The sequence below is a fragment of the Marmota monax genome, unplaced genomic scaffold, assembly GCF_021218885.2.
Source record: "Marmota monax isolate L192 unplaced genomic scaffold, Marmota_monax_Labrador192_F-V1.1 WCK01_AAM20220418_F8-fsc00166, whole genome shotgun sequence".
NCBI classification, from domain to species: domain Eukaryota; kingdom Metazoa; phylum Chordata; class Mammalia; order Rodentia; family Sciuridae; genus Marmota; species Marmota monax.
Window position 1 is genome coordinate 1 of NW_026693344.1, and position 126,223 is coordinate 126,223.

The following is a 126,223-nucleotide window of genomic DNA, read 5'->3' on the forward strand; positions in this document are numbered from 1 at the left end:
ATAATTTTTTCTATATTTCGCTTACTTTATGATGCATTTTTAAATTTTTATTGATTCTGATTTGTTATATATGACAGCAGAATGCAATTCAATTCATATTACACAAATAGAGCACCATTTTTCATGTCTCTGGTTGTATGCAAAGTAGAGTCACACCATTTGTGTTTTCATACATGTACTTAGGGTAAGGATGTCTGTCTCTTTCCACCATCTTTCCTACCTCCAAGCCCCTCTGAAAAACCAGCTTCTACCTCAGAGCAAAGCCTGCCCAAGGAAGGGACATGACCTTTGTCCTTGGAAAGACCCACAGAGCACTCCTGGGCACATTCCCACCCTGCTGAGTGGTTTATCTACAAATAACAGGAGAGATCTGCTGGGCCAGGTATCCCTTGACTCAGTCAGGCTAGGTGGGGACCCATAGCAACCCGCTAGCAGCCACCAATCAGCATGAGACAGGGAAATACCTGGGATGCCAGATGACCCTCCCAGTAGTTCATGGTGTTGGGAAACCATGTAGTTCATCAAGAACACCCCTCTTGGCGTAAACCCATCAGTTCAAATGAATCCCCCTCTTGTAGTAACCAATCATCACTACCCAACTTGTTCCCGCCAGTGAATGTGCTAATCATGTTTTAGAGTTGTTGTTTGATTTTCCCGCAATGTGTGATGATTTGCCAAGAGATGCTATGATGTTTGTGGGGGTCCCTGCCTTCTCCAAAGAATGTATAAAACTGCTGCACACCCTGGGCTCGGGGCCTCTCAGCATCACCAGTTGCTGTGTGCGCACAGAGGACCCAGCTAGCTCGCAATAGACACCTCTTTGCTGCTTACATCGATCTTGGTCTCTGGTGGTCTTTTGGGGGTCCAGAATTCGAGCATAAAACCTCCCTTCTCCTCTCTCCCCTTTTCCCTAGCTAAAGGTCATCTATTTTTCCCATGCTCCCCCCACCCCGTCCCCATTATAAATCATCATCCTTGTATCAGACAATACATTCAGCATTTGGATTTTTAGGGTCGCCTTACTTCACTCAGCATTTTATTCTCCAACTTCATCCATTTACTTGCAAATGCCATGATTTTTTTCTTCTCCTTTAATGCTGAGTGATATTCCATTGTGTATATATGCCACATTTTCTTCATCCATTCATGTAGTGAAGGGTATATCTAGGTTGGTTCCACAATTTAGCTATTGTGAATTGTGCTGCTGTAAACATTGATGTGGCTGCATCGTTGTAGTATGCTACTTCTGAGTCCTTTGGGCATAAACCGAGGAGTGGGATACCTGGATCCAATGGTGGTTCCATTATGAGTTTTCCAAGGAATCTCCATACTGCTTTCCATATTGGCTGCACCAATTTTCAGTCCCACCAGCAATGCGTGAAGGTGCCTTTCCCCCCCACTTCCTTGTGAAAACTTACTGTTGTTTGTATCCTTAACAGCTGCCATTTTTACTGGAGTGAGATGAAATCTTAGAGTGATTTTTTATTTGCATCTCTCTAATTGCCAGAGATGTTGAACATTTTTTCATATATTTGTGGATTGATTGTATATCGTTTTCTGAGAAATGTCTGTTCAGTTCTTTGGCCCCTTTATTCACTGGGTTATTTGTTTTTTCGGTATTAAGAGTTTTGAGTCCTTTATATATATACACACATGTATGTATACACATATATTTATATAGATGAGTGCTCTATCTGATTTGTGTGTGGTAAAAATTTCCTATTATTCTGTAGGCTCTCTGTTCACCTCACTTATTGTTTCTTTTGCTGCAAAAAAGCTTTTCAGTTGGAATCCATCTGATTTGTTAATTCTTGATTTTATTTCTTGCACTACAGCAGTCTTTTAAGGAAGTTGGGGCCTAATCTCACATGACGAAGATTAGGGCCTACTTTTTCTTCTGTTAGACCCAAGGTCTCTGGTTTAATTCCTAGGTCCTAGTTCTACTCTGGATTGAGTTTTGTGCATGGTGAGAGACTGGGGTTTTGATTTCATTTTGTTGCCTATGGATTTCCAGTTTCCCCAGCACCGTTTGTTCAAGAGGCTATCTTTTCTCCAAAGTATGTTTTGGGCACCTTTGTCTGATAGAAGATAATTGTAATGTAGTGGGTTAGTCTCCGTGACCTCTATTCTGTACCATTGGTCTACCAGTCTGTTTATATGCACAAGGGAATGTTACTCAGCAATAAAAGAGAATACCATCATGGCTTTTGCAGGTAAATGGACCGAGATGGAGGAGATGATGCTAAGTGAAGTCAGCCCATCCCAAACAAACGAATGCCAAGTGTTTTCTCTGGGATGGGGAGCATGGGAGGAAGAGATGAACTCTAGATAGGGGAGAGAGGAGTGAGAAGGGAAGGGAGGGGGCAGGGGGTTAGAAATGATGGTGGAATGTGATGGCCATCGTTATCCAAAGTACACGTATGAAAACATGAGTCGGTGTGAATATGCTTTATCTACAACCAGAGATGTGAAACTGTGCTCCGTACGTATAATATGAATCGTAATGCCTTCTGCTGTCATATATTAAAAAAAAATTAATAATTAAAATAAAATAAAATTGATAGAATACAGAGAATAGTGGTTACCAGAGCCCGGAATGGGCGTAGGGGAGGGAACATGGCAAGAGGATGGTTAATAGGTATGGGGGGTGCCCTTGGATAAGAGAAATGACTTACTATTAGTATTCCACAGCATGGTAGGATAGCTGTGATTGACAACAATATTAAATATTTCAAAATACCTGATTGGGGTGTATCTCAGTGGTAGAATAATTGCTGAGTATGTACAAGGCCCTGGATGCAATCCTCAGTACTGGAAGGGGGAAACCTGATAGGGTTTTGAACGTTCCCAATACAAAGGAGTGATACATGTGTGAGTGATATATATGCCAATTACCCTGATCTGATCATTACGCTTAGAACACAAGTATTAAGATGCCACACTGAAAACAACCCAATTAGATCGATGAACCCATTCACGCTACGGGGCAAATGGCCAAGTACCCCTTAATGTGTTCTGATGAAAGAGAAACTAAACTAGACTTTGGGAGGAAAGACCTGGGTTCTTGTACGGTGATGCTTTTGTTTGTTTGTTTTGTTTTTTTGTACACGGAATTGAACACAGGGGCACTCAACCACTAAGTCACATCCCCAGCCATATTTTGTATTTTATATATATATATATTATTCTGAGACAGGGTCTCACAGAGTTGCTTAGTGCCTCTCTAAGTTGCTGAGGCAGGCTTTGAACTCACCATCCTCCTGTCTCAGCCTCCAGAGCCGCTGGGCTGTCATCCTCTTTTTTATTTTAGTCGTCATTTTACCTACATAGGCCTCAAGCACATATTAGCAAACTTAGCTTAATTTAATCTGCTCCCTGTATTTTACAGTAATGTTGGGGAACTCATGATTGTAGGGGTACAGAAACACTGAAGACCTTTAGCTGTTTTTGTCTTTACACTTTTTTTTCCCCGCCCCTTTTCAAGTCTTTGCTACGTATACAGCACAATTCTGAGAAAATATGAAATACAGGGCACGGTCCTGTCCCCTGGAACTTAACGAATCTGGGTAATGAAACTACTGGAAGGTAATCCACTGTAAAGGTCCCCCAGAGGCAATACGCTGGAATACAAAGGGAAGATTTTACTGAAGTTGCAACAGGGGTTCACTGGATGCTTTGGCTACATCCCTTGTCGCTTTGAAACTTACATGTTTGTTTCTCTTTTCCCCAACCTTCTCCTCCCTGATCTTCTTTGCCCTAACCTTCTCCTCCTGATTTTCTTTCCCCTACCCTTCTCCTCCCTGATCTTCTGATTTTCTTTTCCCTAAACTTCTCCTCCCTGTTCTTTTCCCCCTCCCTGATCTCCTCCTCTGGGCTCTTCTTTTCCCTAATCTTTTCCTACCTGCTCTCTCCTCCCTAATCTCACTTTCTCTGAATCGCTTATGAAAACCCCCTGTATAAAAACCCCCTACTCCTGCTGACGTGAGAATCATTGTTTCTCCTTTGCTAGCCAAGCAAGAAACCACCCTTTTTCCTTCTCGAGACCGTTTTCTCTTGCTGGATTGGCATCAAGGCAAGGACAGCTTTCTACGCCAGGGACCGCTTTCTACACCAAGGACAGCGTTCCACAACGAGGACTCTAGTACAGGATCATGGAGCCAGAGAAGGAGAAGACCGGGAGGCTCAACAGCCAGAGGAGACGGGTCCCCGACTGGCTGATGGGGACGCCCGAGGTAAGGATACCCCCCGGTTCGGATCTCGTGGACAGGCAGCCCGAGCCCAAGAGAGCCCGGTTGTCTGGCATCGTAATGGCTGAAAACTGTGAAATAACCCACGAGCAGCTATGTGAGCTGCTCAAGTATGCAGTTCTGGCTCAACCGGTTATTGAGAGACCCAGGTGGTGCCAGCTTCTGTACGGAAAGCACCTGAGCAGAACAGTGGTTGTCATCCTTCAAGGGATGAGTCAACTCCACTTCTACAGGTTCTATTTGGAGTTTGGATTTCTCCGAAAAGCCTTCAGACACAAATTCCGCTTGCCTCCTCCATCATCTACTTTTCTAGCTGATGTTATCGGGCTACCAAATCAAAGGGCTGGATATCTGCCTAAGACCATGGGAGGATCTTTACCGTCCGCCAGTACAAAACCCGAGGTCGACCTGCAGAATGACCCCGTCATTCAGAAGTATGGCTCTCAGAAGGTGGGCGTGCTGCGATGCCTTCTGACAGAGGAGGAGATGAGAACATTTGACTTTCCGTTACAAGGTTCTCCGGACTGTGAGGACTTTGTAACTACCGGCTGTAGTGCGTCTGTCACAGAGAACAGCCCTCTCTTTGGGCTGGACGGAGAAATGTGCATCACGTCCAAGGGGAGAGAACTAACACGCATCTCACTGGTTGCCGAAGGGGGCTCCTGTCTCATGGATGAGTTGGTGAAACCCGATGAGGAGATTGTAGACTACGCCACCTGCTATTCAGGGATCACGGAGGAGATGCTTAAGCCGGTGACGACGAAACTGAAAGACGTTCAGAGGCGGTTAAAAGCACTGCTTCCTCCTGATGCGGTGTTGGTAGGTCATTCCTTAGACGTCGATCTCCGAGCACTGAACATGATCCATCCGTATGTTATCGACACCTCATTGCTTTACGCCAGGGAGCGGGGCAGAAGATTCAAGCTAAAGTTCTTAGCCAAAGCTATTTTGGGCAGGGACATTCAACGTTCGGAAAGGGACGGTCATGATCCCACAGAGGACGCTACCGCGACCCTTGAACTGGCTCAATATTTCCTCAAGTATGGCCCAAGGAAGATTGCAGAACTCAATCTGGAGGCGCTATGGAGAGCCCAAGACCCAAGAAATGTCAGAGAAAAGTTCCAGTACCCCTACAGAGGTGCTTTAACTTGTTTCGATTCGGCGCATCAGAAGCTCCTTTTTGTAACCCGAGAGACAGATGATATTGAACTGCCTTCTCCTGAAGATTGTGAAACTATTAAGTGCCTTTCCAACAGAGAGGTCTTTGAGCAGGCCCGAAGGCAAGTCCGCCTGTACCCCTTCAGCATTATTCGGTTCTCTTTTGAGCCCTTTTCACCTCTCCTCACTGAGGAAGTGAACAAAAGGATGCGGGTCAAGTGGACAGAGATGTCAACTATCTACGCTGGGCCCTTGAGCAAAGATTGTAAACTAAGTGCTCTGAAGAGGCTGTTTAGGAGCTTTGGCCCAGTTCGTACAATGACTGCTGTTCTGGAAACGCATCAGCCTCATCTCTCTATAGAGTATGAAGTCCTGGAAGCTGCCCAGCTGGCCATCGAGTCCTTGAATGGCGTTCTGGTGGAAGGTGTGTACATAAAGGTACAGAGACCTGTGACAGAACTCACTCTGGATTGTGACACACTTGTTAAGGAGCTGGAACGAGATTCTGAGAACCGAGCCACTATTTATCTGTCTGGAGTTAGTAAAGATTTCTTAGGACATACTCAGGAACTACCGAACCTCTTTGGTGGCCTGGAAGCTGTGATCGTGCCTCCAGATGCTAAAAGCGGAAGACAGGAAAAATACTGCTTCCTGCAATTCAAAACTTTTGGCAATGCCCAGAGGGCCCTCCATGTCCTCACAGGCAAGGACTGGAAGCTGAAAGGCAGGCAGGCCCTAACGCCCAGGCACCTGCACGCGTGGCTTAGGCGCTCACCACCTGAATCAAGAAGGCCCGCAGGTCTGACAGTTAGACCTCCTCCCTCAGAGCGGGAGACCCTGCAGAACTTAAAGGCGGAAAACGCAAAGAGTGCAGCCCGGCGTTGGAGCCGCAAGATTGGAAGGCTCTACCGAAGCCTGAGCCCGGGTACCCTTTGCGTCATCCTCCTGCCAGGAACCGCTAGCCCTCATGGATCTCTCTCTGGCCTGGGACTCATGGGAATAAAAGATGAAGAAGAGGAAAGCGCCGGCCCAAGCATGGGTTTGTGAGTCTCATCCTTCCTGGGTGATGGTGGAGAAGACGGTCAGGCTGCAGCTTCTCCAGAGACTGCTGGGCCTCTTGGTTCAGTGGACGGCTTTGTGTGGGAAGTTGGTGTGCCGGCTAACGGGTCTAATCCATTGACATGGCATGCACAAGCATTCAATGAATGCCTAAAATTCAAGCCTTCCTCATCTTAAGACAGGGGGGGTGGGGGAGCGGGAAACTAAAACAAAAAAAGACGCCACACTGTGCCCCATGAGTCTGTACAATTACTATGTGCCAATTGAATAAAATATATATATATATATATATATATATATGATTAAAAATAAAGTAAAATGGAAACAAAATAAACACAACTTATTATTAAACCAAAATAAATGGAAACGTGTTTGATATCTTCAGACGTTTAAAATTCCATTCATGCTATGTGACACTTTAGAAATGTGATGGGATCTGAGTGGAGCGAATGAGCCCAGTGGTTATGTGGTTGAGTCTCAGAAACTGGTAAGGCTTGCAGCGTGGCTGACCAACTGACCGAAGGGCAGATTGCAGAATTCAAAGAAGCTTTCCCACTATTTGACAGGAAAGGGGATGGAACTATACTATACTAACAAAGGAATCGGGAAGTGTAATGAGATGGTCTCTTGGGTGGAATCCCACAGAAGTCGAGTTTCAGGACGCGATTAAGGGAGTAGCTGCTGGTGGTAATGGTAAAATCGACCTCCCTGAATTTCTGACAATGATGGCAAGAAAAAGGAAACACAGACTTAGGGCACTAGGTAACATGTGGGGCATGTTGCATCAGAAAGGAGGAAACCGAACTTGCTGCCCGCTTCCGGGTCCTGGGGCCACCTGTGGCTAAGAAAGCGCCTGGGGACCGGCCAGAGGGCGTTGCCTGGGTTGTGAGGAAAAACCAGATGACCTCTAGGACAGGCTCAGAACCCTTCTGCCCTCTGGACAGGCTCGGGTCTCCCATTAGGGCCCTTGAGATGGGTGAACACGTGAACTCTCCCCACCCTGCTGACCATTATCCTGATTGGCTCCTGTGCCTTGTATTAGCTGTGTGTGTTTTCTCAATAAACTGAGAGGGTGGAAAAGTGCCTCCAAAGATCCGATGTCCCACAGGGACATCCCTCAGGCCAAACTAAAGGTCAAACTCCACCTGAGATTCCTTGTGGGTTGAACAGTGGCTGCTTCCCCTATTAGGCCCTCCCTGAGCCCTTGGAATAGTCCTATATTTGTCATACAAAAAGCCACTGGGAAAAGGAGAATGTTACTGGACCTAAGAAAGATTAATGAGCAGATGATACCCTCCATCCCTCGGGATTTGACTCTCATTGTGATTGATATCAATGATTGCTTCTTTTCTATTCCCCGTGATCCCCAGGACTGCAAGTTTGCCTTCTCCGTTCCCTCGGTTAACTTCCAGGGGCCAGACCAAAGATATGAGTGTGCGGTGTTTTTTGTCTTAGGCCGTGCTGCCCATCTGGGGAATCTTTCCTGCCCCAACCCCGTTCCTCCCGGCCCCTCCACTCATCCATCCTCTCCGCCTGGCCCCATCGCTGTCTCCACTCCCTGGAGTTGAGTTTTTTGCATAGTGAGAGATAGGGGCTTAATTTCATTTTGTTGCATATGGATTTCCAGGTTTGCCAGCATCAATTTTTAAGGAGGCTATCTTTTCTACAATATATGTTTTTGGCACCTATGTCTAATATAAAATAACTGTAATTATGTGGGGTTTTCTCTGTATTAAAATGTATCATAATTTAACCAGTGTACTACTAACAATTTGATTAGTGCAATCTTTTTTGCTACCAAAGTGATGCTAAAATACATTTTAGCTCTAATCAGAGATGATTTTACAATAAAGCTAATGAATCTCAAGCATAAAAGAGTCCCTCACTTGCACTGAATTTCAAAATCAAGTCTGTAATCCAGGTTAATGGAAACCCTAGCTCCTTAGAATTTCATGGCCTTCGATTGATACTCCTGGCAGAATACATACCTTTATGTTTTTTTTTTTTTTTTTTTTTAAAGAGAGAGGGGGGGAGAGAGAGAGACAGAGAGACAGAGAGAGAGAGAGAGAGAATTTTAATATTTATTTTTTAGTTATCGGCGGACACAACATCTTTGTTTGTACGTGGTGCTGAGGATCGAACCCGGGCCGCATGCATGCCAGGTGAGCGCGCTACCGCTTGAGCCACATCCCCAGCCCTACCTTTATGTTTTTAATATTAGTTATTCAGGTGCCTGTCCTGCCTTCCTCCCAGATTTATAAACACCTTGAAAACAGCATGTGAGGCTTCTGTTCCATATTCTACCCAGTGCCAAGCAAAGCGGCTTTCATATAGCAGACATTCAAATATTTGTTGAATTTATTTTTGATATGATGAATATATAATCAAAATCAGTTATTGCATATATAAATAAACCACTTCTACATCCCCTTAAGTACAATTTGAATTTGGATTCTACCCATGAGATACCATCACTGACAACTTTGCAGGTTTAATGATTGTTCATTAAATCATGTAAAAATAGTATACTGCAGTAGCCTAAGGTCAAAGTCCTACAAATTCTACCTATTTACTCTCTTCCCATCTTCACCAGTTACTATTAAGCCACTGATATTACAATTTCTATATAACCTTGCAAAGAAAGTGAATTCACAAATATTAAAAAGATTTAACATTTTATTGAAGCCTAAATACATGCTGGCTATGGCTTTCTCGTTATCTTTAATAAGAGATCTATTACTTTGTCAAATTTCACTTATCAGAAATAGTTGGATCCTTCCAAAAGCAGTATGAGGTACTAGAAAAATCTTCAACTTGTGTGCAGTGTTTGCCAGTTAATTCAGAAGAACTCAGGTTAAGGTGGCCAGAATGCATAGGTGTTAAATTAAATGAGATACATAATTTTTCATTTAAACAATACAAAGTTTAGCAGTGTTGTCATCAGTAATAAATTAGGCATCATTTTTCCTTGAGGTAAATAAAATCCTGTTAAGAGCTTATGTAGGGGATCCCAGAACTCCTAATAAGTACTCTGAAATGCATCACTTGGTACATCTGTTAAAAATAGTTCCCAAGTCCCATTCTTACAATGATTTCTCCAGATCGTGCAACTAAAAAATGATTCCTGTAACATAGCTTTGGCATCACCTGGGAAAATGTCAAACTCAGTCTCTCCTCAGCCCTACTGAATTAGAATATGCATATTGAACAACATCCGTAGGAGAATCATATGCACAATCAAGTTGGAGACTGCACTAAACTATGTCCTTTTTCCTTCCATCTCCTTTCAGTTTGTGTCCTTGATTCTGTGCCTTTGTGTCTACTTTGTCAAATTTCACTTATCAAATTAATTTAATTAATTTTCCTCTAATTACCTCCTTTTTGCTTATATTTTTGCTGTGCACTGTACTTGAAATATACAAAGGCCTGAGTCAAACAAAGTTGCTACCACCATGGAGTTTATGTTGTCTTCAGAAAAACAAGACAACTAGTAAAATCAACAGATGAAATGAAATAGGTAATGACTGGAATAAGTTAAAAAAGAAAGAAAATAAGAATGAGGCAGATATTATTAGTATCCTTATTTCTAAGCATTTCCAGTGAGGGAAACTTGCTCTGTACTAGAGGTACAGAGGTTGAAGTAGACTGGCCAAGGGCCATTGCTTGGAAGCAGGAAAAGATCCCTAATTGTGAGTTTTTTTCTAGATACCACTCTTACCCTATGAAGGAAAATCACATGTAGGAAATACTAGTGTACTCAGTGGTGCAGCAGGCCTTTATAGGAAATATCCATCTCATAGCACTCCTGAAGACTAGCATGAAAAATTCCCCATTTACAGATGAGAAAACCAAGGTTCAGAAATTATATGCCCAGATCTGCCAGAGGTTAGACTTGAGCTGAAATCTTTCTGACTCTGCTTTTCTATACAACCTAGAATAATTACTGACTTTGTCTGATACAGAGAGCACACCCTAATATGATAAAATCATTTTTAAAGTTTCATCCTGGCCACAGTTACACAGGAATGTAGAAAGTTCACAGAACAGTGAGAATGTCAATTTATTTCCCTACTAAGATTTTTAAAGAAGTAAAATAAAAAACAACTACTCCAACACAAAAGTCAGCAGTCAGATGTCCAGACTCAGAGGAACTCAGCAAAGTAGGCCTTGCTGAATTAAGTGTGCCTTTAACTGGTGTTTGGGTTGAATGTCCTTTTGCAACAAACCGATCCACAATTGCTGCCATTAACACGGAGTTCATTTTCCAACTGAGTGGACAGAATTGGGTGAGGTTGTAAAGTTTGGTTGTTCCATTTTCAATATTGCTTGCATTGTGTGAAGTTAATGGGTCAGAAGTAATCTATGTGGACAGGCCAAAATATTTCCAGCAACAAAGTCCAGAAATATTTTGGATGGCCAAAGCAAACACAACCCGGGATGAGTTTAAGTCATGAGCTGCCTTTCTCTCCAATTCTCTCACCCCAGTATTCAGGCATAAAAGTGCTACCCTTAGCACCAATCACATGTTTTAATTGTGTTTTGACACACACTGAGTGGACTGTGAGCCCATGCAAAATAATAATTTAATGATATACAACAACTCTTCCCTTTGCCCCACATTTCTCAATTTTTTTCTGGATAATGAACTAATAATATTGAAAGTCATGTTTTACTTCAATAATCTATAGCTAAGATCTATTGAGTATTTATTTTATTGGGCTAATCACTTCATATAATTATACAATTAATTCTCAAATACTCCATTTTAGAAAGAAAGAATGAAGCATCAAAAAAATTGAGTTATTTCATCAAGATTTCATCAGAAGTTGGAGAGTTAAAATTTAAATGAGCAACCTACAAAGAGTGTCTTTTCTACACACATTAATGAAGATTTTCATATTGAACACTTTGAGCGTCTACTTCAGCACCATCTTTGTTTCCTCTATAAAACTTTATCACACTTACATTGGTCATTTTCTTTTATTTTTTGTCAGTTTTGTTTATTGGAATGGAAGTTTCCAAAGAGCAGGTTTTATGACTTATGTTTATAATTGCATTCTCAGCAAATATCATACCAATCAGTGTTTCTAGAATGAAAAAATAAAAAGAATTTAAATGAGTAAGAAGTCAACCTTGAGAATCCAATTCTGAGAGTCATTGCAACTTCCTAACAAGTACTGGACATAAGTACCAGCTACATCATCCCAGTGTGATCCAGTGCCATCCTCCCATTTGAAACCTAGAACCCAGCCAGTTCTAAGATTGGAATCCAAGTTTTAGGGTTGCTTACCCCATTCCTCCAAACTGAATCTTTGCCAGCTCTGCTCAGGTCACTTCTTATGAAAGGGTCGGACTAAAGACTTTTACAAGTCTCATATTCATTCATTCATTCATTCATAGCCTTCTATCCCATACCTCGCAATTATGTAGATTAGCACTTCTGATTCTCTGGTGATCCACAGGAAACTTGCTCTGAGCTTCCTGCTCACAGAGAATTTTAAGCCTACCAAGTACACTAGCTCTCTAGAAGCTCATATATCACAAAGAACTGGTAGTGCCACCATCCTGGAATGAAAGAACCACAGTGTTTTTCTTTTTCTTTTCTTTTTTTTTTTTTTACCACTGGAGGGAAGTTAATGGTGAAAGGATACCTATGATCACCCAGGTGGTGATGAGAAACAAGGAAACAGAGGCCAACAATTCCTGATACTGTTTTTTTTACTAAAGCCAGAATGAACTTGGCTGTACATCAAGACATTGTCCCAAGCTGTGTTTCTTTCTGTGCTTATTTTAGTGGAACAAAATATAAGGAAGAGATTGATGAACACTACGTAAAGATCAGAAAACTATGGAAAAAGAAGAAAAAGGAGAGACAAGCACAACCACCATCTCTCCATTGGTAGGAAATGGGGAAGTAAAACATCTTTGTCTACTCCTGGAAACCAGCTTTCCACACTGTAAAAAAAAAAAAAAAAAACACAAAACTTTCCTCATGCAGCCACTTTTATCCTGTAACTGCTATATACCTAGCCCAGGAATAAACCATGCACAGTGAGCCCTCCCACCCAGCCTTCTCTTTCCTAGGCCCAACTCTGTTCCAGCTCATCAAATTGAGTTTTATTAAGCAGCTCTTTACCAACAAATTCATTTAGTAATCTCATTATCCATATTAGTATGTAGATTTGTTCTGGAATGATTGATATTCCAAGTCATAATTGTCCAAATTCAAATAATATTGAAGTGAATATTTTTAGTTGCCCAAGATATCTTTTTTTTTTATAGTAACCTGGTTTATTGTTTTGTTTTGTTTCATTTTGTTTGTGAATGTTGGTTCCTATAACATAACTCTGGGGATAATAATTCTTGGCAAGTTTACCTTTCTAATTTGTGGCTTCTCATTTGTCTTTGCTCAAATGTTATTGATCTTAATTATCTACTCACTTCATAACGCCTCATCTCTTTTTGGTTACAGTCAAGTTTCTAATGTGAGTTATATGGCAGCCTGCCTCAGGGCAGGGAGGGAGGCAGGGATGGGGTATGAAGAGAGGATGTCTGAGTACCAGTGGAGCTTGGTTCTCTGGATGCTGGGGTTCCTCACTCTCTAGTCATTGCCTACCCAGGCCAAGTCCCCACTTTTCTAGTGCCATATTCCTCTTGGTGAGGCTTTAGAGAGCAGTTGCACAGCTTTGTCACTTAAAATTAATTTCCCACATCTCCTTTCAGTTTGAATATTCTATGATTAAAACAACTAAATTACTCAGGGTTCTCCAGAGAAACATAACCAACAGAGGATGTGCTTGTATTTACACATGTGTATGTAGTGTGTATGTATGTGTGTGTGTGTGTGTGTGTCTGTGTGTGTAGCAGCTCATTGTAATCCTAAAAAATGTTGTCACAGTGTTTATCAATGTCACTTTAAAAATGAGAAAACTGATGCCCCAAGACATCTGTTTAACAGAAATCTTCCAAGGGTTCTCAGTGAGGAAACAGCAAAAGTCTGCACTCTTTGCCTCAACCTGTTTCCTAGTGCAACACTATTTTGTACAAAATATTCAACCTCATTATCTCATCTTCCTCTTCTTTAAAACAGAGGAAATTGCAACTTAACAAGTCCCTAAGCAACTTGGTGAAACCCTGTCTCAAAATAAAATAAAATTGGGCTAGGGGTATGGCTTAGTGGTTAAGCACTCCTGAGTTCAATCCCTGGTAGGAGAGGAAGGAAGGGAGGGAGGGAGGGAGGAAGAAAGGAAGGAAGGGAGGGAGGGAGGGAGGAAGGGAGGGAGGAAGAAAGGAAGGGAGGGAGGAAGAAAGGAAGGAAGGGAGGGAGGGAGGGAGGGAGGGAGGGAGGGAGGAAGAAAGGAAGGAAGGGAGGGAGGGAGGGAGGGAGGGAAAGAAATTGTCCTGCCCTAATTGCTTCCTGGAATTTCTTTCTTGATTTCCACAATTCCTGTGATCCTCATAGCACATTCACCTGGTTTGCCCCACAGGGGCACCGTTCACCAAACCATGCAGATGAGCTTAGACCTTGTGATAGGAAACGCTCCAGTTTTCAGAGAAGAGTGTCTTGAGATGACACAGGATTATGGTTTTCATTTCTGTTTGCTGGGATAATGGAAGAAATTCAAGACTCTTTTAAAAACTGGTTAATATAAAATTAACATAGGTAAATGTTTACCACAAATCTGGCATTGGGCTAAGCTCTTCCCATGCCTTCTCTCCTGGAAGTCTCAGATACTTAAAATATAGGTGTCACCAAGAGAGGGGTCAAGGTAGGATTTCAGTCCAAGGCACTGGAATGAAAACCTGTGCTTTCTAATATTATCCTTTACCAACTCCTAGGACTGGTATGGTTATTAGGACCTGATGAAGTTATTATGGAACTTCAAGGCACATATGAAAGGTAAAACTCCATTTTATATAAACCATAATGTACATAAATTAAGTTCCTCAAGCGGTAGCTTTAGTTTTGTTCAAAAGGTTAATAATATTGTCTTCACGAAAGTCTTGCCATTAATTTTAGCTTTCATTTTTTTTCACTTAAAATGTATAAGTGCATTTAATTAACATTTTGTTATTCTACTTTTGATATTCCTAAACACCAAGTTATTCTAGTATTTATTAAGAAAATCAGAAAAAAATATCCTTTTTATTTCATTGACAAATGTTTTTTTACTTGGATATAGAAAGTCTGGATTTAATAAATTATTCTTGGTTTGAATTCAGGCAGTGTTGAAGGCCAGATGTAGTTTTCATTGGGAAAAAATGAAAGATGCTGCCTAACTTGCCATATCTAACTTCCCAGAATATTTGTTATCCTGAAGAATTCAAACATCAGATGGAAAAGTGTTGCATTTGTGTGAAGGAGGAGAAAAAGATGATATTTATTTGACAATCTTGTATAATGTTTCATATCATATTTTTACTGTCCTTTGTGTATTTAGATAGGTTTAGATATGTGAGGATTGCCCAGAAATGCATGTGTACATGGTCATGCAACAATTCACAGGAGGGATACATTCTGAGAAATGCTTCATTAGGTGATTTCGTTATTTTGCAAATATCTTGACCCAAGCCTCCAAGGTAGAGCCTTCTGCACCCTGGGGCTACATGGCAGGGCCTATCACCCTAGGCAACAAACCCACCATGCTGTTATACTAAATTGCAACACAATGGTAAGTATTCTGTGTCACGACCCCTTGCCCGCAAGGAAGACGCAACTCAGGAATCTTCTTTCAGCAGTTTATTCAGGCCCTTGATATTTCTTCTTCTTCCTCTCGGATGCCCCTCCCAGCCTTAATAAAGCATCTCAAGCCCCAATGCGAAGTGCCACGTGGAGCTTTCTCATAGGGTGGTAAGGGATTGCGTGCCAATTCTCCATATAAGGAGTTGTTTATCACAGGCCACAGTGGAAGCCGGCGCCATCTTCTAATGGCGGCCACGGTCTATTAGAACGGCTCACCACAATTCTGTATCTAAACATAGAAAAGACACAGTAAAAAATGGTGCACCTGTGGAGATCACTGACCATGAGTGGAGCTTGTAGGACTGGAAGTTTCCCTAGGAGAGCAGTGAAGGCCTGGGACATTACTATGCCACTCCTGCAGACTTTATAAACATGGTCTACACTAAATTTATTTTTTAAATATTTTTCAATATAGGTTTACCTTAACCTACCATAACTTTCTTACTTGATGAACTTTTTAAAACTTTATGACTCTGTGATAACATTTATCTTAAAACACAAACACACTATATGGCAATGTTGTCTTTCTTAAAATCCTTATTTTATAAGCTTTTTTTAATTTAAAAAAAGGTTTTTTGCTTTTTTTTTCATTTTAAACATTTTTCTTAAAAACTAAGACAAATATATACACATCACCCTCGACCTAGTGTCAGGATCATCAATAACTTCTACCTGCTCATCTTGTCCCACTAGAAGGTCTTCAGGGTGCTATAGTTTGTAGCTAGAATGTTCCTCAAACGTCCCCCAAAGGTGTTGAAGACTTGGCCCCCAGCCTATGGTGGCATTAGGAGATGGTAGAACCCATAGAAGGTGGGGCTTAATGGGAAGTAATTAGGTCATGGGGGGGGCATGACTTCAAAGGAGGTATTGGAACCGTGACGCCTTTCTCACTCTTTGCTTCCCAGCCACGATAAGTGAACAGGCCTTCTCTGCCACCCAATCCCACTGTGATGTACTATTCTACCTCAGGCCCAAATGACCATGGACTAAAATCACTGAAAGTTGGGGTCTAAATGAACCTGTTTCTTTAGTAAGATGATTATCTCAAGATTTTGTCATGGAGATGGAAAGCTGATTAACATGAGGTGTATGGAACTGTCAACTCTGGTGAGAATGATGCTTTCCTCTGTACTACCTCCTGGAGGACCCATCTGAGACTGTTTTACACTTAACTTTTTCCAATAAGTAGAAGGAGTACACTCTGAAATAATAATAAAACATATAGTACAGTAAATACATAAGCAAATTACATAGTCATGTATTACCATCATCAAGAATCATGTGCTGTGCATGATTGTATGTGCTGTGTTTTTTTTATGGCTGGCAGTGAAGTTTATTCACATCAGCATCACCTCAAGCATTTAATACATCACACTACAATGTTACAACAGCTATGACTTCACTAGGCGGCAGGAATTTTTCAGCTCCCTTATGATTTCACAGGACCACTGCAGTTTGTCACTGACCAAAACGTGGCTCCATGCTGCATGACTATGTATTTCAACTGTCTTTTATCTGGAGTGTCTTGAAAAAAACGTATTTTTTTCTTCAAAATTTAATAAAACTAATACAAATAAATAGGTGATAACATGATTATTAAAAGGAAGAATATGCGAAAACTCCTTCTCAATAAATTCTCTAAAAGCTAGTGGAGATTTTCCTGTGGGAATAATTTTCTCTACAAGAAACAGAATAGAGCACAGCACAGTTTAAAGTCTCAACAATCTACCTTTTCTAATATTACTAGAGGAAAACACCAAATTTTTGGTAACTATGTTTTCTAAAATTGCTTTTACAAAAATCAGTGTTTGCTTTGGGTTTGTTAAGCTAAATAATATTGTTTTAAAAAAAAACAAAAAACAGGACAAGCAGGGTGTGGTTGGGCATGCCTGTAATCCCAGCAGCTCAGGAGGCTGAGAGGAGAGGATCAAGAGTTCAAAGCCAGCCTCAGCAACAGGGAGGTGCTAAGCAACTCAGTGAGACCCTGTCTGTAAATAAAATGCAAAATAGGGCTGGGGATGTGGCTCAGTGGTTGAATAACCCTCAGTTCAATCCTGGTACCCCCACCCCCCTCCCCCACAAAAAAAGAAAAAAAACAGGACAATATTTAAAATTCAAAATTTGAACATATTCATTAAATATAGGAGTGAGTATGAAAAGGAATAAGGATTCAGAGGTGAGAGATTTATAATTCAGATTTAAAGGACAGGGCCAGTGTAATATCCCCCTTGCTGCCATGGCTTTTAGATATAGCCTGGACTTTGCATAAGCTCTCGAATTCTCATTTACTCCTACAATTATATAACATTAAACTGATATTCAATGTGCAAGGAAAAACATGTAATTGGGCGTACGTGGGGGGTGAGGAGTGGGGATGTGTTTAACCAACTCAACACTAGATGGCTCTAGTTACAAAACCAATGCATTTTGGAAAGCCTAAAACCCTAGACCCTTGTCATTCTGAAAACAGATGGATTCTAACCCACTCATTCAAATTCTGCTATCTTCCAAAGTCTTGCAGGCATTCAGAATAGTATTGAGCATTTATGTTTGTAATATTATGAATTGCCAAAAGAGCAGGCATAAATCCTAGAAGTCCTTACGGATAAAAACAAGAAATTGTACTGGCATAGCCTTGAAGGATGTATATTTAATTTGCTCTATAAATATTCCATTTTATACTTGTATAGTACTATATTATTTTTTAGTTACTTTCACATATATAAATTCATTTTATCCTCTCTGTAATCAAGGAGGGAGGTAAGGGAGGTAGATGTTTTCCTCATTCCAGGGCACTGAGACACAGGCAAAGGTAGAGGCTTACTCAAGGTTACATAGTTCCTAAGTTGCAATGTTGGGATTTGAACCTCAAGGTCCTGATTCCTGAGTCAGTGTTCTTTTCTACACAACAAGCATGGAAAGGAACTGGGCTTTTGCCCTCCATTGTATTTCTGAAATAACACTTTTCACCTTTTAGCACGCACCCCTCTATTTAATTATATATCTCCACCTACCTAACAAAGTTCAAAAACTAAATGTTAAATTCCTAGAAAAATTAAAACCAATGAAGAAATATTTTATTGAGGTGGGAGAAAAAGAATGACCAACTTCATATCCTTAGTAATCTTTGGTTTGGGAATTATATTTATGGTCTCTGTTTGGTATCCTGTACTTCTCCTTCATAGTATGTATCACAACTATTCTGAGTTCATCATGAAAGTATTTGCTTCATGTACCCTCTATCTGCTCAGTTAACCACTGAATCACTAAAGACTACTGCAGTATTTGGCAAGCTTTTAAAATTGTGATCAATGATAAAAAAATAAAATTACAATATAACAACTATACACAGACACACAGGTACTTGAAAAAAATCTCATGAACAATGCTTGCCCTTTCTAGGTGCAATTCACTTGGTATTTTCTATTCTATGTTTTAATACATTGGATATAACCTACTTTATTGATTATACAGCTTACCAATAGACTCAACACTCATTTTAAATAATTATCCACCTAACAAAACTCTTTGTAGAGAGTAGTTCTTCAGTAGTTGTTTAGAGAATAAACAAATACCAGGCACTAACTGGGTTTATTTTTACAAAGTTAAAAAAAAAAAAAAAAGACTTGGGCTGAGGACATGGCTCAATGGTAGAAGATTTGCCTGATATGCATGAAGTACTGGGTTCAATTCCCAGTGCTGCAAAACAAAAAACAAAACAAAAAATCTTGCCATCCTAAGTACACTGAACTCCCTGTTTCTTGTCCCAGGAACACAGACTTTCACCTGCATAGCCCTAAGTGTCATCAGCTGGCCAGGCTTACGAGATGAGCTGGGTTTAAAGGAGCTGGCTGTATCAATAACTAAGAAAACAGTGAAGAAACCACGCAGCACACAAACAAGAGTTTCTAAGAAAGACGGCAGGATGGCTCGGTGCCCCTAAGGGTCAGCTCCATGCTGGGCAGTTCTGTAAAGAGCAAGAGAGCAAGCACACCAGAACCCGCCCCCTATTAATTGGGGAGAAGACATTTGATAGAGTATTACACTCAAAGAAGGCAAGGGGTAGGGTTTTGAAGGGTGGAGTCTTGCTTGGTGATGTCTTGTGGTCAGCAGACTGAGTGACATCTTGGCAAGTCACACTCATCTCAGGTGCTGTGTGGGATCACAGGCAGAGAGAGAGAAAAGGCACATTTGTGTCCACACAGCCCAATCAGAAGGCAACGCCAGACCAGTCCCCTCATATGCTCAAACGTGCATGGCTCGCGACACCTGAGAAAAAGAAAAGCTGATCTATCATTTTCCACTTTATTTCCAACCACCACATCCCTGTTGCTGTAAAAAAATGCTTTAGAAAATCAAAAGCTATAACTTAACAATGCCATCAAATTCCTTATGATCATAGGCTCCTATGAGCAATACATGAATTGTGTTTTCCACATGACTGTAGTCCTGCTCCGTTGACAGTCAGAACTTACCAAATAAGGAACTGTTGTTTTATTTTTGTATCTAGTTTTTATGCACTAAATTTTTACATCCCAGTGAAATTCATATTTTGAATATCTAACCCTCATTGCAAAATGTTAGATGAGTTCATTAGTGTGGGACCCTGGTTAGGACTATTCCAATTATTGAAAAATGAGACTCAGGATTTCTTTTCCTGCATGCATGCACCTAAGCAGGCCATATGAGGATACACCCAAGAATGTGGCCCTACTGGTAATTTTGGACTTCCAGCCTCCAGAACTATGAGAAACAGATGTCTGTAGTTGAGTCCACCAGTGTGTGGTATTCATTTATAGCAACCTGAACTGAGACACTAATTAAAACTAATAGCCCTGACTGAAAATGGTTCAAATTAGATTTCTCAGCTTAATGAAGTAAAAATGATACACATTCAGTAGAAACTGTACTTCAAATTTTCAATCTTGATCTTTTCCTGGGCTAGTGATTTGCCATAGCATACTCTCTCGTGATACTAGGCAGTGGTAGTAAGCTACAGCTCCCAGTCAGCCATGCAGTCAGAAGGGGACAAACCACCACTCCCCACTGCATCATGTCACTAGTCTATAATGTTCTGTAGGTTAAGTATATTAAATGCAAAATCAACTTAAGGTATTTTCAACTTATAGTGGGTTTATTGGGAAGTAACCCAGTGTAAGTCAAGGATCCTCTGTAGAGCTCACTATTTTACCTGTTATATTTTGCTGTTTCTATCAGAAACCTAAAAGTCTCAACTTTCCTTTTTTTTTTTTTTCCTTCCTCTCCACTTATCACTATCCAGGCAACCAACCAAATAAAGCAATTAAGGAAACCCTCCCAGGAATGTCACTCTTGACATATGAATATGTCAGACCAAACTCAAAATAAGAATTCCCCATTCATTTGGGAATCATTCAAACCTAGGCTGAACTTTCCCTGGAAAAACCAATAATATTGCTTGGTGAAGGGATCTACTCTGAGGAAGTAGAAGGATATGACCCTCAAATAACTGGCCGGATGGGACATGAATGCTTCCCTACCTCTCACTCCAAGAACACAATTATAAGGCAAAACAATTAAAGGGTGCTTTTGTTAGGCTCTGATATGCATTGCATTGGGAAAAGATTAGGTAAATCAAAAAAGTTTTTCTCATATTTGAGAACTGAAAACTGTAGGCAGAACTAGTATTCTTTTATCTCCACTTTGTATAATCATAGATATGCTTAACTGGTACGTCTTCCTCTGTCTATATTATAGAAGAATTGCTGGTTCTGTATTTTTCTATAAACAAAATGTTCTCTTAATAGTTTTTTCCTATAAAATTAAACTCCAAATGAGATGATCTTCTAATTCTACTTTTGGAGCCCGTGGTTCACAACTCTTAAACCAATATTTATTCAAAATTAGGAAGGTTTCAGCTTTTCTTCTTATTTTTTTTTTCTTTTAAGTGGCCTTTTACCTTTCAGGATTTCCTCTACAGAATGAAGCCTTAACTAGAGAATTTAGTAGGTAGAGTATATCTTTTAAAATTCCATTTCTCTACTCCTTAAGAAACACAGTTACCCCTGAGATTTCACAAATGAACAATAGCATCACCCATAACCCCAGTGTGCAGTTGATTGTTATGCTTTCTCAGAGATGGAGCCCTCTCAAAATCTGAATGAGCAGCTTGCATAAAAGGAAGAACATTTTCCTCAACCCCATCTGGCCTTTACCTGTCCACCTGGTTATGTAAATGCTTTGTGTATGTTCAGTTTGTAAGCCAACATCTATCCACATACTTGACCTAAAACACTGCACTTCACTCATGTAATACAGTGATAGAAAAACCATAAAACAAAGGAATATTCTCCTAAATTGCCTTAGCCTTAATATCACTTTGGCATAGTAAAAAAAAAAAAAAAAAAAAACAAGGAAACTCAGATGAAGTAAAGCTTAGTTACCCAAATTGCAGTGAGTTCTACTTTTTAAATATTTAAGTCAATAAAATCCCTTCAAAGACTGTTTACCCCAATGTTTTTTAATGCAAAATACATTTCAGTTTTGCAAACAAGAAAGAAGAGTAGTTTTGTAGATTCGGTTTGGGTTGTAGTGACCCAATTATCTGGTCAAAGGGCTGCATGGATGCAAGAGACAGGGCGAGTTAAAGTTTAACTCCCAGGAATTGTAAACCAAACCTAAAGCCACTGAACCTTTGGAGTTTGATATGACGATTAGAACATAACCGGAGTGACACGTTGAATTCGCCATAATCAAGGAAACTTCTCCAGGTGGGGATCTCTGAAATTACTCAGGTATGGTCCACTCGTTTTGTTTTCTGTATTTCAATTCGGAAACTGTGCATTGTGGTACTAGTGAGGATGCATGAAAACAGCTTTTACTCTCTTCTATTCCTAAACCTAATCAGGGAAAAAAAAAATCCAGTTTGCTTTTACAATAACAAAATGAAATGAAAACAAAATAATATATTGGAATGGTCACATGATCTCAGAAGGAGATGTCTGCTATGTTTTGCTCCTTGATCTAAAACAAAAGTAGCTCAGGACTGTGGGGTCAAGAGTGCTAGAATGCTCTGAGAAGTTTATTTAGCTCTAGCCAGACATCATGCAGAGCTGTGGTGGACTTCCTGTCCTGGTCCAAGGACCCTGGAAACAGAAATGTAATTAACAGGAAAAATAATAGTAACATCCCTGGTAGATTCGGAGTTCTCTGTACAGGTCATAATTCCTATCATATTTTAGACTTAATGAATTCAATTATCTCCTTCACTACACTACCATAAAAAAAAAGAAAACCTTGTGGTGAATTCTTGCTATTTCCTCTGCCATTACCCTGCTAACCAAAAGAATGCCCTAAACTATTTGCTTTTGATTCTAGCAAAAAAGAAAACAAAAACAGTTATGGAAAATTACTGACATTTGTGTGTTAAAATTCAACCTTGGAGTGGCTAATTATTAGATAGTTTCCACAGTTTGGACAACTGTACTGTGGTGGATATATTTCCCATCATGGTATTTAACAGGATTATTCCATTCCTACCAGAAATCTCCTCAACTCTTTAATTGAAACACTTTTGTTTTATGATTACCCAAGTTAAGTTCCAAAATAGTTAAATAGACAAGTTTCTTTATTAAAAGAATTCTCAGTTGAACATTGTGTATCTTCAAGAAGATGAAGAATGCAATATTATATGTATATTTATAGGATTAATACTTTGCAAAATATACACTCTTAAGTCTTACTCCATTTATAACTTAGGAGCATCAAAAGTGTGTTGCATTGGCCTGAAGCACTCTTTATAACATGATGGAAGGCCCAGTGGGAGGATAGATCTGCGAAAAGAAGTGAAATCACTTACTTGTCAAAGCAGTAAGACTTTCTCCAGTTAAATACAGAGCAATAAAGAAATGACTTGCAGAGGTCAATCTTAAGGATGTTTTCTGGAACAACATTGATACTACCCATTTTAGACATTTTGTACATTTCACTGCTCCAATTTATTATTTATCAAGTGTAAGGGAAGTGAAAGGATAGTTGGCAAGAAAAAGAAATAAGTTGTTATGGGCAGACATTATGACACAATATATCTAAAAATCACTGACTACTTTGTCATTTCCAGCAGGGCTAATACCAAGTTAGTTTTGAAGTATTTCAAATATCAACATATCCTACACTGTACTGAATGGTTAATAAGTGTAGCATAAAAAAGCAACTCCATAGTCAAATAAGTTGAGGATATGGTGTTAAAGTGTCCTTCTTACTATTTGATATATGAGTCTTTTGAGTAATAACATTAAATAAGTACCATATTGTTAAATGCAGTTCCAAGCAGTCTCCATACATTTATCTCATGTTATTCTCAGAACAACCAGATGAGGTAGACACTATCATGACAAAACTGAGTTACAGACAATTTACCTAAGGCTTACTGTCACTCACTTAGCAATTGACGGCTCCCCCAGCCAGGTGGTCTTACTCCAGAGCGCTGATAGGGAGCCATTTACACAAGTGTGGGGGATTTGCTATGTGTGTAAATAGGTCCATTCATTGTGCATAACCAAGAGAGTAGGAAGTGTTTTGTTTCCTAAGCTGGACAACAGAGTATCTTCTTCCAGGAATATTTATTGATGCTTCTCAGAACTGCTATTCCTTGGAACAGAGATTAAGGAAGAATAAATCATTTTTATAGCTCATGCCTGGCATTCATAGCAGCCAGAATCAATTGAAATCATCACTTTTGAAGTTATGGCAGTCAAATATGTCTAAGGTCCTTACATTCTCCATTTTCCATCAGCTATGCCTGGCTGAGAAGCTTTTCATAAAGAACACTGGACTTTTCTCCAGACAAAGCTGGTCAGAATGCTAGTTCCCAAATTCTCTTAGGCATATAAATTTGTGCATATTATTTGACTTTCTTGAGTCTTAGATTCCTCAAATGTGGAATGGGTATAAAATCTACTCCACAGAATTTTGGGACAATGAAATAAAATGATAAAGCAAAATAGTTAAGCACAGTCCCTGGAGCTTAGGAATTCAGTAAAACTCTCTTCCCTTTCTGTTTCCCTATTTGTACCAATCTCCAGAATAACTTCCTAAAACTTATCATTGGTTTTTACTAATGTTTGAACTTACCTAATAGTTCTTTTTTGTCAAAACAATTCTATTAAAATAGAAAACTATGTAAATGATGAAGTTTTGAATGATTGCAGATCCTATTCCATTTATTCAGAGAAACAACCTTAATTTTTTTAAATATTAGCACACACAGTGTATAGTTTTATTTTAGAGAATGTTGCTCAAAACTCCCAAAGCCCAGCATACTTTTTGCTCAAACCCACAGGACACTCTGGTAAAAGTGTATACTCATTTCATCACACAGTCAGTTGATGTTAAAATTCTGTCATAGTAGCTATCTTTTAAAATACTGTCATTTCAGGGCTGGAGTTGTAACTCAGTGGTAGAGCACTTGCCTAGCAAGAGTGAGGCACTGGCTTTGATCCTCAGAACCCCATAAAAATAATAATAAATAAATAAAATAAAGATTTTTTAAAAAATACTGTCATCTCTTAGAAAGCAGGGTAGTACTTTGGGTACTATTGCACAATGGCTTTCATTACCTTATGTGTCTCTAAATGACTCAATAAGTTCAAACAAGACAGTATTGATCGACAGAGGATAAACACCATTTTATCTTATTCATGGAAACAGTAACCAGGCTCCTGTAAAGTGCAGTTCTAACAGTCCAAACTCCCCCAGGAAAAGTGGTTGAAAAAGGAGCCCTATTCTCACTGTGACAACCTTGTATTAGAAATCTAATTTCATCTGCTCCTCGGCCTGAAACTATGAATCCAGGCAGTTATTATTAACAAATATTTACTACCAATTGGATCAGTAAAGTTAGTTTATAATTTTATGCCATCAAACTCATTCCAATCAGTTTAAACACAATTTAGAATTTTTACCGTAATAAACTAAAATTTTGCATTGCATGTGTTTGGTTAATGCAAATCAAAAATTAAAATATAATGTCCCTCTTAACCCAAGGGATTGGTTCCAGGACCCCTGATGGGCACCAAAAATCTTCAGATGCTCCAGTATCTTATATAAAATGGCATAATGTTTGTATAGAGTCTACACATATCCCCCTTGCACTTAAATCATTTCCACTTGTTACACTTAATGCAATGTAGATGCTATTAAATAGTTGTTACATTGTATTGTTTGAGGAATATTGTTCAAGATAGAAGTCTGCATATGTTCAGTACAGGTGAAATTTTTTTTCCAAATATTTTCAACCCACAGTGTAATTTGTAGATGGGGAAACTACAGATTTATAGAGACAACTGCATTTTCTTTTGTAAAAAAATTAGTTTTCTCTAAAATATCCTGGTATCTTCAGCTCTTCAGTTGATTTTTAAAGGCATATAAGCTAAGCTTCTCCTTTGTGATTTCCATATATATATTGGTGAAATTTTGTGTATACAGGTATTAGAAATCATTTGGAAAACATCTTCCAGGTTTGCTTGTTTTGTCTCTGGTAAAGTTAGGAGGAAAGTAGTGATGAGGATGGAAGATAACTCCCTCTACTTTGCACAATTGTGTGCAGTGTTCTGCTCCAGTAAATGATACGACTAAAGAGAATTAGCACATGACAATTTGGCCAGACTGAATGTCTAAGTGAGCAAACTGGCTTGTAATTCTATAAAATCCCCCTTTCAATTATGTAGTAATGTCTTCCCTTCCTCCAACAATTAAAAACTAATCATTGTTTTGGGATGCCCAATTGATTTAAAGAACATTTGATCTAAGTAGTAGAATTAACTACTTTAGTAGCTTATTTCCATAGAATATTCTAGTTTATTAAAGTATTTCATACAGAAGAATTTATATGGACTTTTTAACGCCAAGTTTCTTTCTAAACGTAGTATGCCTTTACTTTAAGTTACCTGAGTCCATTTTTTCATCATCCCACGTATACAAAACTAGTGAATTGGAAGATACTCTTGCCTCCTCTGTGTATGTAGCATAGTGCTGATGATGTGATGGGCCTTCAACTACACTACTGAACACTAACTTATCTCTTGCTCAATCAAGATGCTAAATGAAACAATGAAGAGAGTACATAGTGTCCATAGTGATGTAAGAGAAAAAAGAGTCCATGAAGAAAACATCCCTGAAAAGACGAAAGCCAGTCCAGATACTATAATATCCAGTGAAAGAAGTGAAGGAGTGATCATAAACAGGCTGTCAGGGGACTGGTGAAGCATTATGTACACATGCAATTGTGTTTCATTTATAGTATCTTTAGTGTTCTACTATTTATCTCTTTTATTGGGATTCTGTTTAGTGCTTATCTTTTCTGCTAGAAACTCACCATGAAGTAAAATGGCTTATTAGATATACTTAGACCCTGATGCCTTTCATTATTTGCAGTAGAAGTTAGAAATCAGAATCTGATTCCATGGCAGAGGGGCAGGGGGAAATGTGCTGGCACACAGAGATGTCCATCCCAGACTTAATAGGACCAACCAGCCCCCCGTGATCTGGGCATTTATTCCCAACCAATTAATTAACCATATAGTACTGATAATGATATTAATAATAACTTGAACATTCTCATCTAGCTTTGGCCAGGTGCCAGGGCACATTAGTGAACTCATTTATTCCTCCTATAAACTGGATTCTACTGTTATGTCATTTTTCCAACCAAGAAGCTAAGGCTTAGGGATATAGTTAACCTTCTCAAACTAACAAGCTAATAAGTAGTGGAGGCAGGAGTGAATCACAGTACCACCCTGCAAACCAAGGACAGATGGAATACTAAAAAGCATTGAGGCTTGGTAACAGAAAGAAACTGTAAGATCTCCTGGCAGAGTGAAGAGCTAAGTGAATTTCCCAAGAATAGAAAGCACTTTTGATTAGGATAAGAAATCAAATGCAAAACTTCAACCCTCATGTGGGGCCTAGCCATTACAGCACCTCCCACTGCACTTTTTTTTTGTACTAGGAATGAACAGAGGGGTGCTTTATTACTGAGCTAAAACCCCAGACTTTTCAATTTTATTTTATTTTATCTAATTTTTTTGGGTGGGGGGAATAGGGTCTTGCTAAGTTGCTTAGTGCCCCACTGAGTTACTGAGTTACTAAGTTATTCTAACTTTGGATCCTCCTACCTCAGCCTCCCAAGTTGCCAGGATTACAGGCATACACTGCTGCACCCAGCAGCAATCAACCTGATTATCTACATAAATTATAGGACACAATATTAGTAGGACCTCCATGATTAAGAGGAAATCTACCTTAAATCCCTCCCTCCTTTCTATACCCACACCACAGACTGACACAGACATTCTATTAAAAGATTCTTTTTTTAATTAATTGATTTTATTTTTTAAAATACATGACAGCAGAATGCATTACAATTCTTATTACACATATAGAGTATTAAAAGATTCTATTAATTCTATTGAAGCCCATTTTGTGACTTGGGAGACAGGTTCAAATCACAGAGGAGACATGTGCAGGCAGGGGTGTTGTGGATATAGTACAGGATCTGCCCTGGAGACATTGCTGAACATACAAATAATTGTCTTGAAGGGCTTGGCTTCCTCATCTAAACTCTCTTAGTGTCTAAAGAGGACATAGCACCTCCCAACTAGAGGACAAACCTTCTCCTCAGGGGAAAAATATCTGGGCTGCTAGGTCCATGTCTGCTAGCAAAGTCCCATATTAGACTGACCTAATTTGGAGCTTTAAATTAAGACTCAGGTGCTCCCAAAAAGCATTTCCACCAGCCAGAATAATAGGCTTAGGATAATAATGAGTTAATTTCCAGAAGTTTCTTGTTAAAATACAAGATTGTATTTCATTGTTAAAATATAAATTAGGTGGGATACAGGATGTAAGTGATGGGGACACTTCAACCTAAAATCACTGGGCAGATTAACAAAGTTGGCAAAGCATTGTGGGATTGGTGCTCAGAAGTTCAGTTCTAATGACAGGGAAGGGGAAAAGTGGAACACAGGTTACCAAGGGTAACCAGAGAGTGATATAAGGGTCTGGAATGGCAGGTATTTGTTTGACCTTTGAGGCAGAATATACTTATTAAATAATTTTGATTTATTATTAAAGTCATTTGAGCATCATACCAGATTCTAATTCCTCTATGTCATCTCCTAATTGTAATAGGTACTTAACACCAGTGCACTGGTGAGCTGGAATCACCCGGGGAATGCCATTATATGGCCCCTGAAGATAGTCTAAGGGGAAAAGCTATAACGCCTAGAAATTCATTTTATTTGCCTTTTCAGAAACAAGCCATAAAAATCAAATATTTTCTATAATAATAATTCAGTAACTCAGAATTGTAAAGTCTTCTCTAAAGCCCAATGATGGTTAGTGCTGGAATGGCAGACAGAAACAGAATGTATGTTAAAGTAGAAGATTCCAGACCCAAAATGCCTAGGTTCAAATTCTGTCCCCACCATTTGCTATTGTGTGATCCTAAACAAGTTACTTACCTTGTTTGTGCTTGTTTTTACTTATGTTAAAGTTGGGAGTGTTTCAAGAAGTAGATCAGATATTAAATATGAAGTTCTTAAAATAATACCAAGCAAGTGTGCATCACTCTTAGCTATTGTAGCTATTATTCCCATCACATTTCTGTTTGATAACAAAATGCTGTAATAGAAGAAAATGGTTATTAGAGATGCTGTGAGATGAAACTGTAGAGGATAGTTTTTAGATTGGAATAAGGTGGCTGAGAAATTAATTAGAACCTCACCATTGATATATGGTGCATGCTTGGAAACCAAGAATGAATGAAAAATGCACTCATTAATACATCAAGTCTCTGTAATGTGCTACATAAATAACTGGTACCAGGATTATCGACAAAACACAGCAAACACCTGCTTTTAAACTGAAGGATATCTACATTGGCATTTCATGATTACCACTTCAGCTGTTTATATATTCATTTAAATATTAAATATATGCAAAGAAATCCTACTCTTCTTATTAAGCTATACCATTTTAGAATTCTAAATTCTGCCAACCAATGCAGAGTGCCCCTGAGTTCAATTCCTGGTACCCCTCCCCACCAAAATATTCCTTTTTATACTCACTCCTGTATTTAATGAATATTTTCAAAATTTGAGTTTTAAATGGGAGTTTTTAGGGGTCTTTTTTGTGGGGGTACCAGAGATTGAACTCAGGGGCACTCAATCACTGAGCCACATCCCCAGCCCTGTCTTCTGTTTTATTTAGAGAAAGGGTCTCACTGAATTGCTTAGCACCTTGCTTTTGCTAAGGCTTACTTTGAACCCGTAATCCTCCTGCCTCAGCCTCCCAAGCAGCAGGGATTACAGACATGCACCACGGCTCCCAACTCTTTCCCAGGAATCTTTAAGAAAGTCTGTCATGGTGGAAAGAGTTGAGTATTATTCTTAGCAAAGCCAACAAAACAGCCATCTGTAGCCTGATATTCCTGGCACTAGAATAATTACAAGAAGATAGAAATCAGATTAATCAGTGTTCTCCAGAGAAAGACAAGTAATAGGGTGTGTATGTGTGTGTGTGTGTGTGTGTGTACACATATATTTATTATATCTATAGATTTATTATATGAAATTGGCTCATAAGATTATGGAAGCAGAAACCCCAAGACTTGCATTCAGAAAACAGAGGAGACCTAAGAAGCCAGTGAGTAGGCAGTCCAAGTCCAAGGCCTGAGAGCCAGGACAGCCAGTGGTATAAGTTCCCATCTTGAAGCTGACAAGCTGGAGACTCAAGAAGTCAAATTTTCATCTTGAGCAACCCACTGGGAGTTTCCTTTAAGTGTTGTTTGTTCTACAGAGGTCCTCAGTTGATCAGATGAGGCCACCCACATTAGAATGGTACATCCCTTAACTCAGTCTACTAATTCAGACTTTAATCTCATCCAGAAATGTCCTTACAGACACTCTAAGAATAACATTTGACCAAATGTCTGGGCCCTCAGAGGCCGAGTCCAACTGACATATATGATTAACCCTCCCTGTGTCATCTTGAGGGGAGTCGCAGCTGCTCATGTTGTCTGATTTAAAACTCTCCATTGTGTCCCCACTACCCACCCCTTTTCCCAATGCATGAACAGTTCCCATCTGCTGTTAAATTTTCCAAGATCATTTTTGGATTAAAAAAATAACAACAAAAAACATCATTCACCTCTCAGTCTTCGTGGTTGACAAGTACAAGTCATGTATGAGTATCCCAGTCTCAAGGTTTCTAACCTTCTGGTCTAAGTTCTGTAGCAAACTATTCGTGATACAACTGATTATACAAGAGATGTACAGAGAGGCTTTATGTGGTGTTCTGCTGCCAGGAGTTCATTCACCCCTCTGTATATAGGTGTGATCAGGACCACATGTCTGCTAGTGTGTTCATACATGCATACATACAAAACCACACACACACACGCACATCTTATGGAGCAGGGAGAAAGGGAGAGCACTGAGTAGGAATACATGTGTACAGAAAGTAGGAAAATGAGATCCAGGCTTGCCAAGCCTCCTGCATTGGAGATGGATTCAGATGTAGGAATTCCTAGAACTGCTCAGGTGCTTCACCAACAACCTGACTCGACTTCTTCCTCCATCTGCTCCTCCCTCTGCTACAAACCTTCCTCACTCTCTTTCCTCTGTCTTTGCTTTTCCTCCACTCACAGAGCCAAAAGAAATAGTTTTATGCATATGGTGTTAATATAAATATCTTCTTAGCCAGGCATGGTGGCAGCTCACCTGTAATCCCAGTGACTCGGGAGGCTGAGATATGAGAATCACAATCCTAGGTACAAAAAAAAAAATAGAAAAGAAAGAAAGAAAATAAATATATAACATATATATTACATATATATAACACATAAATATGTATGTTATATGTGTGTGTGTATATATGTGTGTGACATATATATGTGTGTATGTGTGTGTATATATATATAAAGATATATATACATATATGTATATATATATATTAAAGATATATATATCTTTTATATATATACACAAAAGATATATAATATAATATATCTTTTTTTTTCTTGGTTGGTCCTCAATGAAACTGAGTTGAAAACAAGTCAGTGGAGCCAGAATAGAGTTAAGAATGGGATTTTTAATTTTTGTGAGGTAGTTCCAGGTCCTTATTTCTAAATGCCAGCAATTTGGTAAACATTTACTTATTAAAAATTATGAAAATGTAGACAAAAATTATTAGAGACAATATGGAATCATTCTTTCTTTTCTCCTGTAGTCCAGTCTCCACCTTTCTTTTATATATATATATATATATATATATATATATATATATATATTTTTCCTTCTTTTTAATAAAAGTTTTTGTGTGAGTATCCATTCTATTTGGCAGGTAGTAAAAATTCAATTACTCTGGGTTGTTTTGTTTTGATGTTTAACACGTATAGATCAGAGCTTCGGTGAGCTGTTCTAAACTCAGCTGCATATTATCATCACCCAGGGAGCTTTAAAATATACCATTTCCTGGGCCTCAGGCCAGATCAGTTGAATCAGAATCCTGCAGAGTAGAGAGGACAGCCTGAGCACAGGTGATTTTGACAGGAAGCCAGGCAGGAGATCTGTTCTTGGGGCATTGCTCCTGCATCTCACTCCTGTTGTCAGCCAGCTCTCATTCTTTGGTGATCATTTTGTGCCAGTAGGGAGTATGTGCTAATAGGGGTACAAAGATAGGGCCTTAAAGCAAGTTATTGAAGTCACAGTTAAAGAATTTACTCAAACTGGACATTGCCTTTGAGCAGATTACAGTGAACCTTTTGTTGTTGTTTGGTTTTGTTTGAGGGATGGAACCCTGGGGCACTCTACCACATGACTACATCCTCATCCCTTTTTTCATTTTTAATATTTTATTTTTTAGTTATAGTTGGACACAATACCTTTATTTTATTTATTTATTTTTGTGTGGTGCTGAGGATGAAACCCAGGGCCTCTCACATGCTAGGCAAGCGCTCTACTGCTGAGCCACAACCCCAGTACCCCCCATCCCTTTTTACAAATTTTAAAACCGGGTCTCTTTAAGTTGCTCAGCTGAGTCTCAAATTTGCAATCCTCCTGCCTCAGGCTCCCAAGTAGCTGGGATTCAGGCACATGCTACAGTGCTCAGCTAGTGAAGTTGTTTTTGAGATTATGAAAAAACAAAGGAAGCCTAGAGTTAATGGACTGAATGTGACTTGCTAAAATTGAAAAACACTTGTAGTTAAATCTCAAAAACCTATTTTGACAAAATGTGCAAAAAATGCCTCCTCTGCTTGTCTTTCCCTGTATAATTTCCAGTTTCAAGCAAAACCACAGGGATTTGAAGGGCTTCTCATTGATATCTAAAGGGCATTTTAAACGAATAAGTAATATAATACATTTTGAAGCAGATAAAATATACCTCTACAATATACACTTAATGAGAATATGCTAAAAAGCAGAAGTATTTGTATTGGACCATAAATCACATAATTTTAAGCAGATTTCTAAATGAAAACAAATAGTTCTATTTGAAATTTTTCTTCAAACAAAACAAAAAAGGATTTCTAGATGTCAAAAAAATTGTTTTTCAAGAAGCTTGATCTGTGGACCAGAAAATTATGCTTAACTTTCCCAAGAGTTCTGGGAACTTTTTTTTTTTTTTTTAATAAATGTGTGTCTCATTCCTGATTTTGACATAGTAAAAAAAAAAATAGGAAAACATGTCTTCCATTCCACTTGCATGTTTTAATGCCCTGATTTAGGCCCCTGTGTATCCTCATATATACTCAAACATATGTGTATATATACACAGCCAAAATTGCAACACAGTAATCATTTGTCTATTATACATCTGCTTGTTCTTTTTCTCTGATAAAGAAGTTAGTAGCTCCAATGATATTTTCCCCCTGATACAGTTTTATTTTTCTCTATAGATATTTTTACTGCAATACAATTTCCCCAGTATCTTGGGTTTTGCTATTTTAAGTTACTCTAGTTAGGATTTGGAATGATTCCAAATAGGTAGATATATGGATTATAAACATCAACAAACAGTAATGGAGTATAACTTGCCCTATACATTTCTGCAAAAAAATAATTATGTATTTCAAAAGTTATGTCTATCAGTGATGCTTTCAACAACAGTTAATAACTTGTCTTAAAAATACAGATATAGAGGGCTGGGATTGTGGCTCAGCAGTAGAGTGCTCGCCGGGCACGGGCAGGACCCAGGTTCTATCCTCAGCACCACATAAAAATAAAGGCATTGTGTTGTGTCCATCTATATCTAAAAAAATAAATATTTTTTAAAAAATACAGGTATAGGACTGGGTATTGGTTCAGTGGTAGAGTGCTTGCCTAGCATGTGTGAAGTCCTGGGTTTGATTCTCAGCACCACATATAAATAAAAAAAGAAAATAAAGGTCCACCAATAACAACAACAACAACAAAAACACATCTTCTAAAAAAAAATGCAGTATACATTTCAGATACAATCAGCAACTTCTTTGCCATGAGTGTCACCAAAGGAACAAAGGGAAACTAAGGAATTAAAGAATGAAAGAGAGTGAGAGGTAGGTGGCGAAAAAGGAATATATGGACATTTGAAGGGGGAGAGTGTAAGACTCCCCTCCCAAAGTAGCTGTGCTGGGCTGTGAGAGGCAATTGTGGTTTTGGCTGGCCATCACCCACCAACCCATCAGATATTTGATCCATAATGGACTTCTTTCTCTGGCTATCATCTATAGTCTAGAAAAACTGAAGATCAATAGCAAAAACAAAAAGCAAAACAAACAAAAAGAAAACCCCCAATACTTTAATTAAAATAAAAGAATAAAAATAATAGGTCAGATCCTGACAAGTGACCTATCACCTGGCAAACCATGTAGAAACTACTCTCTGCAGGGGGTGATGTTTGGGTGAGATACAGCTCAGTGCATAGGAGATAGCTATTCAATACCACATGTCTATTTTTTACTATGTCTGAAAGGGGTCAAATGCCTGGTCCAAGTGAATCATCAGACAAACCATCCCCAACCAATTAGTCAAAGAAGTTATTATAATAACTCATTTTCATTCCAGTCAAGAGACTAAATTACTTAGTGCTTCAGATGGCCAAGACTCTGTGTCCCCGTGGAACAGAATGCAGACTCACAGTTCATCCTCATCAACCTCATTATGGTGCCCTGTGTCCTTCATAGCAACACTTTAAGGAAAGCAGGAAATATAATCTACTCTCTGACCACATTTTTTAAGGTGAAGAAACTGGAAATAAGTAAAATTTAGTAATTAAGAGCACAAATGGGGCTGGGGTTGTGGCTGAGTGGCAGAGTGCTTGCCTCGTATATGTGAGGCACTGGGTTCGATTCTCAGCATGGCATATAAATATGAACAAAATAAAGGTCCATCAATAACTAAAAAAATATTTAAAAAGAGCATAAATGCTGCCCCCAGAATACCTAGATTCAGATCATCTGCCTGTAACTTGTTACCTGTGTGATCTTGGGCACAATAACTCACCTTTCTCTACCTTGGCTTCTACCTGTAGCAAGGGAATAGTAAGTTCTTGTGAGGATTAAAATGGATCATGTTTTATGTTTTTAAAATATTCCATATAATATGTGTTCAGTAAATATGAACAGTGCTTATTATTATTATTTAAAATCTTTTTAAATTTTGCCAAATAAGCAAAAAATGATATCTTAGTTTTTTTTAATTAGTATTTTTCTTATCACTAAAGATCACCATAAATAAATCATAAGTTTATAGGTTATTTTTATTTCTTTTTTTCTGTGGATTGACTCTTCATGCCTTCTGCTCTTTGTCCACTAGTGGGCCAGTCTTTTGGTTATTTCTTGAAAAGCACTCTTTTCAAATTACAGATATCATTCTCCTTTTATTTAAATAGTAATCATTTTCTTGTAGTTTGTGACTTCTTTTTAACTCATCTTGCCCTTACAGAAGTTTGTGATTTCAGTGTAGTTAAGTCTATTAGTCTTTTCATCATGGCTCTTTAACGTGCTTAGTTTTTAAAGGTTATTTCTTTAATCCACTTAGAATTTTGTCATAGGTCATATGCCAACTTTCTCTCTTTCTCAAATTGTCTATGATTTCCCTATGATTTGAAATAGAATCTGTTGGCAAATTCTAATATAAACAAAACCATGGATCTGGGCTTTTTATTCCATTGCACTAATTTGCCTATTATTATGCTTGCTTTATTTTTTTCTGTTGATCTGAATAGGCTGGTTCAAAATCATTCTATTCTTTTAATACACTTCGTAGCATTTATTGCACATTTTTCCTGCCAGATGAAATGTGGAATCAATTGGTCATATTGGAAACTACTTGTATTTGGATTTAAATTAAAATTGCATTAAATTAATAATTTGAAAAAAAACAATATTTTTATAAGCCTTTAATTTATCCAGGCCTTTAGATCTTTCAGTAGAATTTTATCATTTTCTTAAAGGTTTTGACATTTTTACTTTTATCTTTGATACTGTTTGATCCATTTTCCTTTTCCTAATTCCTTTAGTTGAATGTTTAGTTACTTTCAGTGAAGTTTTCTTTTTGTTTGTTTTCTAATAAATGTTAAATACTTTCCTCAGAATAAAATCTTGACCAGATTTTATAATGAAAAATGTCACATGCTTTCCTTAATATTCATTTATTAATATAATTTTGTTTTCATTTTTTAATTGTAGGAACTATATATCATAGAAAGCTTAAAAATAATTAAATAAGTAAAGATAAAGAAAATAAAAATAATTCATTAAGAACTGCTCTCTGTGATGAATATCATTGGCATTTTGATAAGGTTTACATTGAATCTGTGTAACACTTCTGGTAGTATGGCCAGTTTGATAATGATAATGCCTATCCAAGAACATAGGAGGTGTTTCTATCTTCTACAGTCTTCAATTTCTTCTTTCAGTGTTATATAATTTTCATTATATAGATCTTTCACCTCCTTGTTAAAGTTATTCCAAAATTATTGGGTTTAGTTTGCATGGTTTTCTTTTTTTGAAGTTATTGTGAATGGGATGGGTTTTTTTTATTTCTTTTTTCAGCCAATTCATTAATGAAGTATATAGGAAAGTGATTGATTTATATATGTTAACCCTGTATTCTATTACTTTGCTAAAGTTGTTTGTCAGCTCTATAAGTCTTCTGGTAGTTTTGTGGACCTTCTAAATATGAGATCATTTCATCAGCAAATAGATAATTTGACTTCGTCTTGTATCCCTTTAATTTCACATAACTTCAAGTTAGGCATCAGTGTTCTATTCTTTTTTTAAAAATAGGAAACCAGGTTTCAGAAAAATGGAAAATCACTGTGGCAGAACTGAAATTTAATTGCAAGCTTATCTTCTCCAAAAATGTGGACACTGTTACAGAGGAGAGTTGTCAATAATTTCAAGTAAAAGCAATATATTCATTACAAACAACTTTCTTTTCTCTATTTTAAAGCTTGTCCAGGTCCAAACTGACACAGTCCAAATTGATGCATGATTTTTTACTAATGCTTTAATAACATAGAAGAGATTCTGGTCAATTTTCTTCTGAAATATATTACATTAACAAAAAAAGTTGCCACATAATTGAGATTTTTGTGTGATGTCATTATGATTACATTTTGGAATTCTATGTATGCATATTCTATATGACTTTTGCTATGCTTCATAATGTGTGTCCAAATGAAGAGCTAACACATTCACTTCCGAAATATACCTAAGACCATTTGTAAACATTTTTCCAAATTGAATATTAGAGCTAATTTGTATTTCTTTGTATCAAGCAACAGAAAGTTCTATTTACTTAGCATCATCAAGCAAACACATGAACTTTGGTCACAAATCCTTCACAAACCGCTTCAGTACAATCTGGAATGCAATGCAAAATTCCCAGGAGATACTAAAAGGCTAAAATTCATGCTAAACCACTTATACAACATTCATGTTGCATAAGGGTTACGTCCAACTACAATCATGAAATATTACAGCATAAAACACTAGGGAAAGAGAGGATTTAGAAAAGTCCCAATAGTTAGTAAACCCATCAACAACTTGAAATGTACATGGGGCATAACGTCACCTTCAGCCCTATGAAGCACCCATTAGTTACAAAAGAACATCACTCCACTATGGACCAAGACAGAAGGAGTCTTTCTTCCCAGTTTCTTTGTCTAATTTCTTCCAAAAAATCAAATCAAAATAAGTAATATAGTAAATATAATAATAATAGAACTCCTTCACTTGCTAATACTAATTTATCTACTGCAGGTATATAGCAAATATTAAATTAAGATTTATTGATATTTTTGTTAAAGTTGAGGGTAGTTATTTTATTTGATGTTCAAGATGTCCCCTCACTTTAATTCCCCAACTTTATCTCCTTTTCGTTCTCTGCCTTTCACAATTGTCATTTCTGCCTTCGCCTCTGAAGCCTATCCTTCTTTGACTCTTTATGTACTTTCCAGGCATGTATTTCTCTTACTTGTGTCTCATATCTTGACCAATTTACCATTTTAAGAGACTTTTTTAAAATAAAACAAAAATTGTCCCCCACTTTCTCTGTTTCCCTAGTTGCTCATGAATGTTCCACTGAGGTAATAATTCTTTCATTGCCATAACTTCTGACAAGTCTAGATAACAAACCTCACTTAAAATTCTCTCCTGGTTTTCCTTCATAACTTGTTCTCCATGTGGCACCAATTTTTAAGATAAATGTATTTCCTCTTTCTAGACCAGGGCTATAATTATGGAACAGAATATAATATCCATCTGAAAGATGTGAATTTAGAAAATTCAGAATTTTCTCCCCCACACCCAGTCCTCTCTTCTAGCTTACTTCTCCTCTCTGCCTCCCTGATACTTTCCTGAACCGGATCCCATTGGCACCTAAGGCCATCAGGGTCAGGAACAGCAGCTCTGACCTTGCCCAACAGTGAACTCTGGAAATTTCTATTGAGCAATTTAGCAAAGTGATGAAGTGAGCTGTTCATTGTAATCCTCCCCTAACTTTCAAAAAGGCAGAAATCTTAGACTCCAACTTCTAGGTCCTTAATCAAATGGGCACTAACATTGCACATATAAAATCAGAACATCTAAAGAAGAAAAGTGTATCCAAATATCAACTTGAATTTCAATCACCTTGCACTTGAAAATGTTTACTTTTCTTTTCTCTCTCATAAATACAGTGAGAGAAGAATAAATGCAGAGAAACCATGAAAACCAATTTCTCACATAAATCAAGTTTGTTCCAGGATGAAACTTTCAGGAATAGACTGGTAAAAAGAGAAATGATAAGTCTTAGGACATTAGATTCAAGTTAATTTTATTTCTGAGTGAACACAAGTCACCGTAATTTATAAAGTTACTGATTCAAAGTCTTTCATTTGTCCTGCAAGTATCTGTGGAGTATTTAGTGGAACATCCAGCTTAACCTTTTGGATAAACAACAACGAGTACAAGATAGATACCACATTTAGCAAGTTCACAGTTCAGCGAGAAAGACAGACATGGAAGCAAATAATTATAGCACTGTGTGCAATCAGAGAGGGCTATACAGGCTTTCTTGAGAGCATTGAGGAAGTGACAATGTTATCCACAGAGGTTGTCAGAGACGGCATCACAGAACAAACATCAAATTTAAAAGGATGAATACGGCCAAGCAGTGAAATTGGGAGACTTGGGAAGCAAAGAGGATTTCAAACAGAGAGGCTGAAGGTACAAGAAGGATCGGAACACTGAATGAGGGGCATGTGAATGACTGGAAGGGGACTTTAGAATCTAATGCTGAAGGGACAGTGTTCATAAGGACTTGTGTTTTTATCCTCCCCATAAGTGAATAGATAGTGTTATAGTGTTATCATAAAGGTAAACAATTATGACAACAGCACAACACAATAGCTAACATCAGTTATTAAATGCTAAAACCATTGTTATGTTATGTGTAAATATTTAGTCTTCAAAAGAGCTATGAAGTAGGAACTATAATTATCTTAGTTTTATATATAAGGAGACTGAGGCTCAGAGAGCTTTTCCTGGGATGGAAGCAGAAGAATAAAAGAGATCGTGTTCATATCATAGGTTTGGTGATGAGCATACTCTGAAACCAAGAATTCAATCTCTAAGAAAATACATACTGTCAGAGGAACGGGAAGATACTGACCACAGAGGACCGAAAGTTGGCAGCGACAGAGGGGACCTCTGGCTTTTCACATGAGTGGTTCCTCCTTTGCCCCATTTTTAGAATGAAAATAACAAGGAAGAAGGGAAAAGGAAGGAAATTATGCAAGGAAATGATGACCTCTCCAGGAGGCCCCTTCTAGAATCAACTCCATTCTGCCTCTGTCCTCCAAAATGAGTTAGTAGCAGGAAGTCACATGGCTATGAGTTATGCAGTCATGCTGGAGGACTTGCTGTATGCTAGACCTAAACTGAATGCTTCACAAGGGTTTTCTCCTTTATCTCCACGGCAGTATCATCCACAACTTATTATTCCATTTCACAGACGAAGATGCTAATGCCCAGGGAGGATGTATGAATGTAGGATTCTTTCCTGTAATGCTGACTAAAACTCTCCTCCATCCAACTTCCATTTTTCTGGACATTTGTTCTCTCCTCATTTAGATAACAGTGCCCTTCCTCAAATCCACACAACTTCTTATTGCAGAGTCTCTGAATTTAGAGTTGAGGTGCTCCTTGTATAGTTGGGGACGAGATTGCCTCTCTCTTTCTCCTCTTTCTGGTGTCATATGTTTTTGCCTAACACCAATCAGTCATGTCCCATCTGCCAGGGGCTCTTACAAAACCCCTTCAATGCATTACTCATGTAATATCCATAGAAACCCTGAGAGAGGTACTATGATTGCCTCAGTTGAGGATGCTGAGCAGAGAGGTTAAGAAATCTGCCTGGAGAATTCAGTAAGAACACAATGAGGATGCAAACCCTGAAAATCTAGTTCCTGGGTCTGGATTCCTATTCAGACCTTTTCTCCTTGACTTAGTAGAACTTGTGCAGCTGGCCAATCACTTGTTCTCAAAATTACTTGGCTTTCAGACCATCTCACTCAATTGGTTCTTCTCCTTTTTTTTTTTTTTTTTTGACATTTCACTCAATTGTCCTTGCTAGTTCCTTCTTACATGCCAACTTCTACAAATTGGACTCCAGAGATCAGTCTTTCACCTATTCTCTACATTCAGTGCTTAGATGATCTCATCCAGTTTTACAGCTTAAATATCACCTCTGCATGGATAACCTCAAAGTCAGCCTCTCCTTCCTGGGACTCTCCCAGAAATGCAGACTCATATCCACCTGCCATCTACTTATCCAAATGTACCTCTCAAAGGAACTAAAGTGAACATGCCCAAACTGGAGCCCCTGCTTTTCTTCCTCCCAAACTGAATGTCATTCTTGATTCTTATTTCCTCCCACACAACACATCCAGTCAGTCAGTATAATGTGTCCACTTTTCACAGTCACCACTGTCTCCACACAAGTACAAGCCCTTCTCATCTTTTTCCTAGATGTAGCAATGGCTTCTGGTATATCTTTTGCTTCTCTCTCCCATCTCCACCAACTAGAGTAAGGTAAGTAAGGCAAATAAGATGTTTATCTCCAGAATGAAATTTAAAGGAACACCCAAAAACTCAGTAATATAGACAAATGATATATTAAGGCAATACTTTTCAATTAAACCAAAGCAAAAAAAAAATCATAATGAATGAAACAGCGAAATTTTAAATAAAATCAGAACTAGACTCTGTATTTGCATTACTTGCCTCTCTATAATATAGAACTGTTCCCGGCCCAGTTCTACTCCCTTCCATGTATTCACAACAGTCACAGTGATCCTTGTCTAAGAGCCAAAGCCAAAGTCCTTACTGGGACTGATAGGATCTACCATGAGCTGGTCTGATTTTCTCTCTAACCTATACTCCTACTTCTCTCCCTTTTACTGAGCCTCAGCTTCTACCACACTGGCCTCTGTTATTCCATCAACATGCTCCCACCCTAGTCCTTTTTCTGCCTAGAATGTTCTATCCAATAAGTCTCTTTCTTCACCCAGATCTCTTCCCAAATTCACTTTATTAGGACAAACTTTCTAATTGTTCCCCACCTACAAACACATTGTAAATATTCCTTTTCTACACTTTATTTTGTTTCTCCTCAGAAAATATCATACCACCACTCTATTTTACTTATTGATCTTATTACTTATTGTTTCCCCCATCTGTTATAAAACTCCCAGAGAAGTTTGGGGGAGGGATCTGTTTCATTCTCTGCTACATCTTCAGTGTCTCCAAAATTCCTGGAAGATGGTAGGCACTTAGCAATTTTTTGATTAATAAGTAATAGATACTTGTTAATGCTCTCTTCTAGCTCCAGTGCCTCATATGGATAGGTTTTGTTTGGATGCTGTTACCTCAATAAATTACATTGGGAACTACTATTTCAAAATAGTCTCAGATCTTAAAAATTTACAGCTAGCACTGAATTAGAAAATGTATTGCAAAACCTTCATTTCAAATTGACCAAGATTTTTCACAAAAGTTTGACTTGCTTAAAAAAAAAAATTTATCTGTGATTCAAGTTTACCCCTTAGATTTGGTCAACATTGGGAGAGGGAGTTGTTTTGGAGGAATAAAAACTGAATATCCAGTGTTTCTTTGTTTTGTTTTGTGGTTGTTGTTACAGTGCTGGGGAGTGAATCCAAGGCCTCATACATACTAGGCAAGCACTCTACCACTGAGCTACACCCCTAGCCCTTCAAGTGCCTCTTTAGCAGATTCTGAACTTTATTTCCATGTCCTGATTTCCAATGACTTGAGACAAAATTCAAATGTTACACAAATTGTCTCAATAACTTCAGAGTGAACTCATATGTAATCAAAAGACCTTTCTGATATCAAAATACCTTTAATCACCTTTAGTAATTATTAACAAAAACGAAAGGTAAGTTTTGCAAAAGCAAATTTGTCGTGTCACCATGAACTGTTATCTTTTGATGGAAAAGATGAAGTTCAGCAAAGTGTAAATCTGTAACCTGGCAAAAGACTGTAGACTTTGCCTTCAAAGGGCTGTAAGACATACACTCATCCACCACCTCCTTCTCTTGCAAGTTAAATCAGCACAGCGGGAGAGTTTGAGAATGTCCAATGAAAAAACAATTTAGTAACATTTGGAAACAGTGTAAGAATTAGAATTTGTCTTAAAGGTAGTTTTATTTATAAATCTTCAAAAAATTTCATAGTTTTATTTATCTGTTTTAAGGTTTATATTATCTCCTAGAAATCCTTATGCCTGTATTCACCAGCATTTTAGGATTATAAACTGAATGCAGGTCTCAATTTACACTATATTTTAGAATCCATAGAAAAAGTACTTATACTCTAAATGTATCAATAAAGGTACTTTTCCCAACCCAAGTTGTTACATGTATATCAAATCACTACTATTACAAAGAAATTCTAATCTGTCCTTTGCAAGATTCAAAACCGATGTGATTCTGCAATCTGTATACGGGGTAAAAATGGGAGTTCATAACCCACTTGAATCAAATGTATGAAATATGGTATGTCAAGAGCTATGTAATGTTTTGAACAACTAATAATAAAAATTTTTTAAAAAAGAAAAAAAGACAAGAAAAAAAAAAACCTTGCAAAGTGTAGACACTGAACCTGGTATGTTAACTTATTGAGTTAACAGACTGCCCATGAAGCACAATGCCCTAAAGCTGGGCAGGGAGTGGAGCCAGCATACAGACAGAACTAACTAAATACTTCTTAAAAGAATGAGTGAGTTGACCTGGGGCAAGAGTAAGCAACAGTATCACAAAGGTCACACGCAAGAAATGGTCATACTCATCTGCAGAGGATGACATTGTTCTGTCCCTATAAAGATTATGAGTATTCTTCCTCTGGAATTTTGTATGTTTCCCTTTGGTTTCCTAAAGTATGTTGAAAATATTATGTTCTAAATAATTCCCGTGAATTAGTTTGTAGGCTTTTTTATTCTGTCACCTTAGTAATAGAATACCTATTGCTATTATTACTAGCAATAGCATTATTGCTACTATTGATAATCTTAATACTAGTGATATTACTATTCTATTACTTAAGTAATAATAATTTTAGTAACAATTCCTTGAAGCTTCACTTTTTTCTTCTGTCACTCAACTTTTGACCCAGTTTCCTATATTATTAATGGTTTATATATTGTTTTATAAATGATGATAATATAGGAAGTGTGTTTGATAAAAATTTTTCAAAAGAATCTATAGTCAAATACATTAGGGTTCCATTTGGTTCAAATAATTGTAAAACACATCTCCTCTATGCCAGGCCGTAGAGCACATTAAGCAGAGTAAAAACCCAGAATAAAACCTTCACTGAACTGCTTACACTCTAGCCCACTCTACGTACATAGGAACCTCTAGAGCCTCACTCCATTACAGCCTGAAACCTTCAGAATAGCCATTATTCTTGTCCTGGAAACCTGTGAATTTGAGTAACAACCATGATGTTTGGAATAGGGTTCAAAACGGAGTTTAGACAACAAAATCTGAAATTGCACACAGACATGGACCTATATAAACTTTCATCATTTCCTAGATTATACAAAGGGTTGAGTTGTGTATGTTGTAATGATCCAGGTGTTGGAACACCCTTCCAAAACACCCTCCAAAAAATCCATTATTCTTGTTTTGTTAAAATCTATGCTACATTTTCATTCTGTGGCATGTACCATATGTGGCTTCTGTACATCTATCTGTCACCAGCACACTTTCCTCTAAAAGTTTACCTTTGGAAAATAAGTAGACAAGTGTCTTAGGAAACATGTGCAATAGATAAATGAAAGTCAATCTCCGAATTTTGATGTCCTGTCTTTGCTGATTTGATATAGACACAATGCCCTCTTCCCCCCATCTATAAGAACCAAACTTCATATTCTTCTTCTTTTTCTCCTTTTTTTTTTTTTTTTTTTTGGTACTGAGGATTGAACCCAGGGTCACTTTACCACTGAGCCACATCCCCAACCTTCTTTATTTCTGCCTTTGAGATAAGGTCTTGCAAAGTTGCTGAGGCTGGCCTCAAAGTTTCCATCCTCCTGCCTTAGCCATCTAAGTCGCTGGGATTACAGTATACAACACCATGCCCAGATTTTCATATTCTTCTAATTGATGTGAACTCATTTGTATTTGACCATTTGGTGACATCCTAAGGTAACTGGATTGAGAATTAGTGACCTGCATACTAACAGGAGAAGGGGTACCACACATTTTCACCTTCTAAGTTTCAACTATACTGAACCTTTTAAAGCACCCTATTCTTTTCTTTAATATTTATTTTTTTTAGTTGTAGTTGGACACAATACATTTATTTTATTTATTTATTTTTATGTGGTGCTGAGGATGGAACCCAGGGCCTCGCAGGGAACCCAGGGCCTCGCACGTGCTAGGCAAACGCGCTGAGCCACTACCCCAGCCCCTAAAGCACTCTATTCTTAAAGAGTACATTTAGTCACCTACTTTCTTTGTGTATGGCTGTTAGTTGCTTTGACTTCAATGATTTATTTGTAGAGAATGTTTCCTAAAGATGTTCTTCATCAGAAGGACAAGTTTGGACTTGGCAACAGTAATTTACTTAATTTATCTTAAATTTGATTTCAGTGAGCTACCCTAATTAACCTGATTTTTTGCTGATAATCACTCTCAATGGAATCAAATCACAAATCCGGGGATGGATTGAGCGGCACCCAGAAGGAAGCAGCCCTCCGCGCACTGGTCCAGCGCACAGGATATAGCTTGGTCCAGGTAGGAACTTCTTTTGACGTCTGCTGAGACTCGCCACTGAATTCGTACAGTGGTAGGAACATTAGAAGTCCTCAGATGCAAACTGTAAACTCATGTAGCTCTTCACATGGCTGTCCTTTTCTGAAAGCGAAGAAAAGTGCATCCTTTCAGTTCTGTGGTGACTGGTAGGTGACAGGCCTTCTATTCTAGGTTATCCACTCAACCTTATCTTGTCACTTAAAAACAGAGTCAGTATCCACAGTCATACAGACTATCACAGTTTTGAAAAAACAATTAGATTATGAAAAGGCCAGTGGAATTTCCCATTCTTGGCAAAGAAGAACTAAACTAGTACTTCAGGAATCAGCAAAAGAGAACTTCATCGGAACTAGCCTTAGTTTCCAGAGAGATCCCTGAAGATATAGGAGGACTTCTGGGTATGGGTTCAAGAAATGAACTTTTGGCAGCCTACCTATTCCAATTTTTTTTTTCTCAGAATACCTCCCCATCCAGCCTAGAATATATAACACTAAATTTTGCCTGTGCCCTGACCAAACTATCCTATGTACATAATGAATATGCCACAGTGAATTTCACCTTAATGAATATCTATAATGCAATAATTTAAAAAAATATAAATAAATAGAAGGACTAGCAGAGTAGAGGAAAGCAACCAGAGAAGGGATAAGAGAAGAGAAAGTGGAAAGTCCTAGGGACTGAATTGGAGAAAATTATATTCTATTGCATGCATCATTGTGTCCAAATGAAGCCCAATAATAGATACAACTATAATGCACTAATAACAATTTTTAAATAAAATAAAAAATGTCAATCTTAAAACAGTATTTATAGACATTGGTTATTAAGAATTGTCTGTATATTATCATTGCTATTATAAATTCCTCTAGAGAACTTATGCTGCACTGAAAAGCAGACCTGTTAGATACATATATTATTTAGTTGAATAAATAATATTCTTTTTAAAGTAAGACAAAGTATTTTAAGTCCTCAGCTTTTGTCTTTCATCCACACACTTTTCCTACTTAACAAATCTAGGTACTATCATGAATATAAATATCATCCATGCCTAACCATAAAATATGCAACAGTGTCCTTTTATTAGATGTTCTTTTGTCAGATAGTTGCAAAATATACAATTTGTTTTGACCAATTCTATAAATCATGGCATGCTTCATTATATGTAATACAATGCTCAAAGTTATTTATATTCTTCATCTGAATGATCTTAACACCATTTCTCTTTCCCACGTATATCAGGATGGAGGGTGATTTTTCCATTTTCCTGCTTTATGCTTTACGCTCCCAATGCCAATTTGCTAAATGAGGTTTCTGGCTTGGAGCTGAACAGAAGGGAGAGAGAAAAGGAACAGGAGAAGAAAGGAAAGTTCTCATTTGACTAATGCTGCCTCTCAGACCCTGAAAGATATTGAAAGTTGTGGGCTGCTTTGTAGGATTGTCAGAGATGTCCTCCATCCCACAGTCACAGTCTTTCACCTGGCCATACTTTTCCCAGGTCAGCCTCTTTGTGTTGAACTCTTTTTGACACCAGGCGGTCCTCTTGGAGGGGAACAACAGAGGGGTTCCACAGGTAGTCATACTCCACTTCTCTAGAAACATTCACTCATTTTTTGACCCAGGAAACTGGAAACCAAAGCAGCCAGCTCCCCTGGCCAATGTCAGGGCACTAGGCCACCTGACAGCTCACCTTTAGATATCTCAGGAGTGAGTGTGTTCCCACACAACCAGGTGTGTTCCCCAGATACAAAGGCAAATATCCAGTGCTTTTCTTAACACTTTTTCCCTAGTATAGGCAAAGGGAGGGACACCCTTCCCCACCAATCTCTACTGTGCAGGGAAAGTGAGACTCAATATTAACAGCAGTTGCCTCCAAACATCTTTGTGTAGACTCAAAAAAATCCTCTGTTTGTACAAGGCAGAAGCAACCCTCTTTTTAACTAATTATACCTGAGCAGAGGTTTTTAAAAGTTAAAAAAACAAAAGTTATAGACTATAAAAATTTACAGAGCTTCCCCTATCACTTATAAAATTTCCTTTTAGAAAAGCTGAATAAAAATTTTAATCATTCACTATATGGAAGCACTTTAACTTTAGAAATAAAAATATTTAAAGTTTACTAATGATTTTAAAATGACATGACTTTTATGGTTTTGGAACAAGAAACATCAGCTTCTCCTTTGACTTAAATAAAGTCATCCATGGAAAAATTTTTTTTTAATCTTTTTAAAAAACTTAAGTAACACTCCTTAACTTTGAAGCATGATTTACTTTAAGTAATATTCATTAACAGAATGACTATTGGATCAGAAGTTCTCCAGTAACATGAAAGCCTAAAATTCTAAATACTCGTTATTTAGACTTACAACCTCTAATCAAAATATAAATACACATGCAATTAGTTTCAAGTGAATTGAAAAAATATCTCCTGATATTAGCTGCAAAATGTGGGAAATCACTCAAATTTTCAAATCAGAAGGCCTATGATCTAACGTGTTCCCTACTATATACAAATTGTATGATCTTGAGCAAGGGATTTAACTACTTTAGGCCTTAATTTCCCAAAAGTACTCCCCTCCTCTACTGGGCATAAATCTGTGGTTCTAGTATTTTCTGAATCTGGTTATTAGTCAGCAGAGTCAGCAGACTGGACTATTTGGTTGAAGAAGTGAACCAGACATGTGTGAAGACATAGTCTTAAACTGGGTGACTTAGGGAAAATCTTTTAGTCTTCTTCCTACTCTGGATTATGGAAAAGACTATTATGATTATCAAATAAAGACAGCAACAGCAACATCAGGTTTTCCTTTTTTTTTTTTTTTTTTTTGAGAATCAGATTTACTTTTTAAAACATCTCCATACAAAAATGAAGAAATATCTTAATATAATTCAAGGAGCATACCCCTAAGGTAATGGTTTCAGAATTTTGGGGTATTTGCTAAGTGACAGCTTGGTAGATTTACTTTTGCTGTATCTTCACAGTCTCTGATATTAAATGTTAGATTCTTCCAACACAAGAATTCAAAAACAGGGTGACAATGTTGTCTTCTCATCACTAGGAGGACAAATACAGCTATCAAAAATAGATTTTTCAAGTTACTTAACAATATGAGATAATCCTTTACATGGCAACTGATATAATAATATGTGCTTTTGAGGATTTAAAAGCATGTTTTGTGATTTTTTGTAATAATTGAATATCTTTGAATATTGATAGCTGAGAATTTTTATCAAAGTACTTTAGAAAATAAAAGAAAATTAACACAGAACCCTGTATATAGTAGGCATTTATAATAAATAGTATTGATAAAAATCATATAAAATTGACAAGTGCAAGCGTAAACTTTATAGTCGCACTATGCCATATAGAAAGAAATACTTGGGTATTGCACTATACAACATTAACACATAAACAGTTTTTGTCTCTGGGTATGGAATTATTTGTATGGGTTTATTTTTTTCCTAATTTTTCACTCCCAATTACACTTTCCAGACTTTCTAAAGCTAGTATATGTTTCTTTGAGAATCAAAGAAAAAAATCACATTATGATGGTCCTTGTTACAAGAATGGATTAATGGAGTGGGTCATAAACTCAGGTATGTGATGCTTCCTCTGCCTGAGATTTTCTCCTTAGACCCAGGAAAGTACATACTCACCAATGAGCATATTCAGAAAACTTTGGACCCAATGTGGGGTCAGTTTACATTAATCTTAGTTCTACTACTAGTAAATTTATGTCTAATAAATATCACCCTCAAGCAGTTTGAGTACTTTTTAAAAGTAGACTCAGGATTATCATCATATATAATTTACATGATTTAAAATACAGTGTATATTAGCATTACTTGTTCAAGTATGCTATTTTATAATCTATTTTCTAAAAATTATTATAACCCAGTCAATGTTTATGAACAATGAGAATTGCATTCTTCTATTTATTTATGTTTATTCTGGGGATTAAACCCAGGGGCACTTTACTACTGATCTACAACCCCAGCCCTTTTTATTTTGAGACAGAGTCTCTCTAAGTTGCTTAGGGTCTTGCTAAGTTGCTGAGGCTGTCCTTAAACTTGTGATCTTCCTGCCTCAGCCTCCCAAATCACTGGGCTTACAGGTATGTATGTTCCATGACATCCTGCTCCTATTGCATTAATACACCAATGGTTGCCCTAAATGAACATCAATGGTTTTTTTTAACTTTGTTTTTCTGCTTGTTTCCTTATTCTATATTATTGAAACCAATGTGTTAGTGCTAGGTCTTGGGAGTACAGAAGTATAAAATGCATAGCCTGGCCCAAAGGGGACAGAGTAGATGAGATGAAAATTAACTTATCTAAAATTTAAAATGGCAACATTAGTCAGCCTCAAATGAGCAATGTAGTAAAAGTAACACAAAATATGAGTATACTTTTCTGTATAAGGCTCTATAAAAGTTTTTAAGCTTCCTTCAAAGAAGTAAGTGTATCCCTCCCGTCCTATTCATCAAGAACCAGCCCTCATTCATTCATTTTTTAACTCATTTATTGATTCTCCAAAGAAAAACATGGTTTCTGCCTTCGTGGAGATTATTCTCATATGGAAGACAGAAGGTAAACAAATAAATAAAATAATTATAGGTAATAAATCCTGGAACATCATAAACCAGGTTGTGTGACAGAATATGTCAGGTGACCTTCTTCAGAAAAGATGGCATTGAAGCTGAGACTTAGAGGACAAAAGCAAACCTTGCAGTCAAGAAGATATTATGCATCAGAGGGGACCACTCCTTCACCAAAGTATTTGTAAAATGCTTGATCTTGGTGAAGTAAAGATTTTTATGAATCTTAATTTCAAAGATCTAGAGAGATTACAACAGATAAACAAGAGACTTTAAGTGGGCTTCATTTACCCTTGGGATCAGTCCCCTCAAGCTAAGAACAAAATACATTCTTTAATTTCCATCCCTCAAACTTTGCTTCAGATGCATTCTCTCTTATATAGAGTTTCAATGCAACTGTGTTTTGATTCTAATTTGTTCAACTCTTCAACAAATACCTACAAGCCATAGGTACAGAGGATAGTGTTACTTCAACATAGGTCTGGTTAGAATACCAATCCCCTTCTGATGATAAAGGTAATCCCACCTAAATTAACTACCCTTCTCTAGTCTGGTATAATATACATTAGTAATTTTAATTGGGCCTATCAAACTGTCAAAGGTCAAACACAAAGAGAGGTTCCTGGAAAGTAGCTACAGAAAAAAAGCAAATAAAATATAAGGGAGTTTCAGTATGCCTGGCTGCAGACTTCACAGCAGAAACCTTACAAACCAGGAGGGAATGAGATAATGTATTCAAAATTCTGAAGGAAAAAAACCCACCTAAAATGAATACTATATCCAGAAAAACTATCCTTCAGAAATGAAAAGGAAAAAGCAAAACTTGGAGAATTCATCGCCACCTTGTTAAAGGGAATTCTGAAAAGACAAAAGAAAAGAACACTAATAAGTAAAGGGATAAAACTCACTGGTAAAATAAGGATCCAGACAAATTCAGAATACTCTAATACTATAATCATGATATGTAAACCACTAATATCTTTAGTATGAAGAGTAAAAGACAAAACTACTAAAATAATAACAAATATAATAATTTGTGACATTGAAAATTCAAAATGGGGGTAGGGGTTAAAGAATAGAAGTTTCAACTGGGCCTGGTGGAGCACATCTGTAATTCCAGCCATTTGGGAAACAAAGGCAAAAGGGTCATAAGTTCAAGTTCAGCAATAAGCCTGAGAACAGGACGGGACCAGTAGATCATCAACTAAGAGAGATGCCATAGCATAAAATTAAAAAGGCTGGGGGTATGGTTCCATGGTAGAGCCCTTTCCTAGCATGTGCCAGACTCTGGGCTCAATTCCCAGTACCTTTCACACAAACAACAAAAAAAGTAGTTTTCTTTCTTTCTTTCTTTCTTCTTTCTCCCCTTCTTCCTTTTTACATAATCAAAGTTAACTTCTTATCAGTTTAAAATAACCTGTCATAACTACAAGATGTTGTTTGTAAGCCTCATGGTAACCATGAAAAGCAAAAACATTATAATAAATTTTTTTTAAAGCAAAGAAATCAAAACATACTACGAGAGAAAATAACGTAACCAAAAAGGAGACAGTGAAAGAGGAAAAAGGGAATAATGTATCTACAAAATAACCAGAAGAAAAACTAACAAAATGGAAGTAATATATCTTTACCCATCCATAATGGCCTTCAAGGTAAATGAATTAGGTTCTCCAATTAAAAGATACAGAATGGATGAGTGGATAAGAGAACACAAGACCCAGCTATATGCTGCCTACAACAGACTCTCTTCATGTGTAAGGATACACATGAACTCAAAGTGAAGGGATGGCAAAAGATATTCCATGCAAATACACAGGGAGTAACTATACATTTATCAGACAAAATACACTTTAAGTAAAAAAAAAAACTATAAAAAAGACAATATCATTAAATAGTAATAAATAAATAAATTCAACAAGAGACCATAACTAATACAATTAAACCAATAAGTAACTTTAGGACCCTGAGTTTACTAACTGATTTCATCTGAACTCATCCAGAGAAAAGCTGATGGAAAAACACTGTGACATTGACAGTTTTTTTCTAACCACTGCACACACAAAAAAAATTTAGGAACAGAAATAGGAATTTGACTTCATGGCAAAATATAGTTTCTGGGTCCTTTTTCTTCTACGGCTTGTTCTCACCACATGATCACATCCCTGCTATCCAAAGACTTAGGTCATTCACCAAGTACATGGATACCAGTTCTTTAAATAGGTAGCAATAAGCCTGAGAACAGGATGGGACCAGTAGATCATCACAAACTCATGCTTCCCTAAGCTTATCACTTTGGCTATCCATGGGCCAACTTTATTTTAAAGCTCAGAAGAAACCTAGCTTTTTTCTAGCCAGAGGTGCCAGAGTGTAGTGTAGAAGACCCCCAATGAAGGATCCCATTAAGGAGAATGTATGTGCCTAATATTTTTGTGAATTTCATCATCCCTAGAAGTATGTACTAGAAGCTATTTTCAAATAGACAGTCTAATAGAGCATTGGTATATAAAATCTTCAATGTATAATTCAAAATCTTTGCAAACTGCCCCTTAAACTTCTAGCTCAAAGATTTCCTATTTATCAGATTAGAAACTAATGTAAACCTCATGACCCAAATATGAAGAAGCATGGACAGGAGGTTTAGACTGTACTCGCAGGCAACTTCAAGATGTTTCTAAGTGATATCTATTTGTTATTTCTGATCAGCAACCAAAAATAAATGACTTCATCTTTGGAACCATTATAAGATGCAAAGACAGCTTTCAAACATAGCTAGACAGAAATTATTGAGATCATAAGCTGTGTCGTCATGTTTATAGGACTTCAGTGTCTGTAATCCTTTATAACATTATTTCAGATGTGCTGCACAAAGAACTGCGATGATGTTAAGTTGTACACTGCCAAGCATTAAGCAACCCTGAAGCATATATTAAGGAATTATTCCACTCTAAATCCTCCTTCAGGCTTTCTGATGAGAAAAGTTAGCTGATGGAGTCATGTCTTGAACAATCCCCCAACCTCTGCTCATCTTTTTAAACAAACAGTGTAGGACAAGGACTCAGATCTTTTAGTAGATGACAGTGCCTTGCTAGAAGCTGATCATGATTTTCCTCTTTCATAACTGTATATGTAAGAAAATAATGGAATCTTCAGCTGCTTTAATAGAATTAGTTAATCCAAACAAGCAAACTGTATCTGTAAGTAAATAAAAAGTTAGATGGGCCTATTTGATAAATAATAATTACCTTTTAAATAAAAATTACCTTTCATTTGTGATAAATGATAATGATATAGATATTCTCCATCTATATAATGTGTATATATATATATATATATATCCTATAATATGTATTAATCCTATAGTGTACTCACATATGTTATTATATACGTATACATACACATATATAAATATATAAAATGTAGTATAAGTTTCTTCAATAGTGAATCAATGCAAAGAAAGTTGTTAAGTAATTAATAGAATAGATGTCAAGTAGATATGTATTTTCAACCAGAGATATACTAATTTTTTAAATTCCAATACATTACCTGTAAGGCTTCCATTGATTAACTCATAAAACATCCTATGAACATTTTTCTGCATTTAAATATGGCATCAAAGTCAGCTTCCCTTTCATGAGCATCCTTGCACCTCACAGAACTCTTGCAAATGCCTAGTAAACCCCACTTTTATTTATAGATGAAGAAATGAAAGAAAGGATTGAGTGCCTTGCCAAGTCCCTCAGCTTGTGAAAAATTAAAATTCACGGGTGTATGATAAAGAGAATAATGACTATATGAAATTTCTTGCATGCCAAAATCCAAGTGCAGTAGATGAGATTACCCTTGGCAGATGCTGAAGTGGGAAAAGACAGGAGAGCAATCATCTAAACCAGATGTTCCTTCTTATGTCTTTATCCACATGTGGACAGTTTTACATAACTTAATGGGATCTTCAGCTGCTTTAATAGTATTAGTTAATCCAAAAAGACAAGCTGTATCTGTAAGTAAATAAAAAGTTAGATGGGCCTATTTGATAAATAATACATTCCCAAACCCCAAAAGAATGAACACATCACTAAAGCTATCACTGAGTGATTTCTTAAGTGCACATTAGAGGCTCCTGTATACCGAACACTGTGTCAAAACACATGTACAGAGCCAGAGGTAAGCATGAGCACAGCAACTCCTGGCCTCCGGAAGAAAATGTGTTCCACGGTCCATCATCATGCAAACCTCACTGCAAAACATAAGTAGGGAGTCATATATATATTTAATTGTAAATGAACACAATACCTTATTTTATTTATTTATTTTTATGTGGTGCTGAAGATCAAATCCAGTGCCTCACATGTACTAGAAAAGTGCTCTACTACTGAGCTACAGCCCCAGCCCCAGAAGAGAGTCTTAGTAGTGAACTGGCATTTTACTTTTCCCTCCATTTAAACTAATATACATGTCATTGTTTTCTGACTTCAATTTCATGTATTCTTGAATTTAATATCCCATATGAGTGGCAAAAACTTACATATAAAAAGTTTCATAAAACACAAGTCATTTTAAAAAGCCTGCTTGTTTGTGAATGCTTCAAATATTGATGTACAGAATCTCTAAGGGGTGGTTTGTAATACATAATCCTTAAAGGTAAAACAAAATTATTAAAATATGCTATTATTAAATGTGTCAATTTGACCAAAAAAAAAAAAAAAAAAAAACCCTGATTTTTTGCTTTCATGAAACAACTAAAAGGATGAAATTAGGACTGTTTACCTAGGCAACAGAACTTAAATTGTCTATTCTTAGGATAATATCTGGCATTCATATTGCATATGCCTTGTAAGGATTATAGAAAATAGCTATTAAGAGTAACACCAACTTCCTGAGCATATAAAAATGTAAATCACATAAATTATGCCCACTAAAAATTCTCAGTCTAAAAATAGATTTTGCCACCATGATGTCACCATTCTTAACAAGATGTAAAAATGAACAAATTGCACAAAACAGAGAATTATCCTTTATATAGAATCAATGAAATGAATATTCCCTTTGGCACTGTCTGTTCTTTCCAGGCAACAAAACCTTCATAAGACTCAATGTAAAAATCACATCTAGGAGGGTCTTTTCAGTAGAGTTTATTTAAGGCCCATTAGACTTGCTTTAGACCCCATCATATCATGAGGGATCTGGATATAAATGGAATGTAATTGAAATCATGTCTTATAAAAAGTTTTAGTCAATCTCACAAATTAACAAGTGGGAACCCCTAGTATAAACTCAGGAACCACAATAGACACAATCTGGACAGATGTTCTTAATGAATTGGTCTCAACTCTGAGAACTACCCACAGCAGTTTTACACAGAACCACTGTCTTGAGTATGACAAGCAGAGAAATCTAGAAATGCCACCCAGTGTGGATAAATTGGCCAGGAACAGCAGCAAATACAAACCCAGTCAATTGGAAAATGGATAGAAGAACATCTGAAAGCAGTTTAGTTAGGAAAAAGAAAAGAGAAAGAAAAATATAAAGAACCAAAGAGAACCACTAAGATGATTACAGATTTATAATATCAAATCTGCAAAGATGCATTAAAAGAATCAAAATTACTAGTCAGAAAGAAAACAGATTGAATGAGGGTTCATCAATTAATAGCTTTCCAGTTTATGAATGAAATCATGTATGAGGAAGCTACTATCTGGTCTCCATATCTGGTGAAACAGGCAATAACACACAGCATGTAGAATCATGAGGCTGGAAAGCTTGAGGAGAAAAGTCTTCACAACTGTTGAATAGTAAATACACCATGAAGTTCATCCAAGAATCATGGAACCCTTATTCTAGTGTTTTCTCCAATAAATTAAACCACTTTGTCTTTGGACAATTCATGTAATGTCTCTGAGTTTTCTCATCTATAAAATGAGTATATGGGCTTAATCGAGAACCCAAAAAGCAGGAATATCTTGATGACAAACATGGACCTAAAATTCAGATTTTGTCTCTGCTGCTTACTGCTTGTATGAATTTGGATGAATTCTATGCCTTCAGTTCCTTATCTTCGTGGGTTTGTTGAGAAAGTTATTTAAGTTAATACATATAGAACACTTAGCACAGTGCCTGATTAACCAGGTTTAGCTGTTGTTTTGCTGCTGTTAATTTTAAGTGCAAATAACAAAATATAGTCTTGGCTAAGTAAGGAGAAACAGTTTATTGAAAGGATATTGGATTATAGCAATTTTGAACTTAGAGAACAAAATTCATGAGTGAGCTTTTAGGAATGAAACCTCCAAACACATCACAGATTTTTATAAGAAAATGTATACACCATTGCAGAATGCTCAACACTAAAGTTTCCACCACTGTGATTTCAGAACCAGAATTTAATTTTATTTTACTGTAAATCCATGGTCATCCCAGTTTTTTCAAGAGAAGTTGGAAAAGCAAGTATCTGTCAATTCAAAATTCTGCAGGAGAAAGAGATTTTGCACAGATTCCCCAAATATATATATAAAAAATTCAGATGATTGGTGGCCAAATAAACTCAGTATTTTCAATTTTCATGCTAAGGCTTATTGCCTAGAATGATCTATTGAAAAAGACTGTCTGCTTTTATTGAAGGTCAAGAAGATGGTAGCCATGATATCTTTAAGACTCCATGACTCTGTTAAGAAGGATTTGAAATATCTGTGACAGGAAGGATTTCCAAATACTCTTGACATGCAAACTGAGTTACCGGGTAGGCTCAACACTCAATATTTAAAATAAAGCCACTGGATTTACAGTTAGAATTGGGTCCTCAATTTTTAATTTACACAGTTGAATTATGTATATGTGATTAATGAGAGAAACAAATTTCTAAGTCTTTGATTGGAAAAGTAAAAGTTCCCAGAGTTTAATAAACATCTTTTCATTTTTAAAAAAATCTGTATTTTCCTTTGAAATATTAATACATTCAGGCTGCTTAGGAGATCACATCCCATAAGAATGATATCAGCCGGGAGGGAAAAGAGCAGTTATAATTGGGCTTTATCTATTTTAAACTCTTCAACTATAAAAATAGGGCCTGCAATACCAGCAAACCAGAACCTGAACTGTCCTTTCTGAGTAACGGACAGCTATTCTAACCCCATGACTAAATCCCAAGGCCTGTCTTAAATAGTTCTGGACTTCTAACTACTGGCACATTCCAACCCACTGGTTGGCTCAGCAAGCACATCTCCTCCACTTCATGAACTTAGAACATCTCTGGAACAGTCAGACTGTTTGCAATACCAAAGACTATTCTTGGAGAATTTTTTTCAAGTGTGTGTAGAAACCACAGAAACACAATTAATAAACTTTCTTAACCATCTTAGCTCATAAACAAATGAATCCTCTTACATCCATAATATGTACAAAATAGGGCTGGGGATATAGTTCAATTGGTATAGTGCTTGCCTTACATGCACTAAGCCCTGGGTTAAATCCCAAGCCTCCTCCCCCCCCCCAAAATATATATATATACACATACATACAAAATACTATATATATATATATATATATATATATATATATATACACACACACACACACACATACAGAAAGAGAGAATAGCTTGGTGACAATTTTAGCAATTATAACAAGAAAGTTGAAGGCAAAATTAGAAATGTCTATCTGTTGGTTGCCTGTTTTCAAACTATCAGATAAAGTGTGTCAAATCAGAAATTCTGAAAGAGCCACTCTACTCTCATGGGACAAGGGCTTGATTTCTTCAACCTAACAGGTAGAAATACTGCCAAATGTATACTAAATTTATTACAATGATCTATTGAATGTTATAGACATCTAAGATACACAGAAATGAACACAAAAGGCATTATCATTAGTCAAGTGGAAAGACATTGCTCAGGCAGAACTGTGATTGGCAATAAATAGGCCTCTCTGGAAGATGTTCTCCCCAAAATTTGGTGTTTTAAGATGATTGAAAATTGGAAAGGATTTTTAAATGCAGCAGAGAGTTTGCTATTTAATAACATGATAAACTTTTTCATAAATAAGGATTATTTTAATGTATGCATGTGTGGTAAGGCTCAGGCTTCCCTATATCAAGGCAGCAACATTAAGTTAATAAACCCAGGCCTACTTCCTAGGTCCAAATCCTGGCTTTTCTACCCTATAACCATGTTAGCTCAGCAAGTTGCTCTATGGAATTCATGCTTTCTGTAAATTAGGGTGAAAAAACATCACTAACCCATGACATTGTTCTGAGAATTAGATCACCATCTAGCATACAATATGTGCTACGTAGGTATTTGTTAGAGAATAAGAAAATCAATGACTAAAACCTTCAATATCTCTACCAATGTCATATTTTTATTGAGAGCACTAAATGCTTAAGTTATTTTTCCTAAAAGCATGAAATACTTAAATTCTTAGATTTGTCAGTGACACCACAGTTTCACTTTCTTACAAGGAGTATTGGGTACTCCTGTAAGAATATAGGGTCAGGAAAAAATTACAAGAATTCTATAGTCAAATTTTTAAGTATTCAGTAAAATGAAAAGTATCCAATTGCCTGAAACAAGAAATATCAAGGCAAGATGGAACATTCATCTATCAATCTTTCATATTATTTAAAGCAAGATGGTTATATTATCAAGAATCTAAAAAGGGTCTCAACCACAGACATCATGTAAATTCTGTGATCCAAACAGCCTTTGTGCAAACTTTACAAAGTAATTAAGAAAGCCAGGTGTGGTTGAGGCAGGAGGATTGCCAGTTCAAAGTCAGCCTGAGCAACTTAGTGAAGCCCTAAGCAATTTAGAGACCCTGTCTCAAAATTAAAAAAAAAAAAAATTTAAAAAGCGTTGGGATGTGGCTCAGTGTTTAAATGTCCCTGAGTTCAATTCCCGGTACTTATTAATAATTAAGAAAGAGTCAAGTTGGTGTAAATGTTTAACAGAGATACTAAAAACTGTTTTACACTAATTTTTTAATTCAATAGATATTTTTTAAAGAGAGAGAGAGAGAGAGAGAGAGAGAGAGAGAGTTTTTTTTTAATATTTATTTTTTTAGTTTTCGGCGGTCACAACACCTTTGTATGTGGTGCTGAGGATCGAACCCGGGCCGCACACTTGCCAGGCAAGTGCGCTACCGCTTGAGCCACATCCCCAGCCCTCAATAGATATTTATTCAGTGAATAAGATCATATTTCAGGGGTCTTGTCACAATTAATAGTTTATCTAATAGGTACTTACAGTAGATTGCTATGTTTAATCCTTATAGCAACCCTCTGAAAATCCCTTTTCCAAATTTCTTAAGGTTTGATATATTTAGAATTTCAGAAATTTTTGTTTTTTTAGAAAGGCAATATGTTGCAATCTCAGAGTGACTTGGGGACACAACAGCTATCACAAAAAACAATGTCTTTAAAAAACTAACATAATTTAAAAGTATAGATAGAAAAATATTTGGAAAAGCAGACTGAAGTTTTTAATAGTAACTACTTCTCATGGGGAATAAAATGATATATTGAGGCATTTTTCTTTTTATTTTATACATTACTATTTTTTTCTCCAACAACATGTATCATCGTATAGCATAAAACATCCTAAAATATTAATTGTGAAGTTAGTAGAATGCTGACATTTGGTCCCTTATATTTTCCTTTTTCCAAAAATCACAATAAAATGTAATGACCTGAGCTCTAACTGTGCCAAAGTGCAAAGTAATTTGTTTATCTTTCACCAGCAAATGAACTATTAAAGATCAATAGCAGTGGATTAGGCCCATACTTTCCTTTGGTCTTTAACCTCTATTAAAACAAAGATAGCACTGCAGAAAAACACCATCATTACTCCTCCCCAAAATAAATTTTAAAAGAAGTAGTAGTAGTTAATTCAGTTTGAGCTGAGAATATCATTATTCACCACATAAAGAGCCAACATTAGTAAAAACTTCTTAGGATCTTATCAGCTTTGAAAATAGATTCAAATCCCTCACTAGCTACCCTCCAAATTAGTCAATGCACCTCTCCAAATGTAAATCTTAAGTTAGGAAGTGACCCAAATCCAAGAAGGCAAAAAAGAATTAATAACTGTTAAGCACATATCACAGTCATATCATGCATATTGATGAATTGTCTCCTCCAACCCAAAGCTGATATTACCTCCATCTTACATATAAGAAAACTGAGGTCTAGAGGAGTTAAGTCATTTGTGAAGGTTCCACACCCAGTGAGCAGTGGAGCCAAGAAGTAATTCCAGGACCTTTGCTACCACCCTACATAGCCATTAATGTTAAATCAGAGTCCTGAATATAGTCAGCTCATTTGGTAATCAGATTTTTGGTGAGTACATAACAATAGGAAAAAATAATAATTCCTTAATTTGTTAAGATATCAATGCTAGATATTCTTGCCATAATAATTTTTAAATGTATTTTTCCAGCACTTTACAATTTTTAACAATGCTTATCTCAAGCAAATCTCTGAACACAAACCATGGTATTATAATTCACATAAAAGAGACTTCAGGGGCTGGGTCGTGGCTCAGCAGTAGAGTGCTCGCCTCGCACATACGGGACCCTGGGTTCGATTCTTAGCACCACATAAAAATAAATAAATGAAATAGAAGTATTGTGTCCAACTGCAACCAAAAAAATTAAATATTTTTTTAAAAAAGAGAGAAACTTTACCTTTTGCCCTCCAACCAGTCAAATATTATTACCTGAGAATGATAAATATGTTCCTTATTGTGAATGATTTTTTAAAATGAAATTAAGGAAATGAAACTAAAGATTTTATTGTTTTCTTCTCTCCTTCATATACATCCCCCTGAATTTGCAGGAAAATGGACAAAGAAAATATGGTGGCCCTCCACCTGGTTGGGATGCTGCACCCCCAGAAAGAGGCTGTGAAATCTTTATTGGAAAACTTCCCCGAGACCTTTTTGAGGATGAACTTATCCCATTATGTGAAAAAGTGAGTCCGAATTTAATATTTAACTCTTCTTATCTTTCAAAAGGAAAATACTACTTACTTTGCATTGCTTTTGCTCATGTCCTTCCTGGTCAGTGAAGGCTTCTCTTCTTTTATTTTTTTTTGTACCGGGATTGAATTCAGGGGTACTCCACCACTGAGCCACATCCCCAGCCCTATTTTGCATTTTATTTAGATACAGCACCTCACTTTTGCTGAGGCTGGCTTTGAACTCATGATCCTCCTGTCTCAGCCTCCTGAGCTGCTGGGATTACAAGTGTGCACTCACACCCTGCTTTGTTTCTCCTCTAATTGCCATTCTTTGACAAAGTTTAAGCCTTTCTAGCCATTAGTGACTATCCCTCCTTGACTCAGCTCTCTGTCCTGTTACTTATAGAAACTATCATTGCTGATGGCGCTCAGATTTATATCTTGTCCCCAATCCGTCCACTGATATGACCATCTGACATCAATGTGTCTATCAAACCAGAAAACTACTACAATAGTCTATCTAAAAATAAGTTATTGCTCCAACTTGACATTTTAATATAATTTTATCAGTGTAGCATTTTCACATAACAACATTGTATATGTTTTTCATAGCTCAAACATACACCTGTACATACTAACTCAGAATAAAAGTTTCTTCTTTCTAAAAGTCTGAATTTCTTATTAATGAAATGAATATCAGTAAGATTAAAACAGGGTTTCTCCATGTCATTATGTAACTATTAAGGCATAAATTTTTCTCAGTTTTGATTCCAAATTATATTTTTTTGTAAACTCAAGATTAAAGGGAAAATACAAAATTAAAATTTATTTTAATAACTTACTAAGAAGCTTTTAGCAGCAACTACATTTCAGGAAAATTTAGTAAATATGAGAATTTAATTTTTCTTATGAATGCCAAAATCAATTGTGTGCGTGTATACACACATACATGTGTGTGTAATTCAACCTCAGATTCAAAATCACACAATCTCAGTTGGCATATAGACAAATTATGAGCACCTAACCCTGTAAGAATTTTATATTCTTAAACTGAAAATGAGCATCTCAAAAATCTGAAACACAGATGAAACATGTTCATGTTTTTACCTAGTAAGAACAGAAGGAAAAAAAAAATGTTCATCACTGAGTACTTTAGTGGGGCAGCGTGAGACTGAGCAGAGGAGCCACCAACCACTAATATGATGGTCTGTGCTCTTCATAACACTTCTCTGCACACATGCCCACACCTATTTGGATCACCCTTGTTACAGCCCCAAGAGAATGAACTTCTGAGTCTGGGTGGCTAGAGAACACTTGGGGTGCAGGAAGGAGTAGAACATGGGCAAGCAGAAGAGCTGTAGCCAGGGGCAGAGTGAATGCTCTTCTGTTATGGAGGTACTAGCCCGATGTCAGCTGTATTGAGATTAGCATTTGCTTTCAGCCCACACACTGAGAAAATCACAGCACTGCCCAGACCATCCTCTGAAACTCACCTGTGTTTATACTGATGTCATGGCAGGGGGAAATACTGCAGCCACATAGTTTAGCAAGATCCCAAATGAGTGTTCCTGGTCTTTGTTTTAAATATCAGTGATAGAGTATGACCAAGTAAAGGTCAAACTATGGAGACCTCAGAAGCTAAATTAGAAGCCATGGACAAATCTTTTAAGAAATTGTACTTCTGATGACAAATGAGGTTTCAGATTCCTAAAACATTGCATAAATCTCCAGATAATAGTGTGATGAAAGGTCATTTTCTCTGTCAAAACATATTTGGTTAACTCAGGCTGAAATGCCACTTGTATATATTTTCTTTATTTAACTTGATTTTTCCCATGAGTCACATAATTAATCTCAACAAAGCATAAAAATATGTAAACCATTCCTCATGAGATGCAAATACCAAACACTGGCAGGAGGCGGAATTCAGAAAACATTAAGTGGGTGTGTATGCGCGCGTGCACACATGTGCACATGTTTATTTAGAAGTACAAGTATATAAATGTGAATTTTCTGTTTCTATTACTTATAGATTGGTAAAATTTATGAAATGAGAATGATGATGGATTTTAATGGCAACAATAGAGGATATGCATTTGTAACATTCTCAAATAAATTGGAAGCCAAGAATGCAATCAAGCAACTTAATAATTATGAAATTAGGTAAGACTGACATCTTCTAAATTAAAATTGCATCAGACAATGCACTTGTATCTATTTTTCTATCAACTTTGTCCAATAGGGCATATGCACAATATAGTCAAGCCAGAAATTAAATGTTAGATCTGTTATTTGGTGAAAATAAATCTGGTTAAATATTTATTTAATATTAATGCTTCATGATATGCCCAACCAAGTTCTGTTGTATGTTCAAAGAAATGAAATTTACTAATTTATCAATTTCATAAGTATGTACTGGGTACTGTTCCAAATACTGGAAATACATAAAGGTACAATTCCTTGTCTTTATAGTAAATAAATATATAAGATTATGTAAAATGGTATGAAAAAAATCAACCAGGGATGTGATATGGTTGTGCAAGGAGTTGGTTAATTTAATTTGGTGCATTTAAGAAAATATTCTCTAGGAAAGCAAATTTTGATCTGAGATTTTAATGAAAAGATGCAGCCCTGACAGGCCCAGAAGAAGATTATTGTAGAAAAGAACAGCAAGTGCAACCTTCCCAAAATGAGAAACTTGATATGTTTGAAGGACAGGAAGAAAGTCCATGCCTCCAGAAAAGAGAGAAAGGATGTTGTAAGCAACACAGTTAGAGAACCTTGCTCTCTGTGATGATGATTTGAATAATATCTAAATAGGAAGGGGAAGTCATAGGAGGATTTTAATGAGATGTATGGTTTTAAAATATTACTCGCGCTGTTGGTTGAAGAACAGATTACAGCAAAGTGAAGACTAAAAGAGAGAAGCGATGCAGAAGGCTCCTACGTAGCCTAGATCTAGACAAGAGATGACCATGAGTGGACAAGGGGTCATTGGTGGAAGTGACCAAAGAGGCTCACATCTGGAATACACTGTGGAGGCTTAGGAGACAGGCCTCCTAGATATTTGATTTAAAGGGAGAGAGCATTCAGAACTCAGTGGAGTCAGGAGAGAGGTAATAGTTGGAGTATAAATTGGGAATCAGCCAAATATAGATAGGAACTACAGGAGAGTTCCAGGATATAATTGATCCTGTGCAACCAATCACCTGTTTTTATAAAATGGAAGCAGCTAACTTTATATAATTGAATGAGTTCTAAAAACTTTACTTGAAGGAAAAACTGTCATAAATTCCTTCTTTAAAAAGGCCCTGAGCCACCTGGGAGGCAGATTAGTATAGCAGTGAAACAGCAACAGCTTTGGGGTCGTCCAGGCTTCACTGGAGAGTGCCAACAAGTAACTTTTTTATCTCTCTGTGCCTCAACTTCCTCACCTATAAAATGGGGATAATATGTGATTCATAGGTTTTATTGTGAGTATATTATGCATGTTTTGCAATGTTTAATCCAGTATTTGGGATTCAGTAGTAAGTCAACAAATGATAAAAAAAATTAGCACAGGTCATCAACTGTTAGGTGCAATTTTTCATATCTATTTCCTTTTTGAAATTCAGATGCACATTAAGATTGATAGACTATTAACTCTGATGAAGGCAGAAAGAAAAGATTTCCCACGTGTATTTTTCTCCCACTTTCAACAAACCAAAATAAGTCATACATTATCTTTATAATTCTCTAGTCAATCAACTACTCAGTCATTTTTCTTGAACTCTTTATCCACAGGAAAAGCAGAGGGATTTGACAACTACTATTGTCCTAGCTATTTCAATACCAAGGTTGGACTTTGGAGCAGAGTTGTTTTCTCTGTTGGAGAAAACAGAAAGGGGGCTTCCTTCCCACACATGCCTTCCTGAACCCAGAAGAGCTTAGTGCAATGTGTAAGGGATTGTTTGAAATAAGAATCAGGAGACCTTAGGTCTAGCTAAGGTTCCTTTGGACAAGTCCTTTGATTTCTTTGAATATCACTTCTATCATTAACATCTGATCTTGGAACACAGAGAATAGCATTCACTAAAGTGCTTTGGAAAGGGCTACACAAAACTATATTAAGATATACCCTAATACTATATAGTGATGCATATGTACACATACAGTATAATACTACATAGCAATTGCAAATTTTGACAGTTATACCCAGGAGAAGATTATTGCAGAAAAGAACAGCAAGTGCTATGCTATGTAGTATTAGAATTTATGTATAGTTTATTTGTAGTATTATAATACTACATAGCCATTGCTATGTAGTATTATATTTTTGTGTAGCCCTTTCCAAAGCACTTTAGTGTATGCTATTCTCTGTGTTGCAAGATCAGGTGTTAATGATAGGAGTGATGTTCAAAGAAATCAAAGGGCTTGTCCAAAGGAACTTTAGCTAGAGTAAGTACATATAGTATACATATGTGTTGCCATATAGTATTATAGTCTACGTATGTATAATATACATATACATTGCTTTAAGTATTATATAGTATATATAGTATTATAAGCATATGTATACTATATATAGCAATATGGTATTATAGTATATTTTTATATAGTATATAACTTAATACTAGAGTTATGTGATGTCAGAGATTAAAGATTCCCAACTCCTTGGTTTTTCATGAAACTTGGACTTACTAATAGTAAGACTTAGTCCCAAAAGGGCTTTTGAGTTGAGATACAAGTGGATTTGGCCAGGTAGGGAATCAATAGAATTTGTTGTATCTACTTAAAACACTGTTACTCACTGGGGCATGTTAATACTTTTGAAAATAGGATATAAAAAATTAATATGATCACTCCACCATGGTCACTGTTAATTAGCAGTATCCTCTGAATTTCAGTGTCTTGCCTGTGAAACGGAGATAAAAATATACCTGCCTCATGGAGTATTATGAAAAATAGATGAGATAATACACATAAATCTCAGCACCTGACACACTTTGGCTGCTCTATAAAAGTCTGCTGATAATTATGATGGTGATGAGAGAGGAAGAGGGAGAAAAAGGAGAAATGTGACAAAGAATTTGGAAAGACAATTAGTACCTAATGTTGCAGTCAAAGTTTCAGTTGGATGCCAGAAGCACGGCAAAGGCACAGAAATACTTTACAAATTTGGGAGTGAGATCAATAGAATATGAAATAGCTGAAGAGTTCCCAGAGCCACCCTCACGACTCCCACTCTGCCTTGGATCTGTCCTGCCAGAGAGAGGACCTTGTATAGCTCTTATCCACATTGTCATACCATCTTCCTCCTCATCAAATATTCACTGAACAGCGTCTAGATGCCAGGCTTTTGGAGACATTAAAGTCGTGCCCTCAGCTTTTGAAAGACGACTCTGTCTCCAAGCAATTCTGGGAAGGTTCCTAATAAACCACATACATTTAAAATTAGGAAACAGAAACTCTAGGCTCCCCCTGCTGGTAACTGATAGCCAGATTAGCCCTCTAAGTATTAAAAACATTTTTATTTCTAATTAAATGTCTTAGAAGAGAAAGGGGTTTTATCTTTTTTTAAAGTTCATTTTTAAAAAAATTAACAATTGGAAGATTACTTTATCAACCTTCCCTCCACTAAGACACCATATTCCTTGGACAAAGCTCAACTTTCTGAGATGAATTTGTCATGGATCTAATATGCGGTCCTTGGTTTTTCAGCAAAGCACAGGAAGCAACTAAGACTGTGGCCCAAACCTGGTCAGAATCCCTGCCATACACCTTAGAGCCACTAGTTCACAGAAAATTAGACCAATCTCCCACTTACCTGGTTGAGAGCTTTTATTCATGGCTAATAAATAGTTTCTGTTAAGGATACTATATCCATTTTTTAAAAAAAATTTTTTTAAAGAGAGAGAGAGAGAGAGAATTTTAATATTTATTTTTTGGTTATCGGCAGACACAACATCTTTGTTTGTATGTGGTGCTGAGGATCGAACCTGGGCCGCACGCATGCCAGGCGAGCGCGCTACCGCTTGAGCCACATCCCCAGCCCAAAAAAATTTATTTATTTATTTTAGTTTTCGGTGGACATAACATCTCTATTTTTTAAATTTTTATGTGGTGCTGAGGATCGAACCCAGTGCCCCGCGCATGCCAGGCGAGTGCATTACCACTTGAGCCACATCCCCAGCCCCCTATATCCATTTTTAATAACTTAAAAATTATATGGCCCAATACACAACACATGGAAACATTAGAAAGTACAAAGTTAAAATAATTCTTCCATAACAGAAGTGCTTAAATATAACCCCTATGTTGACACAATATTGCCTTTCTATATTTTCTATATTTTTTTTACATTTTTAATCAAAATTGCCTTCTCATGTACTTATCTTACAGACTTTTTTTTAACTGAGAATAATATAGTAAACTGACTATTTTAAATCAATAAGTGTTCTTCTATGTTACTACTTTCAATGATTGCACAGCATTTTTGGTAAAAATGTCCATCTCTTTTTTACCAGTGATTCCCAGCCAGGAGCAGTACTGTCACCCTAATGACATTTACAAAGGGGGAAGGCATTTTTGTATGACCTGATGGATGACTACTGGCATTATGTGGACAAGAACCAGGAATGAGAAACATACCATAATGTACAAAGAGAAAACATCTAGTCACAAAGTCAATGATATCTCAATCAAAATGCATTAAATCAGTTTCTTACTATAAAGTATTGCTTACTTCCAATATGGCGGTTACTCTAAATGACAATGAATACCTATGCATAAAAGCTTAGCGTTCCTCTCTATTTACTAAGGGCACACTCCCAGAAGGGGCATTATTTGGTCTAATAATATACACACTTAAGACTTTCGAACGATTTTCCCAAATGTGCTCTGGAATAGTTGAACCCATCTCTCCTCTGACCATAAAGGTAATCTTCACTTTGCTAACAAACAATTTTTCACAGCAAAAGAAACAGTATCTGAGGGCCTAGAGGCCAGTTTCATTCTTTCAAATCTATAATAGCTTCATCAAATCACTTAATTTCTTGGAGTCTCAAGTTCTTCATCTGTAAAATGGAAATAACACCTACTCTGCCCATTTCATAGGCTCCTTTGTATGAGCCAAATAAGCTAATATGTAAAAGATGTTACAGCATAAGGGACCATTTTTAATAGCTATAGTGTTGGAATAGTTTCTCTCTGTGACTGGAAAAGAAATGGAACATGAAGAGTTGTACCCCAAACACCTGCAGGACAAGCAGGGGACATGAGGAATGTGGGGCAGGTGTAGCAGCCTCAGCGTTAGGGGCCAATCAGAGAATGTCATGGACACAACTCATCGATCCACTTCTGGGCTAAAAAAGAATAGATGCTACTCAGTTTTACATCATTTTTCCCCTTTAAAAATTACTGACACATCTCCTGATCTCCCAAAAGAAGCCAAAAACTCCATAAATGGTTTTAACACTATGAAGACCAAATACCTCTCTGGCCCAGGGCCATACATTTACAACCTCCACAGTAAACCTTAACCATCATGTTAAAACAATGATCTTTGTCAATCAAAATGCCTGTTCTTTTGCAGAAATGGGCGTCTCTTAGGGGTCTGTGCCAGTGTGGACAACTGCAGATTGTTTGTTGGGGGAATCCCGAAAACCAAAAAAAGAGAAGAAATCTTATCGGAGATGAAAAAGGTCACCGAGGGAGTCATTGATGTCATCGTCTACCCAAGTGCTGCAGATAAAACCAAAAACCGGGGCTTTGCCTTTGTGGAATATGAAAGTCATCGGGCAGCTGCCATGGCCAGGAGGAAACTGTTACCAGGTTAGCAAACCCCTCCCCAAACACCAGGCTTCTCCTCTCCATCCGGCGGGCCTTAGACTGCTGCCCTGCTCTCTGAGCAAAGAAAGCAGTGATTGCTCTTTCTTGTTTTCTTTTACATCCTTATGTTGTATATTCAACTTTTCATCTTTCTTATTTATTGCATACTTGATTCAGTTCCCTGAAGTTTGCACAGATGGAGTTTGAAAACATTCATTCTGTGCCTTAGGTCTAATTTGCATGCACTGGAGAAGTCTAAAACTTTAAGCTATAGCAATCCTATTAATGAATCTTTAAAGTGAAGAATCTTCTAAAAATTAAATATAACAATCAGTTATTTTGCATATAAATTATGTTTCAGGCTTATTAAAAATAGAATATATTATCCATTATAAAGTAGACGTAATAAAACTGCAAGTAATCTCAATGACAATTAAGTGATGTACTTTTATTATGACTCCCTGATGTCTAATAATTTCGGTCTAAATGAGAGAAAAGAATCCCTTCTTAAAAGGGCACCTTTGTTGGGTATTCCAGTCACAGGGCAGGTCCCCTTCTGGAAAAAACAACAAGTTCCTGAATTTAAGACTCCACCAAGACCCTATTTTAGTCAGATCAACTTAGGGAAAAGTGTTTTAAGATCCTGAGCTCTTCCCACTATTATGTATAGTTATAATGCGCCAATAAAAAAAATGAACCTCAGCTTATTTGAAAATGGAGGGGGATTGGAGTGGGTAATAATATGGGTACAATTAAAGTATGTTATAAGCATGCATGAAAATATCACAAAGCCCCTCGTTTTATACAATATACACAAACAATTTAAAAAGTATCAAACTAAATTAAATTTTAAAATAAAATGTTCAATAAAAAATTACACTGTAAAGTATTAAAGAGAATTTCAAGAGTGACAGAATGGACATGTAAGAATCAACTTTTCTTATGAAAATTATGGGAGAGGACAAAAAACATAACAACAAAAGCATATAGATTTATACTGCCCTGGTACACATTCTCAAAAACAGAACACACCAATTGATTGTAGGATTAGCCTTATAGAAATTTTCAAAATTGGAAGAAAGCTTCTGAGTTAAGAAAAGATGTTTTAATAATATTTTCACAAAGACAACTTAAAGTAAACAAAAAATTAACTCCAAAAACTGCTGAATCTGATGGCAAGGTAGATATCTTTAGTGTTGAGGTTTTTCTTCACCACTTCATTCTTCATTACTTAAACATCAAGTCATTGAATCAAAGGTCCATAGCTGTGGGATCCAAGTGTCTTGGTGACCTGGGCTTATGATTTTGCTATCCTCTTCAGTTTTTCTCTTTTCAACACTAACCTTCCTATTATTCAAAAGTCCCTTGTATTCATCCTGTTATCAGGCCACCAATGTAGTCTAAATACATACATTCCCCACCTTAGATTATTTTTTCAAAGTCTCCCAATTCTCCTCTCTCTCTTTGACACAAACACACTCTGCCTACTCCATCCTGAATATTACCACTAGACTAGTGCTATCCTATCATTCTTTAAACAAATTCTTGCAAAAAGTTAAGATTTAGTCTCTATGAAGAAGCTGACTGAATGGTGTCAGTAACCTGCCAGTTCGTGAATGTTCCCCAACTATTTGCTGCATATAAGAGAAGGAGTAAATTCTGGCCCTGGTATTCAAGGCCCTTCATTCATGTCACCTGTTCTTTACAATCATATTTTTTATTTTCCAACAAAACCTCTCCTTTCTATCAGGACTGATTTTTTCCAACACCACTATGCTCATTTCTGCCTTCTTCAACTCAGCCAACATCCTGATGAACACAGTGTCACTTTTCCTGCCCCTGTTAATCAATTTCACATTCAGGCAGCCATTCATTATCGGTAAAGTCAGATATGCAGAATGAGTTTGGGAGCTTAGGGTCCTAAGTGGGTGAAAGACAGTTTTCAGGGTCCAGACAACCAATGCTCCTGGAAAGTCTGAGCCTCCAGAAAACTTCTACGTCTCTTCAAAGAAAACAGCACATTGACCCCAAAAGCAGCTTCTATATATGTAAGTTCAGCTTACTAGAGGCAAGCAAGACTGAGTAGCTGAGCTTCAAAATTCTCAAGCACCTGGTGAAGGCTTCCAGCCAAGACTCTGCCTTTCCTTTATGGATTCCCTGCCCAGAATCCAACAGTTGAGAGGCTATCTTCTTCTCCCCTTCTACTTCTTATATTAATCACAACAGAAGGTGACCCCCTAAACTACAGCCCTTTGAGATGACCTCAGTTTGGCTTCACTCCACTGGATTTCAGTTGGGCTGCCTTACCAGCAAACCAACAAGATGAGGCCCAATAGGGTATAAGCCAGCCAGAGCAAACGGTTTTACTTCTAGGAAGACCTAAGAACAAAATTGTTACCCAATTCAGAGCCCTCTCCCTGTTACTCTACTGTAGATTCATCAGCAACAAAAGAATTCAGTAATTAGCAACCATATGGGGAGTCTACTTTTAAAGAAAAGAGAGGTATTTAAGAAAAAATTATGAGCACAGATCACATGAATTTTTTTCTTTCTTAATTGTGCAGTCAAACTTATGATCCACTGATAAATTTACCAGCTAATGACATTGGGCACTCACCTTCATGGGATGTAAATAGGAACACTCAACCCACAAATATCTATTAAGCATCCACAACACAGAATGCTCTCTTCTAAATGATATGGGAGATTCTAATAATAAAACAAAACATATAACTGTTGTACTCAAAGAGTAGATATACTGAGGAAATTATACCTATAAGAAAAATAGAAAAAAAAAGAATTTTAAAGGACTATATATTGTTGAATTATTTGAAAGTGATAAACTGGGTCCTTTACCTGCATCATTTTCTTTTGTCTTCACAATAGTAGTTACCTTTATTATACAGATGATGAAAATTATGCTTAGAAAGTATGTTTTCTAGCCAAGATCATTGCTCCAATTTTGAACTTACCTGACTTCAAAGCCGTGTTCTCAAATCACTCTGGCACCCTGCCTTCCACCACAGCCCTTCACGGATGTTTGTTGAAATCATTGCTTCCTGTGTCTGCTCTCATTTCTGTTCCCTTCAGCTTTATGCAGCTCTGTAAGCCCAGGCATGGTTTACATTGGTCTCAGGCTGGGAAGGTGAAAGCAAGAGCAGTGGTACTCAACCTTGGCTGCATGTTAATTAATTGAGGACTGTTTTAAAAGCATGAGGCCCAGACCATGTACAGTAACATCCTAGGACATCCGAGGGTCATCCAGGGACATCCAGGAGTCAGTAATGAGCTGGTATATCTTGAATAGCTGCTCTCAGGAGAAAAACAAGAGCCCTGATTGGTAGCATTTTCCTATTTTCATGCTGTGAACACTCCAATTGTGGCTAATTTCAAGCTACCAGTTTGATGTCAACTGACTCACAAAATTCTAAAATTTTCCTTATCCATTTATCCATCAATAGACACTTAGGTTGATTCCATATTTTGGCTACTGAGAATGATTCTGCAATGAACGTGGGAGTGCATAAGTCTCTTTGACATACTGATTTCATTTCCTTTGGATATCTATCCTGTAGTAGGATTGCAGGATCACATGGGTCACATGAAGTTTCTATTTTATTTTTTCCAGGAACTGCCATACTTTTTTCTGTAACTGCTGTACCAGTTTACACTCACACCAACATTGTACAAGGATTCTCTTTTTTTCTATAGCCTTCCAACATTATCTTTTGTTTTTTAATAATTGCCATTCTACCCAAAGTGAAGTGATATTTCATTGTTTTAGTTTGCATTTTCCTGATGACTAGTGATATTGAGCATATCATATGACTAGTGATATTAAGCCTGTTGCCATTTGTGTTTCTTCTTTTCAGAATGTCTATTTAAGTCTTCTGTCCACTGGTAATTGGGTTATTTGTTTTCTTGCAATTGAGTTATCCCTTAAATATTTTGGACACTAACCCCTTATCGAATGTATGGTTTACAAATATTTTCCCTTTCTTTGCATTATCTGTTGATTATTTTCTTGTTGTGCAGAGCTTTCTAGTTAGATGCAATTCTGTTTGTCTCATTTTGCTTTGTTGACTGTACTTTTGGGGGTCATATTCAAAAAATTATTGTACAGACCAGTGTCAAGAAACTTTTCACCCACTGTTTTCTTCTAGCAGTGTTATAGTTTCAGGTCTTACATTTGAGCCTTGTGTTTGTTTTATTTGTTTGAGTCAATTCTTTTATATAGTCTGAGATGAGGGTTAACACCATTGTTCTGCATGTGGATATTCAGGTTTCCCAGTAGCATTTATTGAAGAGACTGCCTTTTCAGTACTCACTGTGAGTTCTTGGAATCTTTGTCAGAGATCACAAGTGCTTTCCAAGGAATAAAACGATGAATCTGGGTTGAAAATACTTGCCTCCTATGCATCATATTTAAATCCTTACTATTACTAAGGACTCCTGACTTTCTTCTCTCCAACTTTGTATTATTCACAGGGTGGAGCTTATTCCCAAACAATGAATAAAAACAAAGTAGGTAGTCTGCCCCAGGCTCCAGAAGCATCCATCCCTTCCAGGGGAGCAGTGAGCACTGCTTTGAGGGCTACTCTGGGGTTGCTGTATTTTGAGGGTTATAAAACAGAATAAACTTTAAAAAGCGAAAGAAAGGAAGAAAGAAAGAAAGAAATAAAGAACGAACTAGGTTTAGCATCAAATTCAGAACTGAGTCTCACCTTCTTACCACTGTGACAAGGATCTGAAACTCACAGAGGTAAAAGAAATGAACCACAAAAACCAAAGGAGAGAGGTGGTGAGGGGAAATAGGTTTGGGCAGGTTACCAACCCTGAAGCTCCTTTCCTTTTCTGTAAAACTGGGATTCATCCTCTTCCCCACAAGGCTATGGTAAGAAAGAACTGAGAAAGCACATAGAGAAAAATACTTAATAAATGAATACTATAGAAATACAAAAATATATGTAATCCTGGACAGCAACTACACTTTAAGGATAGTCAGATTTCTTGTCATAATTGAGCTGACCCTCAGAGAAATTATGACTTAATCCCATTCTGAGCTAAGGATGTAGCTCAGTGGTAGAACACTTGCCCAACATGTGCATGACCTGGGGCTAAATCCCTAGTAACTGTATTTTTTTAAGAGCAGTTTTCTAACATATTTTTTGATTTTTTGCTAGAATAAATATCTTTATGAATCTGAATTACAGATAGCAATTATACCAAATACCTGTAGTTCTTTCCATTTTTGTGACATGATCCCGAGATGCTGACAGATGGGAAGTTATTGGAAAGTTTGTTAAAATTGAGTAATGAAAAAACTCAGTATGAGTTTTGTTAACTATAGCTTTGTCTCTGTAGTTAACAAAAACTTTGGTAACTCTGAAAACCATTCACTGAATTATAGCTTTCAAAACTATTGATACTCTGGGTTAGTATTCAGTCAGAATTTTTAGTGTTTTAGAATTATTTCCTTGAATTTTCAGGAACAGATCTTAACAGTTTTATGGTGCTGATGCTTAGCTATCTCACATCACTAAATTGTAAAAGTGAGTTAACGCAATATATGTTAATTTTTGCTGTAATGCAAATACTTAAGTTTTAAATTTATAAAATTATACTGTTAAAACTATTTTTAAAATAATCTATTAGTTTAATGTTTTTTAACATAATTCTTATCATAGACTTTTTCATTGCTCTTCATCTCTCTTCTTAATTAGGATTTTAAAAAATTATTTTTCTCTAGATTCCCAAGTTACCCATGTTCTAAAAGAAAATTGGCAGGAAACACAGTAGCTTGGAGCCTTGACCAAGTATAAGGAGTAGAGAACAAACTAAGGGTGAGTGGGTCCCTGGGTCTCACCCACCCTTGCCCAAGTACCATTTGTTAGACATCTCAAATGGTGCCTGGGCCAGATAACAATACAGATTCCAATAGCAGCAGACACATATTCTACTGACCTTTTTAATGTTTCAGGAAACCAAATTCTGTGTCTGAGTTCTCAATCCACTCTTGTCCTTTCTCTCCTTTTTCTTTGTTCCTTTAAACAGCTATCTTTACCCTGTAAGATCTATCTTAAGACCCAAACATGTCTACTGTTTCTATTTCAAACCACAACCTATTTCCTTTTATACTCAATCATTATAATAAACCACTAGTCACACAGAACTTACTTCTAACCAACTCTAAATGGTCTTGCTCATTCAAGACCTCAAGGGTCAGTTCAATTTAAAACAACATCAGCATGAACTGAGATAATGTTGTCCTTATTTCCAAATAATGTACCATACATTTGATCATTTTCCACAGGAAGAATTCAGTTATGGGGACATCCTATTGCAGTAGACTGGGCAGAGCCAGAAGTAGAAGTTGATGAAGACACCATGTCTTCTGTGAAAATCCTGTACGTAAGAAATCTTATGCTGTCCACCTCTGAAGAGATGATTGAAAAGGAATTCAACAATATTAGACCAGGTGGGACGTACATGTAAGGTTACTTTTTCAAAAAATACTTTACAAGCTTATGCTTCAGGTGGCTTCCGATAACTTTAAAGAGAATAGCTTTTTTGAGGTCATTCTCATAATTGAATGTACATTACTCAAGCTACATTTCCATTTTTGGATTAGAGAGTGATACCTATGGTTATACAACATTTAACAATATTATAATCATGTATTTATCTGTGTGAGTAATGAATCCACATTTACTTCACTAAACTAGCAATTCCATGAATATAAGTTCTTTTTTCTCTTGTTATGTCCTCAATCCTCAGACCCTCAGTCTGTGGGCCAGCAACATAATAAGTGTTCGATAAATATTGACTGTGTTATTGAGTTCATGGCCATAACTCTAGGTTTAATGCAGGGTTTCTCAACTTTAGCACTAAGGGAATTTTGGAACAGATGATTCTTGATAGTGGGGATCTGTCCAGAAGATAGTAGGATATATTCAACAGCAGCCCAGGCTCCTCCTAGTATACACCAATAGTGACCTCCATAACAACCAAAAGTATTTCCAGACATTGCAAAATCACCCCCAGTTGAGAACCACTGTTGTAATGGAATACACTTTTGACTTCAGGTGCAAAAGTAAGGCAGTGACAATCTTTGGAAACTGGGTGAAGAGGGAGGAAAAAGAATCAAGGAAAGGTCCCAACAAAAAGGGATAACTAGTTGCTAATTATCTTGTCAATACTTTTTTTTTTTGAGAATTTTAATATTTATTTTTTTAGTTTTTGGCAGACACAACATCTTTGTTTGTATGTGGTGCTCAGGATCGAACCCGGGCCGCACGCATGCCAGGCGAGCGCGTTACCACTTGAGCCACATCCCCAGCCCCAATACTTTTCAATGTTGATTATAAACTACAAGTTTGACTCTCCACCTCTTTCTTCTCAATATGGAAGCTATAACACTGAGACTGGTAAAGCATTTCAATAAACAGTGTAAAAATGAGCATTTGCATAAACTAATACAGAACATCACATCTACAAAATGTTAGTAGATGTTCCTGATAAAAGGGTCCCCTGGTCAAATAAGTTTGTAAACACCAGTTTCTGCAAAATTAAGCAGATTTCTTCATTATGGGACTTAGAGTCATTAGCCTTCTAACATGCTTGAAAGTCCTCAAGAAGAGATGTGTGATACCTCATTTCCCAAACTTTTGGAGCATGGATTCTCTTTTGTGGCAGGCTACCTTGGCGGGTTAGTGTATCATGGGACATATTCTGGGCAATATTGGCTTGTTTTAGCACAGTAATAACATTTTTCCATGACAGAATGTCTAAGTCTCCAGAAAAATACTCTAGAATGTTGACAAGCCTGGGCCACAATGCTACCATGTTAAACTGCCTGAGACTATTCACTGCATATATTCATATTGTCTGTTTCAGATTCTGGGTGCTATTTCGGGCATAATAAAATAATAAGCTGATGATTCACACTGAAGTTAATTAGCAAGGATGTCATTTTTTTCTTTTTAAAGATTCCCCAAAGATTTGTCTTTCTTCAGCCTCAGGAACTCAGTCTTCCCTGATATTTTAGTATTATGGTGTGAGCACATACCAAAACCTACAAATTCATGGCTAATATAGAAAACTTCTAACAACTGGCTGGCATTACAGTGGGCACTTTACATCATGTGTTACTTATTCATCACAGTGACCCAATAATGTATGTTAATGTATTAGTTCCATTATTTTCTAGATAAGAAAACCAGAACCCAGAGTAAAGTAGCTTACCTAGAGTCATACAACCAGTAGGTAGGAGATCCTCAATTTAACAACTCTAGGATCCCATACCCCATCCTTATTCAATTCATTCATGTAACTGTCATTCTTTCAGTATTTTGTAACTTTTAAAAATAAGCAGTGGGAAATGGGGTTGTAGCTCAGCAGTAGAACACTCGCCTAGCATGTGTAAGGCTCTGGGTTCGATCCTCAGTACCACATAAAAATAAATAAATAAAGGTATTGTGTCCAACTACAACTAAAAATAAATATAGTAAATAACTAAATAAACAGTGGGTCTCAATATTCCATTTAAGTACCTACAGGTCCATTCTGTTCCCTTTGAAGACTCTGATATTGGTATAAATGTACCAGATTTAGTCACTCCATAAAAAATGTATATTAAGTTATTTTGTTTTTGCTGTTTCAAGAGTGGTATAATTGATTTACTCATGCATAATCTTAATGCAAATTTTATTTCTATATGAAATGTTCCTCAAAATAGAATTAGTAGATACCTACTTGATTTCCCACCTTTAGATATCATTAAAGCATGGGAGGGAATCTTTAGATATCATTATAGCATGGGAGGAATCTCAGATGTTCTTCAGAAGCAATTTTATTATTTTTTTTTAATTTAAAGAGTATTGGATAAGATATAGAAGATCTAGTTCTAGATCCTGGCTATGTGGAAGATAAACATCACCTATCTTGTCAGAATCATAGTTTCCTAACATATAAGTAAAAATAAGTATAGTAAAAGTAATAAAAAATTAAAATCATTACTAAAGTTTCACTTAGCTCTAAAATTCTATTATATAGTCAAAAGAAATAAGATATTTCAGAGGGATAGCATAAAACTTCAAAAAGGTAATCAACTAAATATGTAAGATGACCAATAGTTGAGTTCAACTCAATTCAATGGCATTTTACCATTGCATATGATATCATCATTTATATAAAATGCAAAGTAAGCTGCCATTTCTTTTTTTTTCTTTTTTTTATTTTTTAATTTTTTATTGTTGGTTGTTCAAAACATTACATAGTTCTTGATATATCATATTTCACCCTTTGATTCAAGTGGGTTATGAGCTCCCATTTTTACCCCATATACAGATTGCAGAATCACATCAGTTACACATCCATTGATTTACATATTGCCATACTAGTGTCTGTTGTGTTCTGCTGCCTTTCCTATCCTCTACTATCCCCCCTCCCCTCCCCTCCCCTCCCCTCTTCTCTCTCTGCCCCCTCTACTGACATTCATTTGTCCCCCTTGTATTATTTTTCCTTTTCCCCTCACTTCCTCTTGTATGTACTTTTGTATAACTCTGAGGGTCTCCTTCCATTTCCATGCAATTTCCCTTCTCTCTCCTTTTCCCTCCCACCTCTCATCCCTGTTTAATGTTAATCTTCTTCTCATGCTCTTCGACCCTACTCTGTTCTTAGTTACTCTCCTTATATCAAAGAAGACATTTGGCATTTGTTTTTTAGGGATTGGTTAGCTTCACTTAGCATAATCTGCTCTAATGCCATCCATTTCCCTGTAAATTCTATGATTTTGTCATTTTTTAATGCAGAGTAATACTCCATTGTCTATAAATGCCACATTTTTTTTATCCATTCATCTATTGAAGGGCATCTAGGTTGGTTCCACAGTCTTGCTATTGTGAATTGTGCTGCTATGAACATCGATGTGTAAGCTGCCATTTCTGCCCTTAAAAATCTTAGGAAGTAGAAAACACGAATCCACAGATAATTATAACAAGTCACACTGCAAGTGTTGTTTTAAACTTACAAACAAAATCTTTGAAATTTGCAGAACTTTAAACCTGGACACACAAGATTCCTAATAAGATCCTTATGTGCACTCTCAGAAGCTAACTGCATCATTTCAATGCTGTCTCAAGTTTGCTAATCGGGCTACTTTCACTCTCTTCTCAGGTGCGGTGGAGAGAGTAAAAAAAATCCGAGACTATGCCTTTGTGCACTTCAGTAACCGAGAAGATGCAGTTGAGGCTATGAAAGCTTTAAACGGGAAGGTAATGTAGGAGAAAGGATAAAATATGTACAGATTCCTGTTCAATAGAGCAACAAGTCCACTGCACTGCATCTTTTCCCATGTCCAACATGGCTTCTGCAGTCCCCTTAAGATGCACAGAAGAAAAATGATAAACATACAGTGGAGGATGGAGATGGAGCTAATATGTCCAGTTCTGCCTCTAATTATTTTTCTGATTTGAACAAATCACTGGCCCACAATTTTCTTAGAAAGAGGGGATTAGACTTAATTACTTTAAGGTGTCTCCCCCCACCCAATTCCAAATTTCTCTCATTATTGTACTTTCTAGCGCAGTATTTTAAGAGCCAACGGTCCCTTTTTTAAAATGTCAAGATATCTGTCATTCTACCCTCAGAGTTTGATCTTCCAATTCTGGATGGCTTAGAATCTCCCACCTTGCCAAGAGTAATATCTGAAGGAAAACAAACATCTATATCCCTACTACTGATTTGTCTGTAGAAACCAACTTAGTATTTACATCAGTCCAATAAACACTAAAACACACTATCTACTAATATCATATGTGATACAAAGAGAATCAAACCAAAAATACTTATCAAAGAGCCAGAATTCTCCTGGAGGAATAAGAGAAACACACAAACACCTATGCAAAGTACAATTAGGTAGAATATCGTAAAAAGAGATAGAAAAGCAGTAAAAAAAAGTTCAAATGAAGAAGTGGGTCATCAAGAACCAGAAAATCTTCATGGACATGAGAAGATAATACAAAGGAGAAGCCTTAGAAATTGGATCTAATTTCAAAAGACAAAATATGGAAAGGAGACTCAGTCTTAGAGGCCAGAATTGGGCATAGCAAGGCAAAATTGGTAAGCAATGTAGTTAAAACATAATGCACTTGGGGCTGTTTTACATTTGAGTCTTGCATCTGTCAGGATACCAAAAGAAAAACATTGTCAAAGGAATTAATTACAGATGTGTGAGTGGGGAGGAGGGAAATTAAAAGAGGTAGTACAGGAACCTGAGGCTCACAGTACTCCTGAAGTCAAAGGCACAAGGGACTGGGGCATTAATAGAAAGCCTGAAAGAAAAAAGAAGTGGGTACAGTTGGTCTTTTCAAAAGGCATAGTGACTTAGGGCCATACCACCTTGAACAGGCTCAATCTTGTCTGAAAGGTGTAATGTCCTTTGGTTAAAGGATACAACCAGTCCAAGGTAGCCTCTTAGAGAGGAATCCAGGAGAATACATGCCCGCAAATCACTGTTGTTTTTCTCTCTACCCACCTATCAATGTTCCTCAGTGGCAAGTCCAGTGATAATAAAGAAGGTCACAATCCCTAGAGAGGAGCCATATAGAGAAGTCTCCCAGAGCAGAGGGCAGGGTAGAGATTGGTGGGGAGTTGATCTAGAGGGAAAAATGGGAGACTTTCCAGCCCAGGTATCTTCAGACAGCCTGAAGCCTTCAAAAATGTTTAAGGCAGTGCATACTGAAAAGCAAAAGGTAATACATATTTAAATACATACCTACATGCCTATGAAACAAACCATTATTTCAAAGTAATAACGAATACATAATATATGTTGACATATTCATTCATATGATATATTCAATGTATGTGACATATTCATGTTATTACATTGAAAACAATTTGTAAGTTAGCTTTTCTCTATTAGGAAATATTTCTGAGTATACATGATGATTGCTGAGAAGCCAAAGCCAACTGTAAATTAAAGTCTAAATAATTATACTGGAATAATTATGGCATAAAAGTATTCAAATTATTGTCAATTTTGCAGCTAGATATTTTCACAGCAGTGTTCTCATATAGAGTTAATTATACTTAATATTATTAGCAAATATAGATCAAATATTATATTTAAGTATAATGTAGCATGAAAAAAAATCAAAAATAAGTTTTCCCAGGACATATGTAGGCTTATTATTTCAACTCTGGGTATTTACATTTCATTTATTAAAGAAGGTGAGACTTTGAAGTTTCTTTGTGAGGTAGAGTAATGATCATATATAATTTGGAGAAATTAACCTAGTAAGAGTTGACTTTTTGAGTGGCAAGAAAGAGATGATGGAAACTAGTTATAAAGCTATTACAATCATCAAAATAAGGGCTTGAACTAAGGTGGAAATGGAATATAATAGAGACCTCTATGCAGAACTCTGGGGGAGTTAATTCAAAGTGTAGTAAATGACTAGAGATGATGAAAAAGGAGAAGTCATTATAAGTTTTCCATAATGACAGACTAGGTGGGTCAGGAAGAAAAGCCTATTTTGGAGAAAAATGTGATGAATTTAGTTTTGAACATGATTACTCACTTATTCTATAAATACTTATGTGTATCTCTGAGGTGATAAAAATTTGGGGGGGCTTGGAGTCTACTGATCAGTAAGACATTGTCCCAACTATTCAAATGTCTAAACTCAACAACTAAAATACTATACTGTGTATAAGATGCTGTTGAAAAGGCAGAGAAATGCAGAACAAAATCTATTACAGTAAGAAATATGACTTGCCAGTGACTATTTCATTCAAAACATTTCCTGATATGGAAGTTCTTATAATCAGAGACCTATTTGAGTACCTCATTTTCTTCAAGACAGAACGAAAGATATAAAGAGTCTTATACTTAAGTCCTTCCCCTTCCTTCAACATTCCAAGTCTCTTCCAATTACATCTATAGCAATATATGATTGTTGAGTATTAGCTGGGTTTTGTCCATTCTGTCTATATTTGACACTAGATCCTACTATTAAAAATTCAGGTAGATACATGAAACTAGGGGAAAGTTGCTGCAGAGGCTAATGAAAATATCAGGATGACTGTGAGGCACAGCTTTGTCCAGCACACTTCAGTAAGCCAGAAACCACTGAGTCACTCATGAAATTGAAGGATAAGGATGTACACTCAGCTGCTATGAACAGAAATTTTTGCAGGAACACTTTCTGTTATTTACATTCTTTGTGTAAATTAGAGACTGGTTGTTTTCTTATTCAAAATAAGCCATGAATGTTTTCTGACAACACTTTGTCCCTTAAACAAGAAAATACATCAATCTATCAAGTATTTGTTGAGAGACATCTTTGTTTCATGGGTAGGCAAACTGTATATAGGAGTAAGTTACACAGAAGACCTACACAGCCATTATCTTCAATATCTGGAGTTGTATGCAGTTTCAGAAACTTGCATTGGAGAAGGGCTACTCCAATAACTCTAGAGAGCATGTTTTAAGCATCTCATGACTGGAGAATTCTCAGTACTGCTCCCATATCCCAATCACGATCCCTGTCAACCCTGTTTATTAGTTCCCAATTGCTCAATGGATCAATTTTTTTTTCACAAGGAAGTATCTGTGGGAGAAAATGCATAGCCTCATAGGTTTCTATTCCTTGAGTTGGGCCTCACCTGAGCCTCTGTTCTTCCCCAGTGAAAATTACCTATTATGTAGTGGCTCTAATGAGCAAGACATTTGGCTCCCTGATAGCTGAAAAGGCCTAGCTAAAGAACCCATAGTAGCTCAGTGTTAACAAGTGATAAGAACTCTTTGTTGTCTTCTTTCACCTTTATTTTATTATGTCATGTAGTAAAAATTATACTTCACCCATAATGAACCTAAAATTTCTGGTAACTATATGACTATATAAATATGTGCTTTAAAATATATATCTCACATAATAGAGATATTACATAATTTTCCATATCATAATTTTTCTATCTCTAGATTTTAAATTCATAACCAATATATCAATGAACAGTAGCCAGTATGCCACTGTCAAACCTGTTGGCACCTTATGCAATTTACCAACAAAACCACTCAGAGAAAATCAAGAGGCATACAAATAAGAATCTATAAAGACACAAGATGTGAATAATTGAATCAGTCAGTAAATATACAGGAAATACTCTAGCACTCAGAAGAAGATATGTTTTTAGGGCTCAGCCGCACTTGATTGTCTTAATATCTTCTTATGTTGCTTTCTCCTTGCTCTCTACGACAGGTGCTGGATGGTTCCCCCATTGAAGTGACCTTAGCCAAACCAGTGGACAAGGACAGTTATGTTAGGTATACCCGAGGCACAGGTGGAAGGGGCACCATGCTTCAAGGAGAGTACACCTACTCTTTGGGCCATGTTTATGATCCCACCACAACCTACCTTGGAGCTCCAGTCTTCTACGCCCCCCAGGCCTATACAGCAATTCCCAGTCTTCATTTCCCAGCCACAAAAGGTCACCTCAGCAACAGGGCCATTATCCGAGCCCCTTCTGTTAGAGGTAACACCAATCATTTCCTGTATTAGAGTAACTCCAGGATTTCAAATGATTTGTAGTGCAATAGCCTTAGACCAATTGGATGTGACCACTGGAAGAAAAGGACTGGGAAAATGCATATTAAAAATCAAATATATCAATAGCTCTCACTTCATAGGAATCTTTTTTTTTTTTCACATTACAACTGGTAATTGAAAAACCTTGATCAGAACTTTGTGTAAATGAAACTAGTGCACAAATTTGATCTTTGCACAGACCCATAAAATTTGAATGAACTAAAACCTAGCTCTACCATCTTGTACTAATTACAAAATTTCCAAAGGCAGGACATGGTCTGAGACAGGAGGATTACAAGTTCAAGGCCAGCATTAGCAGTTTAGCGAGACCCTATCTTAAAATAAAAAATAAAAAGAGCTGGGCGTGGTGGCACATGCCTGTAATCCCAGCAGCTCTGAAGGCTGAGGCAGGAGAATCATGAGTTCAAAACCAGCCTCAGCAAAAGCAAGGGACTAAGCAACCGTCTCTAAATAAAAATACAAAGTAGGGCTGGGGATGTGGCTCAGTGGTCAAGTGCCCCTAATTCAATCCCCAGTACCAAATAAATAAATAAAAAGGGCTGAGGATGTTGCTGTGTAGCAAAGTTCCCCTGGGTTCAATCCACAGTAAAACAACAATAACAACAACAACAACAAACTTCTAAGGCAAAGTAGTATTGTCCAAAATGGAAATTGATTACCTGAAATAACAAAAAACATTTTAAGGCTTTATGTACTTGATGGTGACTGAGTAGCATCATCTTTATCACAAATTACAAATCACCATAAATATAGACTAATAGATTGATGGGATACTCTCATCTGACCTTTCCTAATGAATATACATTATGCCTTCAAAAAGCCAATCACTAAGGAAATCAACTGATTTCTTTAGTGTATGGGAAACTATTAAACTCCAAATAGAAAAACAAACTCAGCCCAACTTCCAGACCACAACAATTTCATGTTTGAATCCTATAAGAATTCCCAATATTCAAGCAGTTTTCTGAGCTCAGTCTGTTCAAGTAATATAGAAGATGAGAAAAACATTTTTCATTTCCAAGCAAGCAATTGGTTTGTCTCTTCCTATAGGATAGATAAGTGTGGTTGTGCTAGAATATGGCTAATGCCAGCAGAATCCCAGTCCTGTTTTCCAAAGGTGACATCAATATTAGCAATAACTACAAACTCTGTATTTAGATCTATTCTTGGGTTCAACTTAGAAGCAAGGAGACACATCCATGTTACTGTGGAGACAAACATATTACTGTTTTACAATTTTTCAGTAGAACTGAATTGAACATTTTAGGACCTCTATCCTTCAACAGGCTTAAAAGTTCTACAATCATAATCATCCCTGCCAAAATTGTAATACAAAAGAAATCATCAGGTCTTCCTACAGAACTTCTATGTTATATGATAATAAATTATGTCATTGAAACATCATACATATATAATCTAAAATATATCATTAAGCAAGCCATATATTAATATAAGTTGTCAACCAGTTGTGATGTAGAAAAAAGACTCTAAGAGAAATATATATGATTTATAAAAAGAAAGGAATCAATGAATAATATTAATGGATGAAGGGTAATCAATTTAGTTTTTTTTTTTACTCTCTTTATGCCACCAAGAGGAAATCAAAGTAACAACATGGCAAAACAAAACTCAAAAGGAATCTATGTATGAAACTCAATGGAAATTTAAGACTCACATTGACAGAATATCAGAAAGAGAATGATGATCTTAAAAACATGTTTTCTCTATATGTTGGTTTTCCATTAAGCCATTAGGGGTAGAATAATTGGGGAAGCTAGAATTCATTTCTGATTTTCTGATCAGTGACAGTCTGTATGCAAGACTGGTTTCAATACAAGTGGTCATATTATGTTGAAATGTTCAATACACACATTTCCAAACTTTAGTCTTCAGAAAAACATTAAGAAAAGGTTAACTGAAGGTGGAAATTGCAAAGTTTCTCTTTATACCAAAGTTGTTAAATTGCTCATGTGCTTATCAAAAGCCCTGATGGTATTAGTTTCAGGTAGTTTATAAAACAGAGATGCCTACGGTGAGCCTTAATTTAGGTTGAGTTTCATCACATTAGATTCCTAGAGTTTTCTACCTATCTTTGAGGTTGTAATCAACGTGAGTTGGGCTAACTTTTCCATTACAGTAAGATTCAGGGTGATTTCCTGGTGGTTTGATTCAGTTTAATGCCTTCTTACATTCCTAGAAATTTACATGAATGTACCTGTAGGGGCTGCGGGAGTGAGAGGACTGGGCGGCCGTGGCTATTTGGCATACACAGGCCTGGGCCGTGGATACCAAGTCAAAGGAGACAAGAGAGAAGACAAACTCTATGATATTTTACCTGGGATGGAGCTCACCCCAATGAATCCTGTAACTTTAAAACCCCAAGGAATTAAACTTGCTCCCCAGGTAGGTAAATTAATTACAGAGAGAGCTTCTTTAAGTTGGGCCAATGATCATCATACACCTATCATCAAATGATTGTGTTTGATCCTTACTTGGGCTATGATTATGTTTTAATAGATAAAGTGGCTAGCCAACATCATGTAATTTGAGGGGATGTGGGGTATTGAGTGTCATTTTCCATTATAAGCTCTTTCATTATTTTTTAATCTTAAATCATCTTCCACTGAAATGCAAAGAATCTAAGAATCTATTAAGAATTGTCACCCAATATATTAAATTGAAATAAAACAAGACAAACACCTTGGCTTAGAATAAATGTCTAAGTGTGTGAGCCAATTCAGTTGGCAAATGAAGAGTACTAAAGGCAGAGTACTAAATAGACCAATCAGGACATCTTTTCTTAGAAATGCTGTGTTTAAGAGAAAGCTATTCCATGATATCTAAGTGAATCTTTAACTATAACGTGCCATCAGTCATATCAAATTGAGTCTTCTACAATGATCATATTTGTGCAGTGGCATTATGGTGAAGTTTTTTTGCAATCATCTAACAGTTCTAACTTTCCGTGTTTCTGTAGGAGGCTGAGGTTTCTCTTAAATGGAAATTGAAAGTTATAAAGTTTGTTTCAGTGTGAAAACTGAATTTCAGGGTTGAAAATAAGACAAAATAGAATCTATGCTAACCCTAGACTGTTCCCTGTGGGTGTGCATTATATGCTGATCTCTCTACACTGTACTTTGGATGAATAACCACAGTTTTAGTTCATCTAAAGTTTCTACTAACTCTATTTAGGCAATTTGGGGGTTTTTTGGGAAGGGAGGCATACCAGGAATTGAACTCAGGGGCACTTGATCACTGAGCCACATCCCCAGCCCCATTTTGTATTTTTAGAGACAGGGTCTCACTGAGTTGCTTAACCCCCTGCTTTTGCTGAACCTGGCTTTGAACTCGTGATCCTCCTCCCTCAGCCTTCCCAGCTGTTGGGATTACATGCATGTACCATTGTACCTAGCAGGCAATTTGTTTTTAAAAGAATGCCTATCAGAGTAACAATCAGCTATTGTTTTTTTTTTTTTTTTAATTGGGTTACTCTTATGAACAGTGCATTGTGTTAAGTGCTGGAGAGAAAAAATGATTATAACCATCAAATTTCATATGGCAATAAAGTGGGATGATACCAACCAACACATGATTGTAGAGAAATCGGGTAGGTGACATGATAAAGATTTCTGAGAAAATACCTCTCTTGAGTCAAAATCCAATTATTAAAAACTTCAAGTACTGGTATTCATGGAAATCATTTAAGAACATCTTAAAAGACAATAATCATAAATTCTGTATAGTATTTCTGAGACCTGCTGTAGCATGAGCAAAGATCTCTGCTTTTTACATCAAAACTCAGGTTAGAAATTGGCCGTGCTTTATATTAATCTGTGAATAACTGTGTGTATCACCTAAAGAAAGGTCTTTAATTAATTTATCTCTGAATATTAGCAGCTATGGTTGAGAAGTTGAAGACCATGTGACCCCTAACAAAAATACCCTGTAGTAGCATTTAGAAACCCTAAGCAGAAGAGCAGAGGCTCCTGTCCTGCATGGTCAGTAGTTAGAGTGGTTACTCTGACTGCATGTTGCTCACCTAGCATAAACAGCAGACTGACTATCCTCCAGCAAGAGCTAATTTATTATTGCTTGGGAACCTCGGAGAATGCTTTGCAGATGACAAGAAATGCTACAAGAGTGTTTTGAAAAAGAGTTAACAGAGAAAATAAGAGCAATCTACAAATTAATAAGCTGGAAAATGTCATGCCACACAGCTAAATTAGTGTTAGAACAAATGAGGTAAGAAGTGCCAAGAGACACATCCTGGGGCACTGCTCTGTCTCAGAGTTATTTTCTCAGACTGGTGCCTGTTTTGCACAGTATACTGATTCTGCTGATCAGGACCTCTCTGGAATGACTTCTGGATGAAGAAATTAAAAAGATTAAGTTTGGTGTAATTACACAAGAAAAAAATGAAAACATGCAAAGGATGAAAAACAAAACAAAACAAATCAAAAAAACAGCTCATCATAAAGGTATCCAAAAGCAATGTGTTGCCAAACATTGCAACTATCAACACTCATCTATCAATGTCATCAATAAATACCAACTCATAAAACTTTTCACCAACTTTTTTTTGAAAATATGCCTTATGACAAATGACATTAAATAAGAATATATTCTTCATTTATCTTCTCTAAACCACTATAAACAGAGGACTTGAGGGTAATAATAAGTAAATGTATCCACACATTGCTGCAAAGAGGGTTTTTTTAAAGATGAAATAAATATATCAAACAAGTCATGAAATTAAGCTCTTAGTAAAAAGTTACAGCTAATGGACTAAACTAAAAGCTTATTAGAGTAAATGGTGTGAAAATTATTCTATGAACTAATAGATATAACATTTTAAATGGAGTTCAAATTGAGTTCAACTTAAATTTTATGAGTCATTAAATCATGCAGCATTTTCTATCTTCTCATATTGGTTTAAACTCTGGAGATCAGAGTTTAAAACCTGTAAACTAGAAAAATAATGCAAATGTGACATTTGAGGGAGAAATAATCTTTTTTGGTTTTTTTTTACTCTTACAGATATTAGAAGAAATTTGTCAGAAAAATAACTGGGGCCAGCCAGTGTACCAGCTGCATTCTGCCATTGGACAAGACCAAAGACAATTATTTTTATTCAAAGTAACTATTCCTGCTCTGGCCAGTCAGAATCCCGCAATGTATGTAAATTTCTCCAAATTCTTAGAATAAGATCCACTTGTAAATTTAATATATTTATTTGATCATTATCTAAACAGTATAAATTCTCAAGTCTATTACCTACTAATTTGTCATTAAATGCAAACATTGAGATGTATAGTTGGGATGTAGGTGCCAGCTATGAGACCTGTATCAAAAAGCCCCAAATTTCCTATAGACAACAAAAACTGTGTAATGTAATCAACCAATGGAGACCAGTAGGTCATGAGAAAGAAATGAAAAACTATAGCCAGTTTTTTTTATCTGTGCTTAGTTTGAACCATATGAAATTGCCATTTTTATGTATAATGTTTGCTCCATCATTTAACGTTTTATTTTTATTTTTTTTTATTCATTTGTTTGTTTATTGGTGCTGGGGATCTGACCCAGGAGCACTTTACACCAAGCTAGAGCTATATCTCCAGCCCTTTTTAATTTTTCATTTTGAGACAGAGTCTCATTAGTTGCTTAGGGTCTCTCTAAGTTACTTCAGCTTCAACCTCCTGTTTCAAAGTCACTGGGACTACAGGCGTGTGCCACCACACCCAGTTTCATCATTTAAAAGTTTTGGACCAAAGACATGACCTCCCTGTTAGTGGATACCACCTTCTGGATTTTATCTCAAGTTTGCATTTATGGATCTACGTTTCACATGTGCTGTAGTAAATTATAAAGTATGCCCCAAGAATGTCACGGACCACTGGCAATTGGGTCAATTCACGTATATCCCTACATGCACATATATTTAGAAGATTTTAATAGCAAAGATTATAAAAAATAACCATACAAAATCCATCATCTAATCATCTTAAAGTTCCAATGGTGACAGCAGATAGCCAATTCGAAAAAATAATAATAATAACTAAGAGTACCTTAGGTTTTCACCTGACCCCAGTATATAAGGTTAAAAATTCCTACTCTGGCTGTGCTTTCCAGCCACCCTTTCACACCTCCGAAGCTAAGTGCCTATGTGGATGAAGCGAAGACATACGCAGCGGAGTACACCCTGCAGACCCTGGGCATCCCCACCGATGGAGGTGACGTGGGGACAACACCTGCTGCTGCTGCTGCTGCTGCTTCTGCTGCTGTTTTCCCAGGTAAGGAAAAATCATGCCAGAGAGTGTTTGGGAAACCCTTCTTGCTATCAAGTGCTCATAGAATTGTTTGTGAACTCCACCTCCAATAGATCCTACTTGCACCATCTGTGAAACAAAAAGGGTCTGCCATTTGAGTGAACCATTCAAGTATGAGACAAGGAAATTGAGCAAGGCAGCAGAGTTGGTTCTCAACTCAGCTCAAATTAAAGCAGCTGCAAAATCTTGAATGAGTCACTCTCTCTGAGTCTGGGATGACATTTTGTTTTCCCTTTTAGTAACAGACTTTGGGACAATCTATTAATAGGGGGTGGTACTGAATGAGACACCCTAATGCTCACAAGCTTTATAATATGACACCACTGGTTTAGGTTAAATCATGATGTCCATTTTACAGATAAAAGAACCCAGGTACTGGATGAAGTAATTGGGCCAATGTCAATTAGATTTTTAGCAATGCTTAAACTCCCTCTCCAATTTTAGTCTTCTATCTACTTTTATTACTTTACTTTCTGGAAAAAGATGCATATATCACATTTTAAAAATCATTTTTAGTAAAAAATTAAATGTGTGTGCATGAAAGACAGAGACTCTTCAATGTGTGAACAATGAGGCCTCAATTTATCATTCTCTAATTTTGGTCCAGGGCATATGCTGATTGCTTAGCATGAATTCTATCAACATGTCCTCAGGAATCATATTTAAAGGACTTCCCACTTTATTATATACTCATGACAAAGGGTAATCATTAAAAATGAAACCTCTAGAGATCAGAAAGGACCAAGCAAGAAAATTTTTCATAGCAGCTAGTTTAACCCTCTACTTTTTAGTAAAAAATTCTATTTCTTTTGAAGAAATTATTGTTCTGTCCTGTCATTGTTTCAGCATGTCCCCCTCCATATGCTCAAATTTGAGAGTTTTTGCAAGACCTAGAATTATACCATTGATTCACTCACATTATAGGTCACGTGTAGGTGGGAGAATTTTATATTCCTCATATCCAGAACACCTGGGGTTCTCTCTTCCTCTCTTTTATTCCTCAAAGACTGTGAATGTCTTCCATTCTGGTACATGTGGCTAAAGCTAATCATGTTTTACACACAAATGTGACCTCGATTCCAGCTTTGTTTCTTTGTAAGAACATGGAGAGGCTCTGTGGTGAGACCCTGTAAGGTTACCAAGGCAACAGCTGCCACTGCAGAGAGCAAGGTCCTCCCTGGGCAGCACTGTCATCAGCCTCTGTGCTGACAGAGTGTTTACCTTTCCTTCTACTCAGGGTTTATGCTAAGGCTTCTCAAGTCTTGGAGAATTGAGCAGAAAGCTGTACCCATAGACAACCAATACACTATAAGAATAAATAAGCCATGTCAAAGGGAATTTTAAAGTTTTCTCAAAGGATTTGCTTTCACCCAAGATTTTTTTTTTAATTTTATCCTCCCTTTTATTTGTTCCAGCAAGAAGTTAAAAATATTTAGGGCATGAGAGTTGTTTTAGGAATGAATACCTAAGAATTTGGTAGCCTGTTATAACTTTACTGTGGAGTCAGGCAAAGAATAATAGACTTCAAGGACAGAATCTAAAACACTAATGCCCTTACAATTAAGAAATTAGCCAATTGGAAATTAGAAAAGAGAAAATCCAACATTTCTAAAGGAAAAATCAGTGCTACACAAACACACTCATACATTTATATTCCTTGCTAACTTTAGAAGCACCATTTCCAAAATAACGAAAGTAATATTGATATTTTTCTCATATCTTTGGGAAATGTACCAAACTTTACATGTGCATTAGCCAGCATTACTAACCAAAGTGTACAACCGAGGTATGAATTTGATCTTTAAAAACATAGTCCAGCTAGCTTCCTGCCAACACTTCCTGAGAAGCCACCAGGGAAAAAAAAAATCAATGTGTCTGGGCTAGGGTAGACTTCCACTGCACATAAACCAACGGGACTTTTAAAATTCTAAATCAGATCCCAACTTGTTCCTTAAGTTCCTCTTTCCCTTTTTTACAATTTGGGGGTCATCTCTGAAACATCCAGGCTTTGCTCTAAAACACTAACAAAGAAATATAGCTCTAGACAGTAACTACTGGGTTTTCTTCTTCAAAAACAAATGTTCATCAGCCAGACATAATATAAACTGAGAGCATGAATGCTTTCTTTATTACTCAAACTCTTTGGTTCCCTGAGAGTGAGGACCAGTATCAAGGCCTCTGAATACATTAAGGACAGGCTTGGTGGATGGGTCCCAAGATAGGGCTTCTGCTGTTTATGGTTAGGTCCAAACGTGGACAGGGTAGACATCTGCTTTTATGGTATTAAGAAGACACACACTAAAACTTTACAGTATTTCCACTACTGATCTAGCCAGTGCCTACACATCCTTCTTGGGAGAAGGCAATGGTTTTTCATGTTTAATTTGGCAGGTATAGGGGTGCAGCAGAACCACCACCATGCCCTGCTGACCCCTCAATGGCCTCTCTTTCTTTAAAATTTCTGAAACACTCTGGAAAAGCTCCACAATGCAGACTTTCATTAACCCAGCATCCTCCTACATTTCTGCTTCCTGGATCTTCTCTCCAGTGTTTCTAATTCCCCAGGTATGAAGTGCTTCTGACCCAGGTGACACGGACAGTTCTTGCTTTGATGATCACTGTTTTAGGGCTTTCCAAATGCCATTTAAAAATCAGTGTGCCCACCTACTGTGTCCCATGAGATCACCTTTTAAAACATACATACTTGCTTTTAACTTTTTTCTTCTTAAATTTAACTTTAAGCCAATGTTAAATATTTTCAAATTCCTAAAGGAGGACAACATGCCCAAAGGGAGCAAATCTGACTGCCTTTCATGAAGTTTTCTCTGCCTCCTTCTCTAGGATATGCTGTCCCCAGTGCAACAGCACCTGTGTCTGCAGCCCAGCTCAAGCAAGCAGTGACCCTTGGACAAGACCTAGGAGCATACACAACCTATGAGGTCTACCCCACTTTTGCAGTGACTGCCCGAGGGGATGGATACGGAACCTTCTGAAGATACCTTTCTTTTAACTTAGGAATAAGAAACACAAACCTCTATATAGGAGAAATAAACTTCTCACTCAGTACCCTAATGATCGTAAGCCATGCCTTTCCTAAAGTAGTTCCTTTCCTAAGACAGTATAACTGGCACTCGTTTATAGAATCATGAAATGTGAATGCTATTCCTAAATGAAATCAAATGTCAAGGAGCCTTTTGTTTAACAGGAAGCTGCAGAGCCATTGACCCCAAATTTATTCTTCCAAGGTTCCTGAGTGTCCTGGAAGTATGTTTACAAATACTGACAGAGTGGGAGAGATCTCTCAGTAGGCAGGTGTGAGGGCTGAGCAAACCTGGGTTGTCAGTAACAACAAGGGGAAGCTGATTAACTTCCAGGTTCTCAATCCCTGGCTCACAGCTGCTTTTGTGATACAAAGAGTCACAAAGAGGCAAAAGGAAGGTAGGAGGTTACTTTGCAAAACACCTTCACCATTGCCCATATCCCAGATCTGAAACTAAGACACTTGTCCAAGATTTTATGGATTCAGCATCACTTCAGTCTGAAAATTCCACCCAATCAAATTTTGTCATAAATCAGAATACTTTTGGCCCCTTCAGTCTCTGGGGACATCCTAGAAACTGATATAACATGTTGCACATACTGTTGAAACAATTCCAGGTTTCTTATTTATTCAACTCTTTAGCCTAAATTATTTTTCTCTAGAACTCCTGCCCTGCCCAGGATGCCATAGTACAAAATCCATACCAATATGAAGTTACTTTCTCATTTTAAAAACTTTTCCTTATCCATACAGAAATGTTTTCATCTTGGATGCAGGGTGTTCATCTCTAATGCAGTAAAAACACTTTACATATCTACAAGATATTTTTTCCTACTCAGCAAAATAGGCTGCAAGGTCATGTCAAAGACAAAAGTGAAGTTTTTTTGGTCTATTGTTTTGTTTTGGTGGTCATTGTCATTTTGTGTTGCTTTGCTCTGCAGTACTGGGGATCAAACACAGGGCCTCCTGCATGCCAGGTAGGCACTCCACACTAACCTGCACCACCAGTCCTGTTTTCAACTCTTTGATTTTTTTTTTTTTTTTTTTTTTTTGTAGCACCCAGACCACCATCTAGTATTCAGAGACAGTTACATAAACTGGGGGAGCCTTGAATTATCTAACTCACAGAATCCTTTCCTTTTATTTTCAATTAAGAGAGGCAGTTTTATCAGACCTGAGTCCTTTTGTCTTGAAATCATTCCAAGATAATTTTATATCCACCACTACTGAATAGACACTGTTTCTTCAGAAGAAACACCCAGCAAGAGTATTATTTGCTCAAATTCCCTGGAGTCTTGGGATTCTTCTCCAAGAATATCTGATGGTGGGGAGGTGATGCCAACCAAGAATGAGGGTACAAAGGAGGCACTTATTTCCTGACATACTTGTAAATGATCACTTTATTCAAAACATAAGTAATCAAAGTCCAGCACCAAATATCTATTACTATTATGCTAGTTTTATCAGAGGTTTAAGGCATAGCATGAGGATTTTCATTTAAAAAAATCTTTTGACCCTTGCAAAATTATAGGACACTCCAAGGAAAACAGAAACACGAAGGTGTCAACAATTTTGTGAGCTCCTTAGGAATTCTGTGGTCCAAAATCAGGCCAGATTCCACTTGAAGTCAGGTAAATTTCAATCACCATTAAAAGTACTTGTAACATTTCAATTTATGAATTCCAATCAGACATCAAAGTCTTCAAAACAACAGCTGAAATTCTGAAAGGTTTTTGTGCTTTCTGTTTCACATCTAGCTTCTCATATTCCCAAGGATAATATTTTCTAAACTTGGCTGCAACTGGAAACACCTGGAGAGCTTTTAAATATGCTAATGCCAAGATCACACCTTATACCAATTACATCAAAATGTCTTAGAGTGGAGGCCTGGCATCCGTATTTTTTAAGAATTCCACAGTGATTTCAGTGTGCAGCTGAGTTTGGGAACTGCTATATTCTTTGAATTTCCACCCCATCTCTTAATTTTTTTTTAAAAAAAATTCACTTTTATTAAATAGAAAAATGCAGGAAAAACTGAGTTAAAACAAATAGCCAAAGCATATTTTTACATATGTTCACCTTGTAAACAGTATGAATTTAAATACAATTCATTTGACTTCGAACTAAGTCTTGAGTCAAACTCTAAAAATGAGAAAGTAAAAATATTCCTCCTAAAGCAATTCTTATATTCAAATTTATACTGCCCCAAAGATCTGCTTTTATTCTCAAAGACAACAATTACAATGACAAGTGTTCTTTGGGGCAAGGCAAATTTCCACTCAGCCTAAATAAGCATTCCAAATTCCAAGAGCAAAAGTTTTGATTTTTCTTAGAATCTTTGAAAATAAATAGCAAAGGGCATTCTGCAAAGTTCAGTCAATGTAAAATAGAAAAACTAATTCAGAGAAATTTTAAATGTATTTCAAATGAAAAGATGATTAGTTACTACAGGAATCTCCTTATGAGAAAAGTCATTATTCTGAATGAGGTTGTCAATGATGTTTTAAAAGATGAAGAGTAGAGATATAAACATTAAAAAAAAAAATACTAAAGTGTCAAGAAAATTACCTGTAGAACACCATATCATTACGTTTGAGGAGAAACACAGGTATACATAACATTTGCCTTCTTAGGACTGATTTTTAGACAAGTGAATAGATATGTTTTTGAGACTTTGAATCTCCTTATAATACATTCATGTGTCTATGCTTGTTTTTATTTTCCCCAAGTTAAGAAATATAGAGCAAATTCTGCTATGATGAGTTTGAAACTCTGGGGAGGAAAATTAGTTTTTTCTAAAAAAACAAGTATAGAACTGGAATTTAATTTTGCATAATGTTCATATTTTTAGATTTAAGAAATTAGCACCTATTTAACACCTCCATACCTTACCCATCATTATTCATTTTTCTACTCTTCCTTGACTGCTTTCTAATTCTCCATAGAAAAACATAAAATTAGTTAGCAAATCAAGTGATAATAATAAAATACCTAAACCAACAATTTAGATACCTAGTATTGAGCTTCTAAATTTTGTCAATGAATATTTATTGATGGTTGAAATCAGTCCAGTGTTACTTAGGAGGAAATGGAACAGCACTGAGATTGGATGTTTGTTTCCTTACCTATAAAAATGTTGCCTCTTCTCAAATTGCTATATTTCTCTCCCTCCCCCACTTAATATATCAAGAAAATCACCTTTGACTGCAATAAAACATAATTCTCCTAGATAACTAGGGTACCCTTCAACCCCAGTATCATGCCGAACTACACTGTGTTTGGGTATCAACACCCAAAATGCTGCTAGAAAACTACCTCATATTATGAAAACCTTGACTTCAAAAAATATCTAACAAAAGAGGACCTATTTGCAAACCACAGTTCCTCAACTTTTTAAAGCGGGGTGGAAGTTAAACTATAGCTATGTATTGTTAATAGCCATGAATTGATCATAGCTATGCAGAAAATTAATTTTTGTTTGGTTTGTTTTTTAAAAATTTCTTCAAGTCTTCTATAAGACTTCTATAAGATTAGTAAAATGCTATATCAATTTAATTTTTAATTTATATTAATTTTCAGTATACTATTTAGTATATTTTCATATGTTTCAGAGAATTTTCAATAAGTGTATTTTCAGTAAGGGGAGTCCTAGTCTCCCCTTACTCTGCTGGGACACAAAACCTGAATTCCACCTTGATTTGGCAGAGCTTGGCCAGATTGTCAGGGGACAAGATGAAAGCTGGCCCTTGGGAATGCTTGCCCAACCTGTCAAGATCCACAGGGTTTCAGAACATTTGCCAGTTCCTTTTTTTCCTTAAACCAAGCTACTTACATCCCAAATCAGAGAGAACTTCCTATGTAAATCTATACCTTAAAAATATTTTTGCCTTTCCCCCCTTTTTCCATTTCACAAATTTGTTTAAACACTAATTTCCTTGCAGTAACTTCACTAATACAGCTGCTTAACAAATATTTTTCACCAAAAAAAAAAAAAACTTTACATAATTCCACACACAGTTTCTATTATTTTTAATCTAAAATAACACTGACGGGTTAGTTTCCCCTTTTATAGAATTTTTACTCTTCCTTTATTCTCATTACTAATATTGGGAATTATTAATAAAGAATAGCTAAATTGCTATTAACCCACCAACTTACTCTTCATAGGTTGTGTGATCAGTCTGTGCTTACTATGTACCTACTCTTATCCCAGAAACTGTGAAAACCAATACATACATTTCTCATTTTTCTCCTCAATGGGGCACACAGTCCAGTGGTCCATTCTGCATTTTTTCAAAGCTGAATACAAATACATCAGCTGGTAGATTTTACCACTTGGTCAGAATCCCAAAAATAAATCAGCTCTATTCTAAAACTTAAGTTTCCACTATTATCGCCAAACACTGAGTTAGTTGGTAGAGTCTTTTTGAAAGATGAAGTTAATGTTTGACCTATTATTGTTTAAGCAAAATAAATTTTAAAATATATTCTGTGAAAAAAATATAAAGAATTATGCCAAAGCAGAAGAAGATTAGAGATTCAGAAGACACTTTAAAACTTGAAATTAAAAAATTCATATATTGACTTAAGTAAATGAGAAACATGGTACTCATTTATTAACATAACACTTGGGTCATTAACTATTTCTGTTTTCTAGATGTGCTTGTGTTTACAAAATTCAAAACTCTATTTAACAAGCCATAGCCCGACCTATATTTTTGTCAATGAATGATTTGCAATGAATATACAAACTTTTTTTTTCTTTTTACAAATGTATAATACTACTTTTAAATTTGGCATTTTCCACTATAATTCCTAGCACATCTTTGAGCTCCCAGACTGCAAATGTATCTATTTAAATCAATCATCACTTTCACTGATATAAATAGTTCATGTAATCATTGGCATTTTTGTTTTCCTAATCCTTCATGGAACTGTTGTTTCTTCATTTTTCTGACTGCACTATAGCCAAATATTGTTATCCCTTATCTCTTGATGAAAAGCAAGCTCTCACTGAAATGCATTTCTAATTTCCACATGTTAAACAATCTCTTGCTTCTCTTCCTTATTGTTATTGTTTTTGTTTATGTGAAGTTAACTAAGGTACCAAAAGAAAGATAGAAACAGTATTAAAGAGTGTGCATAAAGCACTTGTATTTGTACTTTGAGTACAATGTTTTATAGAAACCTATTATCTATCTATCTAAATTAAATAAAATTGTACAAGTTGCTTATTGGGAAAATAATTGTTGGTTTGAAAGATATGAACATATTGTGCACCTTAGAATTATAAATCATATGAAATGAGAAACAATGCAATAGTGTGTAATTCTGGGAGAGTGAAGTGGTTTTTAATTGAATTTTACAGTACCATTATAAACTTTAAAAAATTATCAACATAACTTGCTGTCTGATTTCTTCTTTTCTGAAAACTCAAGTTTTACTTTTTCTTTTGAGTAAATATCTTACTGTTAATCCGCAATTGTGATGTGTTTCTGATGATTTTTTTTACATTCCCATTTTTATAAAAATTCTGATGCATCTTCTGAGAGTAAATGTGACTTTTAGGAATTAATTGTATTGTTTTCTAATCAATAAATAAAACCAGAGAAACGTTCAGAAGAGAAAACAGGACTCCAAAAAGGTATGTGTGCTTTGAAGTTGACATTTTCCTGAGGGCATCTGCTAAACCCTACTGGATAGGAATGGGATCAGCTAAATGTCCCTCCAGGACCAACCAGTTGTATTGACCCCTGAGCTAAAAATGGCTGTTGTGTTTGTAAAGGACTTAGCTAAGAATATTTTTTACATTTTTAAAAGGTTATTTTAAAGGGCGGGTAATGATTCAGGGCTGCATAACAATATATGGTCTGCAAAGCCAAACATATTTATTATCTGGCTTCTTACAGCAAAGTTTGCCAACCCTACACTAAGCAAATGGTGTATATTTTAGGTTCTGTCACAAGTAGCACCTCACTTCCAGGTACTAAATTCTGAGTTATCTAGGATTAGGTTTGGCTGGCAATGACAGTATCCCCAAATAGCAGTAGTTTAATTAAGAGACCACTTATTGTTTCTTGCCCCAACAATAAGCCCCAAAAGGCAGTCCAATGCTGATATTGTGCTCACAGTGTTTAGACCTGGGCTCCTTCTTGTTGCTTAATTAACAAGATTCTAACTTATGGTCTAAGATCTACCTTTCAAGTAGAAGGTTGGAAGAGGGATACAGAAAAGGAAGGGACACCCACTAACTTTCCTTTAAGGAAGTTACCAGAAGCTGCCACACAATACTGTGGTTTATATCTACACAATACTGTGGTTTATATCCCATTGGCCAGAATTTAGGAATATCACCACACCTAGCTGCAAAAAAAGGATGGGAAATGTAGTCTTTTATCTAGACAACCCTAAAAAGTATTGTACTATGAAAAGAATGAAAGAATGAATATTGAGGGAAAACTAGCAGAATCTGCCACAAATTTTACATCACAGATAGGATGTAAAGATTAAGTAAGGGACATGAAACCATTCGATCCTGGACTTGGCACAGAGCAGGCACTTCCTCTCGTCCTGGCTTCAGCAACTAAAAGGAAACTGCTTATTTTCATTAGTATCCTGAATATTGATACCTATTGAAAGTACAACTGTGGGGACATCCTTGGATTAATACTGTTGCATAATCTCCTCCCCTTGAGTTCAGGCTCAATCTAGTACTTGATTTTAATGAAGAGAATATGGAAAAAATTATAGAATATCACTTCCCAAGTTAGGTTATAAAAGAGATTGATTTCCATCTTGCTGGCCCTTCCTCACTATGAGGAAACAAGCTGCCATGTTGTAAGCTCTGCAGTGGAAAGGATCTCAGAGGCAAGGAATTAAAAGCAGCCTACAGCCAAGATCTTGGCGAAGTGAATCCTGCCAACAACATGTGATTTAGTTTAGAAGCTGATCCCTCCTCATTTGAGTCTTGAGAGGATGGCAGGCCAGGCTGTGTTATGTGCAACTGATGAGAGACTCAGAAGCAGACCCAGAGCTAGCTACCCGGGTTCCTGCCTCATAGAAACTGTGAGGTCATACATGTTATTGTGAGTTGCTAAGTTTCAGAAAAATTTATTATGAAACAATAGACAACTGATAGAACAGTAAAAAGTTATAAAATTACAATGCATTCCAAATGTTTGTATAATCTGAGAGTCACAGCAGTAGAGAACTAATACAAGAATAAAACTTGTAAATTTACAGTGATTCAAATGTGCTAATCATCTGAGAGTCACTGAGCTGTTAGGCAAAATCACAGGAACCAACTCAATTTTGAGGTTATGATTAACTATTGCTAACATCAACTGTGGGAGCACATGCCCAGGGCCAGAGAGGATAAAAGCTAAGAAAATTGAACATGCCTGATACACAATAGGTGCTGGAAAGTGTGGTGAGTGAGAGAAAGAAAGGAAGGGAGGGTATGGGGGAAGGGGGAAATGCAGAGGGAGGAAGGAGAAGTACAGAAAGAGTAGAAAGGAAGTGAAGGAAGATTGGAGGGGAGGGGAGAGGAGAATCTGGGCTTGTGAGAACCTGGATGATACTAAGTACCTGCAAGAGGGTAAGGCCCTATTGCTCCTATATCTCAAACAACATCAGTGTTATGATAGGAACCATCTTAGATCCAGAAATTTTTCACTAGGAAAAAAAAATCCAAATCTGAAATTTTACAAGGACATCAAATATACTCTGAGGCAAGAGACCAGGATTCCTACTCCAGTTCTGCCACTTGCTGGCTGTTCTTAATATCTGACTAAGACTCTCAGATGTTAATAATAGAAAATAGCAATTAAAACGCATGCTGACAAGGCAGACAGGTCAATATTGTTCAAGTGGCACAGACTCAACATAGTATTACCACAATGCCTACTTCCTTGCCTCTTCTCAAATTTTCTATTCCCTTTGTATGCTCCTAAAAAGAAGCAATATGATGAAACACACCAGGGAAAGGAAATATCTGACCCACAAGCAGCCTCTCCCCTTCTCCCACCCTTGGCAGACATTGATATGTGACTCCATTAGTCTTCTACTGATCTTCCTTGTGGTTTCAAAATCCCATCGAATCCAGGGCTCCAGATGGATACCACTAATCGATCTTCATAGCTATGAAGGACAGCACCATAAATCTCTGGCTTCCTTATTACAGCACATCCAGAAAACGGAAGTGATTATTAGCAAAACCACTTAGAGACAGCTTATTTTAGAAAGTAAAACCTTTCCACAGCTAATAATCAATGTATTTGTATACTGTATCAACTACCGATGTCTTAGCTCATTTGGCTAGATAAATATTTTAGATATTTACTCATTTCCATTCTCACTGTATTTACCCCCTTTTTCAGCAGGTCCATCTGTCTATTATTACTTTGATTAAAGGTACTTAGCCAAATATAAGATTTTCTGAAAGCTTTTCTAGCTGTAATTTTCCAAAAACTTTAGTAGTTCAAAGAATTTATAGGGTTTTTTGTTTGTTTGTTTGTTTGTTTGTTTGTTTTGAGGAATCAAGAGTGCGAGAAAGTAAAATTCCCAGTACAGACAAAGTATTGTGGAGAAGGAAGGGGAACAAAGTGTGCCCTTATCCCCAAAATAGAATGGGGATAGGGAGAGAGAGAGAGAGAACAAAGAGCCTGAAGAACTAGGAGCCTGGGGAATTTAGATCCTGATTCCAAGCAGCACCAACCAAAGGTGACAAGATCTCAAAGAATAGCATTAGTGGGAGTTCCCACAGCTTTGACTTCATGTCCATGACCAGAACACAGTAGGGACTTCTAAGGGAGTATAAAGAGGGTTATCAGGACAGAGACATTGGCCTTCTCAGAGGTTATCTCCATGACCTAACAATAAGGATCAGATTTTCCATTTCCACTCCTGTGTCTTGGCACTGGGAAGGATACCAAAGTTTGTAGCACAACCTCAGAGATGAGAACCTGAATCTTAGAAATGAATCTTAGAAATGTTTATTTTTATCCTTCCCATAGGTGGGATCACATACTATAGTGAAACAGCCATATCAATATTTATAGCAAAACAATCCACAATAGCTAAGCTCTGGAACAATCTAGATGTCCATGTTCAACAGATGAATGAATAAAGACATTGTGGTATAGATACACATGGATCATTACTCAGCCATAAAGAAGAATGAATTTATGACATTTGCAGGTTTATGGATGGATTTGGAGACTATCATCCTAAGTGAATAAACCAGTCCCCCCCCCCACACACACACCAAAAAAAGAAAAAAGTCGAGTGTTATCTCTAATATTTGGATGCTAACACACAAGGGTGGTAGTGGGGGAGAATAGAAATTCAGTGGATTAGACAAAGGAGAATGAAGGGAAGGGAGGACGGATAGGGACAGGAATGACAGTGGAATGAATCTGACATAACTTTCCAATGTACATATATGAATATACCACAGTGAATTTCAATGTCCTGTACATCCACAAGACTGGGATCCTAATTAGAATAAGATATATTTCATGCTTGTATAAATATATCATAATAAATTCTACTGTCATGTACAACTAAAAAGAAAAAAAAAATCAGGTTGATCAATAGAAAAACAGGGATTTTTTTTTCTTTCAAGCTTGTGTTTGGGAACTGAGACCAGCTTTTCTAGCATTCCAAGTGCACCTCAACAGGCTCCCGCTGGCCTTTTCAATCCCCTGCTGCCTTCCAGAGCAGCACAAGCACTAGCTCTTGAGCCAATCAAAACTGAGTTTGATGTGCCAGTTACTATTTGATCTTAGGAAAATTACTTAAAGTCCCAGTTCTGTTTCCCGATCTTTTTAAAGGGAAATTATAATGTGTCCCCCACAGGGTTACTATGAGGAATTGAGATTGTGTACATTAAAATACTCATCCTGATGCCTGGCATGGTATATGTCAAATAAATAAATATAATTACTATTACACAAATCTACAAATGAAATCTAGTAGTGACCTGATAGAAATTTTCAGATTCTTTCCTCTATGGAACAAGTAAAACTCAGACTCCCTTCCAGTGCTATCTAAACGGAGGTAAACTAATCATAGCTTATCTTTCCCACTGATTACAACAAACAACTCTAGCAGGCAGATTAGGGTGGAAAGTCAAAGCATGATTTATCCACAACTGAAGTGAGTTTCCTGGGGATTTTCCTCCTTTATCTCCTTGGAATTTAACCGGAGGGTGACCTAAGTCATGGAACTGTGCAGCAGATACAAACACTAGAACTCTAAGAGAAAGTCCTCCTTCTAGCTTTCCCAAGGAGCTCCTGAGAACCAGACACTATAAAGGAGAAGGAATCCATGGTGGGAGAAACCAAAAATAAATAGCACATACAGGATTATTCCATTTTATAAATTTCTGGAAAATGCAAACCAACTATCCAGTAGTGACAGAAAGCAGATCAGTAGCTGCCTGGGGTTGTGAAAGGCAGCAAGATTATAAAAGAATACCCAGGGATACTTTATCTTCACTCTCTTGGATGTGGTGACATTTTCATAGGTATACGCATATGTCAAAACCTATCAAGTTATATAATGTAAATATGCCATGTATTATATATCAATGGCATCTCCAAAACTGTTTTATTCAGGTAAAACATTCCTGTCATATAATCTAACCATTCCATTCCTAGATATTGACTCAAGAGAAACAAAAGCATATATTCATAACAAACCTGCATATGAAGGTTTATAGAAGCTTTATTTGTCATATCCAATAACCAAAAGAAGCCCAAGCATCCATCAGCAGATGAATGAGTGAAAAAACAAACTGTGACACATTCATATGATGGGATGCTGCTCAGGAATAAAAAGAGTGAACTATTGACACATGGTTATATCTCAAAATAATTATGTTCAGCTAAATAAATCAGACAAAAATGAGTACATACTGTATTACTCCATTTTATAACACTTTAGAATATTCAAATTCATCTAATGTGAAATTGGTGGTTGTCTGGAGGGGAGGTGCAAGAAGAAGCTATCACCAAGCAGCACAAGGAAGCTTCCAAGGGATATGGGATGGGTTCATCATCTTGTTGTAATGATGGTTTTGTGAGAATAAACATTTGTCAAAACTTTTCAAATTGTACAATTTTATTATGTACATTTTATTGTGTGTTGATAATGCCTCAATTTTTTTTAACAAAGGGAATGATATAGGAAATAAAGCAGGGTAATTAAAGAAATCAAGGAAGGGGGATTCCAGTGTTCTGGGTACAAGAACATGTTGGCTCAGCTAAATTGCTGGATAGCCATCAGCACATCCTCTGTTGCCTCTGGGTCCCCATTTTGGTACTGTGACCTGAAGCAGTACCACAAGCTATGCTACTATTTTTAATCAATGATATCAGGTTCTTCAAAATAGATTTTAATGAAGAGACTGCTGGTGAGCTTCCTCAGGAAACTTCAGAATTCATATTAACTGAAGAGATAGGCCTGGCTTGCCCACAACAGGAAAGGGATCACACTAAATTACACAAGATTTCAAAACAAGAGCCCCAGTTAAAAAACCCAAATCATTCTTATCTTAGTTGCTCTATATGTCTGCAAATATGCCACCATAATCCTCCAAATAAACTTTTACTATTTTAATGAGTATACAACTAGGGACAACTGAATTTGAGAGACAATTACTCTCTCTCTCTCTCTCACTTGGTCTTTTCAAAGGTAGTGGGTAGAGTATAAGCAATATCCTCAGTTATGAAAATTTAAACTTCTGTGTGTGTGTGTGCATGCACACATGTGTGCACATATGGTTACTTTATAACTTATTAGTACTCAGAGTAAGCTCTCTTCGCTTGCCTTTTCTGATAAGAGCTGGGGTAAATCATGACCCTTGGCTTGTCTTACTGACTTCCTGTTAGAGGTTGTGGACTTTATGGTTAGCCTAATGTGTCTCTACTAAGTGCCTTGGGAATTAGACTGCAATGTCCAACCACAGTCTCATCCTCTAACCACATTAATGCGATAAAATATTCATGAGATAAAACACCCAATCTAGTGCTAGTGCAAAAGGCCAAAATATTCAGTAGTTTATGCTTAGACAGAGTTTAGGTAAAAGCCAGAGCTAGATAATAATTCTTCTCATTATCTGGTAGATATTTCCTAAAGGTGCATAATTGTGATGTATATCTTTACAGTGACTCCATGTCTGGAACCAAGCTGGGAGTCCGTAAACTGAGTTTTAGTCCCGGATTTATTACCAACTTAACCTAGGTCCAACCATTGATCAGGGTCTTTCTCTTTAAAATGAGACTAGAGACTCCTACACTCCATTGCCTCAAGGAACCAGGTGGCTAACTCAAATGAGTGAGCACCCCAGGAGGACTCCCTAAGTAGGACCCAGCTGTCCCAGCTCTTATCAAACTGAAGAGTGTGTTGTTGTTGTTTTTTGTCTAAATGTATTTGAGATCAATTAAAAATGATAAAAATAAAACATGGAAAAACAAAATCTTTCTACAGCCTACAGTTTTCAAACTCTGGATTTAAATATCCCTAAGATCCACTCAAACTCTAAAAGTTAATGACTGTCCAAACTAAAGCACCCTGGACAAGAACGCAGTAGCTTAGATCAAGCATGACATCCAGTGGCCTATTTAGCTAATGACACTTAGAGACTTTCAAATAGCCTGGGGAATTCTAACCTCTTTGGCATTTAGTCTTACTGAAAAGATTTCAATTGGAGAAAAGCAACTGGAACTAACAAGTATTTTCCACTGGATAACAGGTACTGCAAGAGGAATGCTTCCCATTTATTCTGCCCATCTTGCACAGTAACAGTGAGACCACTCTTATTATCCACCAAAGTGAATAAAGAAATAGAAGGAGGCATAGAGGTTAACTGAATTACCCAACCATCTTAGCAAGCCTGCAAATGAGAAATTTTAAACATGGTCTTGATAGTCTGACTCCTGACACCACACTTAACATGCGTCATTTTGAGACTTTGGAGAGCATGTTGCCACATTTCTATTTTATAAATTTGGAAGTTAGAAATATTCTTTACCTCCAGACCGCTAAGAGACAAACTATAAACACAAACATCCTCTGCTTTACTTCAAAGAAGAGGGAGAATTACCATTAAGCCCACTAACTGCTTCAAGAACTGGCATCAGAAAGAAGACAGAAGAATAATTTATAAAATTTTTAAATATATCTTGACTGTGTAGGCAGTGCCATTAGCACAGGGGCAAAAAGTCTGACATACTTTAAGTTCCAGAGCTTCACCCTCCACAACCTGGTATAATAATTAATATCCAAAATGAAGACCCAAGGTCATTAAGAGAAATTAAATTATTCTAGAGTCCTATTTGTAATCAAGTAAGGGAGTATATAATCTAATCTAAAAAAATTTAAAAGTCAAGATAATGAGAGCAAATTTTCTCTGTGTAGTTAAAGGGCTTTTCTTGCAGACTTGGGTTTGGATTTCAACATTCTGAACCCTTGAGCATATGTGTAGGAGCAGTCAGAAGTCATCTCCTATCTAGCCAGAAATGTTTCCACCATTAGTCATTGGTTTAGCCACAAATAAGGGGCACTGTTTCCAGAGAAGAACTATTTTCAATACCCACTGCCTGTTCTGCCCTGATAAAAACTAGTCCCTTTCAGTTCAGTCTCAGAGCAGAGGCACATCCAAGAAGCTATTTAGTTTTTCACTTACATTTTCCAAAACTTGGCAGGTATGTTAGTCAGCTTGGCATCACTCTGACAAAATATCTGAGATAAACAACTAAAACGGAGGAAAGGATTATTTTGGTCCACAATTTCAGAGGGATCAGTCCACAGTCAGCTGGTTCCATTGCCTTTAGACTTGTGATGAGGCAGAACATCATGGTGGAAACCACATGGTAGAGCAAAGCTGCCTTACCCCATGGCAGTCAGAAAGCCAAGGTTGGGATAGAGGAGGGTCCAGGTTCCCCATAAATCCTTCAAGGGCATGCCCCAATGACCTATGTCCTCCAACTGGGCCCTACCTACTAAAATTTCCATTACCTCCCAATATTAACAAAGACTGCAACACATGAGATTTTAGAGGACATTTAAGGTCTAAACCAGAACAAAAGGAAATTCAACCTTTGTCAAAGATATCATCTCTCTTCTCTGTGTACTTCCCTCATATACTCATCTTCTCTGGGACCTACCACTCTAAAACCCCAGGAAATGTTTGTTTTCTCTGCTTTCTGTCAAACATATCTTTTCTTCTACCTAGAATTTCTCCCTGATTTCTACCTCCTTTTTGTCCCCTTTATCTTCTTAGCCTTCTCCACTTGTAGAAGTTAACCCCTGCTTTAATATTCAAGTCAAAAACAATAAAATACCCCTTTCAAAGAACCTGAATCTGTCTTTAAGAATGAGTTTTTATCCTAATGCATTATAATTACATTTTTAGTTCACATCCAAGAATGATAAGTAGACTCAGAGAGGAGAACAGATTCTAGAGCCATTCCTCCTGTTTTGTTTACTTGTAAGCCACCATGTTTAGGCTCTTTCTGCATGTATATCCATGTTTTATCCATTTTACATGTATTAACTCAAGTCTCCCAGTTTGCCTATGAGATAGTTACTATTATCTTCATGATTTATGATGAGATAACTAAGGCTTAGAGAAATTAAGTACCTTGGAATGATCACATAGATAATAAATGGCAAAATCAAGTTTCAAATCCAGGAACTTAGAACTGAGAACATTAACCACCGTGGTGGCTGTGGAGGGGAGAACTGAGAACATTAACCACCATGCTGGCTGTGGAGGGGAGCCCCCTCAGACCTTCTTTAAGAGAAACTGCCATAGTGAGCACCATTGGATCTACCATATCATTTGTGCCAAGGCCACACTTTCTCCACATTGCCTTTAGACAATGACTAAGCATATTGGAAATACTAAAACTGGGCCATTCTTGCCCAACACAGGACCTCTTTTCAAGCATCCTTTGTTGAGGGACTCCTCATGTTATTGACCAAGGTTTCTCAAGACTAGAGTGTGGTCTGAGATTCTTCCAATCCAATCACCATTTCTCCATCTCTCCTTGCCCAAATGCCAGTGTGCACTGCAGCCTGAAAGTTCTCTAAACTTTTGATTCTTCCTCCATCTTTATCATGAAAAAGATGTTTTCCTTAGGGAGTTCTTTTCTTTTGCATGTCTAATCCCATCTTGGAATCTGCTTCTTGAAAAACATAAGTGGCACCAGAAGTGGTCCAAGAAAATACGCAATATAGTGGGTTTTCAGGACTGGCTCACTCACCACCTGTCTGGCAAGGTAGACTCCGTCCCAAATAGAATATATAGCACAGGTGTCTCTGGCACCAGCAGCAACCAAACCATTAAAGTTTTCATTTATATTGACCTGGAAAGATGTTCTGGTAGAGGAGAGAATGTCCTTGACAGTTCAATGATTCAAATATTTAAAGATGTTTTGGAAAAATTTCTATAAGGACAATGCAGCTGAGCAGTAGTTAATAAGTTGTATTAATGCCCCACAGAGGTATGCCTCACATGAAAGTGAGGGTGGTAGATTTTTAGTCAGTTTTTTCACCACTGTGACTAAAAGACCCAATCAGCACAATTGTAGAGAAGGAAAAGTTTATTTCAGGGCACACAGTTTCAGAGGTCTCATAGAAGGGTGGTTCCATTCCTCGGGGCTCAAGGTGAGGCAGAACCTCATGATGGAAGAGTGTAGTGGAGGGAAGCAGCTCACATCATGATCAGAAGCAGAGAAAAACTCCACTTGCCAGATTCATATACTCCAAAGCCACACTCCCAATTCCCACCTCCTCCAGCCACACCCTACCTGCATTCAATTACCACTCAATCCCATCAGGTTAATTCACTGATTGGGTTAAGACTCTCATAACCCAATTATTTCTCCTCCAAACCTTCATGCATTGTCTCGTACATGAGCTTTAGGGGGACACCTCATGTCTAAACTATAAAGTGGACAAGCACCTAACAGGCTAAGGGAGAAAACTTTGGTAGCTTACCTCTTGTGGTAGGAGATGGGGTGGGGTGGGAATATAAAATATAATCTGCAGCATGTGTCAAGACACTCAGGTTCCCTCCACCAGGTTCATATGTCTTATCAGCTGCTTTCATAAGTGATTGTCTTTGTGGGGTTTGATAATCACACAGCAGTTTGGAATGAGAGAGTGAGCTATTTAACAGTTCAATTGGTACTCAGCTTAGCCCAGAGAAAAAGATACACTCATTTCCTGATGACACTTGGGAAAAGTGAAGCTATGAGACACAAAGAGTGAGGGACAGAGTAAGATCCAAAAAGCCCATCTTGCCCTGTCCCCTATCCAGACATCTCATGCTCAACCAAATTTTATATGTAAAGTATACAATGTAGTCTACCTGAAATGGCTTCTGGACAAGTTAGCTTTGGAATTATCTGTTCTTTTATATGTGATTCTTACTGGCAAGGTAAAAACAAAAATCTATGATCTCTTCAAGAGAGTGAGTTTGAAATGGAATCTCAGAGAATTGATCTGTAAATTATGCTTTAATGGCAAAGAAACATAAGAATGAAAGTCTGACACACAGAAAGAATGCCCTAGAGGGCTGGGAATGTAGCTCAGTAGTAGCATGCACAAGGCCCTGGGTTATATCTCTAGCACTTGCATGAAAAAAAAAATAATCCCCCGAGACATCTTTTTTCTCTCTAGTCATCCTTTGAAAGAGATCCAGCTTTAGGAGTAGGTGGGTGGTCTGTGTTTTTGAGGAATGACACACAAGGCCACCTGTCACAAGCAGAGCACAATCTCCAACATCCAGAAGGAGCCAACCACTTTCTTCTCCAACAAGAGCCTTGAAAGCATCCCTATCCCAAGGAAAGGCCAACTAAAAACTGAGGGACAAAGAGCTTATCACTAGAATGACTGTTGAAAGGCTGTAGAGTCCACTGGCCACAGCATGAGATCAGAAATCAGACAAAGCCTGGGTTTTAATTCTAGCATTGACACTTCCTGGCTATATGTTTTGTGCAAGTAGCTTCAACTCTCTCAGTTCCAACTCCCTTCTCTTTAAAATGGAGATAAAATCACAAGGCTGTAATAAAGGGTCAGTTGACATATGGAACACTCAGCACCACGTCTGGCGTGTGACAGACCAATATTGGAAATTCCGTAAAATAAATGGACCTTGTTCAACTATGTTGAAGAAATACTGAATTAGACAAAGTTCAGTGGATTTCTTGCCATCAGAGCTTCCAAAACCTGTATTATCCTCATGTGCATTGTGAATCTGTGACAAACAGACTGAGTATATAGTAATTTCCAAAATTATTAAATCAAAGAAAATTTTTCATAACAGTAATGTCAACAATGCAGGAAATACCAATTTGGACTGAAATTCTAACAAGTCATTAACAAAACACTACTTACCTCTCTCTTCCACCTAGACTTTTTAAAAAAATTTTGACTTCCTAAAATTAACATACAAATAAGAGTTATGTGATTACAAAGACATCAGAGGTGTACTTTGGGTATTGCGTTTTTAACCCTTAAGTCTTTCATTGAAAATACTAATTTTTTTAAAAGGAAACACATGAAAACGTGTATGGACAACATATACAACTGTAATTTGTATTGGATTAAAAATGACTGTGAGAACTTCTCAAAGGTGTTCAATCAAAACATTACCCTCCAGTGAAGCTAAATTATGAGATTAAAATATGTGTTCTTAAACAAAAAGCAAAAAAAATTCCTAATGTCATTTGGCCCACTTTCACAGTCTTTGTATTGTCTCTTGTTTGGTTCAGTAGATGGCACTGCAGACTCAAAGTACAGAAAAATCCATGGAGTGAATGTACATTTATCCTAGGGTGAATATCCTGCTTTTATTTCACCCTTGCTAGTAGAATCTAGAGTTGTCTACCTAGAGGGGAACCAGTGTGTACTGCTAGAGCAAGATATGGGATCAAATAGTATAAGAAATAATTTTATGCTCCTCCTAAAAATTCTACTTGTATATCTTCTCTCCTTGAAAAGGGGCATTTATAAAATTCCATAGATCAAGAAGGGCGAATGTGGGCCATCACTTGGCCACTAAAAGACCCTCTCAGTACTTCATACTCACAGCCACTTACCCACTGGACCCTAACACCATCTCCCATCCCTTTTAATACATTTGTCCCAGCAGCTACTATAAATCAATTAACAAGGCACCAAAAATGAAATATATTTATATTACCTGCCATAGAGTTCCGAGATTGTCAAGATCAAATCCTAGAGTTGTTCAGAAACATCCAAGGCTTACCAAATGGTTTATGAAAACCAGAGATAAGAATCCAGGACTCCTGACTCTCACTGAAGAGTTGCATTCCCCCTCACTTGATTCCCCCCTGCTAAGTATACCAAGGGCCAAGTTCATATGACCAAACACAAGCCGTTCATTCCTCATTTGGAGATGGGGATGGGAAAAACAGGCAGAAATTAAATCAAAAGCAATTGGTGGTGCCCCGTGCCACGTGGGTGGGACAGTTTTGTCTTGACCCAAAATAGTACTGCTCTGTGAACCCAGATGGAATGACCTTCCAGTACCTCCTTCCCCATGGTTTGTGATCTTCAAATGCCAAGACTTTTTACCTCTCTAGGTTTTTAAGGCAATAAGTTATCAATTTTGTGTCAAATGGTAGGTCCTGTCATTAATATTGCTTTTTCAGGAAACTTCTATAATTTTTTTTCAACTTCTGATTCTGCTGTCCAAATATCTTTAGAGAAAAGCTGAGGGGAAAGCCCTTGAATCTGAATAGAAGTAGCCTTCTACTCCAAACTACTGATGATGTCAGAATGAACCTCAGTGGGCTCCAGAGGATGTCTAAATGAAATTCCACCAGAATTCTAAATATCATGCATCCAAAAATAGATACTATCACCCTCTGGCTCATTTCTGATTTTCATCTAGCAGTTACAGTTCTAAATGTTACCACTCTGCTCCAGTCACCTAGATTTGAAATCTGTCATTTTCTGCTTCCCATTGTTTCTCACCAGCCATACTAATTTTTGTCTATTCTGCTTGCATTCTTTTTAAAACTGTGAATGAATGTTTCAGGTATATGGAAAAGGTCAAAAGGTGAGCATAACAGATCCCCAGGTACCCACTGTTAAGCCTATCCAAATATTTGCATTTTGTCATAATTCATGTTTTTTTTAACAAAAGTATTATAAAACCACTCCATTACTGCTTCAAGAACTAGCATAGTATAGTGATCAGCAACTTAATGAGGCCCTAAACAACATGTAATGAGACTCTGTCTTAAATTTAAAAACAAACAAACAACAACAACAACAAAAAGGACTGGGGATGTGGATCAGTGGTTAAGTACCCCTGGGTTCAATCCCCAGTATCCAAAAAAAATATTAAAATTCCATCTTTTGTAATAGGGCACAATTTTATCTTTGTACTACCTAAATTTATTCTGAGGGTTAGTTGAGAAAGTCTGGAGCTCCTTTTAAAAGCTAGAGTTGTTCACTAATAAACTTCCAGTCAACCCTAGAAGAATATCATTTAAAAGCCAAAGGTTGAATGTTGTCTCTGATATGTGGAATCTAACCCACAATAAGTGGGGGGAGGGTGGAAGAATAAAAGTTCAGTAGATTAGACAAAGGGGAATGGAGGGAAGGGAGTGGGATATGAAAAGGAAAGATAACTGAATGAATTTGACATAATTTTTCTGTGTACATATATGAAAACATCACAATGAATCCCACTATCAAGAAGAGGGTCCTAACTAGAATAAGATATACTCCATGCTTGTATAATTATATCAAAATGGATCCTAATGTCATGTATAACTAAAAAGAACCAATAATTTAAAAAAGAAAAAAAATGGGAAGTGAGCATAATTGTAAGAGAAAGCGAGAGAGAGAGAGAGACAAAGAGAGAGCCAGAGAGAAAATATACCAGTTGAATTCCTCTTAGGAAAGAGGCCTGTGCCAAGGGTGGGAGTAGGAAAGGAGTCACAGGCTCTCAGGGCCACCTGTGTAACCCCCTGTGTTATTCCTAGAAGCACTAGGGAAGTAGTATTATTTTGTCACAGGTTACTGGGAAAAATGTGAGATGGATTTACATGTAATTGATATTTTGTGCCATGAAAGGGCCAGCAAATGCCACAACATCCGCTCAAATGTAGACTTTGCAACAGAACACAGCAGTGACGATTAGAAGAGTCATCACAACACTACAGCATGAACAAGAAGACTCCAAAAAATCAAACAAGAGCAGTCAGCACCATAATCAAATAACAAGTGGCTATTTAACTTCAGCAATATGGTCTCGTGCATCCCATTTAATGATTGTAATTATTTGATTCTTTCTGGTTTGTGGTTTTTCAGTAGATTTATTATTTTTAAATGTATTTAGTTTGTATTTAATTTTGTTTCTATATATTTAATATGTAAAAAGAAGAATTTATGGGGGAGTATAGTATCCATGAAGATTGTTTTTCCCTTTTAATTCCTGTTCATGTATCATTCAACTTTGAGAAACACCGATGTAGACTTAAGGACAGAGGTGCTCCAGATGTCCCCTGTTCACACAGCATTCTGGCTTCGTCCCTAGGTTTTAGGGCCCAATACCCAGTGTTCCCTGGACCAGTCCTGTGCCCTCTGCTTGGATATACTATATATACTGAACAGGTAACCAAAATTCATGATTCCTAGGATTCTGACTGTTTTTTTCCCATTTTCTCATCCCCAGTGACACCCTAACAGGCCCATGTTTCTAGCCCACCATCACAGATGACCAGACTTTGAAATGAACATCCTTGTGTTTGAAAAGCAGAACTTCAACCTCAAAGATACATCAAGGACTGGGCAGAAGATTTTTGTTTGGGGTTTTGTTTTGGTTTTGTTTTTTTTGTGGTACTGGAGATTGAACTCTACCACTGAGCTATATCTTCAGCCCTTTTTTAAAGTTTTGAAACAGAATCTTACTATGTTTCCCAAGCTAGCCTTGCACTTGTCACCCTGTCTCAGCTTTCCTGCCAGAGAAGTTGGGATTACAGGCATGTGCCACCACAACCTTGGTGGGCAGAAGAGTTACCTCTATCTACATTGGCAGACTAAGGAATCGTGTAACTCCTCCCTTCTCCTGAAGCCTGCCATCTGGTGTTAGATACAAAGAAGATTCATTTATTTATTCATTTCATAAAGTTATTAATTAGGCCATGGTGAGCATGACAGACAATTCCATGGGTCAATTTCATAAGGACATAATTGCTGGGGAAAAGATTAGAGGGACCAGAGACAAAAGTGGGGGGTAGTACATCAGAGTGGGTGGTCAAGAAGGTACCTCTGAACAGAGGACATATAGCTAAATGATAATGAGACAGTAATGCAAATATTGGAAACAACATACCACCTAGAGGAAAAACAAATGCAAAAATACATTATTGACAAACCAATGAAAATTTTAAAATATCATAAAATACTATTTTGCACAAGTCTAAATAGAATAGCAACCTAGTAATAACAACCTAGAAAGAAAAAGGATAATTTTAACTCCTGTAGCATAATAATTAAAACCAAGAATCAATTAATGGTATAGATTCAAACTAAAAAGCTTCTTCTCAGCAAAAGAAACAATCAATGAGGTGAATAGAGAGCCTACAGAATGGGAGCAAATCTTTACCACAAGGATATCAGATAGAGCACTAATCTCTAGGATATATAAAGAACTCAAAAAACCTAATGCCAAAAAAACAAATAACCCAATCAATAAATGGGCCAAGGAACTGAACAGACACTTCTTGGAAGAGGATATATAATCAATCAACAAATATATGAAAAAAAATGTTCAACATCTCTAGCAATTAGAGAAATGCAAATCAAAACTACTCTAAGATTTCATCTCACTCCAGTCAGAATGGCAGCTATTATGAAGACAAACAACAATGAGTGTTGGTGAGGATGTGGGGGAAAGGGTACATTGATACACTGCTGGAGGGACTGCAAATTGGTGTGGCCAATCTGGAAAGCAATATGGAGATTCCTTGGAAAACTGGGAATAGAACCACCATTTGACCCAGCTATACCCAAAGGACTTAAAAACAGCATACTACAGGGACACAGCCTCATCAATGTTTATAACAGCACAATTCACAATAGCTAAATTATGGAACCAACCTAGATGCCCTTCAGTAGATGAATGGATAAAGAAAATTAGGTATATATACACAATGAATATTACTCAGCATTAAAAGAGAATAAAATCATGGCAGTTGCAGGTAAGTGGAAGAAGTTGGAGAATATAATGCTAAGTGAAGCAAGCCTATCCCAAAAAACCAAAGGTTAAATATTTTCTTTGATATGAGGATGCAGATGCATTATGGCGATTTGGCAGGGGGCTGGAGCATGGGAGGAATGGAGGAACTTTGGATGGGGCAGCAGGAAGGGAGGGGAAAGGAGGAGGCAAAGGGGTAGGAATGATGTTGGAATGAATTAGACATCATTACCCTAAGTACATGTATAAGACACGAATGATGTGGAAATACTTTGTGTACAATCAGTGTTTTGAAAAATTGTGCTCTATATGTGTAATATGAAATGAGTTGCATTCTGCCATCATGTATAACAAATCAGAATAAATTAAAAACAGAAATCAATAGATATAGGAAGTCTAAGCAGACTAATATCCATAGGAAAAAAACAGAAGTTTCACTTAAAAAACTTCCCCTTATATAAAAAACAAAATAAAAATTAAAACCACCATATCCAGATAGTTCCACAAGGGGAATTCTATGAAATCTTTAGTTCAGCTAATTTTGCAGATACTTAGAATACTAAATTTAGAAAAACTAAGAAAGTCTTCAAATAGTAATATAGTATTTGTACTATATTATACTAATTTATGCTATATTTAATATAATATTGATACTAGTACCTGACAAATATTATAAGCACATGTCAAAAAAAACATGACAATATTGTTTATGAATATTGTAGAAATCTAAAATTTCTAAAATTTTGGAGGGCAGAATTCAACATTATATTGAAGAGTGAGATTTATTTCAGCAAGGATAGTTTAATATTTAAAGATCTGTTATGTAAAATGTCATGTGGATAAACATAAAGAGGAAGATATCAAGAAGATATTTAACACAAAACAATATCCAGTCATGTTAAGAATGCTCAATAAAGAAAAAATTGGGATAATCTCTTAACATGGTAAATACGTATGCCTCAGTGAAAAGTTAGGATGGGGAAACACTAGAAAAAGATTACAATGCTCTGTGCCACCCACAAAACTTTTTTTTAATTGATTTTATTTTTTAAATACATGACAGCAAAATGCATTATAATTCAAATTACACATATAGAGCACAATTTTTCATATCTCTGTTTGTTTATAAAGTATGTTCACAGCAATTCATGTTCTTATATATGTACTTTGGATAATGATGTCCATCACATTCCACCATCATTGCTAACTCCCTGCCCCCTCTTTTACCCTCTCACCCCTCTGCCCTATCTAGAGTTTGTCTAATCCTCCCATGCTCTCCCTCCCTACCCTACTATGAGTCAGTCATATTATATCAGAGAAAACATTTGGCATTTGTTTTCTTTGGATTGGCTAACTTCACTTAGCATTATCTCTTCCAACTTCATCCATTTGCCTGCAAATGCCATGATTTTATTCTCTTTTATTGCTGTGTAATATTCCATTGTGTATATATGCCACATTTTTTTATCCATTCATCTACTGAAGGGCATCTAGGTTGGTTCCACAGTTTAGCTATTGTAAATTGTACTGCTATAAACATTGATAGGCTGTGTCCCTGTAGTATGCTGTTTTTAAGTCCTCCGGATATAGCCTGAGGAGAGGGATAGCTGGGTCAAATAGTGGTTCCATTATGAGTTTTCCAAGGAATCTTCATACTGCTTTCCATAATGGCTGCACCAATTTGCAGTCCCACCAGCAATGTATGAGTTGTACCACCCACAATTCTTCAATATTGTCTTGGAGATCTTGCAAAATACAATAAACAAGATACAGCAATTAAAGCACAAAAGATGAATTAGAAAGGAAGAGAAACACCTATCTCTATTTTCAGATAATACTGTTATATTTAGAGATCCTAAAATAACTAGTGGACAGTACTAACAAACTATATGAAAACTAAATAAGGTCAGAGGATATAAGATTATCATATAATAACAGTAGCTTTCACATATACCAACAATAACCTGCTGGAAGATATAATAAAGAAGAAGAAAAATAACAACTACTACTACAAAAGCAAGACATAAACTTAACAAGAAATGAGCAAAACTCATATGTAGAAAACACTACTGTAGACACACAAAGGGACTTATGCAAATAAAAAATCTTATCATGTTCTTGGATAGAAGGACTCAACATCATGTAAATGTTGATTCTCCCTGAGTTCATTCACAAAATTAATGAAGACCAATAAAATACTTTCAATTTTATTCAGAAGTCTAAATAAGTGATTATATAGTTTATGTAAAAAGAAAATAAGCCTGAATATCCAGGAATAACTAAAAAAGAGCAATGAAGCAGAGAGAGAACTCCAGCAGATCGTAAAACATATTGTGGATTTCTATATTTAAAATTGTGGTATTATAACATTAAAAAGCCTGACAAGTAGAACATAATATCTAGAACAGATACTCAGGATAGAACAGAATATCTAGAAACAGACCTAAATGCATTAAAATGTAGTATTTAATACAGACCAGAATCTCAAAATAGGGAAGAAAGTGTCAACTGCTTAAGTTAGCTTTAGAACAAGTAGAGAGTTACTTAGAAAAATATGGAATGGGGTCGGATTCCACACACCAAGAGAAATTCTGAATGAAGTAGATTTCTAAATGTAAATAACAAAAACATATAAGCACTAGAATAAAATCTGGGTCAATTCCTTTCTAACTTAAAAAAGCAGACAAAATGTTCTTTACTTTTATTTAAAATCCAATAAAACACAATAAAGTAAAAAGTAACTCATGTCTAATAAAAATTTGAATTTTTGCATAGAAAAAATATGCTATAAGCAAATTCAAAAGACAAATGTCAAACTGAAAAAAAATCAGTAATTAAATTCCTAACAAAGTGTCAATATAGCAAAAGCATAGAAAGCATCTAGAAATTAAGAAAAATAAAACCCTATTTCCTGTTGGAAAATGGGGAAAAAACATAAATAAAAGGGAAAAAATTAAACATGCAATTTCAGTCTAGTAAGACAAAGCCAAACTATATCTACTATAGTAGAAAGACTTCAAAAGCACAACAGTATACTCTGTTAACACAGCTCTAGGAGGACAGATATTCTCATCCAATAGTGAAGGAAATATGAAATTATACAAACCCTATGGAAAGAATATTGACAACTTTCAGTTACTTCTATATTTTACCCAGCCATTTTACATCTAGGACACTATCTCAAAGATGCATTGGTAAATATATATTTGATTTATAACACCAAAAGTGAAGACCAACACAAATGTTTAATTATACAGGACTGGCTAATACTCTCTAGCATACTTACAAACTGTGGTATTAGAAAACTATTAAAAATAATAATAATAGAAGTGTCCATACTGTCATGCATGGCATAGCAACATTTCAGTCAAAAACAGGCTGCATATGCAGTGGTTGTCCCATAGAGTATAGTGGAGCTGACAAATTGCTATCACCTAGTGATGTCATAGCTATTGTAACATCTTAGCACAACCCCTTTCTTGTGTGTTGGTGGTGATGCTGGTGTGAATAAACCTACTGTGCCGGTTGTGTAACAGCATAGCATGTACAATTATATCAAGTATATAATAACTGATGATGATAATAAATGACTCTTACTGATCTATTCATGTACTATATTTTTCATCATTAGAGTGTACACCTACTCATTAAAAAACGCTTACTGCAAACAGTGGCACATTACCTGCAGCAGTCCTACACATCTCATGTTCATCCTGTCTCAAAATTGCATCATTTTCTCTTGTGCTTAATTTAATCTTGTGTTGTTTTATTCATCCTGGCTCTGAGAGTAATAGGAATATGTAGCAGGACATACCATACAGATTTGTTTAAGCACACTCTATGATGTTTGCACAATGACAATTTAGCATTTCTCAGAACATATCCCTGTCATTAAATGATGAATGACTTACTGAAATAGAAAAATCTCTAGATATATTTTTAAGTAAGATAAAGAAAGTACAAAGGGGTATGTATAATATAATACCTTATGAAAAAGAAATGAAATAATTATTACTTGTATTTTTAAAAAGAAACAATGGAAGACTTTACCACAAACTAAATGGAAAATGGCTTCCTATAAACCAAGGGAGGAATGAAGATGGAGGAAACAGGAGTAGAAACTATAATTCTAAGTATATTTTTTTTAATTTTAAAACTATATATACATATATGTTTAACACAACTAAGTCAAATGAAAAAATGTAATCCTTAAAAACTGAAAACTGAAACAAATGAAACTAAACATATATCACATAAGAAGAATTATTTCACATGCCTTCAAACACAGTATTTTTTTAAACACATAATAATAAATGACTCACTAGAGAGATTAACCCCAAGGCAAAAACAGGAACAAACATTTTTTAAACTGCATCAAGTAGTCATAATAATATCAGTAATATTGATACTTATATTTTTAAAAAGATTTATTTATGTATATCCCATGTATCATAAAATAAGTAAATATGTTAGTGTTGTGAGAAACCAAGATTTCTAGTGTAAAATAAAATTGACAACAAGTTTAAGATTTTTAAAAAAATGTTTATTTTTTTAGTTGTAATTGCACACAATATCTTTACTTATATGTGGTGCTGAGGATTGAACCCAGGGCCTCGCACATGCTAGGCGAGTATTCTACCACTGAGCCACAACCCCAGCCCCAAGATTTTTTTTTAATTAAGAAAAATCCTGCAATCTTAGTTGAATTTGAATGGATGTGTTCTATTTTCTTCTTTCTTAAAAATGTGTTTCCCAGTTTTTTCATTTAAAAAGCCACAAAACAATGATAACTAAGTAGCACTAAGCACCTCCTATGTGAAAATAGTGGTCTCTACATACCATTCCCCACTGTGGAGACCCCAGTGATGGTACAGGAAATGAACAAAAGGAGCCTGGAAATGCACCGTTTTATCAGCCAGCATGATGAAGGCTCTTATCAGAGCCTACTAAAGGTCCTGTGAAAAAGACATGTGAGCAAACTTACCAGTCTAAGAGCATTAGAAATTGATGAAAATGAACAGAGACATAAAATAAAACAAGAACTTATGAGATATTAAAGATGAAAGAAAACCATTGCTCACATTTTGAGACAGCTGGGAAATCAACTCATTATTCTGAAAAACAAAGATTAAGGCAAGAGAGGAGAGAATTTCTATACTGCATTTATGTACAAAGTGTATTTCACGTTGAACCAATACTAGTAATTCATGAGAAAAGGTTTGTTTATAGAAGAAATCCAATAATAAATACAGAAGAAATGATAGAAAGTTACTATTTTGTAATCACTGCCATTATTCTACACTGCTAAAACCAAAGCTGAAAAGTTCACAAGGATATTTAAAATACATCGACCAAAATGCAACTCCTGAATGTCATGGGAATCTTAGCAGAAGCAGGACAACAGACTGTGAAACTCTAGTTTTACAAAATAGAAAATAAACTGCACTACCAACAAAACATTCTTGACAAAAGAAATAAACAAAATTAAGCTGAATTTAATCCAAAAAGTTGAATATAGCTAATATTTGCTGGAAACAACAACGATGGAGGAGGAAGTTAAAATACACATGAGCAAGCAATTGGCAAGAACACGGGGGAATCTGCTGGACAGACAACACGGTTTCCCTAACAAATAAATGCACAAAACAGAGTAGCATGAAAACTATGTCATATTAGGTCACTAGACGAGTTTTTACCCAGTGTAAAAAGACATTTATTTTTAGACAATCAGAGAATCTTGACCATAGACCATGTATTAGATTATTAAGAAATTGTCTTATAATTTGTAAAATGTGAGAGTGACTTTTTAATTAAGTAAAAGAAAAAAAAACAGTCTTTATTTATTAAAAGAATATTTACAGGGAAAATATTCCAGCTCAAACGCTCCCAAACCCAATAAATGCTAAAGAGAAAGATAAAATATAATCAGCAAATTGTTGAAGATTTCTGAAGCTGGATGATGATCTAGATGAGTTATCATCATACTATTCTCTTTGGAAAATTCTCAAGTTTTTCAAAATAAGAGGGATTTTCCCCAAAAATATTCTAAGTCTGAAATCATAATGGCATTCTCATGATGGTGAAGGTACAAGAAGATCACCACCAATGAGAGAAGATCATCAGTTCCTCTAGTGAACTTCATACCCCCCAGCCAGGAAGAAAAATAGTGTTTCCTATGCAAGCCACTAAATTATGTGCTAAAATATGATTATTGAGGTATCTCTTGCTTAATCTAAAAAAAAATTGTGCCCTCATAGATTGAAAGATGCCTCTTTAAACGACTCTATAAAATCACTCTTTCATAAAAGCATTTCCTGTAGAAAATATTCACCTATTTAAATGCAAAATGAATCACCCAGAGAGAGGGAAAAATTCAGTTCTACAGTTTTACTTTTTTTTCCTTTCTAAACATGAAAACAACCATCTTCTGCCTTAATTTAAAACTAGACCTAACAAAATTTTTCAGTTCATCATGTTTCTTTTCTGGCTTTGCTTCTATGTAGAACAGAAAGATGAACTGTACACTGTCATTTCCCCTATTTATTGCAGAGCTTATAATACTTGTATGATAGAGTTGAGAAGAAAAAGACCAACTCAGTTCAACTGCAACCAAGAACAAACATGCACACTGTATTTGTCCTGATTCTGTCATCTTATAAATATATATAGTAGGTATTTATAGTCTTACCCAGAATCCATAAAAGATCAATTTCCAAAATTGAATGTTTATTCTCTATAAAATGTTAGTTACAGCTGCATCCCAACTGATATATTTGGCTCTTCGTTATAAGTAAATTAGCTTCAGGATTTACTATGGTCTTTAACAGAGATGGAGAACACTCACAGGTAACCAATGATAGGTAAGATCAGTTGCCACTCTGGAAAGCAGTATGAAGATTCCTCAGAAAACTTGAAATGGAACCACCATTTGACCCAGTTATCTCACTCCTTAGTATATACCCAAAGGACTTAAAATGAGCATACTATAGTGATGCAACCACATCAATGCTTATGGCAGTTCAATTCACAATAGCCAAACTATGGAACTAGCCTAGGTGCTTTTCAACGATGAATGAAAAAAGAAAATGTGATACACACACACACACACACACACACACACGGTAGAATATTACTCAGCCACAAAGAGAAATGAAAATTATAGCATTCTCCTGTAAATGGATGGAACTGGAGAATATCATGCTAAGTGAAATAAATCAATCCCCAAAAAACCAAAGGCCCAAATGTTTTCTCTGATACGCAGATGGTAACTCATAATAAGGGAGGGGTAGAGAAGAATGGAAGTACTTTGGATTAGACAACAGGGAATAAAGGAAAGTGGGGTGGGAATAGGAAAGATAGTTGAATGCATCAGAGATTGCTTTCCTGTGTTCCTATATGAATACACCACCAATATAATTCTACATTATGTACAACCAGAAAAATGGGAAGTTGTACTCCATGTATGTATAAGATATCAAAATACATTCTACTGTCATGAATAACTAAAAGGAACAAATAAAAATACATTGAGTATATTTATAGAAATTGTAAAGTTTGAATATCTGGTTAATAAAGCTATATTTAATATTTTAATAAAATTGATATTCATTAAAATTGCCAAAAAAAGATAAAATTGGTTGTAATAAGCTGACCATATTATCCAGGAAAGTAAAGATAAGACATAACTATTAGATCCTCTAAACTGGAAGGCATCCACGAATTTGTATGGGCTTATTCCTAAAAGGAGGAAATTAATCCACTAACCAGCTTAGTAGTGTGCTCTTGCTGTCATAGCAAAATACAACAGATGCCTGCTCAAACAACAGAAATATATTGTCCCACAGTTCTGGAGGAGAGAAGACCCAGATCAAAGTGTCAGCAGAGATGGTGTTCTGTGAGCTGTGAGGGAGAATCAGTTCCAGCCTCTGTCCCATTTCTGGCCATTTGCTGACAATCTTTGGCATTCCTTTGCTTATAGAGACATCATTCCAATCTCTGCCTTCATAATCACATTTTATTCTTCCTGAGTGTCTCTCTTTCAAGGACTTCTTTTTTGTAAAGATGGCTTAAAACTTCAACTTACTTTTTGGTGGGGGGAACACAGTTCAACCCATAAGAGTCAAAAAATCAAAAACAGATCAACATACTGTTTCCCACAGGTCAGCAAGATCTGCTTCCAGATTTTGTATAAATATGTTCATATTTGTTCTAGCCACAGAAGAAAGTGTTTTCATTTGATAGCCTTCAGGGGATTGTACTTGGAATACTAGTTAGAATGTAGCTTCCAGCTACTCTAACAATGAAATGTTATGATGAAAAAGGAGATGGAAGTTTATTTTCCCTTTAATCAATCATGTAAGATGAAGCCATCTAGGGATGATGTGAAAACTCCAAATTGTTAGGGACCCGAGCATCTTTTGTATTATTGTCATCTTTAATAGGGAGCTTTCATCTCTAGGCTCAAATAGCTGCTGTAGCTCTTTCATGTTTTTTACACATCTATTAGGAAGGAAATTCAAGGGAATGTGTGCCTAGGACTCTTTAGAGCACAGGTGAGAAGTAAAACACATCACTTCTCTCATCCCACTGAAAAAGCTGAGCCAAATCACTAGATCTCGCTGCCAAATGCAGACCTGAGATACACCCAGGCTGGGCAATGTAGTCCTTCCCCATGACCAACTAAAACCATCACTTTGGAAGAATAAGAGAGAAGACAAGTGTGGCCACTAACAGTCTCTCCCACATCCAGTCAACCTGGTATATTTACTCATTCATGCTTCGCAAACTCCTTCCACTCATAAAATTGCTTACATTCAAGTTTCAAGAGCTTAATCTAGTCCTTATCCCTTCAATTTTCGCTATAACATGTGATGTAATTAACTTTCTTGGAATTCTTCCTTCCCAACTCTTAAATGTAATTGCTTCTTCTTCTTAATAGTATTTTTTTCTCCTTCCTCTTTCTAAAATTAAATATGTCCCAAAGTCCTGTCATTCCAATCTTTCTTCTCCGCCCCCCCATACCCTTCTTCTAGCAAAATCACCAATTTATTTGATTTCAATCAATCAAGTTGATGTTTCCCATATCTCTTATCTTTTGCTCTATTTTTTCCTCCAATGCCCCCACCTCACATTTCCCAGTGTGTGCTGGAATTTGCTACCTGGACATTTTGTCAAAGTCTCAGATGTCCACAACCAGATTTACCATCTCCCTGAAGTCTCTTTTACTCTGGATTTTTAGTTCACTATTACTAATTTCAAACAACATTTCAGGGTTTTCATTGTTTTTTAACTGCCTTCCTCCTCTCACTCCTCACCTAGTCTAATCAGTAAGTTGTGTCCATTTCAGTTCTTAAGTTTTATGCACCTACACCCCTCTCACCATTCCTGAAGCCATTCTTCTGGTTCTCATTCTGGCTTCCATTCCCTCTCAGTCTAGGCCACTCTAACAACCTCTGTTCTCTTTCCATTTTAATTCTTCCTACACTAATCTCAGAGATGTCAAAGAACATCTTTAAAAATAATTAGAGAAGGAATAGTGTCTTTAGGGTCAATCATGATTCAGTTTCCAGTGGAAGAATTTTTTTAGTTCCTACTATTTTCCAAATACTTATATGTATTATCTTATGTATTGGCTAACTAAATTAACAACTAAGTAGTATGGAACCCACCTAGGTATTCACCAATGAATGAATGGATAAAAAAACATAATATATATACACAATGGAGTTTTTAATGCAACCATAAAGAAAAATGAAATTATGTCATTTTTAGGAAAATATATGGAACTTGAGAACATCATGTTAAGTGAAATAAGCCAAATTCAGAAGGTCAAGGGTCATATTTTTCTCTCATATGTGGAAACTAGAGAGGAAAAAAAAGAAAGCAGGGGGGATATCCTATAAAAATTAAAGGAAAATTAGTAGAATAGAGAAAGGGAACCAAAAGGAGGAAGAGGGGGAGAGAAAGGGCAAATACTGGGGAATGATATTGGTCAAATTATATTGTTATATTGCATGCATATTTAGTATGTAGCAACAAAGTTCACCATTATGTACAACTCTAATGCATCAATAAAAAATGGAAAAAAATAAGAACTAAGTAAATTGTTTTTATATATATATATATATATATATATATATATATATATATATATATATATACCCCACACTGTGCCAACAGCTTTACCTTATTTTAATCTCACAATCTAGAAAGGTAAATACAAGTGGTGTAAGAAATTGAGATGAAGAAACTGAGGCTTTTCAAAATTAATGTGTTCAAGCTCTGACTCTGATTAAGTGGAGGGACTGATATTTGAGCTAGTTAGTTTCCTGAATATTCTCTTCTAATAATCAACTTATTAAAACCACTTCATTAACCAAGAAAGTAGAATGACCTTCTCAAGACCACAGCCATAATTTAAGTTGACCAAACTCCAAAGCTCATGGTTTTTTTTTTTTCTTCCATTTTATACAACTTCCCATTTACAATCTATGGTTATAAGCTACCCCTCAGTCCATGAGAGATTCTTTTGCATTTGTGAAGAGTTGAGGTTAAGAGAAACAGATAAAAGCCCACAAGTCAGCAGAACACCATCACTGTTTTGAAAGAACATCTGAGTGTATATTCTCCTCATGATGGTGGCATCAACTTTATAAATCCACACAGGCTAGTTTTTTGAGTACCATTTAAGGACATCTTCCTCTACACTACCATCACAGTCATTGGCTAATTAGAGAATGTGATGTAACCCTACTGGACTTGGTTCCAAGCTTGCAATTACCAGAATATTAAATTCTTAGGTATGTTTAGTTTATCCCAGTTTAGAGAAAAAAGGTGAATCTTTTATATTAAACAGAAAACCTTTAATAAAATAGAAAAAATACTCAAGTCAATGTTTCCAGATTCTTGCATACAGACAATAGGATTTTCAATTTCCTATTTTCTTTTAGCTAGTATTGAGCCAATACACTGTGATTTCTAACTTGTTTATTATTCAAAAACACATCTAAAAACAAAATCAACAGAAAGAGAATTTCTGATAACTTAGCATTGTGTAGGGTAAGCTACTTTGAAGTTTATGTGTGTAGCTTAGTTTTTAAGATACATAAGAAATATGGTATATAGGCTAGAACTCTGGACCCCATCACTGGGGTTCCCACCTTAATAGATATAACAATGCAAAAAGAAATTAGATATTTGGAAACATGAGATAAAAGAAAAATAAGTCTCAGTAAATTCAATTCAAAGAAAAGGGGTCATAATCCACAGAGACAGATGATAACAACAGTATAACTGGAAACTGGGTACAAAACTCAATAGGCTTGGTTATAAAGGGTGTGTTTTATTATTAGAGCAAAGGGCAAATACAGTCTAGGACATTTATGTTTTAAGTGATTAGTTTTAAGGAAGAAGATTCTAATTCAAATATAAAACCAAATTGCTATTTATGAAGGCAAAGTTCAGTAGTATATCTCTGACCAATCTTCCTTTGTTCTCTAACTAGAGTCTTGATAAACTATTTGACATTCTCTCTATCTGGAATAGTCCACTTGTCCTGCACATGCATGATCTGTCTCTTTCTCTTTCTCTCTCTCTCTCTCTC

At 36.6% G+C, this 126,223-nt stretch overlaps 2 protein-coding genes across 4 annotated transcripts; both read left to right on the plus strand.

The window, feature by feature from the left end:
• Positions 1 to 3,864: 3,864 nt before the first annotated feature.
• Positions 3,865 to 6,452, plus strand: LOC124101082 (RNA exonuclease 5-like). The gene has a single exon (XM_046456800.2). It carries the CDS (start codon positions 4,152 to 4,154, stop codon positions 6,450 to 6,452), a length of 2,301 nt encoding a protein of 766 aa, XP_046312756.1. The 5' UTR covers positions 3,865 to 4,151.
• A 15,419-nt stretch (positions 6,453 to 21,871) lies between these two features.
• On the plus strand, positions 21,872 to 97,854 carry A1cf (APOBEC1 complementation factor). 3 transcript variants are annotated; one of them, XM_046456783.2, is made up of 12 exons: positions 21,872 to 21,980; positions 44,887 to 45,030; positions 60,463 to 60,597; positions 62,618 to 62,748; positions 68,159 to 68,397; positions 74,708 to 74,872; positions 78,571 to 78,668; positions 82,659 to 82,932; positions 85,204 to 85,409; positions 88,044 to 88,180; positions 89,136 to 89,296; positions 92,174 to 97,854. In XM_046456783.2, exons 2-12 carry the CDS (start codon positions 44,932 to 44,934, stop codon positions 92,323 to 92,325), a joined length of 1,797 nt encoding a protein of 598 aa, XP_046312739.1. In that variant the 5' UTR covers positions 21,872 to 21,980; positions 44,887 to 44,931; the 3' UTR covers positions 92,326 to 97,854. The 3 variants fall into 3 exon arrangements, with proteins under 3 accessions (XP_046312739.1, XP_046312740.1, XP_046312742.1); XM_046456784.2 differs by having other exon boundaries at positions 85,228 to 85,409; XM_046456786.2 differs by lacking the exon at positions 44,887 to 45,030 and having other exon boundaries at positions 21,879 to 21,980.
• Positions 97,855 to 126,223: the final 28,369 nt, after the last annotated feature.

Bases quoted from the DNA above. Each gene is read 5' to 3' on its own strand.
- LOC124101082 (XM_046456800.2), top strand. From the start codon at position 4,152: ATGGAGCCAGAGAAGGAGAAGACCGGGAGGCTCAACAGCCAGAGGAGA.
- A1cf (XM_046456783.2), top strand. From the start codon at position 44,932: ATGGAATCAAATCACAAATCCGGGGATGGATTGAGCGGCACCCAGAAG. The intron at 62,749-68,158 runs GTAAGACTGACA...GTTCTTTTGCAG, and splicing joins CTTAATAATTATGAAATTAG to AAATGGGCGTCTCTTAGGGG. The intron at 74,873-78,570 runs GTGGGACGTACA...CTCTCTTCTCAG, and splicing joins ATTCAACAATATTAGACCAG to GTGCGGTGGAGAGAGTAAAA.